Below are 144179 nucleotides of genomic sequence, written 5' to 3'. Positions count from 1 at the left end.
ATCAGTTGAGCAGTTTTTTCTAATTTGAATTCTTCTGTGAGCATGTAGTTTTCTCTAATTCAAATTCTTGTTTTACTTTCGGTCATTATCATTCAAAATGAACATTTTCGCATGTCCCAAAAATCTCTTGAAATTGTTAACATTTTTTTAATTTCAAATTGTGGTTGAAAATTTTCCAAACTTGAACTGATTTTCAAATTTGTTATAAATTTGCAATAATTGATAAAAACTTTGAACACAAATTGCAAACCACTCTTTCAATTTATTAACTTTTTTGTAACACATACATTATTTAATTTTTCTACAAAAAATTGAAAAATGGGAATATTTTCTGAAATTCAAGAACATTTAAAAAAATTGTAGACAATATTTGGAAACAAGAACATTTCTTGGCATACCAAATTTTTAAAAAAAATTTATACCGGATTTAAAATAATAATATAGTTCCAAGAGACAATAATGAATTATATCGAAAAAAGAGAACAAAACGAACAAACTTAGAAAAGAAAGAAAAAACGCTTACACCTTAACCAAACTAGGCGACGCCATCGCCCTGCTTGGGTGCCTGTTGGGCCGGCGCTAGCTTTCTTTTTTTCATGTTTCTTTATTTTGCTTTCCTCTCCTTTTTCTGTTTGTTTCCCGTTCCAGTTCAGTATTTTATTTTCTTTATTTTTTTGTTTTTAAATTTAAATTTCTTTTTCAGTGATTATTCAGATTTTTTAAAAACAATCACACTTTTTTGAATTTTTTCAATCTTTTAAAAGTATTCCTGTTTTGAAATTTTCTTAGAAATTCCAAAAAAGGTTAGATATTTAAAACATATTGGCTTGTTTTTCCAAAAAATATTCCCAAATAAAATCAATTAGACTTTAAAAAAGTTCGCTTCTTTTCATATAATGTTTGAAAATCCAGAAAAGTTTAGAATTTAAAATTCCAAAAAATATTCGGATTTATAAAATTTTATTCAATAATTCATAAAATGTTCAGGAATTTCATAAAAATAACGTTTAAAAAAACTCAAAAACTGTTCACGTTTTGCTGATAATTTCACAAAATGTTATTTTTTTAACTGAAAAATTTTATTGTTTTAACCAAATCCAATTTTTTTTAATCATTTTGAAACATGTTCGGGTTTTCAGTTTTACTTCTGTTTTTCGAAAAAAATGTTTTGAGATCCTCAAAAAATGTTCTTGTTTAAAAAAAAATTTATTTGGAAATTAGAAAACATTTCAAAAATTGTTTTTGAAAATCGGATCTGCCTGTAAGTCTTATAAATTCGCGCAGCTAATTATTCACTTGGTCTTGCTGCCTCCACTGGCTTTGAACTCGTTGTAAAATGTGTGATGTCTTTATTATGAAGGAGTATGGAGAGATCTTCTCCGTTGATGTGTTTAGGGGGTTGTACCGAAGTTGAAGTGATTTTGCTTTTACTGAGAGATTGAGGGTGAGTGATTGGGAATCGATGGACACCTGTGGTGGCGTTATCTATGATGCGCTATGTATATAGTATCTAGGTCGCGATGCCCGCACTGTACGCTGAAGCTGAGGTGCTCCATCCGGACATCCTTTGATCAGATGGGTATTCAGCGAGCTACTTTTTCCATAGACCGCGCAACGTTGAAGCACACAATGCTTTCTCCCAACATGGATTATGCGCCCTTGGGATCAAAGTTCAAGAATATGAAAATTTTCAATTTTTTTCCTGAAATGATTGTAACAAATCTTCTCATGCTCTAGCAAGCCGTGCTATGTTGTTGAAGGACGTACCAGATTTTGTAGCCTGTTTAGTGACCTGTGATTTAATGTGTCTTTTTTTTGAGTAAGATTTAATACATTCCATGTTTAGACTAATTGTTCAGAGCGTCCCGTCTCGTTTCCAATCGTAATGGATTATGGTTGTACTAGTCATCAACCCGTGCTTCCGCACGGGCTAGTAATTTGAAAAATATCATACATAGAAATTTTATATAATACCGAGTACAAAATACTTTAAATATATTTTCACTACTTAAATTTAATGACATATATAATATTTTATTTTTCTCCTTTAAAAAAATTAAAAAAACTGTACTATGATGTTTGATTAATCCCAACTACTATAAATAGGGATCATGTAGAATTATGGGAACTTACACCTTATTTTTTCCAAGTTTAATGTTGGTAAATTGTAAATATTTCATTATAGAGTGGCAACGTATTGGTGGAATTTGTAATATATATTAAAGTGTTTTTATGGTAGAACATCGATTGCATGTGTTTATTCTGTTATAGTAGGTATCATGGTACCCCTCAAAAAAAGGTAGGTATCATGGTTTAGTAAAAATAAATAGATAAAAGGTATCATGGTTTACTCTAAGACAGATCACCAAATTAGTTCCGTGCATTTATACCACAAATAGTTATTGTGGTATATTTCAAATTTTATCCAATTGTATTCTCGTACCTATTATCGGATAGGGTCTGTCTAGGACACATCTAGATGTGACATAGTTATGTCACATCTAAATTGATGTCCACTTTGTTTGTGGTCTATTTTTTTGTCTTAGTTTTTTTTATTTCTTGTTGCTGCATTATATACTTGTGGGAGCTTAGATGTGATATCCTTAAAAAACATCTAGATGTAAATTAGACAAACTATATCTGATAATCAACACCTTCTTAAAACAATAGTTACATAACTTTCTTTATATATATTTATACAATCATAATATACTTTAAATACTATGTTATTAAAATAGAAAGTACGGGTCAAAGATGTATCTCGGAGACCCTAATATTAACTAACGTGACACACGATCTTTTTTTTTTTTGAACAAAGACACATGATCAAGAATTGTCTTTTTCCGTAAAAGACAGTGGGGAACAGGGGAAAGTCCCTACCGCATCATTTTTCATCTATCAAAAAGCTGGTATTTACAACGGATAGCTATGAACAGGAATCAATTGGTCGCTAGTATATATATTTGCAATGTACCATGCTAAAATATTTACAACAAACTATTTTCAAAACATCTAGAAATCTGCAAATATTTGGAATGTCTGGTTGAAGAAGGTGAAAAGTCGCAGGACCTAGTTATGTCTTCTAACCGGCGGATTTTGGTTTCTCCACAATGTAATCCATTAAACCCAGCCACAAATTAGATGTCTCAGATTATTCTTTTTCTGCATATTATAATCTATAACCAAAACCAATCCAATATTTTGTTTCCAGGCCAACCTAAATTTAATTCCAGGTGCACAATAATTAGTAAATGATAATATTATTTGAACCCTTCGTATTATATATAGATAGAAAATTACCCAGCACGTGATGGATTCACTTTACAACCTTGTTTCATTGAGTTGCATCGTGCGGCCTGTAGTTCGATCGGCCGGAAACAGTGTCTTCCCATAGATGCATGTGAGATGTGTGTGCATGTACGTCATTATCTACACAACCTGCAATAATGACACGGACCACAAATGTGTGTGCATGTACACCAACAAAAAAAGTGTGACAAATAGCAGCCTTATCTTCATTTGTGTGTGTACTGCACATTAGTGATTGTTTTTACCTATTGCCGGGTTGCACGTCACCTCGCCAATGGGATATTTGCATGTGCATGCCAAGGCTACCTTCAAAACCTATTCAAGACAACACTCCAATTGCTTTGGCTACATATAGAAAATCAAGAGAGGTGGCCGTACTGACATATATGCAGCATCGACATATGAACGGCGAGGAAGCAATCCAATCCTGCATGAAAGCGAGGAGGCAAGCTTCCTTGATTTGTTCCCGACGCGACCCTGTATGAAGCTAGCCCATAGCTCGGCTGGCTAGATAATTAAGCATAGAAAGTTGGCTCGTTTGATGTGAGCATCCACGTACACAACATCCTTTGTGGCTGGAAGATGAAATCGAGATTCGAGAGATGGCGGCGGCGTGACATGCATGGACGCAGAAAAAAGAGATAGATCGGGACAGAGATTGACAAATTGATATATTTCCGGACTCTCGGGGGGAAAATACGGTGGAGGGAGCCATCTGGGTCGTTCATAGATAGGAGGGTGCTTGTTGGTAATAGATGGGAAGCTTGGCTTCATCTGGTGCGTAGACTGATGGAGGTTCAGCTACAACATCAGCCCGATCAGTTGTGTTGGAAACTTACTAGGTCTGGACAATTTACCGTTAAATCGATGTACATCGATGTTATTAACTCGAGTGTCATTCCTAACTCCAAACATGTTTGGAAAGTCAAAGTTCCTTTGAAAATCAAAGTGTTTATGTGGTTTGTCCATAAACAGGTTATTCTAACAAAGGACAACTTGGTTAAGCGCAATTGGATAGGATCTACTAGGTGTAGTTTCTGTGATCGGGATGAAACCATTAAGCATCTATTCTTTGAGTGCCCGTTGGCAAGGATTTTGTGGCGCTCAGTGCAAATTGCTTTTAACATTACTCCTCCGAGTTCGGTTGGGTCGTTATTGGGAACGTGGCTGGATGGGATAGAGTCCGTTACAGCTAGACACATTCGTGTAGGAGTTTGTGCGTTGTTATGGGCAATTTGGAACTGCAGAAATGATTTGGCTTTTAACAGAATAACTACTATTCATTTTTTGCAGGTTGTATTCCGTGCTACGGCGTTGATCCGTATGTGGTCCCTACTCACTCCGACGGAGGCCAGGGAGCGTTTGGTTACTGGATCTGTCCGGTGGGAGATGGTAGCGCGGGATATATTCAACCGGTTTGGATGGCGGTCATGTAATAGGATAGGCAATTAGTTTTCCTACCTTTATTTCTGCCAGCCGGTTGTGGCTTTATAACTTTTTTGTTTTCATGTCGAGGTCTATGTGAGCTCGACGTTGTTTTCTTTTACGACTCTTAGACTTTGTTGAACCTATTTTATTTATATATGTGGCCGTATGCATCTTCCAGATGCAGAGGCCGGAGAGTCCCCCTTTTTCAAAAAAAATCTGGGTCGTTCATATTTTCATCCAACGTTAAATAACTATTAGATGCGAGGATTACGTGGGGGCTTGTGTGATGCATCCAAGTACTCCCTCCGTTCCCAAATATAAGTCTTTCGAAAGATTCCAGCAAATGACTACATACATAGCAAAATGAGTGAATCTACACTCTAAAATATGTCTACATACATCCGTATGTTGTAGTCCATTTGAAATGTCTAAAAAGACTTATATTTAGGAACGAAGGGAGTAGTAAATATAAAGATTCTACCTATCAGTTATATATGTATGATTCTTTGAGGTGTCTCTATGAACATCTAACAATTGCAATTATCTTACGAACAATATGAGGATCTAACAGTCGTAGTCCACTAACTAAAACATCTTTTGGCAAGGGCCAATTCCCATTTATTATACGCATAATTCCTCGCACCATTTAAAGAGTACATGAACTAACTTAAGATTAGAAAACTATCACTATAACATGGAATCATTTTTCCTGGTTAGTTAAATTGCAAAAAATAATTGTATCCCCTAGATCAGTTCAGGATAACCATATATACATATGACATTCTACTTGTGTCATGTAAATTAAAATCATAATATATGCAGGAACAATAGAAAACTTTATTTAGGATGTAATTTAGGCAATGTGGTTGTATATGAGAGAAATCGAGTGCATGTTTTATTTCTCCCGAACCTCGACGTTATAAAAATTCAAGAAATAAATGTGGGTGAATCAATATTTTGTGTGTACGGGTGGTTGTGTTAGTGAAATCTAATTGCTTTCAGCTCTATTCTAGTATTTGCGTTTCCTTTTTCTGGCAAAAGCATGTTTAAATGTTGTCTGAAAACACCACAAGATATTGATCATAACCTCTCTCTTCCACGTGTAATAAATTTTCCTAGATTTTTATGACTAACTTTTGTTGATTATCTTAACAACTACAAATCAGACATGCATATGTTTTTAGGATGATAAGGGGATTTCTAACAAATCAGTCAAAATTTGATGGTGATAACTCAGAACATATGACGGGTTATTTTTCTTTCGCTATATATTTTTATTTATACAATTATTGATGAAGATTGTTTGAAATATCACATTGTAAGGCTACACACATGCATATGTATATTAGATCTTTTAATACATGCATGATTCTTACATATGGCTTAATTTTTGGCAAGTCCGGGATTTAATAGGCGGTCTACTCTATTTGAGGTCAACATAAATACATATATCAGTTATACATACCAATATCACAATGTGCGTGATGTCTTTGTATATATGCACGTAAAAACATCCGCAATCCTCCGTTAGATTAGCCCCGGCGACAAATCATATTATTCCAAGCTGTCCAAGAGTATATGACCACACCATCTGCGTCATGTGAAAAGGAGTAAAATCATATGATTCCAGGCACTCCAAAATTATATGATGTCACCGTCGGCATCATGTCAAAAGGAGTAAAATTGTGAGAAGAATTCATCCTAAGAATAAAAGTTGTGGTTCAGTACGTACATGTATAAATAATTCATGAAGCCAAAACATGCATTTGGAGGCACAGGTTCAGTCCTCACCGTGGGCTATCTGTTTGATTATCCACTTCATTAATTGGGCTTTCATCGAGTAATGTGTAAATATGATGTCGGTGAGCATCCTTTTTCTACTGATCTGAATATTCATGTTGTTGGCAAAATAGCCCACCGCTTGTCGCTGATGCTTCTCGCTGGACACAACAACCATGCACGTACTTGTGGATATGAGAAAGCTTCTCGCTGGACACAACAGCCATGCACCTACTTGATTCTCGCTGGGCATAACAGGCATGCACGTACTTGATGGATATAGGAAAGCTGACACACATACGCGGCTAGCTAGCACACGCTGTGCTGGTTGATTTAGATCAGGACATGTACTACTTGCAGACGGAAGTTGAGATTGCAATGACCACATATTTCAGCGGCTGGAGAGGAAGAGGACCAGGAGAGGATATTTGCATCTTTTTAATATTGATCACAACATGGAAGCATAGGATGGCATGGAAACTACAGAGGGAACATGCGAGGAGGAGCAACAGGTGGAGTAGCGCTAGGGTTACCTCCTCAATTTTCGGTGCCTCATGATGAAGGATTGGTAGGGTGATGACTCTTGATGGAGTTTTTTTTCTTGAGGGAGTTGTTTTATTGGTAACCCGTGGATGTGTTTTTTTTCTTAAAGAGAAGTTCACGTGGGATGGTGGGCAAGGACTCTTGAGGTAATTCATCCAACGGCTGTAAAAAGCTAATAGGAGATCGAATGGTTAATGTCTGAGGATTAACGTGGAGCTTTCAATGGTGCCTCCAATTAGTAAATATATATAAGATAAGATAAGATGGGTTGTAACCGATGAGAGCCTATGGCACAGCCAATATATGGTTTATATTAGGCATAAACGTGAAGATAGCAAATCAGAGATAGCTAGAGAAGAGTACCCTCGTGCTAAAATAATGTGGTGGGCCAGCAAGGCACATTCATGTAGAATATGTCCAATCGATAAATATCAGTCTCTTTTGAGCCTCTCGATTATTCCAGTTTCCTCAGACAATGATGGCAAAAGATCATAAATTTATCTAGCTAGAGAGTGAAAATCATCAGTCGTATTTGTACGGATTGTGTAGGCTTGAAAGGTACCGGGAACAATTTTAGGGCAATGAAGCAGAGTATGGTAACAATTTGTTCCACTCTCAGCTCACCATCTGGAGAAGATGGCAATTGTCTCGAACGGGGAGAGAGCTCTTCGGGTTTAGGGGCGCCTAGTTGGGCACGACCTGCGACTTACGTACCATTGTGACATGACAAACATATGGCGTCAGAATCAACAACTTGTGAGAGAGGGCTCGTGTCTCACCATGAACATCTCACCGGCCAGGAAGGTGAAGGTCGCCCGATCGGGCGGCATGCCAAGCTATGCCCCGTACCAGGCATGCATCTCAAGGCCCTCCTCCTTGTAGGAGATATGCCCTAGAGGCAATAATAAATGATATTATTTATCTCCGAGTTCATAATTATGTTTATGTTCCATGCTATAACTGCTATGGTTCTCGAGTCTGCAATAACCACGAGGCTCGGAGGAAGACTCATATGCACGTGTGGAATAATAAACGGTAAAATGTATTCCTAGTCTGGCCTCTAAGACTAGCTCAAGTGTTGCATGATGGTTATGTTTTCCTGATCATGGGCATGTCTATGTCAGCAACCTTGAGGGCATAATGTTAAGAGAACATTTGTGTTGAATCGACCCGGCATGATGTTATGCTATGAGATTCATTCGTCACAAGTTTATTGGTACATAACAAAGAGATGGTTAACGTTTGCATGATTCCTTAGACCATGAGAGTATCGAGTTTCTTCATGCTTGCTTCATGAACTTTGGGGTTTGTTAAACGTCATCCGTAAATGGGTGGCTATTACAGCGGCTTACGGGTTCATGGAAAAGTGTGTCAAGTAACTTGATAGCTCAAGATTGGGATTTGCTCCTCCGACGATGGAGAGATATCTCTGGGCCCTCTCGGTGTTACGGTATCCATCATCGTCTGGCCAGACACTTTGTGATTTGATCACGGGGATGCCGGAACACGATAACGAGAAAAGAGAACAATACCGGTAACGAGGTAACTAGCATAGTGGACAAGTTGTTGATCCACGGGAATGCCAACATGTCTCACCTCGGGTATTTGTAACATATCGCGAAGCAACAGGAATAGCACACGGCAACTGGAGGTTCACTCGAATATTTATTCGTGTGGGTATAGGGGTCAATATGGGTGTCCACGGCTCCGATGTTGATCATTGATCGGAAGGGGTTCCGGGTCATGTCTATACTTCACCGAACCTATAGGGTCACACGCTTAAGGGTCATCTATCTGCTGAATACTAGACAGGGAGTCTGAGAGAAAATCACCGAAAAAGTTTCGGACACCGAAAAGTTTCGGACAGCGGAATCGTACCGCAGAGAGAGGTCATCGGATAAGTTTCGATGATACCGAAAAGTTGTTTCGGGATACACCATTAAGTCAAATTGGTTTCGGCACATGCCTGATAATTCTTGGAGGATGCCAGAATCATTCTGGAAGCTTTTTGGAATTTTCTGAGATAAAAACCGGAAATGTTCCGGAGCTGCCGGAGCCACTTCAGATGCGTTTCGCAGATAAAAATCACTAAAACCGGAATTGTTTCGGAACGCGTTGAAAATCATTTTAGTGGGTACTGGAAATGTTCTTAGCCCACATAAATATTTTCAGTTCGATCAGACGCTGAAAAATGTCGTCGTGAATAGTAAAAATCAGCTTTATGGTTACTTTATGGAAAGCCACCTTTTGGGGCTTTGCTCCAAAAGATCTTGGGGATGACATGGATGGATAGGAGCCATTTTTTGGGCCCCTCATGGGGGTGTGGCCGGCCACATGGGGTATCCCCCCTTGGGGACCCTCTTGTTCCTTGGTTTCACTCCTAGGCCCTTGTGGAAGGACTTCATTCATGTGCATTTTGGGTTTTTTGTGAAACTACCCTACCCCCTTGGGATTTCCTATAAATAGAGGTGGAGGGGCAGCCCTCCACACTCATCCCTTGCTCTCATACACATGCCATGCATTATCTGGCTTCTTCTCTCCCTCCCACGAAAAGAGTTTCGTAGAGCCGTAAGGCTGTCTGGGTTCCGGCAGGAACTAGTTCTGGACGGCGAAGCCCTGCCGGATAGATGACACCGTATGTGTGCAACTCTGTAGAGAGATCGTAGTTTCGGTCTTAGTTCGTGAGTGCCTCCCGAAGGGCTGTCCGTGTGACCGTCCGAGTTTCGAAGGTCCTCCCGAAGGGCTGTCCGAGTGACCGTTCGAGTTTCGAAGGTCCTCCCGAAGGGCTGTCCACGACACCGTCCGGGGGGCTGTTCGACCGCCTCCTGGAGGGCTGTCTAAGGAGCAGATGAGGGTATACATCCTCGCGGTTGGGAGGTTGTAAATCCTAGCTGCGGGGATCTGCACCGCCGATCGTCATCGACTCTACTTCCCGCTGCGCTACGAGTCGGTAACGAAAAAGATCAAACCATGTATGCAGTCTCCATAGTGGTCCTAGGCTGGTGCGTAGGTCGGAAATTTTTTGTTTTCTGCTGCGTTCCCCTACACTCCTTGTGCTGCACAAATCGTTGTAATCATGCAATCATTGCAATGCAGCTGCTTGGACATGCCACTCTTCGTGTCCGGCAAGACCCGCGGCTGCGGGATAGCCGCGCACGTGGGCAAGCACGCCAGGTGCACGTCAATGTGCTCCTCCTGGACGCAGTCACCGCATCCTGGCATACCGAGCTCTAGCCCTTTCGGCCTTGGTATACCTTTACTTTGTTGTGAGGGACCTTTGGTCACCCCTATCAGCAGGTGGTGAGCGGTCTGTAAACTACAGCTCATCGTGTTGGCTTCTAAAGGAAGGAGTATGAATATGTGATGTCAGTTGTGATGCCTCTTGGATCTTTGGCTAAAGCAAGATAGCATTGAAGTCAGCTGATGAACCGAAAATTGCTTTTGGAGGCCGAGCTCCATGGAGTCCATTTTTCAAAATTCATAGTTTTACATGTCAAAAAATTCTGAAAGAAAATTCAGACATACATGAAGGCATAATGCACATGTGTGTAAGTTTTCTTAATGAAATATGTTGAAGTGAGGGATGTTAAAAAAAGACAAATCCGTGGTTTTTCAACAAATGATACTGTTCATCCCCAAAGTTCATGCTTTTGTTTTTTCTTACAGGTCACAAATTAAGGTATTTCATCCTAAAGTTTTACACACATACACATGTCATCTTTATATACATGCATATATTTTTGGATTTCTTTGGAACCAGAAAGTTTGAATTTGAATTTAAAAAAAAAAATCCGGCCTCCATGCAGCCCGGTCACCAAAACGCCTTGCTCCTGATGAACCCACTTTGTATGGTAGAGAATGTACACATGTGACGCTGTCGTTATTACAATTATTCTAATCCTGAACTTGGCCAACTTGTTCCTGTTAATTGTTTCGCCTAGTATAGTACAATGCAACAACAATGATCATTGATCTTCTATGCCATGTTGGAATTCGTCCTAAACCCTAAACAGTAAACTGTTCATGAACAGTAAACTGTTTTACAGACCCTGAATTTTATCTTTTTTGCCGAGAGTTGCTCAGTTCTCCAAATGATTTGAAAATTACGGCGGACCTCACGCATCAAATTGTCTATCATGGGAAAAAATGGAATTTTTTAAATTTTTGTAGTATTTGTTTTGATTTTTTTACTCAACACGGGTGCAGATGAGCCCTGGCTCAGAAAAGGATTTCTCTGAAGCAACATGCTACTTCCACTGATCGCTGGAAGCTACCTCCGGCAGATTGGAGCTACAGGGCTGTTGTCCTGATACCATGAGAAATAACCCTCATTCACGTGGTCCCCCATGGTGTGGCTCGGGTGATCCCAAGTCAACGCTGCGCCCTCGACTCCTTAAACTCCAGATCTCACCACTGCCACTGGAGGATGCCGGCGAGCAAAGCTCGCCTGGCAGACAGCAGTGGCAGGTTCGTTTCGGTGTTCTGCGGGGAGGCCTCTGGTAGCCGTATGATTGTGGACCCAACAGTAGTAGAACCTTATGAATCAAGCCTACTACTAAACATTAATTTTCTCTCCCGATCTGGCTGGCTCCGTTTTGTGGTTGCTTGGACACCGACCAACAACCCTGGACGGCGGTGCTGCACATCTAGGATGCTTTGCTGACCGCTCGGGGGTTGTTTGGCAACTATGCGGTGGCATGAAGTACTGATATGGTGGAGTGGGGTTGGTTCGGTGACGGCTAGCTGCATTTCATCACCGTCTGCCTCTACCATTTTGGCTTGGAGCGCGTGCACGCAAGATGTTGATGATTGATGTTCGGCTCTCCATGTGGTGCTACTTTTAGTGTTCATAAACATGGTTTTTGATGTGTGGTGATGTTCATGTCAGGGAAATGCCCGCAAATATCTATCTCCGAAGACGCATTCCGTGGCGTGATAATGATGTGTCGATGCACCCATCCGTCCAACATCGTCTTTTTCGGCAACTGGTGGCAGCAACATACAACATCTTGAGCCCCGTGGTGTAATCCCATGTCTAACCTTAGTTGGTTGCACCCGACATTGGTGGTGTTTATGTTTCACGTGTTTCTCGAATGCATTTCTTCGGAGATGCCTAAAACATGCTCTCTCATGTTAAAACCAAGATCTGATCTTAGCATTGTGATCTAGCGAAGGTGGCCCTTGGTAGTCCACTAGTAGAAAACATGTCACTAGTCCCGGTTTCAGAGGGCTTTTAGTCCTGGTTCTGCAACCGGGACAAAACGGTCGAGACTAATGCCCGTTACTTTTAGTCCCGGCTGGCTTACGAACTGGGACTAAAACAGCTCCACGTGGCCGCTGTGGGGCGCCAGGCAGGAGGACCTTTAGTCCCGGTTGGTAACATCAACCGGGACTAAAAGGCGGCCACGCGTCAACAACTCCCACGCGCTGGGTTTTTTTAAAGGGGGTGGGGGGTTGGGGTTTTGGAGGGTTTAGGGGTTTCATATTGTGTTAGCTAGCTACTACATATAGAGAGAAGTGACCTCTCTTTCTCCGTGCTTGGTCGATGGTAGCTACTACATATAGAGAGAACTCGACGCTAGGTAGTAAGCAAATGAAGGAACCATTAATTACACAACATCGTCATGAACATATATAGAGAGAAGTGACCTCTCTTTCTCCGTGCTTGGTCGAACAACAAGTTTTCATATATCTATCCGACGCTACTACATATATACAATATAACATCCCTGACATCATCAAGCGCCAAACTCCCATTGAATTTTCGTATGGTATTCTCCCTTTTCATGTATGACGTGGTCAAGAAAGAAACCCGCCAATTCCTCTTGAATTGCTCGTAATGCGATCATGTGGTAGGAGTTCATCCCGCATCTGACATATCTAATTTAAAGAAGGGGGTCAATACATATATACGAATGAAACTCAACACAATTGATGGTAATAAAATAAAATTATGAATATTGTTTACATACTTCAAATTGTTTGTCCGACAAGCCCCGCTCAGAGGTCGAGTGGCGACTGAACTAACAAACGTAGTATCGACATAAATTATTCCCGCCTGCCTGCCACAAGCACTTTACGAGAATAGAGTTTAATCAAACTCATAATCAAGCATGGTAATGGTATTAATGAAACTAGAATCAATGAGAGATGCGCGGAACTAGCTAGTACCACTTACTTTGAGGTGTGTAAATCACAGCTCGTTCTTTAGACCCGGAACCATTCCGGTGAACTCTTTCCAAACCCTGTCAGGCCTGGACCAAAGCCCTATTTTCTACTAGTGGTCATTCCCTTCCTGAAGGCATTGTTTCCATAGGAACTCTCTTGTAGTTCGGGTGTTGTCATTAGCAGTGGTGGTATCAGTGTTTGCTTGTTGCGTGTCATTTGTCGCGGTGACTATTTTTTCTTCCTTGTTTTTTTCCTTTTGGCTATGTACATCCCTAATGTCTTGACTATGTATTAATATCGTGTCATTGCAGAAGTCGGCTTATGGTATGTTCAACTTGGACTCTGCTTTTAGTGAGAGATTTGAGGGCTGGTGGTTGAGGAGCTATGACATGTATGGTGATGCTATCTAAGTTACGACACTTATACACAATACAACTTGATGTTGAGGCACTCCGTCGCACCATCGTGCTTATTGATCTGATGGGCACTGGGCAAGTTTTTCCACGGACTGCATTACGTTGAAGCAAGCAATGCTTTCTCCCAGCAGTGAATATGCGCCCTTCTGATTAAAGTTCAAGCATATGAAGTTTTTCCTCTTGACTAGTTTCATTGAATCTCAAATCGTCCTCTTGATTGTAATAAACCCTCTCACGCTCTTGCATCTTTGGGCGCTGGTGTACCATATTTTGTATCCCATTTACTCGGAGGTGATTTTGCGGTGTCTTAGTGGATCATATTCCATTCCAAAAACATGATTTAAAAGGGTAAAAGGAAGCTTTGAATACCATTTATCGAGTTATATTGCTAGGAGTCTATGTGTTCATTCTGTCTCTCCAATTGTATCATGTTATGGTTTAGAATAGTTGGGAGGTGTGCACCTGATAAGGGCCTATTACACGGCGAATATATGGCTTTACTAGGAATAAATGCAAAGATATCAAATTAAACTGGTCATAGACGTGCGAAAATAGTGTGGTGGGCCAATGAGGCAGCTTTATGTCACTATACCCAGTCGATAAATATAAGTCCCTCCACAACTTCTCAGTTCGAATTCCAATTTGCTTTAGCAATGATCGATAGAGATCGCCCATACATCTAGAGAGTGGAAATCGCCTATCATACGAATTGTGTAGGCTTGAAAGGCACCGGGAATGTTTTTGTGGCTATGGGGCAGGGTTTTTTAACCAGCCATATCTCTCTGGCATCACATATGGAAGATCATGGTGATTGGCACAGACGGGGGGCGACTTCTTGTTAGATTATTCCCAGTGAGGTGTGGCCGATGTGGGCCTCCACGCTCTTATACGAAAAAAGAACAGTGGTCCGTTGTACTTGACAGCATCAGTGCACACCTGTCCGTTCCCAACATCGCACGGTATTGCTCGTTTCATTCTAGCATGGGTGGTCCATCGTCGCTGCACCCTTTGTCGGAGTGTTGGAACCTTTATGTAGTCGTCATCCGTACATGGACAGTGTGGCAGAGGGTGGTATCTGTCCATAGCTTGTCCATGATGCTTAGCACAATGCCAACCTCTTTCCGCAAGCAAGGGTGGGTGCACCTCAATTTATAGGTATTCAGTTGAAGACCATTATTTTTGTCAGAAAACAAGTGTATATATGTTGTATATCATGCACATATACGGGAAAACAAAATTGACAAAACTGTCAAACTACCAAGCAATTCAGCACAAAACAAGGAGCATCCCACTTCCTGATTCTCTCCCTACCACCTAATCTGGCCCAAGTGGAACTCCTCAAGGCCCAATTCGGAATTTGTTTTATGAAACACCCTCATTCGGAAATTGCTACAGTTGATCAGCGCACAATAGGCACGAGACACAACTGGGTGAATCGGTGATTCCCCTCGTCTATTCTGATCGGGTAGAGCACGGCTGATTGTCTGACCAGATGGCTGGGGGCGGCACGGCAATGGCGGGCGCGACGGGGAGTATGGCAGAAGCAATGCGGCGACATCCATCCTTCTACCCGTATGCATTGAGGCTCAGTCTCCGAATTCCAAAGCCACAAGTTAATGTTTGATTGCTGTCGTAAACTTCTTGTGGTGCCGTGTTTGACGAGTTTGGGGTGGATGTGGGATCTGGCCGACATGGTGACACCCCCCTCCATCTTGGAAGGGGCACCCTGTCCTTTTGCCCTGGCACGAATAGTGCCGATCAGTTAAGAGATGGAGATGCTCCCCCGAGAGCTAAGGAGTGAACCAAGGCCATTGCCCATGGAAGCCAAAATAGATCACCACCACCATACCATGCCAAGCGCATTGAAAGAAGGCTTCAGCCTTGTCAAGGAACCTGCACACAAGGAAAGCAATGGCACGGCAGTGGTTGAAGACCAAGCAGTCGCGGAAGGAGGACGCGAGACATAGCTCCAAGACGACACCTAGTCCAAAGAGACGAGCACCAAGGTCCGGCCATCCACAAATGGCAATGGAGCAGCCAAAAAGAGCAAATAGGAGTAGCCCCGCCACACAGAGATGCTGGCCGATTATCTCCGACCACGTCAATACCCACCACTAGACAACCAGAACGGCACTTGGAGCAGACGAGAGTGCCTCCGCACCCGCTGGTCGCTTCATGCTGACAAGGTCCTGCTGATGCGTGAATGCGTCTGTGCGGTGGTCTGTTCATATTGGAGGGCTTCATCGTCTCCAAGATGGTTAGTGCCTTACTTTCTAGAACTACGTATGTATCCTGTTAGATGTTGGCACAACACTTTGTACCTTCCGATGTTTCTCTTATTTCCTCTCTGTTTGGTGTCGATTGTAATCTTTAGGCCAGTTGATGACTTTGTTAATTCAAAGCCGGGTTAGGCTCCACCTTTTCTCTAAAAAGGATCAAGGATAAGAAAGTTATCTTCTAACACGAGTAAGTTTTCTTTTCATTTTGTATTTTGTTGGGTTGTCTCCAACCCTAGCTTACCCTTGCCTCTGTCTCTCCCTCGCCTAGCTATCTCTCTCTCTCTCTGCGCTCGAACGAAGGAAGAAGAGGAAGAAGAAGAATGATCACATAGGACACGGTGGGTTTCTAGCGCATGTATGCCCGCCGCACGAACGACAATTCCTTGAGCATGAACTCAACCCCCACAGCCATTACAGCGAGCCCCGCAGAGTCTTTATACCCTGGGCCAACTGTTGGCACGACCCACGCTCCCCACCCGGTCGAGCACCTGATCCTGCCACGACTGGAAAAACGGCTATAGCTAATATGGACATTAATGGCGCACCATGTATGTGGTGCGCCACTGCTATATAGCAGTGGCGCACCAGATACAGGTACGCCATTATTGACATATTACTAATGACCTGGTGTGTGGTGCGTCATTACTAGTTTTGAAAATGCGAAGTTAAGCGTGTTCGGGATGGAGTAGTGTGAGGATGGGTGACCTTCCAGGAAGTTTGACTACTTAGTGCGATTTGAATTGAGATTAAGCATATTGACCCGAAATTAAGCCATATTGATCCGAAATTAAGCCATAGTGACCCGAGATTAAGAAAAAAAGGAAAAAAAATTGAATTTTTTTTTGAAAAAATAATTGAATAAAAATTTCTGAATAAAGATTTAAAAAAAAATTGTTAGTAATGGCACACTTCTATGTGGTGCGCCATTACTAAGTCAGATAGTAATGGCGCACTTCTAGGCATAGTAACGGCGCACTATAGGTGCGCCATTACTATCTGTGATAGTAATGGCGCACCAAATGTGTGCCATTACTATTTGTTACTAGGGGCGCCATTACTATTTGTTACTAATAGTGGTGCACCTATAGTGCGTCATTAATGGCAAAAATAGGTGCGCCACTAACAGGCCTTTTTCTAGTAGTGTGCCCCGCTTCGGCCGCGCCCACGGCGCGCATGTACGCGTGCGGATCGCGCCGAGCCCGCAACAGGTCGGCTCGGTCACCGCGCCCAGCTCACCAATAGCCCTACACACGCACGCACACACGCCATACATGGGCCAGACCATGCATGTACAATGGTCGGACTATGCCCATACACTAGTCGGATAGTGCTTCTACAACGCCCAGACACACGCTCGACCAGCCACGGTCGGGACCTGGCGCGCCCGACGCCGGTCACCATGGTGGGGACATGGCTTATTGCGCCAACAATCACCCCTTAAGCCATGATATCGCATGGCTCGTCATCGTCGTCTCTGCTACACCTCCGGCACGGGCCGCCGCCCACTGTCTCAGCAGCAGCCCGCAGTCCCGTGCGCCACCACGCCGCGTTTACATGCCCCCGCGGTTGTCGCGCCGAGCCGCCGCGACCTCCGTGCCACCATGCAGGTCCTTCGTGACCTCCTCGTCTCCGCGGCCGCCATGCTAGTCGCACGCACGACATCACACCGCATAGCCGCGGACTCGCCGCGTGTCGCGGTCGCCACGCGCTCGCAGCGCGCCGCAGCCCCCATGTCCGACGCGCTTGCTGCGGACACCACCGTGCGCCACGGCCCTGAACCTGTAGCTCTGATGCCAAGTGTTGGGTTTTTTCCAACACTAGCTCACCCTTGCCCCCTTCTCTCTCTCTCTCTCTCTCTTGCTACGCTCGAACGACGGAAGAAGAGGGAGAAGAAGAATGATCACAGAGGACACGATGGGTTTCCGGCACACGTACGCCCGCCACACGAATGGCAATTCCTTGAGTACGAACTCAACCCCCACAGCCATTACAACCAGCCCCGCAGAGGCTTTATACCCCGGGCAAGCTGTGGGCACGACCCACGCTCCCCACCCAGTCGAGCAGCCGATTCGGCCCCGCTCCGGTCGTGCCCACGACGATGCATGTATGCGCGCGGATCACGCCAAGCCCGCAACAGATCGGCCCGGTCGCCACGCCCAGCTCACCAACAGCCTGGTCCTGGTCCGGTGCGAGCACACACACACGCCCGCGTCCTAGCCCTACAAACGCACGAACACTCGCACTACACAGGCCATACACGGGTCAGACCATGCCTGTACAATGGTCGGACTATGCCCGTACACCAGTCGGATAGTGCCTATACAATCCCCAGACACACGCTCGGCCAGCCAAGGACCGGACCTGGCACGCCCGATGCCGGTCACCACGGCGGGGACATGGTTTATTGCGCCAACATATTTCTATCCTCTTTGTATCCCATATGTTCCCACGCATTCTTTCATTTTCCGCAAGGAAGATGCTGCAACTTCTGTATGGTCAAGAATTTTGAGTGATGATCAATTCTCTGAATCTATGATATCATGCATAGTTTTGTGTCATATTTTGCTATATACTTAATTTGTACGATAGAGTGCTATATATAACCAGTTATACACGCCAAAAACAAGACTTTAGACTTGAAATGATAGCCTTTAAAATGTTGAATACACACTTCAAATTCTGGGCCCGCCCCAGCCAGGAGCCTAACATCGCAGACAAGACACTCACTGTTGCTCGCCGTCCTCATAGGGTGGATGCACAGCGGCAACCTTCCGTTGGTCACCAACTGCGGCCTCAGAACTGGAGACAATCAGCCACGCTAAAGGAAGGGCCGACGCATGGGCATGGCTCATTGACTCGTGTTATCTTGCCGTGAACAGCTTGCTGGCCACGAAGGTGAAGGTCGCCAGATCATTATGGCGAAACAGCCCCCATTCCCGGCCTGTACCTCGAGGCCTCGCGGTACGCCTGCATGGACAGGCCGGTCTTTGTGTCCAGCGTCACACCGTAGCACCACAGTTAGACAGCGCAGGCAGGCGAGCGCGCCCAGCTGCGTGTGGATGCGCCCCTCCCCGACGGTGTGGAGAACGGGACCTCGCCGGCAACACTAACATGGTCAACAAGCAACCCCCGCTACTGGAGACACCAGAAGAACCAACAGCACTGGATGCATTCGTCATTCCGCCGAATACTCCCGTGGATCAACATGAGGTGGTATAAGAGCCACAGCGGGATCAGGTACTCGAGCACCTCCGTAAGTACTTTCCAAAGCGGGATCGGGATTATGATTTGAAAGTCAAACCACTAAAGCACCGCCAAATCCAGTTCAGGCCAATACAATAGCTCGGAAAGAAACATCTGATTTGGGCAGAGAGAGATAATTAAGAGATTTTCGACTTATCGGTGTGGAGACATATACAGTAAAGAGCATCTGTGTTAGAAGCATATGCATCTGCTGACCATTCAAGTGGGCTGAGTACGGCGAGGTGTTAAGTGGAGACGTTGTTCGGCATTGGAACTGTTAAAACCTGAACTTGCTGAATGTTGTCAGTTATCTCTGAACGTAGTTTCAGGCGCTAAAGCTAGTGAAACAATTCATGTGCGTGCTTTGGTTGGTTATCAGGTAATGCTTGCTTAAAAGAAGCGAGGCCCCCGCGTTGCCTAACCACAGGCGTCACGGGCGGTGATCTGATGTCCACCAACTCCGGCCCCAGTTGCCTGCTCCTCCTCTTCGCCGCCGCCAGGCAAAGCCTGTGCAGTGGTGGCAGCGGCGGGGCCTGTCTGTTCTGGCGGGGCCTTCTCATGAACGTGATATAAAGAACAATTCTGTGAATTGGTCAATTCTAACCCAAAAAGTTCCAGATTTATCAAATATTTTCATTGCACACTTTTATCAACTATTTGTATCACTTATTCGGAATTGGGCAGTCACAATAGCGCGCATCTTTATGTTCAAGTACACAATACAAGCTCAAGTGGAGGCTCTCAGTCGCACCATCCTGCTTACGATCTGATAGGCATGGGCGGGCTATTATTGCCACGGACCACATGACGCTCAAGCAAGAAATGCTTTCTCCCAGCATGGATTATGCGCCATTGGGATTAAAGTTCAAGTATTTGGAGTTTTCCCTCTTGACTAGTTTCATTGAACCTCAAATCGTGTTTTTTCCTCTTGATTGTAATAAACCCGCTCATGCTCTCATGCCTTTTGGTGTTGGCGCCGTCTGCGTACCAAATTTTGTAGCCCATTTGATGACCGATAATTTAGTTGTGTCTTATAGGAATATATTCCATTCCAAAACAAATGTTTTACAAAGTTAAGATAATCTTTGTATTCCTTGTTTAGGCTAAGAGTCTAAAGTATTCAGTCTCGCTTCCCGATTGTATGGGGTTGTGGTTGAGATAGGCTGTGAAGTGTGCACCCATGAGGGCCTATGGTGTGGCAAATATATGGCTTTCCTACACATATAAATGCAAAGATAACAAAATAAACTGGCATGATAAGTGTACCCTATGTGTTAAATTAATGTGGTGGGCCAACGAGGCATGTTGCTATACCCAGTCGATAGATATTGGGTATATCACCAACTTCTCAGTTCAAAATCCTATTTCCTCTAGCAATGATAGATAGAGTTTTCCCTATATATCTAGAGAGGGTGGAAAGTATCTTCTATACAAATTATGTTGGCTTGAAAGGCACCAGGAATGATTGTACGACTATAGGGCAAAATGTGTTAATCAATTTTATCTCTGCGACCTCACCTATTGAAAAAGATGGTATGCCAGATGGTGGTCGCTGTCCACAACCTCGTCCATGGCGCTCAACACAACTCCATCCTTCCCGTAAGAGTGGAGCAGTAGCGACAAGCGCTCATGGTTTCTCAGTGTTCTCACTCCTCACATGGTAGAGGAACAACGACACCCTTCCGTTGGTCACCATTTTCGGTGTCAGCATTTGAGACAATCAACAAAGCAAGAGAAAGGGCCGACGCGCACGCATGATCCGTGTTTGGCCAGAAAGATGAATTACGAGCTGCGATCCGTCTGCAAGCACCAACCGATGGCGTGAGAGCAGTGGCCTTGGCTCAAATTCAAGAGGCATTGCAACTGCAACATCCCAGATCGTGAATGGTGCCTTTCATCAGGAACAATGCACCACCACCAAACCCTTTTCAGGCAACTAGAACGTAGATAATTTTGCAAGAGAGAGACAACTAAGAGGTTTTCGAAGAGCCAATGACTTATGTTATTGATGTGGAGACAAGTACAGTAAAGAGCCTCACTGTAAGAAGCATATGCCGCTACTGACCATTCAAGTGGTCTAAGTACGGTGAGGTGTTAACAGGATATTCAAACATTGGAACTATAAACTGAACCTAAACTTGTTGAATGTTGTCAGTTATCTCGAACGCAGTTTCAGGCGCTAAAGCTGGTGAAACAATCTGTCTACGTGATTTGGTAAGTAATTGATGTTGAATGTTGTCAGTTATCTCTGAATGCTTGCTTTGATTGATTTCCAGAGTAGCCACAACTTTGTGGATGAAAATTTTGCAAAACACAGTTGCATTACATATGCTTCCTGCACCATCTATTCGATTGACAGTAGCTGAAAGGGGGCAAGAATGCATGACCATATTCATGAGCCAACATGTCAAGCATTCATATTGACTAAAATTACATCATGATGAGGGGGGTGTGGGGGGGGGGGGGGGGAGGGTCGTGGAGGGCCGAGAGAACTTTCAAGTTGTCCATTCCACGGTGGTGTACCGTCGGGGCCTCTTGGGAGCTCTACATGTCGTCCGATCTATCCATAGAGCGAGTGGCCAGGCGACCCGCTTCGGCGGTCCATGACGGATGGGCTGAGGGCACACCCAGGGCCCGAGTCATGGGTCACCTTCGGGAGCGCCCGCGAGCGTGACCCTATGCATGATGAGGAGGGTGGACCCGCTTCTTAGCCGCCTTTGGCTCCATGTAGGCCTGCCTGGTCGCGCCACCTGGGCCCACGTGGCGATGGTGGCCACACCGTCTGGGTGCTCTTCATGTTGTCCGATCTGTCCGGATGACGCGCACCCGGGGGATTAGCTCGGGGGTCAACGACGGGTAGACTGTGGGCAGGTATGGGGCCAATGTCACGTTGTATTTTCGGTCGGCTCGCACAGAAGGCGGTTTCCTTCATGCAGGTTGTTCGCGCTAGCCAGGCTTTCCGGTGTGTCCTCGGCACCGCCTTGCACGTGGGGCCATATTGTTAGGACTGCCGGCCTCGTGTCTGGCCGGTTCACTCGCGTCGCCTGATTCCGGCGCTACGCCCACAGTGTCGGCTTGCCTGTGGGGACACCACGAGAGGCATCGAGTGGGCGACGCGAGGGAGAAGCCCAAGGCATGGCACAATATGGCACAAGCTAATTGGGTAATTTCCACATGCATAATAGTTTGGACCATCGGCAAAGAGGGCTATGATGGCAAGAATCTTCGCCACATCGGGCATTTTGCTCATGTTGACATCAACAGACTTTAGGTGTTTCCTTCCAAAGGACTGAAGCCGTGGACCAGTAAGTTACACTATTGTCGGTCCGTGTAACATTTGCTCCCGCCAACTTAGCATAACATGATACAGTAGGCTGGTTGTGTTCTTACATTCATTATATGCAATATGCAAGGTTATGGTTCGGAGGTGTGCAATCGATGAGAGCCCATAACAGAACAAATAGGTAGTTTTATCACACATAAAGGTGATGTAGTAAATCGGAGCTCACTACAGAAGGCTATTGCTTATGCGGAAATTTAGTGCTGTGGGACAGCAGGGCACCTTCATTTCACCAATTCCCAAACCATAAATATCAATCTCGCATGTGCCTCTCAGTTCCAGTTTCAGTTCTACTAGATATGATCAATCCATACATCTATAGAGAGTATAAAGCGTAGAAAGCATATTTTGTATCAAGACGCGTTGGATACGCTTGAAAGGCACCGGAAATTATTTTACAGGAAGGAGGAAAGCAAAGACCATGCATACTGTCTTGTTACTAGCTACTCGCTTCTATCCACCACTTCATCTGAAACGACAATTGCACCGGACGGGAAGAAAAGTTTGTGATGATGCGGCTCTGCAAAAGAAGTACATGTTCCACAATTTGTTGTCCCCTCGCTTTCTAAGGTGAGACACGCATATATCCTGGCCCGAGGTGTACATCGTAACACCAACACCTGCTAACTAAGCACAATGGCTGCTTGTAGGCTCGAGTAGACTGTCAGGATTGCCATCATGTGTCCTTTATATGCGTACACCTATTTCTTAGACTTTTTTTTGCGCAGACCTATTTCTTAGACTTACAGGGAAACATTCTTTTTTCAAGCCTAACTTAGTCAGAATAGGCTATGTCGTCAAAGAGCAGTCAGCTGACCCTTTGAGAAGGAGGTCTCTGTCGGAAAACATGGCTCAAATTATTATCTTTCTTCTGACATGGGCAACTATGAGGCATAAAACAAACCATGAACGTGAGCGTAGAACCTAAGAAAAAAGGTGAAGCAACCTGCTACTTTTGTTGATCGTTGGAAGTCACCCCTGGAGATTATATTATGTTCAACTTGGTCGGTGTTTTTGGTGAGCTTTTAGTTTTTCGTACCGACTAGTCTTATTGAAGCTCGAATTGTGTTCTGTCTTCGCCATCGCTGAAGCCTGCTCATGCTGTCTCGTTCTTGGGTGTTGGTGCCGTCTACACAAGCCATGCTATATGATTGATGGACGTACCAGATTTGATAGCCTGATTAGTGACTGGTGATTTTAGTTGTCTTAATGTGATATATGGTAATAATTCTCAGTTTATTCAAATGAGGGATGAATTCCAGAGAAAAAGATAGTGTGGGCCAATGGGACACCTAGTCACACTTGCCCAATCGATAAATATCAGTGCCTTTAGAGCCTCTAAGTGCCGATTTCGATTTCCTCTCACAACGATGATTAGAGACCGTCTATATATCAGCTTTAAATGTTGGCCTTTGGTATAAGGTCTGGGTATGTGGCTCAAACAATCTGCACCTCTTCATCAAGTTGATAGAAATAGCGGTAATTGTTGCCGAGATGGTGGCTTTATACTTATTGATGTATTACTTTGTAAGACGTTGGTAAATAATTAATAAAATGGCTGCATGCATCGTCTTGATGCAGAGGCCGGCGCTCATCCTACTTTTTGATTAAAACATACAAATTGTTTCTCTCAGGATGGTGTCTACTCCACCCGCTCGGCTTACCTCTAGTCAACGGGAGCGAATTGAACGAAGTGTCGTTTTTTCCTTTGGACGGCGCCTCTCGGCCGGATCCTCACGGTGGACGCTGTGCTTCACAAACAGTGGCATAATCAATAGTTTTTCCCTGTAAATTATATTTAGTGTCCATGCATTCACAACAGTAGCTACTTGCTTATTGTATTCATCCACAAAGGGTTACAATCCCTCTATGCTTTATGCAGGGCTAGCTACAAGCGGCGCTGAGCCATCAACCACGGGATGCAGAGTTTCTGCTCCCGAGCTCAAATGAGCTTAGGTGAACATGTAAAGAAAAAAATCAAAACAAATTCAGAAAAATCTATTTTTTTTTTTTGACAAACATTGACAAAAGTATCTAGTTCTTGCAAAAATTCGTCATACAATCACATTCCTAGAAGGCATGGCAAATAAAACAAAATCGGTACTCCAAAATTGCTACTTTGAAAAGCATTTTCAAGCACTGACTTTGTTTTTTTTTTCTTGCCATGTCTTACAGGAATGTGATTCCATGAATTTTTTTTGCAAGCACTTATAACTTTTTTCGATGTTTGTAACAAAAAAATTGAGAAATTTTTCTATTTTTTTTTCATTTGAGCTCCGGAGCAGGACACTTTCATCAACCATCCCTGTTTTTCTGACGTGAGGGTTCCAGCTTGTTTAATGTTTCGTTCAATACATAGCTGTTTGGTCGGCCTGGTTCTGTCGTTCTTGTTCACTCGCTTGTGAGGGCCATGGGTGGGAATCGTGCGAGTGGTGTTCCGGTACGTGTCCCTTTGCTACATCTACTTGTTACGTTGCTAACGATTTAGCTATTTTTTAAGGGACGAGAACAATGTCTGTGTGTTGCAATGGGATATAAATATTCTAATACATTAACTTGTGATTTACCTATCAATAATAATGTGATTGTTTAAATAAATATTCGTCAAATTCTACCCGTGAATTACCTTATATTTTGATTAGAAGTTTGGTAAGTAAATTTAAGTGAAATTGGTTCAGAAGATACACTAGTAGAAAATATGGCTTTAGTCCCGGTTCGCAAAGGCTATTAATCCCGGCTGTGCAACCGGGACTAAATATGCGCGACTAAAGGCCCCCCCCTTTAGTCGCGCCTCTTACGAACCGCGACTAAAGGCCCGTCCACGTGGGCGCCAGGAGTCCGTCGGGGCGGAGGACCTTTAGTCCCGGTTCTCGTGGCTAACCGGGACTAAAGGCCTCCTCCACAGGTTTAGGGTTTTAGCCCCCCTAAACCTGGTTTCTTTTTAATTTGTAGTGTTTTATTTCTTTTATATTTTATTTTGTGTTTTATTTTAATTTTGATGAAGTTTCAGTACACATATTCTACGCTACTATATACATGCATATGAAATTTCAAACAAGAAGAATTCAAGAGGAATATATAATATATATTCAATCTCGGGTGACCATATACAACTTCGAACAAGTTTCCATACACAATTAGGATGGATGACCATATACAACTTCGAACAAGTTTCAATCTCGGGTATGCATATAAATTTCTTCGTCCTCGGTATAGTGTTCTCCTTTAGGATTGATGACTTCCCTCATGAAAAATCCTGCTAATTCATCTTGAATTGGTCGGAAGCGAGCTTCTGGACTAAGCCTCCTCCACAAGTTATCCGTCGCCTTCCGCACGCTATCCGATGCCTTCCGCTCAGAGGTGTGTCTCCGGATGTTCTCACAAACATAGTATCCACATAGATTGGTCCCCGGTGGCTGCTTATCCACATTAACTAACCTTCTAAAATCTAGCTCATGTTTGAATTCACCGACAATTTCTTCTGAGAACCGTCTCCAAACCCTACAGGGCAAAGAAAATTAAATGAACAAGGGAGTTATTAGTTACTTGATATTAGGAAATGAACGAAAGAGACCGATCGATATAGAGCTCAAATGATTGAAAATAATTACTTTTGCAGCATTTTTCTCATGTCGGCCCAACGCTTTGAATCCGAATCCATAGAGTCCATGATTAGAACTCTGGAGGTGTGAAGTTCAATATTTAGCAGAATCCAGTGGAACCTGCGGACACGTTACATGCACAGTCATGCATAACTCATCGATTAGACATACCATGCATGGAGTAAACAAAAGAGAATGGGCACAAGAGAGAAACACTCACCCAAAATGATAAGGAAATAGAATATGACTTTTGAGTTGATGCTTTCTAAGAAACTTGTACAAGTCTTTCTCCACGTCTTCGGGGTGATTTTGTAACACATGTCCATTAACGATATGTGGGTCAATGAACCCAACATCATGGATGTTTCTTATTTTGCATTCCCAAATCTTCAATCTGCATAATAGCGTACGCAACAATATAGTTAGGACAATATATATATATATATATAGTGCAGGCAATGAAGAATGAGATGAGGTAGAAATAAATCACTTACAGAACGTAGCAACTCAGGATAGATTTGTCGAGCTCGCGCAGATTGAACAGCTGCAACAATTCACTCATATGAACTTGTACAGAGTACCGTTTGGTGTGATGCTCCTCTCTAACATCCGCATAAACATATTCTTTGCCGGCCCATGTTATGAAATGCTTGTACCAACGTAGCAGATTTCGCATTTGTGGTGGTAGACTCTTTTCCCGCGCAGGCTCGACGAGAGGCCCATTCCGCACATATTGTAATGCTATCTCACATACTGGCGCATCCTCAAGGCCTAACGAGGCACGAAGAGTCAAACCCATCTCGGACGCTTGTTTCATGGCACTCGCTACAGTCAATCCAAGTGCTGCCGCAGCTGCTATGATCTCGGGGTCCTCTTCCGGACCGGCTTTCACTATGAGCGGGGGGATCGATTGTTTATTCTGCATCCCGAGCTGGTCAACTTGTTTCCCGCTTTTTTTACTTTCTTCTTTCTCCTCCTTCAATATTTTTGCTTGCCTACGAACTTCATGTCCATAGTCGTCAGGCATATTCAGCTCGGCTTGGGACGGTGTCGTCAAAAAATCCTTAGCCCACTTCTTTTGCTTCTCAGTGAATACTTGCTTGGGCTCAGGCTCTTTTATCGCTTTCGTATCCGCCTTCCATTTCTCATAATGAGCAGACGCGGCCAATTTGGTTTCAGCTTCACTAAGTTCCCAAGGCCTTCGGAGGAGAGGCTTCAGTGATGGCTCCGGTACCCTTGTGGTCTTAGGTACATAAGGGTCCGGGTTAATAGTCCAGGAGCGGGTTTCCTTGCTGTCCGCCTGCTTCTGCTTCTTCGCCGGAGGTGGATTGGGGTGCGTCGTACCCGCCGGAGGAGGATTGGGGGGCGTCGTACCCGCCGGAGGAGGATTGGGGGGCGGCGGCTGCTTACCCGCCGGAGGTTGTGGATCGGGGGACGGCGTCGAATGGCGTGAAGGAGGTGTAGGTGAACCACCACGACCACCACCACCGCCACCACCACCACCACCATCGGAGGGGGGTGGACTTGTTAGCCTTGGCGCCTCGCCTGGAAACACTATGTACTTCTTTTTCCATAGAATGATCTGGCGCTTGACATCTCCAAGTCTTCTCTCCCCTTCGGGTGTAGCTTTGTCAATCTCCAGGTCCTCAAACTCTTGGACTATGTCTTCCACCGTGACACGAGCATAGCCATATGCAATGGGGTTGTTGTGGTGGAGTGCTCCAGGTGTACAGGGTAAAGCACTGCCGGTAGCTACCTTCGTGGAAACGTTCCCCACGGGATAATGCAGATCACATTCTTTCATCTCCTTTACATCATCCACGGGGTAGTGAGGCTCCGGCGCACGAATCTCGGTCGTCGGTGCATTAGCACCAGGCGGGGCATCCGTGGAAGCCACGCTGTTTCTCCGCTGCTGGCTTCCGTGATCCGCTTCATGATCTTCATGCGGCCCTGCAGCCGATTTTTTCTTTTACTAGTTCATGCACGGTCTGCTTCAACTCATGGAGTTCCGATGCAAACTTCGCCAAAAGATCTGCATCCCGGTCCGTCTTTCTCTTACGGCTTCTGTAACAGTACGGGTCATTGTCCTGGGAAAACCCTACTTTCCACGGAATTCTGCCTTTGCCTCGTACATGTCCTCCGTGTTCATCATTCCCGAGGGCTGTTGTCAGTGCATCTTTCTCTCTGTTGAACTTGATCAAGCCCTCTTGAGCTTGGGTCATTGCGTCAATAAGGGCTTGGGTGGGAGCAAACTTTTTCTTCTGGTGAACACACACCCCTGTCTCCGGGTCTAGCGATCCCCCATGCCCGTACCACCAGCTTTTGGCCCTTGGGTCCCATCCCTCTGTACCTAGAGGGATTCCTCGCACCCTCAGGTCCTCCTCCATCTTCTGCCACTTAGGCTCCGAAAGGCGGTATCCTCCTGGCCCCATAATATGATGGTACTTTTTCTTACTCGCATTATCCTTATTTTTTTCGATATTTCCTTGAAATGCTCCGATTTCTTTTGCCTCACGAATTCTGGCCAATCATCTTTCAGTTTCTCATGTTGTCCATTGAAATCCGGAGTCTTGCCCTTATTGACATAGTCACGGGTTAAATTTTTCTTGAAGTTCCGGAATGCTTCGACCATGTTCTGAAGAGCAAACTCTTTAACTAGCCTCCTCCTCTCACGTCCACCCGGAACCTCGTTACCGAATTCATCGACTTTGTTGTATTCCGGAGGTAGAATGAAATGTTCCATAAGCTTTCTCCAGCAATCCTTTTTCGTTCTCTTGTCGACAAAACTGAAACCAAGACGTGCCTTCTTTGGCTCCTTCCATTCCTGGACGGTGATCGGGAAGTTGTCTCTAACAACGACTCCGCATTGGTTGACAAACTTTGAGGTGTGCTGTAGGGGCTTGCCGGTTTCACTGACAAAATCAATGGTATATGTTTCTCCTGTTTTCATCGCCTTGGATTTGCCACGCTTTGTCGTACTCGATCCGGCCGAGGGCTAAAAAAAGAAAGAGAGTCGCGCGCGTTAATACATATGTATTCACATTTCAGTAAGTTTGTATCACGAGAGGCTCAATGTATATATATACCTCGCCGGAGGTGGTTGCTACTTGCAATTCGAGATCGTCGTTTGTTGACGGTTGACCTCCGTCGACAATGTCCGTTCCTTCACCTTCTTGATCATCGACAATGTCTGTTCCACCGTCAAGGTTCAGAAAAGAAGAGACTACATCCTCTTCTTGCTCATATTCTGAGCCCGGCACATAAGGAATCTCGTTGTTTATGATGCCCATTAAATAACGTTCAGCCTCCGGATCCCTAAGCGGCTCGGCTCTATCGTCCGCCATATGTCACTCCTGCATGTAGTAAAAATTAATTAAGTATAAAGGAATTAAAAAATAAGATTAAGGGGACATAGAGGAGGAGCAGCGACGGTTGAATGATTAAGAGCTATTAAAAAATAAAATTGATGTTTTTTTGGTCAAATTTATACAATTATTCCCAAATAAATTTCCTTTTCTTTTTCTTTTTCCTTTTCTTTTTCCTCTCTGCTCTCTCTTTCCTTTTCTTTTTCCTTTTCAGTTTTTTATTGAGCACTAATTTGCATAGAAGTTTTTGTTTGAGCACTGCCAAGTATTTTGTTTTTCCTTTTCTTTTTTCCTTTTCTTTTTCCTCCGCCGCCGCTCAAATTTAATGATTTATACAATTATTCCCAAATAAATTTCCTTTTCTTTTTCCTTTTCTTTTTCCTCTCTGCTCTCTCTTTCCTTTTCTTTTTCCTTTTCAGTTTTTTATTGAGCACTAATTTGCATAGAAGTTTTTGTTTGAGGAGGACGGCAGGCGGGCGGCGGAGGACGGCAGGCAGGCGGCGGCGGGCGGCGGAGGACGGCAAGGCGCGCATCCAGTACGCGGCGACGAGGAGGACGGCAGGCGGCGGTGGGCGAGAAGGCGGGCGAGAAGACGACGGCGGCGGTCCCCTCTTCTTCTAGGCACGCGAGGAGGACGGCAGGCGGCGGCGGGCACCTACCGGAGACGAGGGCGGCGCGGAGAAGACGAGGGCGGCGGCGCGGAGAAGACGAGGTCCTGGCCGGATGCGTTTGGTGGTTAGCGCGGAGAAGACGAGGGCCGCGGAGAATATATAGGGCAAGCCTTTAGTCCCGGTTGGGGACACCAACCGCGACTAAAGGGTACCACTAAAGGTACCCCTTTAGTCCCGGTTGGGGACCTTTAGTCGCGGTTGGTGTCCCCAACCGGGACTAAAGGGGTACCTTTAGTCGCGGTTGGTGTCACGACCCGCGACTAAAGGTTCTTTCGCGCCGTTTTCGTTCCCGCGCGGAAAGAGCCTTTAGTCGCGGTTCGTGTTTTTCAAATACTTTTCATTTTAAAATCTTAAAAATACAAATAATATATCAAAAAATTCAGAAAAATAAAACTAATTCATTTTAAAATCTTAAAAATACAAATAATATATAAAAAAATTCAGAAAAACAAAAATAATTCATTTTAAAATCTTAAAAATAGAAATAATATATCAAAAAATTCAAAAAAATAAAAGTAATTCATTTGAAAATCTCAAAAAGACAAATAATATATCAAAAAATTCAAAAAAATAAAACTAATTCATTTTAAAATCTTAAAAATACAAATAATATATCAAAAAATTCAAAAAAATAAAACTAATTCATTTTAAAATCTTAAAAATAGAAAAAATATATCAAAAAATTCAAAAAAATAAAACTAATTCATTTGAAAATCTTAAAAATACAAATAATATATCAAAAAATTCAAAAAAATAAAACTAATTCATTTTAAAATCTTAAAAATACAAATAATATATCAAAAAATCTAGAAAAATAAAACTAATTCATTTTAAAAATTCAGACCGATTGTTTTGTTCTACATCCTCGATCCCTTGAAGGTTTGACAAAAGGTTTGATACATCATTCAGTTCATCGACCAAATACAAATCATCCGGATTCACCATCATACGTCCTGCCGTGCATTTGGTATGCATATATGCACTCAGTAGCCACGGCAGGGCTGTATGATGGCGATACCGATTGTTTTGTTCTACATCCTCGATCCCTTGAAGGTTTGACAAAAGGTTTGATACATCGTTCAGTTCATCGACCAAATACAAATCATCCGGATTCGCCATCGTACGTTTTAATTCACATGATCCATTCAACAAAGTTTGGTACAATAAATTATTACACATCAATTCTTCCCTTGTGTCCCTGCTTGCTTACGATTGTGCCGTATCCATGGAGCATCCTCATCATTTAACTTAATGCTTGGGTCAGTGTTCACTTTGAAGGGCGGAATTTCACCAAACATATTATAATCTTCTGACATGTCTGTCTTGTCCTCCACTCCCACGATGTTTCTTTTCCGTGAAAGAACAATGTGGCGCTTTGGATCATCGCATGATGTACTGATCGTTTTCTTATCTTCCCGTTTCCTCGGTTTGCTACTCATGTCCTTCAAATAAAAAACCTGAGCGACATCTTTGGCAAGGACGAATGGTTCGTCAAGGTAACCAAGATTGTTGAAATCCACCATTGTCATTCCGTATTGCTCGTCCACCTTTACCCCACCTCCTGTTAGCTTGAACCATTTGCACCGGAACAAAGGGACCTTAAAGGAGGTCCATAGTCAAGTTCCCATATCTCCTCTATGTAACCATAATATGTGACCTTTTGCCCATTCTCGGTTGCTGCATCAAAGCGGACACCACTGTTTTGGTTGGTGCTCTTTTTATCTTGGGCGATGGTGTAAAATGTATTCCCATTTATCTCGTACCGTTGGAAAGTCGTTATAGTCGAAGATGGTGTCTTGGCCAACATGTACAGCTGATCTCCAACATCATTGTCATTCATTAAATGTTTTCGCAACCAACTGCCGAAAGTCTCCATGTGGGCCTTTCTAATCCAGGATTCAGGCTTCCTCGGGTTGTCCGAGCGTAAAATATTCTTGTGTTGCTCGAAGTACGGAGCCACCAAGCTGGAATTTTGCAGAACTGTGTGGTGTGCTTCAGTCATAGAATGACCGTCCATACATATCGTTGATTTCCTTCCGATCGTGCCTTTTCCACTTAGTCTCCCCTCGTGCCGCGATTGAGGAATACCAATCGGCTTAAGGTCAGGAACATAGTCAATACAGAACTCAATTACCTCCTCATTTCCATAGCCCTTGACGATGCTTCCTTCTGGCCTAGCACGGTTACGAACATATTTCTTTAATACTCCCATGAACCTCTCAAAGGGGAACATATTGTGTAGAAATACAGGACCGAGAATGGAAATCTCTTCGACTAGGTGGAGCAGGAGGTGCGTCATAATATCGAAGAAGGATGGTGGGAACACCAACTCGAAACTGACAAGGCATTGGACCACATCGTTCTGTAATCGTGGTAGATCTTCTGGATTGATTACCTTCTAAGAGATTGCATTGAGGAATGCACATAGCTTCACAATGGCTACTCGAACATTTTCCGGTAGGAGCCCCCTCAAAGCAATCGGAAGCAATTGCGTCATAATCACGTGGCAGTCATGAGACTTCAGGTTTAGGAACTTTTTGTCCGCCATGTTTATTATTCCCTTTATATTCGACGAGAAGCCAGACGGGACCTTCATACTGCTCAGGCATTCAAAAAAATGACCTTCTCTTCTTTGGTAAGAGTGTAGCTGGCACGACCTTGAAACCATTCCGGATGCCGGTCATCTGGGTCTTTCAAAAGTTGCTGGTCCTGCCGTGCTTCCTTTGTATCATTTGTCTTCCCATACACGCCCAAGAAGCTTAGCAGGTTCACGCAAATATTCTTCGTAACATGCATCACGTCGATTGCAGAGCGGACATCTAGGACTTTCCAATATTCTAGCTCCCAAAATATAGATTTCTTCTTCCACATGGGTGCGTGCCCGTCAACTCCCCGCGGAACTGATTGTCCGCCAGGACCCTTTCCAAAGATGACTTTCAAATCCTTGACCATATCAAATATCTCAGCACCAGTACGTTCCGCAGGCTTCGGCCAGTGATCTGCCTTGCCGTTGAAATGCTTGCCTTACGTTATGATTTCGGGGAAGAAATCGACGATGACCCAGGTACACGTTCTTCTTACAATTACCCAAACATACACTTTCAGTCTCATGTAAGCAGTGCGTGCATGCATTGTATCCCTTATTTGTCTGTCCCGAAAGGTTACTGAGAGCAGGCCAATCGTTGATGGTTACAAAAAGCAACGCTCGTAGGTCAAATTCCTCTTCTTTGTGCTCATCCCAGACACGTACACCAGGTCTGCCCCACAACTGTAAAAGTTCATCAACTAATGGCCTTAGGTACACATCGATGTCGTTGCCGGGTTGCTTTGGACCTTGGATGAGCACTGGCATCATAATGAACTTCCGCTTCATGCACAACCAAGGAGGAAGGTTGTAGATGCATAGAGTCACGGGCCAGGTGCTATGGCTGGAGCTCTGCTCGCCAAAAGGATTCATGCCATCAGTACTTAGACCAAATCTTATGTTCCTTGCGTCAGCTGCAAAATCTTTGAACACTCTGTTGATCTTTCTCCATTGCGTTCCATCAGCGGGGTGTCTCAACTCCCCGTCGGACTTACGGTCCTCTTTGTGCCATCGCAATGACTTGGCATGCTTTTTTTTCCTGAACAGACGTTTCAACCGTGGTATTATAGGAGCATACCATATCACCTTGGCGGGAACCCTCTTCCTGGGTTTTATAACGCAATGCAGTGCATACAGGGCATTCATTCAAATTCTCGTATTCACCGCGGTAGAGGATGCAGTCGTTAATGCATGCATGTATCTTCAGAACCTCTAAACCTAGAGGGCAGACAACCTTCTTTGCTTCGTACGTACTGGCGGGCAACTCGTTATTCTTCGGAAACATATTCTTCAACATTTTTAGCAAATTTTCAAATGATGAGTCAGCTACACCTTCCCGTGCCTTCCATTTTAGCAAATCCAGTGTGCAGCCCAGCTTTTTCAGACTATTATCGCATCCTGGGTACAGCGACTTTTTGTGATCCTCTAACATGCGATCCAAATTCTCCCTCTCCTTGTCAGTTTCGCAGCGTCTCCGTGCATCAGCAATGGTCCGACCAAGATCATCAGCGGGCTCATCATGTGCCTCTTCTTCACCTTCACCTAACCCTTCCCCACCTTCAGCATCATCCTCCATGAAAGTATCACCGAAATGATCATGATAGTTGTCATCGATATCATCCCCTTCTTCATCTTCTTCCATTCTAACCCCTCTTTCTCCATGCTTGGTCCAACAATTATAGCTTCGCATGAAACCGTGCCGAAGCAGGTGCATGTGAACGTCTCTTGAGGAGGAGTAACCCTTCTGATTCTTACAGACAGCACATGGACAGATAATAAAACCTCGCTGCTTGTTCGCATTTGCCACTACGAGGAAATCTTTCAAACCCGTAGTGAACTCGCCGGAGAGTCGGGGACCGTACATCCATTGCCGATTCATCTGCATTATTATTATATAAAGTATATAATTAACCATCATGCATTTGTTAAACTAACTAGCTAGAAATAATACAAATTAAACAATGAACTACACATATGCATATTTTATCAATGACACATGAAAGGTTCAAGTTGCTAACCGCGATCGCGGAGGAAAAATAAATGAGAAAGCTCAAGTGTGGCTCGGACACTTCATATCATGTTTGTTTCATGCTCTCGGCCATTTCATCGAACACCTTGTGTGCATAGGAGGAACCAAAAGCAAACCCACCACCCCCCTTCTGAATATTGTGAATAGAAGTGGCACCAATTGTGGCTAAGTGAAGTGAGCTGAGTCCTATATATAGGGATGGGCCTTTAGTCCCGGTTGGCCTGGCCAGCCGCGACTAAAGGCCTTCGGGCCAGCCTGAGGACCTTTAGTCCCGGTTGGCCAGGCCAACCGGGACTAAAGCCCCTCCCGTCCGCCAGCTGTCGACCGAGCGCGCTGGGCCCAGATAGTTGGTCGCGGGTCTCCTCCCGAACCGCGACTAAAGACCCCTTTGGTCGCGGTTCGATTATTTTAGGGACTAATGGGGGCGTATGGAAGCCTCTTTTTCTACTAGTGATAAGTAAATTAAAATGATTATTTATCATATACATGAAAGGTTGGATGCAGGGGTGAAGGAAAGAAAGATGAAATGGGAACCTTACGTTGTTTTTTAGGTAGTAGCGAGTACTACCAGTTCCTTGTATTTTTTCAACCCATGCCTCATCAGCGAGCCGCTGCCAATGACGCTCGTCGCTCGACCGCCGCCCACCGCACCGTTGTTGGCTCACTGCCGCATGTAGCGGTCCGTCCGAGCTTCGCTAGTCGACGAGCTCCTCCACGTCGCCGCTCCACAACCGCCTTAGCGTCGTAGGTCGCCGGAGCCTTGTGTGCACACGCGTGTGTCTGTGTTTGTGTGTCTGAGAGTGAGAGAGATATATATTTTATTTTGCAGGAAAAGTTTCGATCTATTTGTCTTCAATCATGACATTACAATAAATAATAGAAATTATAAAAATTACATCCAGATCTGTAGATCACCTAGCAACGACTACAAGCACTGAATCGAGCCAAAGGTGCGCCACTATCATCGCCCCTCCCTCGCTGGAGCCTGGCAAATCTCGTTTGTTATAGTAGACAGTCAGGAAGTTGCCGTATCAACGCTACACATGACCAGCAAACCAGAACAAGAACTGCTGCCGATGAAGAGAAGTGTAGATAATAGGGATTCAACCGAAAGACACATGAATGTAAATGAACTTAGATCAGATCCGAGCAAATTCACCAAACACAGATCGACCAGAGACACCTCCACACGGCCTCCGACGATACTAGACGCACCACCGGGATGAGGGCTAGGTAGTGAGAACCTTACTCTATCTTCAGAGAGCCGCCGCCGTCTCGACTTCCTGAGAAGGACAGGGGTTTGGTTACCAACTGGGACAAGAGCGCAACAATGCCGATCAGAGACATTGGAAATTCTCCGGCCACTAGGGTTTTTGACAAAGGGCTTCCCGTGAAACTACCTTGGCATGCCCCTATCGCTGCGGATGCTATGAAAAGTGGAGTTCCAGCCCCTCATGCACAAATTTGAGGCGATCATGCGGCATGGAAGGGAGCACTGATGCCAAAAACTAGAGACCTTGTCTTGCTTAAATTAGTGATTTCTTCTCTGTTGATCTATATGGCGATGACGGTTCACAACTTAACAGCCTGGGTTATTCTTATAATCACGCAAAGATGTCGTGCTTGGCTGTAGCGTGGCAAAGGATCGCGCCACGAATGTGCACCTCATATGGTTGTGGATGGCATGAATGGATCCACATAGACAGTGGGTTGGTTCCCAAATGCCACACAATGTCATGGATCGACAATTCTTTTTCATGGCCACGGAGGTCACCTTGCGAGGTAGAGCTATTACAAATTTCTAGCACATCCGGGGCTACATGACCTCTCTCCCAAGTGCATCGCGCCATCGTTGTTTGCAATTGCACGCTGGAAGAACAGTGTGGTGAAAGAAGCAATGATCCCAAAAAGTGGTTGCTCGAGCTTTCTAAGGGGATGACCAAGCGCGGAGAAGATGCCTGAGCTCATCGATCTTGTTGCTCGTTTGCAAGAGGTTACTCTCTAGGAGGGCACAGTAACCTCTAGGAGGGCACATGCGACACCATTCGCTGGTGTTTCTCTTCGAATGGCATCTACTCCGCCATCTTTGCGTACCTCATCTAGTTCACAAAGAGCTAATTCTATGAACATGGTCAAGCTTCTATGGAGTATTAGGTAAATGACGAAGCGTCAATTTTTCCTTTGGACGGTGGCTCTCGAAAGGATCTTCATGGTGAACGTGCTGCTTCCCAGTCACTGCCCAATCAATATTTTCCCCCCTTTGCCGCCGTAACCTCGAGACACAACTGCCTTTTCTTGTCGAACGCCTGTTGTGAAGGGAGCTATGTTGCCAAGTTGTGTAACAGATGATTACTCTGGCCTTACATTTGGATTCTTGGGGACAGCCTAATTTGGTCGCCAAGTAGATTTCAACATGTTGGTCAATTGCAAGAGGGGGAATCAGAAGAGCTCGTATTCGGTCATGCAAACTGCATTGGAGATTTGGAGAGAATGAAACAGACGACATCTTCCTGCACGAAGAGCTTCTTGTAACACAGTTTGTCAAGCTAATTAAATATGAGAGCGTGCATTGGAACATGGCAAGAGCCAAAATCCCATTCGACCGGGGATGATGTATTCCATTTTTTTCCCTTTTTTGTGTTGCCTAGTCAGTCCTTTATTTTTTTCACTTCCTTTGTCCAGTTGGGTGGCCTTTGTACTTTGTTCCGCTTGCTAATCAATGAATTTGGCACCTCTGGCCTATCATCTTTTTTTTAAGTCTACAATGTTCGTAGTATGCTTAACACATAAGGTCTATCTCTTGGACTTCTTTCTCTGTGCATAGTTTCAACTGAGTAGTGACAAACAATGGGGAAGAAAATGAGGCGAGGGATAAATTTCTGATGATTGTGAGCAAATCGAATAGCTTGACTTGTTCAAGCAAATTCAGCTTCAAACTTACAAATATTTGGCAAAAAAGTTTTTTAACCTACTAGATCGTGCACTATTTTCAAACATGCTTACAGTTTTGGTACCACATCTGATATAGGGGATTGGTCATTTGCAATTAGCTTCTCATACTTTCCCTTTGCTCATAATGACATGCAGTCTATTACTGGATTCACATCCTTCACTATTTTGCATGTGTGTGGTGTGGGATGTGCGTTCGTGGGTGGGCGGGTGTGTGTGAGGGCGCACATGTTTTCATGTGTCATGTGTGGGTGTGCATGTGCACTTTGCCTGCGTGCGTGTTGGAATAACTATTAAGAGTTTTTCAATGTGTTTGGTGTTAATAATAAGATTCCAGATGTTTGGTCTAGCTTCCCAGTTGTGTTGGGTTATGGTTGGATGGCGTGCAACCCATGAGAGCACATATATGGCCTAGCGAATATATGATTTTATGACACATAAAGCTAAAGACAGAAAATCAAAGCTGATTAGAGTAGAGTGTCCCATGTGCTAATAACAATAATAGAAGAACACACAAGCCACATAATGTCGTGGTCCAGCAACAAATCTTCATGTCACAAATGCTCAACTAATAAATATTGGTCTTCCCAGAGCCTCTCAATTCCAGTTTCAGTTTTCTCTAGCAATGATGAACATAGATGGTCCATATATCCAGAGAGCGGAAAGCGTCCGCTATATCTACACAAATTGTGTAGGCTTGAAAGGCATCAGGAGTTGTTTTACGACAAGGCGGCAGAATTGATTAATCAGATTTATCTCTCCGGCCTCACCCAGTGGAGTACCTGGCAAAAGGGCCAGAAGAGAAGAGACCTTGGCAGTCCAGTCCAGCAGATGCGGGAGACACACACAATCCATGTTGGCTTCTACAGAGTCACCTTCTAACCCGGGCTAGATACGCACATCCTAACATGATGCTGCCACAAGCATATCAGAAACCAGAGAATTCTGATTGCCGTATCGAATGGCTTTCCAACTATTCAACCAACGCTATCCAGCTGGCCACATGAAGAGCTAAAAGTATACGGCCCCATGCCTTCCACATATACCGAGTGATGAATGACAACTCCGAGGAGCAAAGTAGAGATCAGTGACGAAAGCATGCACTAAAGATACAGAGCAGCACTCTGTTTGGGAAATTGCTACAAGGTGTGGTTACAGTTTGTAAGAACAAATAGAGAATAAGACACTTAACAGATATTAGAAATGACTAAAAGGAACACAACAAGATGATGGAAAACTCTACGCTTATTTAATTGATGATAGTAGGCATTAAAACCTTTTGTATGGGAGAAGGAGAGGAGGACAAAACTAGTAGTACCATGGCATCTTCAGCGCTAACACGCAAAACGGACATCGCATCCATCCACGGACTGAGAGGGACTAGTTCACAGACACGGATGCGAAAGGAGGCCATCCAAAGCTATCCACATATATGGCTGGACACGAGCCGAGCCGAGCCGAGCGGAGTTCAGACCGAGCCATGCTACAGCTCAACATTTTAGGAGCCAGCTCGGATCGGCTCGCTGATACTAACGAGCCCTATTTGGGAAGCTCGGCTCGAATCGACCCTTGCTCGGTCCAACTAGGAAGGCTCAATGGCCCAGCCACCAGAACATTACAGTGCGTTGCAAAAGGGACAAAATTGGCCAGCCAGGAAGAAGTGGCGGGCCATGGCGAAGACCGACCCCTCATTTACCCCCGAGGAAGCTCTCTCTTACCATCTACCTTCACCTGCACCATGTCGTCTTCACCCCAAGAACGGGCGAGGTGGTCCTGTGCACGCACGACCACGTCTTTGCCCTGCGCCCGAATGTGTTTGTCGGTGCCATCCTAGAAAGTGCATCGTCTAACCCCCATACGGGTGAGTTCTAGCGGCAACTCAAGAGGCTTTTCACCATCCACGGCACAACGAGGAGGAGGTTGGCGTCATGGCGGGTAGGCCCGAGGATGACACGGTCGTTGGGCATGGCTAGAAGGAGGGCGTCTGGCGTGGCCATGCATGGCGAGAAGTTGGAGGGTGCCGCACACGGGTGCGAAGAGAAGGAGGACATTAGGCGCCACTAGTAGAAAAAGAGGCTTCCATACGCCCCCATTAGTCCCCAAAATAATCGAACCGCGACCAAAGGGGTCTTTAGTCGCGGTTCCGGAGGAGACCCGCGACCAACTATCTGGGCCCAGCGCGCTCGGTCGACAGCTGGCGGACGGGAGGGGCTTTAGTCCCGGTTGGCCTGGCCAACCGGGACTAAAGGTCCTCAGGCTGGCCCGAAGGCCTTTAGTCGCAGTTGGCCAGGCCAACCGGGACTAAAGGCCCATCCCTATATAGGACTCAGCTCACTTCACTTAGCCACAATTGGTGCCACTTCTATTCACAATATTCAGAAGGGGGGTGGTGGGTTTGCTTTTGGTTCCTCCTATGCACACAAGGTGTTCGATGAAATGCCCGAGAGCATGAAACAAACATGATATGAAGTGTCCGAGCCACACTTGAGCTTTCTCATTTATTTTTCCTCCACGATCGCGATTAGCAACTTGAACCTTTCATCTGTCATTGATAAAATATGCATGTGTGTAGTTCATTGTTTAATTTGTATTATTTCTAGCTAGTTAGTTTAACAAATGCATGATGGTTAATTATATACTTTATATAATAATAATGCAGATGAATCGACAATGGATGTACGGTACCTGACTCTCCGGCGAGTTCACTACGGGTTTGAAAGATTTCCTCGTAGTGGCAAATGCGAACAAGCAGCGAGGTTTTATTATCTGTCCATGTGCTGTCTATAAGAATTAGAAGGGTTACTCCTCCTCAAGAGACGTTCACATGCACCTGCTTCGGCACGGTTTCATGCAAAGCTATAATTGTTGGACCAAGCATGGAGAAAGAGGGGTTAGAATGGAAGAAGATGAAGAAGGGGATGATATCGATGACAACTATCATGATCATTTCGGTGATACTTTCATGGAGGGTGATGCTGAAGGTGGGGAAGGGTTAGGTGAAGGTGAAGAAGAGGCACATGATGAGCCCGCTGATGATCTTGGTCGGACCATTGCTGATGCACGGAGACGCTGCGAAACTGACAAGGAGAGGGAGAATTTGGATCGCATGTTAGAGGATCACAAAAAGTCGCTGTACCCAGGATGCGATAATAGTCTAAAAAAGCTGGGCTGCACACTGGATTTGCTAAAATGGAAGGCACGGGAAGGTGTAGCTGACTCATCATTTGAAAATTTGCTGAAAATGTTGAAGAATATGTTTCCGAAGAATAACGAGTTGCCTGCCAGTAAGTACGAAGCAAAGAAGGTTGTCTGCCCTCTAGGTTTAGAGGTTCTGAAGATACATGCATGCATTAACGACTGCATCCTCTACAGCGGTGAATACGAGAATTTGAATGAATGCCCTGTATGCACTGCATTGCGTTATAAGATCAGAGGCGATGACCCTGGTGACGATGTTGAGGGCGAGAATCCCAGGAAGAGGGTTCCCGCCAAGGTGATGTGGTATGCTCCTATAATACCACGGTTGAAACGTCTGTTCAGGAACAAAGAGCATGCCAAGTTGTTGCGATGGCACAAAGAGGACCGTAAGTCCGACGGGGAGTTGAGACACCCCGCTGATGGAACGCAATGGAGAAAGATCGACAGAGAGTTCAAAGATTTTGCAGCTGACGCAAGGAACATAAGATTTGGTCTAAGTACTGATGGCATGAATCCTTTTGGCGAGCAGAGCTCCAGCCATAGCACCTGGCCCGTGACTCTATGCATCTACAACCTTCCTCCTTGGTTGTGCATGAAGCGGAAGTTCATTATGATGCCAGTGCTCGTCCAAGGTCCAAAGCAACCCGGCAACGACATCGATGTGTACCTAAGGCCATTAGTTGATGAACTTTTACAGTTGTGGGACAGACCTGGTGTACGTGTCTGGGATGAGCACAAAGAAGAGTAATTTGACCTACAAGCGTTGCTTTTTGTAACCATCAACGATTGGCCTGCTCTCAGTAACCTTTCGGGACAGACAAATAAGGGATACAATGCATGCACGCACTGCTTACATGAGACTGAAAGTGTATGTTTGGGTAATTGTAAGAAGAACGTGTACCTGGGTCATCGTCGATTTCTTCCCCGAAATCATAACGTAAGAAAGAAAGGCAAGCATTTCAACGGCAAGGCAGATCACCGGCCGAAGCCTGCGGAACGTACTAGTGCTGAGATATTTGATATGGTCAAGGATTTGAAAGTCATCTTTGGAAAGGGTCCTGGCGGACAATCAGTTCCGTGGGGAGTTGACGGGCACGCACCCATGTGGAAGAAGAAATCTATATTTTGGGAGCTACAATATTGGAAAGTCCTAGATGTCCGCTCTGCAATCGACGTGATGCATGTTACGAAGAATATTTGCGTGAACCTGCTAAGCTTCTTGGGCGTGTATGGGAAGACAAATGATACAAAGGAAGCACGGCAGGACCAACAACTTTTGAAAGACCCAGATGACCGGCATCCGGAATGGTTTCAAGGTCGTGCCAGCTACGCTCTTACCAAAGAAAAGAAGGTCATTTTTTTTGAATGCCTGAGCAGTATGAAGGTCCCGTCTGGCTTCTCGTCGAATATAAAGGGAATAATAAACATGGCGGACAAAAAGTTCCAAAACCTGAAGTCTCACGACTGCCACGTGATTATGACGCAATTCCGATTGCTTTGAGGGGGCTCCTACCGGAAAATGTTCGAGTAGCCATTGTGAAGCTATGTGCATTCCTCAATGCAATCTCTCAGAAGGTAATCAATCCAGAAGATCTACCACGGTTACAGAACGATGTGGTCCAATGCCTTGTCAGTTTCGAGTTGGTGTTCCCACCATCCTTCTTCGATATTATGACGCACCTCCTGCTCCACCTAGTCGAAGAGATTTCCATTCTCGGTCCTGTATTTCTACACAATATGTTCCCCTTTGAGAGGTTCATGGGAGTATTAAAGAAATATGTTCGTAACCGTGCTAGGCCAGAAGGAAGCATCGTCAAGGGCTATGGAAATGAGGAGGTAATTGAGTTCTGTATTGACTATGTTCCTGACCTTAAGCCGATTGGTATTCCTCAATCGCGGCACGAGGGGAGACTAAGTGGAAAAGGCACGATCGGAAGGAAATCAACGATATGTATGGACGGTCATTCTATGACTGAAGCACACCACACAATTCTGCAAAATTCCAGCTTGGTGGCTGTTGGGAATCGTAGCATAATTTTAAAATTTTCCTACGCTCACCAAGATGCATCTATGGAGTATACTAGCAACGAGGGGAAAGGAGTGCATCTACATACCCTTGTAGATCGCGAGCGGAAGCGTTCCAATGAACGTGGATGACGGAGTCGTACTCGCCGTGATCCAAATCACCGATGACCGAGTGCCGAACGGACAGCACCTCCGCGTTCAACACACGTACGGTGCAGCGATGTCTCCTCCTTCTTGATCTAGCAAGGGGGAAGGAGAGGTTGATGGAGATCCAGCAGCACGACGGCGTGGTGGTGGATGTAGTGGGATGCCGGCAGGGCTTCGCCGAGCTTCTACGAGAGAGAGAGGTGTAGCAGGGGAGGAGGGAGGCGCCCAAGGCTGAGATGTGCTGCCCTCCCCCCCCCTTTATATAGGCCCCCTGGGAGGGGGGGGGGGCGCCGGCCAAACCCCATCTAGGGTGGGGGGCGGCGGCCAAGGGGTGCCTTGCCCCCCAAGGCAAGTGGGAAGCCCCCCACCCTAGGGTTTCCAACCCTAGGCGCATGGGGGGGCGCCCAGCCCACTAGGGGCTGGTTCCCTTCCCACATCAGCCCACGGGGCCCTCCGGGATAGGTGGCCCCACCCGGTGGACCCCCGGGACCCTTCCGGTGGTCCCGGTACAATACCGGTAACCCCCGAAACTTTCCCGGTGGCCGAAACTTGACTTCCTATATATAATTCTTCACCTCCGGACCATTCCGGAACTCCTCGTGACGTTCGGGATCTCATCCGGGACTCCGAACAACTTTCGGGTTTCCGCATACACATATCTCTACAACCCTAGCGTCACCGAACCTTAAGTGTGTAGACCCTACGGGTTCGGGAGACATGCAGACATGACCGAGACGCCTCTCCGGTCAATAACCAACAGCGGGATCTGGATACCCATGTTGGCTCCCACATGTTCCACGATGATCTCATCGGATGAACCACGGTGTCGAGGATTCAATCAATCCCGTATGCAATTCCCTTTGTCAATCGGTATGTTACTTGCCCGAGATTCGATCGTCGGTATCCCAATACCTTGTTCAATCTCGTTACCGGCAAGTCTCTTTACTCGTACCGCAATGCATAATCCCGTGACTAACGCCTTAGTCACATAGAGCTCATTATGATGATGCATTACCGAGTGGGCCCAGAGATACCTCTCCGTCACACGGAGTGACAAATCCCAGTCTCGATCCGTGCCAACCCAACAGACACTTTCAGAGATACCCGTAGTGTACCTTTATAGTCACCCAGTTACGTTGTGACGTTTGGCACACCCAAAGCACTCCTACGGTATCCGGGAGTTGCACGATCTCATGGTCTAAGGAAAAGATACTTGACATTGGAAAAGCTCTAGCAAACGAAACTACACGATCTTTTATGCTATGCTTAGGATTGGGTCTTGTCCATCACATCATTCTCCTAATGATGTGATCCCGTTATCAACGACATCCAATGTCCATAGTCAGGAAACCATGACTATCTGTTGATCAACGAGCTAGTCAACTAGAGGCTTACTAGGGACACGTTGTGGTCTATGCATTCACACATGTATTACGATTTCCGGACAATACAATTATAGCATGAACAATAGACGATTATCATGAACAAAGAAATATAATAATAACCATTTATTATTGCCTCTAGGGCATATTTCCAACAGTCTCCCACTTGCACTAGAGTCAATAATCTAGTTACATTGTGATGAATCGAACACCCATTGCGTCCTGGTGTTGATCATGTTTTGCTCTAGGGAGAGGTTTAGTCAACGGATCTGCTACATTCAAGCCCGTATGTACTTTACAAATATCTATGTCTCCATTTTGAACACTTTCACGAATGGAGTTGAAGCGACGCTTGATATGCCTGGTCTTCCTGTGAAACCTGGGCTCCTTCGCAAGGGCAATAGCTCCAGTGTTGTCACAGAAGAGAGTCATTGGGCCCGACGCATTGGGAATCACCCCTAGGTTGGTAATGAACTCCTTCATCCAGACTGCTTCCTGTGCTGCCTCCGAGGCTGCCATGTACTCCGCTTCACATGTAGATCCCGCCACGACGCTTTGCTTGCAACTGCACCAGCTTACTGCTCCTCCATTCAAAATATACACGTATCCGGTTTGTGACTTCGAGTCATCCAGATCTGTGTCAAAGCTAGCGTCGACGTAACCCTTTACGACGAGCTCTTCGTCACCTCCATAAACGAGAAACATATCCTTAGTCCTCTTCAGGTACTTCAGGATATTCTTGACCGCTGTCCATTGTTCCATGCCGGGATTACTTTGGTACCTTCCTACTAAACTTACGGCAAGGTTTACATCAGGTCTGGTACACAACATGGCATACATAATAGACCCTATGGCCGAGGCATAGGGGATGACACTCATCTTGTCTCTATCTTCTGCCGTGGTCGGGCATTGAGCCGTGCTCAACTGCACACCTTGCAATACAGGCAAGAACCCCTTCTTGGACTGATCCATATTGAACTTCTTCAATATCTTGTCAAGGTATGTACTCTGTGAAAGACCAATGAGGCGTCTTGATCTATCTCTATAGATCTTGATGCCTAATATATAAGCAGCTTCTCCAAGGTCCTTCATTGAAAAACACTTATTCAAATAGGCCTTTATACTTTCCAAGAATTCTATATCATTTCCCATCAATAATATGTCATCCACATATAATATGAGAAATGCTACAGAGCTCCCACTCACTTTCTTGTAAACACAGGCTTCTCCATAAGTCTGTGTAAACCCAAACGCTTTGATCATCTCATCAAAGCGAATGTTCCAACTCCGAGATGCTTGCACCAGCCCATAGATTGAGCGCTGGAGCTTGCATACTTTGTTAGCATTCTTAGGATCGACAAAACCTTCCGGCTGCATCATATACAACTCTTCCTTAAGGAAGCCGTTAAGGAATGCCGTTTTGACGTCCATCTGCCATATCTCATAATCATAGTATGCGGCAATTGCTAACATGATTCGGACGGACTTCAGCTTCGCTACGGGTGAGAAAGTCTCATCGTAGTCAACCCCTTGAACTTGTCGATAACCCTTAGCGACAAGTCGAGCTTTGTAGATGGTCACATTACCATCTGCGTCCGTCTTGTTCTTAAAGATCCATTTGTTTTCTATGGCTCGCCGATCATCGGGCAAGTCAGTCAAAGTCCATACTTCGTTTTCATACATGGATCCTGCCTCGGATTTCATGGCTTCTAGCCATTTGTCGGAATCCGGGCCCGCCATCGCTTCTTCATAGTTCGAATGTTCACCGTTGTCTAACAACATGATTTCCAGGACAGGGTTGCCGTACCACTCTGGTGCGGAACGTGTCCTTGTGGACCTACGAGGTTCAGTAGTAACTTGATCCGAAGCTTCATGATCATCATCATTAACTTCCTCCCCAGTCGGTGTAGGCACCACAGGAACATCTTCCCGAGCTGCGCTACTTTCCGGTTCAGAAGGGGTGACTATCACCTCATCAAGTTCCACTTTCCTCCCACTCAATTCTTTCGAGAGAAACTCCTTCTCCAGAAAGGACCCATTCTTGGCAACGAAGATCTTGCCTTCGGATCTGAGGTAGAAGGTATACCCAACCCAATAGTTTCCTTAGGGTATCCTATGAAGACGCATTTCTCCGACTTGGGTTCGAGCTTTTCAGGTTGAAGTTTCTTGACATAAGCATCGCATCCCCAAACTTTTAGAAACGACAGCTTAGGTTTCTTCCCAAACCATAATTCATATGGTGTCATCTCAACGGATTTCGACGGAGCCCTATTTAAAGTGAATGCGGCAGTCTCTAAAGCATAGCCCCAAAATGAGAGCGGTAAATCGGTAAGAGACATCATAGATCGCACCATATCCAATAGAGTGCGATTACGACGTTCGGACACACCATTTCTCTGAGGTGTTCCAGGCGGCGTGAGTTGTGAAACTATTCCACATTTCCTTAAGTGTGCACCAAATTCGTGACTTAAATATTCTCCACCACGATCTGATCGTAAGAATTTTATTTTCCTGTCACGTTGATTCTCAACCTCACTCTGAAATTCCTTGAACTTTTCAAAGGTTTCAGACTTGTGTTTCATTAGGTAGACATACCCATATCTACTTAAGTCATCAGTGAGAGTGAGAACATAACGATATCCTCCGCGAGCCTCAACACTCATTGGACTGCACACATCGGTATGTGTGATTTCCAATAAGTTGGTTGCTCGCTCCATTGTTCCGGAGAACGGAGTCTTGGTCATCTTACCCATGAGGCATGGTTTGCACGTGTCAAATGATTCGTAATCAAGAGACTCCAAAAGTCCATCTGCATGGAGCTTCTTCATGCGCTTGACACGAATGTGACCAAGGCGGCAGTGCCACAGATATGTGGGACTATCGTTATCAACTTTACATCTTTTGGTATTCACACTATGAACATGTGTAACATCACGTTCGAGATTCATCAAGAATAAACCATTGACCAGCGGGGCATGACCATAAAACATATCTCTCAAATAAATAGAACAACCATTATTCTCGGATTTAAATGAGTAGCCATCTCGAATTAAACGAGATCCAGATACAATGTTCATGCTCAAAGCTGGCACTAAATAACAATTATTGAGGTTTAAAACTAATCCCGTAGGGAGATGCAGAGGTAGCGTGCCGACGGCGATCACATCGACCTTGGAACCATTCCCGAAGCGCATCGTCACCTCGTCCTTCGCCAGTCTCCGTTTATTCCGTAGTTCCTGTTTGAGTTACAAATATGAGCAACCGCACCGGTATCAAATACCCAGGAGCTACTACGAGTACTGGTAAGGTACACATAAATTACATGTATACCACATATACCTTTGGTGTTGCCGGCCTTCTTCTTGTCCGCTAAGTATTTGGGGCAGTTCCGCTTCCAGTGACCACTTCCCTTGCAATAAAAGCACTCAGTTTCAGGCTTGGGTCCATTCTTCGACTTCTTCCCGGTAACTGGTTTACCGGGCGCGGCAACTCCCTTGCCGTCCTTCTTGAAGTTCTTCTTACCCTTGCCCTTCTTGAACTTAGTGGTTTTATTCACCATCAACACTTGATGTTCTTTTCTGATTTCCACCTCCGCTGATTTCAGCATCGAATATACCTCAGGAATGGTCTTTTCCATCCCCTGCATATTGTAGTTCATCACAAAGCTCTTGAAGCTTGGTGGAAGCGACTGAAGGATTCTGTCAATGACCTCGTCATCCGGGAGATTAACTCCCAGCTGAGTCAAGCGGTTGTGCAACCCAGACATTCTGAGTATGTGCTCACTTACAGAACTATTTTCCTCCATTTTACAGCTGAAGAACTTGTCGGAGACTTCACATCTCTCGACCCGGGCATGAGCTTGGAAAACTAATTTCAGCTCCTCGAACATCTCATATGCTCCATGTTTCTCAAAACGCTTTTGGAGACCCGGTTCTAGGCTGTAAAGCATGCCGCACTGAACGAGGGAGTAATCATCAGCACGCTGCTGCCAAGCGTTCATAACGTCTTGGTTCTGTGGGATTGGTGCATCACCTAGAGGTGCTTCTAAGGCATAATCTTTCTTGGCTACTATGAGGATGATCCTCAGGTTCCGGACCCAGTCCGTATAGTTGCTGCCATCATCTTTCAGCTTGGTTTTCTCTAGGAACGCGTTGAAATTGAGGACAACGTTGGCCATTTGATCTACAAGACATAGTGTAAAGATTTTAGACTAAGTTCATGATAATTAAGTTCATCTAATCAAATTATTTAATGAACTCCCACTCAGATAGACATCCCTCTAGTCATCTAAATAAAACATGATCCGAGTTAACTAGGCCGTGTCCGATCATCATGTGAGACGGACTAGTCAAGATCGGTGAACATCTCCATGTTGATCGTATCTTCTATACGACTCATGCTTGACCTTTCGGTCCTCCGTGTTCCGAGGCCATGCCTGTACATGCTAGGCTCGTCAAGTCAACCTAAGTGTATTGCGTGTGTTCCGAGGCCATGTCTGTACATGCTAGGCTCGTCAACACCCGTTGTATTCGAACGTTAGAATCTATCACACCCGATCATCACGTGGTGCTTCGAAACAACGAACCTTCGCAACGGTGCACAGTTAGGGGGAACACTTTTCTTGAAATTATCATAAGGGATCATCTTACTTACTACCGTCGTTCTAAGCAAATAAGATGCAAAAACATGATAAACATCACATGCAATCAAATAGTGACATGATATGGCCAATATCATTATGCTCCTTTGATCTCCATCTTCGGGGCACCATGATCATCTTCGTCACCGGCATGACACCATGATCTCCATCATCATGATCTCCATCATTGTGTCTTCATGAAGTCGTCACGCCAACGATTACTTCTACTTCTATGGCTAACGCGTTTAGCAACAAAGTAAAGTAATTTACATGACGTTATTCAATGACACGCAGGTCATACAAAATAATAAAGACAACTCCTATGGCTCCTGTCGGTTGTCATACTCATCGACATGCAAGTCATGATTCCTATTACAAGAATATGATCAATCTCATACATCACATATATCATTCATCACATCTTCTGGCCATATCACATCACATAGCACTTGCTGCAAAAACAAGTTAGACGTCCTCTAATTGTTGTTGCAAGTTTTTACGTGGTTTGTAGGTTTCTAGCAAGAACGTTTCTTACCTACGTATGACCACAATGTGATTTGCCAATTTCTATTTACCCTTCATAAGGACCCTTTTCATCGAATCCGTTCCGACTAAAGTAGGAGAGACAGACACCCGCTAGCCACCTTATGCAACTAGTGCATGTCAATCGGTGGAACCTGTCTCACATAAGCGTATGTGTAAGGTCAGTCCGGGCCGCTTCATCCTACAATACCGCCGAAACAAGAAAAGACTAGTAGCGGCAAGAAGAATTGGCAAACTCAACGCCCACAACTGCTTTGTGTTCTACTCGTGCATAGTAACTACGCATAGGCCTGGCTCATGATGCCACTGTTGGGAATCGTAGCATAATTTTAAAATTTTCCTACGCTCACCAAGATGCGTCTATGGAGTATACTAGCAACGAGGGGAAAGGAGTGCATCTACATACCCTTGTAGATCGCGAGCGGAAGCGTTCCAATGAACGTGGATGACGGAGTCGTACTCGCCGTGATCCAAATCACCGATGACCGAGTGCCGAACGGACGGCACCTCCGTGTTCAACACACGTACGGTGCAGCGACGTCTCCTCCTTCTTGATCCAGCAAGGGGGAAGGAGAGGTTGATGGAGATCCAGCAGCACGACGGCGTGGTGGTGGATGTAGCGGGATGCCGGCAGGGCTTCGCCGAGCTTCTACGAGAGAGAGAGGTGTAGCAGGGGAGGAGAGAGGCGCCCAAGGCTGAGATGTGCTGCCCTCCCTCCCCCCTTTATATAGGCCCCCTGGGAGGGGGGGCGCCGGCCAAACCCCATCTAGGGTGGGGGCGGCGGCCAAGGGGTGCCTTGCCCCCCAAGGCAAGTGGGAAACCCCCCACCCTAGGGTTTCCAACCCTAGGCGCATGGGGGGAGGCCCATGGGGGGGCGCCCAGCCCACTAGGGGCTGGTTCCCTTCCCACTTCAGCCCACGGGGCCCTCCGGGATAGGTGGCCCCACCCGGTGGACCCCCGGGACCCTTCCGGTGGTCCCGGTACAATACCGGTAACCCCCGAAACTTTCCCGGTGGCCGAAACTTGACTTCCTATATATAATTCCTCACCTCCGGACCATTCCGGAACTCCTCGTGACTTTCGGGATCTCATCCGGGACTCCGAACAACTTTCGGGTTTCCGCATACACATATCTCTACAACCCTAGCGTCACCGAACCTTAAGTGTGTAGACCCTACGGGTTCGGGAGACATGCAGACATGACCGAGACGCCTCTCCGGTCAATAACCAACAGCGGGATCTGGATACCCATGTTGGCTCCCACATGTTCCACGATGATCTCATCGGATGAACCACGGTGTCGAGGATTCAATCAATCCCGTATGCAATTCCCTTTGTCAATCGGTATGTTACTTGCCCGAGATTCGATCGTCGGTATCCCAATACCTTGTACAATCTCGTTACCGGCAAGTCTCTTTACTCGTACCGCAATGCATAATCCCGTGACTAACGCCTTAGTCACATAGAGCTCATTATGATGATGCATTACCGAGTGGGCCCAGAGATACCTCTCCGTCACACGGAGTGACAAATCCCAGTCTCGATCCGTGCCAACCCAACAGACACTTTCAGAGATACCCGTAGTGTACCTTTATAGTCACCCAGTTACGTTGTGACGTTTGGCACACCCAAAGCACTCCTACGGTATCCGGGAGTTGCACGATCTCATGGTCTAAGGAAAAGATACTTGACATTGGAAAAGCTCTAGCAAACGAAACTACACGATCTTTTATGCTATGCTTAGGATTGGGTCTTGTCCATCACATCATTCTCCTAATGATGTGATCCCGTTATCAACGACATCCAATGTCCATAGTCAGGAAACCATGACTATCTGTTGATCAACGAGCTAGTCAACTAGAGGCTTACTAGGGACACGTTGTGGTCTATGCATTCACACATGTATTACGATTTCCGGACAATACAATTATAGCATGAACAATAGACGATTATCATGAACAAAGAAATATAATAATAACCATTTATTATTGCCTCTAGGGCATATTTCCAACAGTGGCTCCGTACTTCGAGCAACACAAGAATATTTTACGCTCGGACAACCCGGGGAAGCCTGAATCCTGGATTAGAAAGGCCCACATGGAGACTTTCGGCAGTTGGTTACGAAAACATTTAATGAATGACAATGATGTTGGAGATCAGCTGTACATGTTGGCCAAGACACCATCTTCGACTATAACGACTTTCCAAGGGTACGAGATAAATGGGAATACATTTTACACCATCGCCCAAGATAAAAAGAGCACCAATCAAAACAGTGGTGTCCGCTTTGATGCAGCAACCGCGAATGGGCAAAAGGTCACATATTATGGTTACATAGAGGAGATATGGGAACTTGACTATGGACCCTCCTTTAAGGTCCCTTTGTTCCGGTGCAAATGGTTCAAGCTAACAGGAGGTGGGGTAAAGGTGGACGAGCAATACGGAATGACAATGGTGGATTTCAACAATCTTGGTTACCTTGACGAACCATTCGTCCTTGCCAAAGATGTCGCTCAGGTTTTTTATTTGAAGGACATGAGTAGCAAACCGAGGAAACGGAAAGATAAGAAAACGATCAGTACATCATGCGATGATCCAAAGCGCCACATTGTTCTTTCAGGGAAAAGAAACATCGTGGGAGTGGAGGACAAGACAGACATGTCAGAAGATTATAATATGTTTGGTGAAATTCCGCCCTTCAAAGTGAACACTCACCCAAGCATTAAGTTAAATGATGAGGATGCTCCATGGATACGGCACAATCGTAAGCAAGCAGGGACACAAGAGAAGAATTGATGTGTAATAATTTATTGTACCAAACTTTGTTGAATGGATCATGTGAATTAAAACGTACGATGGCGAATCCGGATGATTTGTATTTGGTCGATGAACTGAATGATGTATCAAACCTTTTGTCAAACCTTCAAGGGATCGAGGATGTAGAACAAAACAATCGGTATCGCCATCATACAGCCCTGCCGTGGCTACTGAGTGCATATATGCATACCAAATGCACGGCAGGACGTATGATGGCGAATCCGGATGATTTGTATTTGGTCGATGAACTGAATGATGTATCAAACCTTTTGTCAAACCTTCAAGGGATTGAGGATGTAGAACAAAACAATAGGTCTGAATTTTTAAAATGAATTAGTTTTATTTTTCTGGATTTTTTGATATATTATTTGTATTTTTAAGATTTTAAAATGAATTAGTTTTATTTTTCTGAATTTTTTGATATATTATTTGTATTTTTAAGATTTTCAAATGAATTAGTTTTATTTTTTGATCTATTATTTGTATTTTTAAGATTTTCAAATGAATTAGTTTTATTGTTTTGAATTTTTTGATATATTATTTCTATTTTTAAGATTTTAAAATGAATTAGTTTTATTTTTCTGAATTTTTTGATATATTATTTGTATTTTTAAGATTTTAAAATGAAAAGTATTTGAAAAAGGACCATTAGTCGCGGTTCGTGACACGAACCGCGACTAAAGGCTCTTTCCGCGCGGGAACGAAAACGGCGCGAAAAAACCTTTAGTCGCGGTTCGTGACACCAACCGCGACTAAAGGTACCCCTTTAGTCGCGGTTGGGGACACCAACCGCGACTAAAGGGTACCTTTAGTCGCGGTTGGTGCCTTTAGTCGCGGTTGGTGTCCCCAACCGCGACTAAAGGCTTGCCCTATATATTCTCCAAGGCCCTCGTCTTCTCCGCGCTAAGGACCAAACGCATCCAGGACCTCGTCTTCTCCGCGGCGCCGCCCTCGTCTTCTCCGCGCCGCCGCCCTCGTCTTCTCTGCGCCGCCCTCGTCTCCGGTAGGTGCCCGCCGCCGCCTGCCGTCCTCCTCGCGTGCCTAGAAGAAGAGGGGACCGCCGCCGTCGTCTTCTCGCCCGCCTTCTCGCCCGCCGCCGCCTGCCGTCCTCCTCATTGCCGCGTACTGGATGCGCGCCTTGCCAGCCTCGCGCGCGTGCGGAAACGGCGCCGCTGTGCGTGCCCGTGCTGGTGGTCACCGCCGCGTGGGCAAACTAAAAATTGAGCAAGAGAGCAGAGAGAGAGAGAAGGAGAGCGCTCGGGATCGTGGGGCCCACCCGTCAGTGAGCGAGAGAGAGAGAGCAGAGAGAGAAAGGGACTTGAGCAGTTTCTGTTTATAGATTCATAAATCCATAACTAATTCATAAATTCTCCAATTTGAGTGATTCAAATTTCTATACATTCAGGAACTTGAGCAGTTTCTGTTTATAGAAAAAGTTCAACATGCTTCTGCAATAATGTTTGCACTAAATAATTAAATACAGAAAAGGGAACTAAAAATGGTAACTTGCAAAATTCATAACATGAATTCTGTTAACTCAAATTGAGCAAACTTGAGCTCTAAAATTTTGTCTTAACAAAATATACACAATGGTATTTTATTTGGGAATAATTGTATAAATTTGACCCAAAAAACATCAATTTTCTGTTCTGGTCATAAAAGAAAAGGAAAAAGAAAATGGCATAACTAATTAAATAATTATCCAAAAATTATGTTTAATACCTCAAAATGTTCAGTGAAACATTTGGCACATGTTTTCAACCTTATACATGCAGTTTGACATCTAAAGTATTTCTGTTTTTGTTGTTTTCCAAAAATGGCTGAAATGAAAGCAAAAATTGATAGCTCTTAATCATTCAACCGTCGCTGCTCCTCTATGTCCCCTTAATCTTATTTTTTAATTCCTTTATACTTAATTAATTTTTACTACATGCAGGAGTGACATATGGCGGACGATAGAGCCGAGCCGCTTAGGGATCCGGAGGCTGAACGTTATTTAATGGGCATCATAAACACCGAGATTCCTTATGTGCCGGGCTCAGAAGATGAGCAAGAAGAGGATGTAGTCTCTTCTTTTCTGAACCTTGACGGTGGAACAGACATTGTCGATGATCAAGAAGGTGAAGGAACGGACATTGTCGACGGAGGTCAACCGTCAACAAACGACGATCTCGAATTGCAAGTAGCAACCACCTCCGGCGAGGTATATATATACATTGAGCCTCTTGTGATACAAACTTACTGAAATGTGAATAAATATGTTTTAACGCGTGCGACTCTCTTTCTTTTTTTAGCCCTCGGTCGGATCAAGTACGACAAAGCGTGGCAAATCCAAGGCGATGAAAACAGGAGAAACATATACCATTGATTTTGTCAGTGAAACCGGCAAGCCCCTACAGCACACCTCAAAGTTTATCAACCAATGCGGAGTCGTTGTTAGAGACAACGTCCCGATCACCGTCCAGGAATGGAAGGAGCCAAAGAAGGCACGTCTTGGTTTCAGTTTTGTCGACAAGAGAACGAAAAAGGATTGCTGGAGAAAGCTTATGGAACATTTCATTCTACCTCCGGAATACAACAAAGTCGATGAATTCGGTAACGAGGTTCCGGGTGGACGTGAGAGGAGGAGGCTAGTTAAAGAGTTCGCTCTTCAGAACATGGCCGAAGCATTTCGGAACTTCAAGAAAAATTTAACCCGTGACTATGTCAACAAGGGCAAGACTCCGGATTTCAATGGACAACATGAGAAACTGAAAGATGATTGGCGAGAATTTGTGAGGCAAAAGAAATCGGAGCATTTCAAGGAAATATCGAAAAAAAATAAGGATAATGCGAGTAAGAAAAAGTACCATCATATTATGGGGCCAGGAGGATACCGCCTTTCGGAGCCTAAGTGGCAGAAGATGGAGGAGGACCTGAGGGTGCGAGGAATCCCTCTAGGTACAGAGGGATGGGACCCAAGGGCCAAAAGCTGGTGGTACGGGCATGGGGGATCGCTAGACCCGGAGACAGGGGTGTGTGTTCACCGGAAGAAAATTTTTGCTCCCACCCAAGCCCTTATTGACGCAATGACCCAAGCTCAAGAGGGCTTGATCAAGTTCAACAGAGAGAAAGACGCACTGACAACAGCCCTCGTGAATGATGAACACGGAGGACATGTACGAGGCAAAGGCAGAATTCCGTGGAAAGTAGGGTTTTCCCAGGACAATGACCCGTACCGTTACAGAAGCCGTAAGAGAAAGACGGACCAAGATGCAGATCTTTTGGCGAAGTTTGCATCGGAACTCCATGAGTTGAAGCAGACCATGCATGAACTAGTAAAAGAAAAATCAGCTGCAGGGCCGCATGAAGATCATGAAGCGGATCGCGGAAGCCAGCAGCGTGGCTTCCACGGATGCCCCGCCTGGTGCTAATGCACCGACGATCGAGATTCGTGCACCGGAGCCTCACTACCCCGTGGATGATGTAAAGGAGATGAAAGAATGTGATCTGCATTATCCCGTGGGGAACGTTTCCACGAAGGTAGCTACCAGCAGTGCTTTACCCTGTACACCTGGAGCACTCCACCACATCAACCCCATTGCATATGGCTATGCTCGTGTCACGGTGGAAGACATAGTCCAAGAGTTTGAGGACCTGGAGATTGACAAAGCTACACCCGAAGGGGAGAGAAGACTTGGAGATGTCAAGCGCCAGATCATTCTATGGAAAAAGAAGTACATAGTGTTTTCAGGCGAGGCGCCAAGGCTAACAATTCCACCCCCCTCCGATGGTGGTGGTGGTGGTGGTGGTGGTGGCGGTGGTGGTGGTCGTGGTGGTTCACCTACACCTCCTTCACGCCATTCGACGCCGTCCCCCGATCCACAACCTCCGGCGGGTAAGCAGCCGCCGCCCCCCAATCCTCCTCCGGCGGGTACGACGCCCCCCAATCCACCTCCGGCGAAGAAGCAGAAGCAGGCGGACAGCAAGGAAACCCGCTCCTGGACTATTAACCCGGACCCTTATGTACCTAAGACCACAACGGTACCGAAGCCATCACTGAAGCCTCTCCTCCCAAGGCCTTGGGAACTTAGTGAAGCTGAAACCAAATTGGCCGCGTCTGCTCATTATGAGAAATGGAAGGCGGATACGAAGGCGATAAAAGAGCCTGAGCCCAAGCAAGTATTCACTGAGAAGCAAAAGAAGTGGGCTAAGGATTTTTTGACGACACCGTCCCAAGCCGAGCTGAATATGCCTGACGACTATGGACATGAACTTCGTAGGCAAGCAGAAATATTGTAGGAGGAGAAAGAAGAAAGTAAAAAAAGCGGGAAACAAGTTGACCAGCTCAGGATGCAGAATAAACAATCGATCCCCCCGCTCATAGTGAAAGTCGGTCCGGAAGAGGACCCCGGGATCATAGCAGCTGCGGCAGCACTTGGATTGACTGTAGCGAGTGCCATGAAACAAGCGTCCGAGATGGGTTTGACTCTTCTTGCCTCGTTAGACCTTGAGGATGCGCCAGTATGTGAGATAGCATTACAATATGTGCGGAATGGGCCTCTCGTCGAGCCTGCGCGGGAAAAGAGTCTACCACCACAAATGCGAAATCTGCTACGTTGGTACAAGCATTTCATAACATGGGCCGGCAAAGAATATGTTTATGCGGATGTTAGAGAGGAGCATCACACCAAACGGTACTCTGTACAAGTTCATATGAGTGAATTGTTCCAGCTGTTCAATCTGCGCGAGCTCGACAAATCTATCCTGAGTTGCTACGTTCTGTAAGTGATTTATTTCTACCTCATCTCGTTCTTCATATATATATATATATATATATATATATATATATATATATATATATATATATATATATATATATATATATATATATATATATATATATATATATATATATAGTCCTAACTATATTGTTGCGTACGCTATTATGCAGATTGAAGATTTGGGAATGCAAAATAAGAAACATCCATGATGTTGGGTTCATTGACCCACATATCGTTAATGGACATGTGTTAGAAAATCACCCCGAAGACGTGGAGAAAGACTTGTACAAGTTTCTTAGAAAGCATCAACTCAAAAGTCATATTCTATTTCCTTACCATTTTGGGTGAGTGTTTCTCTCTTGTGCCCATTCTCTTTTGTTTACTCCATGCATGGTATGTCTAATCGATGAGTTATGCATGACTGTGCATGTAACGTGTCCGCAGGTTCCACTGGATTCTGCTAAATATTGAACTTCACACCTCCAGAGTTCTAATCATGGACTCTATGGATTCGGATTCAAAGCGTTGGGCCGACATGAGAAAAATGCTGCAAAAGTAATTATTTTCAATCATTTGAGCTCTATATCGATCGGTCTCTTTTGTTCATTTCCTAATATCAAGTAACTAATAACTCCCTTGTTCATTTAATTTTCTTTGCCCTGTAGGGTTTGGAGACGGTTCTCAGAAGAAATTGTCGGTGAATTCAAACATGAGCTAGATTTTAGAAGGTTAGTTAATGTGGATAAGCAGCCACCGGGGACCAATCTATGTGGATACTATGTTTGTGAGAACATCCGGAGACACACCTCTGAGCGGAAGGCATCGGATAGCGTGCGGAAGGCGACGGATAACTTGCGGAGGAGGCTTAGTCCAGAAGCTCGCTTCCGACCAATTCAAGATGAATTAGTAGGATTTTTCATGAGGGAAGTCATCAATCCTAAAGGAGAACACTATACCGAGGACGAAGAAATTTATATGCATACCCGAGATTGAAACTTGTTCGAAGTTGTATATGGTCATCCATCCTAATTGTGTATGGAAACTTGTTCGAAGTTGTATATGGTCACCCGAGATTGAATATATATTATATATTCCTCTTGAATTCTTCTTGTTTGAAATTTCATATGCATGTATATAGTAGCGTAGAATATGTGTACTGAAACTTCATCAAAATTAAAATAAAACACAAAATAAAATATAAAAGAAATAAAACACTACAAATTAAAAAGAAACCAGGTTTAGGGGGGCTAAAACCCTAAACCTGCGGAGGAGGCCTTTAGTCCCGGTTAGCCACGAGAACCGGGACTAAAGGTCCTCCGCCCCGAGGGACTCCTGGCGCCCACGTGGACGGGCCTTTAGTCGCGGTTCGTAAGAGGCGCGACTAAAGGGGGGGCCTTTAGTCGCGCATATTTAGTCCCGGTTGCACAGCCGGGATTAATGGCCTTTGCGAACCGGGACTAAAGGCCTATTTTCTACCAGTGCGCTGCCGCATCGAGGAGGCCGTCGCCGGAATGTTGTAAATTCGGCGGGGTTGGGCAAGGATTGCGCGGCGGCTCTCTGAAGATAGAGTAAGGTTTTCACTACCTAGCCCTCATCCCGGTGGTGCGTCTAGTATCGTCGGAGGCCGTGTGGAGGTGTCTCTGGTCGATCTGTGTTTGGTGAATTTGCTCGGATCTGATCTAAGTTCATTTACATTCATGTGTCTTTCGGTTGAATCCCTATTATCTACACTTCTCTTCATCGGCAGCAGTTCTTGTTCTGGTTTGCTGGTCATGTGTAGCGTTGATACGGCAACTTCCTGACTGTCTACTATAACAAACGAGATTTGCCAGGCTCCAGCGAGGGAGGGGCGATGATAGTGGCGCACCTTTGGCTCGATTCAGTGCTTGTAGTCGTTGCTAGGTGATCTACAGATCTGGATGTAATTTTTATAATTTCTATTATTTATTGTAATGTCATGATTGAAGACAAATAGATCGAAACTTTTCCTGCAAAATAAAATATATATCTCTCTCACTCTCAGACACACAAACACAGACACACGCGTGTGCACACAAGGCTCCGGCGACCTACGACGCTAAGGCGGTTGTGGAGCGGCGACGTGGAGGAGCTCGTCGACTAGCGAAGCTCGGACGGACCGCTACATGCGGCAGTGAGCCAACAACGGTGCGGTGGGCGGCGGTCGAGCGACGAGCGTCATTGGCAGCGGCTCGCTGATGAGGCATGGGTTGAAAAAATACAAGGAACTGGTAGTACTCGCTACTACCTAAAAAACAACGTAAGGTTCCCATTTCATCTTTCTTTCCTTCACCCCTGCATCCAACCTTTCATGTATATGATAAATAATCATTTTAATTCACTTATCACTAGTAGAAAAAGAGGCTTCCATACGCCCCCATTAGTCCCTAAAATAATCGAACCGCGACCAAAGGGGTCTTTAGTCGCGGTTCGGGAGGAGACCCGCGACCAACTATCTGGGCCCAGCGCGCTCGGTCGACAGCTGGCGGACGGGAGGGGCTTTAGTCCCGGTTGGCCTGGCCAACCGGGACTAAAGGTCCTCAGGCTGGCCCGAAGGCCTTTAGTCGCGGCTGGCCAGGCCAACCGGGACTAAAGGCCCATCCCTATATATAGGACTCAGCTCACTTCACTTAGCCACAATTGGTGCCACTTCTATTCACAATATTCAGAAGGGGGGTGGTGGGTTTGCTTTTGGTTCCTCCTATGCACACAAGGTGTTCGATGAAATGGCCGAGAGCATGAAACAAACATGATATGAAGTGTCCGAGCCACACTTGAGCTTTCTCATTTATTTTTCCTCCGCGATCGCGGTTAGCAACTTGAACCTTTCATGTGTCATTGATAAAATATGCATATGTCTAGTTCATTGTTTAATTTGTATTATTTCTAGCTAGTTAGTTTAACAAATGCATGATGGTTAATTATATACTTTATATAATAATAATGCAGATGAATCGGCAATGGATGTACGGTCCCCGACTCTCCGGCGAGTTCACTACGGGTTTGAAAGATTTCCTCGTAGTGGCAAATGCGAACAAGCAGCGAGGTTTTATTATCTGTCCATGTGCTGTCTGTAAGAATCAGAAGGGTTACTCCTCCTCAAGAGACGTTCACATGCACCTGCTTCGGCACGGTTTCATGCGAAGCTATAATTGTTGGACCAAGCATGGAGAAAGAGGGGTTAGAATGGAAGAAGATGAAGAAGGGGATGATATCGATGACAACTATCATGATCATTTCGGTGATACTTTCATGGAGGATGATGCTGAAGGTGGGGAAGGGTTAGGTGAAGGTGAAGAAGAGGCACATGATGAGCCCGCTGATGATCTTGGTCGGACCATTGCTGATGCACGGAGACGCTGCGAAACTGACAAGGAGAGGGAGAATTTGGATCGCATGTTAGAGGATCACAAAAAGTCGCTGTACCCAGGATGCGATAATAGTCTGAAAAAGCTGGGCTGCACACTGGATTTGCTAAAATGGAAGGCACGGGAAGGTGTAGCTGACTCATCATTTGAAAATTTGCTAAAAATGTTGAAGAATATGTTTCCGAAGAATAATGAGTTGCCCGCCAGTACGTACGAAGCAAAGAAGGTTGTCTGCCCTCTAGGTTTAGAGGTTCTGAAGATACATGCATGCATTAACGACTGCATCCTCTACCGCGGTGAATACGAGAATTTGAATGAATGCCCTGTATGCACTGCATTGCGTTATAAAACCCAGGAAGAGGGTTCCCGCCAAGGTGATATGGTATGCTCCTATAATACCATGGTTGAAACGTCTGTTCAGGAAAAAAAAGCATGCCAAGTCATTGCGATGGCACAAAGAGGACCGTAAGTCCGACGGGGAGTTGAGACACCCCGCTGATGGAACACAATGGAGAAAGATCAACAGAGTGTTCAAAGATTTTGCAGCTGACGCAAGGAACATAAGATTTGGTCTAAGTACTGATGGCATGAATCCTTTTGGCGAGCAGAGCTCCAGCCATAGCACCTGGCCCGTGACTCTATGCATCTACAACCTTCCTCCTTGGTTGTGCATGAAGCGGAAGTTCATTATGATGCCAGTGCTCATCCAAGGTCCAAAGCAACCCGGCAACGACATCGATGTGTACCTAAGGCCATTAGTTGATGAACTTTTACAGTTGTGGGGCAGACCTGGTGTACGTGTCTGGGATGAGCACAAAGAAGAGGAATTTGACCTACGAGCGTTGCTTTTTGTAACCATCAACGATTGGCCTGCTCTCAGTAACCTTTCGGGACAGACAAATAAGGGATACAATGCATGCACGCACTGCTTACATGAGACTGAAAGTGTATGTTTGGGTAATTGTAAGAAGAACGTGTACCTGGGTCATCGTCGATTTCTTCCCCGAAATCATAACGTAAGGCAAGCATTTCAACGGCAAGGCAGATCACTGGCCGAAGCCTGCGGAACGTACTGGTGCTGAGATATTTGATATGGTCAAGGATTTGAAAGTCATCTTTGGAAAGGGTCCTGGCGGACAATCAGTTCCGCGGGGAGTTGACGGGCACGCACCCATGTGGAAGAAGAAATCTATATTTTGGGAGCTAGAATATTGGAAAGTCCTAGATGTCCGCTCTGCAATCGACGTGATGCATGTTACGAAGAATATTTGCGTGAACCTGCTAAGCTTCTTGGGCGTGTATGGGAAGACAAATGATACAAAGGAAGCACGGCAGGACCAGCAACTTTTGAAAGACCCAGATGACCGGCATCCGGAATGGTTTCAAGGTCGTGCCAGCTACACTCTTACCAAAGAAGAGAAGGTCATTTTTTTGAATGCCTGAGCAGTATGAAGGTCCCGTCTGGCTTCTCGTCGAATATAAAGGGAATAATAAACATGGCGGACAAAAAGTTCCTAAACCTGAAGTCTCATGACTGCCACGTGATTATGACGCAATTGCTTCCGATTGCTTTGAGGGGGCTCCTACCGGAAAATGTTCGAGTAGCCATTGTGAAGCTATGTGCATTCCTCAATGCAATCTCTTAGAAGGTAATCAATCCAGAAGATCTACCACGGTTACAGAACGATGTGGTCCAATGCCTTGTCAGTTTCGAGTTCGTGTTCCCACCATCCTTCTTCGATATTATGACGCACCTCCTGCTCCACCTAGTCGAAGAGATTTCCATTCTCGGTCCTGTATTTCTACACAATATGTTCCCCTTTGAGAGGTTCATGGGAGTATTAAAGAAATATGTTCGTAACCGTGCTAGGCCAGAAGGAAGCATCGTCAAGGGCTATGGAAATGAGGAGGTAATTGAGTTCTGTATTGACTATGTTCCTGACCTTAAGCCGATTGGTATTCCTCAATCGCGGCACGAGGGGAGACTAAGTGGAAAAGGCACGATCGGAAGGAAATCAACGATATGTATGGACGGTCATTCTATGACTGAAGCACACCACACAGTTCTGCAAAATTCCAGCTTGGTGGCTCCGTACTTCGAGCAACACAAGAATATTTTACGCTCGGACAACCCGAGGAAGCCTGAATCCTGGATTAGAAAGGCCCACATGGAGACTTTCGGCAGTTGGTTGCGAAAACATTTAATGAATGACAATGATGTTGGAGATCAGCTGTACATGTTGGCCAAGACACCATCTTCGACTATAACGACTTTCCAACGGTACGAGATAAATGGGAATACATTTTACACCATCGCCCAAGATAAAAAGAGCACCAACCAAAACAGTGGTGTCCGCTTTGATGCAGCAACCGAGAATGGGCAAAAGGTCACATATTATGGTTACATAGAGGAGATATGGGAACTTGACTATGGACCTCCTTTAAGGTCCCTTTGTTCCGGTGCAAATGGTTCAAGCTAACAGGAGGTGGGGTAAAGGTGGACGAGCAATACGGAATGACAATGGTGGATTTCAACAATCTTGGTTACCTTGACGAACCATTCGTCCTTGCCAAAGATGTCGCTCAGGTTTTTTATTTGAAGGACATGAGTAGCAAACCGAGGAAACGGGAAGATAAGAAAACGATCAGTACATCATGCGATGATCCAAAGCGCCACATTGTTCTTTCACGGAAAAGAAACATCGTGGGAGTGGAGGACAAGACAGACATGTCAGAAGATTATAATATGTTTGGTGAAATTCCGCCCTTCAAAGTGAACACTGACCCAAGCATTAAGTTAAATGATGAGGATGCTCCATGGATACGGCACAATCGTAAGCAAGCAGGGACACAAGGGAAGAATTGATGTGTAATAATTTATTGTACCAAACTTTGTTGAATGGATCATGTGAATTAAAACGTACGATGGCGAATCCGGATGATTTGTATTTGGTCGATGAACTGAACGATGTATCAAACCTTTTGTCAAACCTTCAAGGGATCGAGGATGTAGAACAAAACAATCGGTATCGCCATCATACAGCCCTGCCGTGGCTACTGAGTGCATATATGCATACCAAATGCACGGCAGGACGTATGATGGTGAATCCGGATGATTTGTATTTGGTCGATGAACTGAATGATGTATCAAACCTTTTGTCAAACCTTCAAGGGATCGAGGATGTAGAACAAAACAATCGGTCTGAATTTTTAAAATGAATTAGTTTTATTTTTCTAGATTTTTTGATATATTATTTGTATTTTTAAGATTTTAAAATGAATTAGTTTTATTTTTTTGAATTTTTTGATATATTATTTGTATTTTTAAGATTTTCAAATGAATTAGTTTTATTTTTTTGAATTTTTTGATATATTTTTTCTATTTTTAAGATTTTAAAATGAATTAGTTTTATTTTTTTGAATTTTTTGATATATTATTTGTATTTTTAAGATTTTAAAATGAATTAGTTTTATTTTTTTGAATTTTTTGATATATTATTTGTCTTTTTGAGATTTTCAAATGAATTACTTTTATTTTTTTGAATTTTTTGATATATTATTTCTATTTTTAAGATTTTAAAATGAATTATTTTTGTTTTTCTGAATTTTTTTATATATTATTTGTATTTTTAAGATTTTAAAATGAATTAGTTTTATTTTTCTGAATTTTTTGATATATTATTTGTATTTTTAAGATTTTAAAATGAAAAGTATTTGAAAAACACGAACCGCGACTAAAGGCTCTTTCCGCGCGGGAACGAAAACGGCGCGAAAGAACCTTTAGTCGCGGGTCGTGACACCAACCGCGACTAAAGGTACCCCTTTAGTCCCGGTTGGGGACACCAACCGCGACTAAAGGTCCCCAACCGGGACTAAAGGGGTACCTTTAGTGGTACCCTTTAGTCGCGGTTGGTGTCCCCAACCGGGACTAAAGGCTTGCCCTATATCTTCTCCGCGGCCCTCGTCTTCTCCGCGCTAACCACCAAACGCATCCGGCCAGGACCTCGTCTTCTCCGCGCCGCCGCCCTCGTCTTCTCCGCGCCGCCCTCGTCTCCGGTAGGTGCCCGCCGCCGCCTGCCGTCCTCCTCGCGTGCCTAGAAGAAGAGGGGACCGCCGCCGTCGTCTTCTCGCCCGCCTTCTCGCCCACCGCCGCCTGCCGTCCTCCTCGTCGCCGCGTACTGGATGCGCGCCTTGCCGTCCTCCGCCGCCCGCCGCCGCCTGCCTGCCGTCCTCCGCCGCCCGCCTGCCGTCCTCCTCAAACAAAAACTTCTATGCAAATTAGTGCTCAATAAAAAACTGGAAAGGAAAAAGAAAAGGAAAGAGAGAGCAGAGAGGAAAAAGAAAAGGAAAAAGAAAAGGAAATTTATTTGGGAATAATTGTATAAATCATTAAATTTGAGCGGCGGCGGAGGAAAAAGAAAAGGAAAAAAGAAAAGGAAAAACAAAATACTTGGCAGTGCTCAAACAAAAACTTCTATGCAAATTAGTGCTCAATAAAAAACTGAAAAGGAAAAAGAAAAGGAAAGAGAGAGCAGAGAGGAAAAAGAAAAGGAAAAAGAAAAAGAAAAGGAAATTTATTTGGGAATAATTGTATAAATTTGACCAAAAAAACATCAATTTTATTTTTTAATAGCTCTTAATCATTCAACCGTCGCTGCTCCTCCTCTATGTCCCCTTAATCTTATTTTTTAATTCCTTTATACTTCATTAATTTTTACTACATGCAGGAGTGACATATGGCGGACGATAGAGCCGAGCCGCTTAGGGATCCGGAGGCTGAACGTTATTTAATGGGCATCATAAACAACGAGATTCCTTATGTGTCGGGCTCAGAATATGAGCAAGAAGAGGATGTAGTCTCTTCTTTTCTGAACCTTGACGGTGGAACAGACATTGTCGATGATCAAGAAGGTGAAGGAACGGACATTGTCGACGGAGGTCAACCGTCAACAAACGACGATCTCGAATTGCAAGTAGCAACCACCTCCGGCGAGGTATATATATACATTGAGCCTCTCGTGATACAAACTTACTGAAATGTGAATACATATGTATTAACGCGCGCGACTCTCTTTCTTTTTTTAGCCCTCGGCCGGATCGAGTACGACAAAGCGTGGCAAATCCAAGGCGATGAAAACAGGAGAAACATATACCATTGATTTTGTCAGTGAAACCGGCAAGCCCCTACAGCACACCTCAAAGTTTGTCAACCAATGCGGAGTCGTTGTTAGAGACAACTTCCCGATCACCGTCCAGGAATGGAAGGAGCCAAAGAAGGCACGTCTTGGTTTCAGTTTTGTCGACAAGAGAACGAAAAAGGATTGCTGGAGAAAGCTTATGGAACATTTCATTCTACCTCCGGAATACAACAAAGTCGATGAATTCGGTAACGAGGTTCCGGGTGGACGTGAGAGGAGGAGGCTAGTTAAAGAGTTTGCTCTTCAGAACATGGTCGAAGCATTCCGGAACTTCAAGAAAAATTTAACCCGTGACTATGTCAATAAGGGCAAGACTCCGGATTTCAATGGACAACATGAGAAACTGAAAGATGATTGGCCAGAATTTGTGAGGCAAAAGAAATCGGAGCATTTCAAGGAAATATCGAAAAAAAATAAGGATAATGCGAGTAAGAAAAAGTACCATCATATTATGGGGCCAGGAGGATACCGCCTTTCGGAGCCTAAGTGGCAGAAGATGGAGGAGGACCTGAGGGTGCGAGGAATCCCTCTAGGTACAGAGGGATGGGACCCAAGGGCCAAAAGCTGGTGGTACGGGCATGGGGGATCGCTAGACCCGGAGACAGGGGTGTGTGTTCACCAGAAGAAAAAGTTTGCTCCCACCCAAGCCCTTATTGACGCAATGACCCAAGCTCAAGAGGGCTTGATCAAGTTCAACAGAGAGAAAGATGCACTGACAACAGCCCTCGGGAATGATGAACACGGAGGACATGTACGAGGCAAAGGCAGAATTCCGTGGAAAGTAGGGTTTTCCCAGGACAATGACCCGTACTGTTACAGAAGCCGTAAGAGAAAGACGGACCGGGATGCAGATCTTTTGGCGAAGTTTGCATCGGAACTCCATGAGTTGAAGCAGACCGTGCATGAACTAGTAAAAGAAAAAATCGGCTGCAGGGCCGCATGAAGATCATGAAGCGGATCACGGAAGCCAGCAGCGGAGAAACAGCGTGGCTTCCACGGATGCCCCGCCTGGTGCTAATGCACCGACGATCGAGATTCGTGCACCGGAGCCTCACTACCCCGTGGATGATGTAAAGGAGATGAAAGAATGTGATCTGCATTATCCCGTGGGGAACGTTTCCACGAAGGTAGCTACCGGCAGTGCTTTACCCTGTACACCTGGAGCACTCCACCACAACAACCCCATTGCATATGGCTATGCTCGTGTCACGGTGGAAGACATAGTCCAAGAGTTTGAGGACCTGGAGATTGACAAAGCTACACCCGAAGGGGAGAGAAGACTTGGAGATGTCAAGCGCCAGATCATTCTATGGAAAAAGAAGTACATAGTGTTTCCAGGCGAGGCGCCAAGGCTAACAAGTCCACCCCCCTCCGATGGTGGTGGTGGTGGTGGCGGTGGTGGTGGTCGTGGTGGTTCACCTACACCTCCTTCACGCCATTCGACGCCGTCCCCCGATCCACAACCTCCGGCGGGTAAGCAGCCGCCGCCCCCCAATCCTCCTCCGGCGGGTACGACGCCCCCCAATCCTCCTCCGGCGGGTACGACGCCCCCCAATCCACCTCCGGCGAAGAAGCAGAAGCAGGCGGACAGCAAGGAAACCCGCTCCTGGACTATTAACCCGGACCCTTATGTACCTAAGACCACAAGGGTACCGGAGCCATCACTGAAGCCTCTCCTCCGAAGGCCTTGGGAACTTAGTGAAGCTGAAACCAAATTGGCCGCGTCTGCTCATTATGAGAAATGGAAGGCGGATACGAAAGCGATAAAAGAGCCTGAGCCCAAGCAAGTATTCACTGAGAAGCAAAAGAAGTGGGCTAAGGATTTTTTGACGACACCGTCCCAAGCCGAGCTGAATATGCCTGACGACTATGGACATGAAGTTCGTAGGCAAGCAAAAATATTGAAGGAGGAGAAAGAAGAAAGTAAAAAAAGCGGGAAACAAGTTGACCAGCTCGGGATGCAGAATAAACAATCGATCCCCCCGCTCATAGTGAAAGCCGGTCCGGAAGAGGACCCCGAGATCATAGCAGCTGCGGCAGCACTTGGATTGACTGTAGCGAGTGCCATGAAACAAGCGTCCGAGATGGGTTTGACTCTTCGTGCCTCGTTAGGCCTTGAGGATGCGCCAGTATGTGAGATAGCATTACAATATGTGCGGAATGGGCCTCTCGTCGAGCCTGCGCGGGAAAAGAGTCTACCACCACAAATGCGAAATCTGCTACGTTGGTACAAGCATTTCATAACATGGGCCGGCAAAGAATATGTTTATGCGGATGTTACAGAGGAGCATCACACCAAACGGTACTCTGTACAAGTTCATATGAGTGAATTGTTGCAGCTGTTCAATCTGCGCGAGCTCGACAAATCTATCCTGAGTTGCTACGTTCTGTAAGTGATTTATTTCTACCTCATCTCATTCTTCATTGCCTGCACTATATATATATATATAGTCCTAACTATATTGTTGCGTACGCTATTATGCAGATTGAAGATTTGGGAATGCAAAATAAGAAACATCCATGATGTTGGGTTCATTGACCCACATATCGTTAATGGACATGTGTTAGAAAATCACCCCGAAGACGTGGAGAAAGACTTGTACAAGTTTCTTAGAAAGCATCAACTCAAAAGTCATATTCTATTTCCTTACCATTTTGGGTGAGTGTTTCTCTCTTGTGCCCATTCTCTTTTGTTTACTCCATGCATGGTATGTCTAATCGATGAGTTATGCATGACTGTGCATGTAACGTGTCCGCAGGTTCCACTGGATTCTGCTAAATATTGAACTTCACACCTCCAGAGTTCTAATCATGGACTCTATGGATTCGGATTCAAAGCGTTGGGCCGACATGAGAAAAATGCTGCAAAAGTAATTATTTTCAATCATTTGAGCTCTATATCGATCGGTCTCTTTTGTTCATTTCCTAATATCAAGTAACTAATAACTCCCTTGTTCATTTAATTTTCTTTGCCCTGTAGGGTTTGGAGACGGTTCTCAGAAGAAATTGTCGGTGAATTCAAACATGAGCTAGATTTTAGAAGGTTAGTTAATGTGGATAAGCAGCCACCGGGGACCAATCTATGTGGATACTATGTTTGTGAGAACATCCGGAGACACACCTCTGAGCGGAAGGCATCGGATAGCGTGCGGAAGGCGACGGATAACTTGCGGAGGAGGCTTAGTCCAGAAGCTCGCTTCCGACCAATTCAAGATGAATTAGTAGGATTTTTCATGAGGGAAGTCATCAATCCTAAAGGAGAACACTATACCGAGGACGAAGAAATTTATATGCATACCCGAGATTGAAACTTGTTCGAAGTTGTATATGGTCATCCATCCTAATTGTGTATGGAAACTTGTTCGAAGTTGTATATGGTCACCCGAGATTGAATATATATTATATATTCCTCTTGAATTCTTCTTGTTTGAAATTTCATATGCATGTATATAGTAGCGTAGAATATGTGTACTGAAACTTCATCAAAATTAAAATAAAACACAAAATAAAATATAAAAGAAATAAAACACTACAAATTAAAAAGAAACCAGGTTTAGGGGGGCTAAAACCCTAAACCTGCGGAGGAGGCCTTTAGTCCCGGTTAGCCACGAGAACCGGGACTAAAGGTCCTCCGCCCCGAGGGACTCCTGGCGCCCACGTGGACGGGCCTTTAGTCGCGGTTCGTAAGAGGCGCGACTAAAGGGGGGGCCTTTAGTCGCGCATATTTAGTCCCGGTTGCACAGCCGGGATTAATGGCCTTTGCGAACCGGGACTAAAGGCCTATTTTCTACCAGTGCGCTGCCGCATCGAGGAGGCCGTCGCCGGAATGTTGTAAATTCGGCGGGGTTGGGCAAGGATTGCGCGGCGGTGGTGCTAACCCTAGTCTGAATGGGATAGGATGGTGCGTTCGTCGGTCAGGGAGAGACGAAGCAGATTTTCTCTCGTTTGGCTGGGCCTCAGAGTTGGCTAAAAATAAAACTAGGATGGGCCAAGTGGGTGCACCGAGCTGAACCGGGACAAATGAGGCTCGGCCGGGTCAAATTTCAAGCCTAGTTTTAAAACTCGGTTAGTTAAAAACAATGCACAGGCTGGGCCAATTCGGGCCGAGCTAAAACGAGCTTCGAGCTGAGTCAAAAAGCTCGGTCATACGTCTAGCCCTATCCACATACATCCGCCCGTTCACTATTACATTATAGCCATCATTTTTATTTCTAGGAACTTTGGAAGCCTTCAAGGTCCAACATGGTAACAAGCTGTTCACCCTCACCCATTCTATGGACGGTCATTTGCAATTGTCCCAAGTTCAAGGAGCAACATGCCACTCAAAATAAGAATGGAGGGCCAGCGGCCGTGGTTGAGCATGAAGAAGGGGAAAGCGACCAAGGGGCAAGACCAACTCCAAGATGGACGAGAAGCATGACGTGGCAACATTTTCCTTGCAAGAAACTTTGCAAGGTATGATGACCCAAATGAAAGCAACGGAGGAGAGGAAGCGCCAAGAGAAAGAGGAGCAAGTGAAGGCCCTACATCTAGATACAATAGAAGAAGCTCAAGATTGAGGAGAATGTCCAAATCAAGAAGCTGGAGTTTTGAGTCGACCAATCCAAAGACAAAGCAAAATAGGTGGTGCTCGCTTTCATGGCGAAGGAGGTGGAGATCATGACTGTGGACTTGGCAAAGGTGTCCCCGAGGAGAAGGCCATGGTTCAAGAAGAAGTAAAAGGAGATGCTTGAGCTAGATGATTGAGCTATGGCCAAGAGCGCCATCATTTTTTGTATGTCGGCTTGTGTGCCAACATGAACTAGGGCCGCGATGCAAGAACTATGGCCTTTTTTGCATGTTGGTAGGTGTGTCGGCCGCTGGCAATCTGATCGGCAAGAACTATGCCCGCTGGCATGTCTATGGCCTTGGCTTAATTTTAGATTTCAATTTTCTTGCAAAAAATACTATGCCCGGACGAAATGGGTCGGCCAGTTGGGCGCACCGGCTAGATTTGGTTAGACGCGGCCGGACGCCGCCCCTTTGGCCGATCCAAACGGACATAATCTGGACAAAATGGACCCCCGTTTTGGGTCGTGCGTTAGAGTTGGACTTATGGTTGTCTGAGCGGAATAATTTCCCTACTTTAGAAAATGTGGCAGATTGTATTTCACTAGAGATGGCTTTGCAGAAAAATTCATGAGCGAGTTGTTCATGTATTTTTTTCATCAAGTCGTACAATTTTTTGATTAGGATAGAAGGATAAATGCATTTGTTGGTTGCTTAAAACAGACACGATTACGTATCAGTTGCATGTCCAACAACAGACATTATATATTTGTTTTGTGGTAATGCACGACATTCAATTCTATGATACACCATGGCAATGGCTTAGGAGACATCGGATCTGGCTTCTTGGCTCAGGTGTGTCACGGGCGGCGCATGCCTCGCCCCCCTTGATGGAGGTGGCAGATCGTCATGAGTAGGGGGGCTTAGGGCGGAGAGCGGGTCGGTTGACATGGGACTCCTCCTTTGCGGACCGTGGGGAAGTATGACGTGAAGGAAACAAGGCGCCGTGGTGAAGATGAGGTGGGTGTCATATGGTTTTAAAGGAGAGAGCTCCAGTGAGAAATGCCCGGCTACGGCGAGAAACCGAGGGGTAAGGGAAGGCTTCAGCAAGAAATGGGAAAGATTGCATCCTGGAGCGAAGTTTTTGCGTTGAGACCGCATGTTGGAGCTAACATGGTGGATAGTCCGAACGAAGTAGGATTTTGAAGAGCCTGATGGGTGCCTGTTTGATGTTCGATCTTAAAGATGACCTTAATTGTTTGTTTGGCACATTTATATGTATTGAAGTCCATAACAACGCACGGGCGTTTTACTAATCTGGTTTTAAAGTTGAGATGGGTTTGTCCCTTTGTCTCTTATTTTGTGCAATTTTGAAAGACCAGGCCGTGGCCCAGTTGCAGCGGGTATATAGTATCGAGGTCACGATGTCTGCACTGTAAGCTGAAGCTGACGTGCTCCATCACGCTATGCTCTGGTCGGATGTACACTGGGTGAGCTATTTTGTACACAAGGTTTTTTCCTTTTGACTAGTTCATTCAAGCTCAAATTGTACATTTTTTCCACGTGTTTGTATAAACCTGGTCAATCTCTCACGAGTTGTGCTACATGATTGGCCGATGTACCCAACTATACCTTGTTTTATGACCAGTGATTTATGGTGTCTTGATTTTCTTTTTTGGAAAGGAGGATGTATCCTGGCATCTGCATCTGGGCGATGCATGCTCCCATTTTATTAATTATTCAAAAAACCATTACAAGGTAATACATCAGCAAGTTTGAAGCCACCATCTTAGCAACACCTGTCGCTACTCCTATCCCCGTGATGAAGGGGTGCTGAATGTCCGAGCCTAATACCAAACAGACATCTCACCAACACCTAACATCTAATGTCGGATGCCCGATCCAAGTCACAATACTTAGACTGGGTTACACAGCGGTCCGGCGCACTTTCAGTGGGCACCTCCTCCATCCATCGATCCATCCTCAGATCAAATACTGACGCATCGACCTTGCCAGGTTTCTCTGCCATCGACGCCACCATGACGCAGACAACGTCGTCCTCCTGCACGAGTCCATCGCCACCCATCGGATGCCGAGTCTCCACTGCGCCACGCCGTCGAGATCCATGTGTAGGATGAAGCACCGCTCCACCACCTACCGATGCCCAACCACCAAGCCATCCACATGACCGTCTAGCCGATGAATGTCTCCAAAGATGATGCCCCCACGGGGGTGACGATGAAGATGTCGCCATCATCCGATCTAGGAAGCCCCTCAACGCCTCCAACGAAGGCTATGACGCCCACAGGCGCCGTCATCAATGGTAGCCTCCTCCAGATCTGAGATTTCGCCCGGAAACAATGGAGCAAGGGACACCCCCGCCATTGCCTCCAACAAGGAAAACGACACCCACGGGCGCCGCCGACAATGGTGGCTTCCTCACCCACTTGAGCAGCTAGGCCAACATCTCCTCCTCCACTTGATCCGCCGTAGGGAAGCCACCGAGAGGCAACACCCACCGATGAGATCCATTTGAACCGACGACGAAGAAAGCCAAAGGAATAGGTGGTCACACCGCTGCGTGCAGTGCCGGCCCCAGGAATTGAAGTTAGCCGGGGTGAACATTTAACGTCTAAATTTTTTGTTTGACAAGAAGAGGGACACACAGCAGTGCGTGAAGATTCTGGATCGATTGGATTTGGGGTTTTTTTTGCTTGACGAGGAGAGGGACAGGTCGTCTGTTTTGGGCCTGTATACAATGTAGCCCAGTGAGTCTCAGTCCACCGGCCGAACCCTCACGTACCCCTTTGTCCTTCTTCGATCCTTGCCGCACGCACAGAAACAGAGCAGCGCCACCGCCGCTGGCTTTCTCAATATCGACCCTCCGCCGCCGGCGACCCGGGGCGGCCGCCCCAACTTGCCCCAATGGTGGGTCCGCCACTGGCTGCGTGACCGGCGCCATGGCCACACACACATCTTCCCGAGACACCCGCTCGAGATCCACCGTCAAAGCCACGCCTCCAAGCCGCGACGGAGGGATGCCCCCCACCGCCAGCATCCCCCGCACGGGCTTTGCCCAGCTGGGATCTGGCGGCGACGGGACGGAAGGCGGAGGGGAGGGGAGGTGGATGGGAGGTGGAGGGGATCGGGAGGGATCTGGAGGGGAGGGGAGGCAAACGAGAGGCGAAGGGGATCGGGACTGGAGACGGATGATACGATATCCTTATGGTCAGGATTTTTTTTTATGTATTTGATGCTTAGACTAATACTCCATCTGTTTCTAAATATTTGTCTTTCTAGAGATTTCAACAAGTGACTACATATGAAGCAAAATGAATAAATCTACACTCTAAAATATGTTTATATACATCGGTATGTGGTAGTCCATTTGAAATCTTTAAAAGGACAAATATTTAGGAATGAAGGGAGTAGTTCATAGTATTTGGTCTCGTTTCCTAATTCTATGGGGTTATGGTTTGGAAGCATGCGACCGATGAGAGCCTATGACATGGCCAATATATGGTTTACTAGGCACAAAGGTGGAGATCAGAAAAATAGCTAGAGAAGCGTACCATAGTGCCAAAACAATGCGGCGGGGCCAGTAAGGCACCATTCATGCCACACATATCCGGTCCATAAATATCAGTCTCTCCGGATCCTCTCAATACCAATTCCATTTTCCTCTAGCAACGATAGGCAGAGATCACCTGCATATCCAGAGAGTGAATAGCGTTGGTCATATTTATATGTGTAGGCTTGAAAGGCACCAGGAACGATTCTACAGCAAGGGGCCATGGTATGTTAACCATTTTTTCCTATCACACCTCACCATCTATAGAAGAGGGCAATTTTCCTGGATGAGGAGAGAGCTAAGCGTGCCAGTAGCCATTGGTCATGACCCGTACCGTGGTAGCATGACATCCCTGCAGAGTCGGAATCAACAGCGCACGAGAGAGGGCTCGTGTCTCAAGATGAACAACTCGCTGTCCATGAAGGTGAAGGTCGCGGGATGGGGCGGCATGGTGAGCCATTTCCTGTCCTTGGCCTACAACTGGAGGCCTTCCAGCTCATGATGCAAGATCGTCATGATCATACTGTCATCGTGGTGCACCTGCATGGACATGCTGCTCTCCGTGTCCAGCAGGACATGTTAACGGTACAGACCGATGAAATAGCCGAGCGCACACAGTTCCGCGTTCTCGATGTGTCGCCGCATCCTGGACTTCCCCAGACTAGCATGCCTGGCTGTACCCGTCTGTGGACTCCAACCGATCTCGAGGAAGGAGTATGAATATGTGATATGAATATGTGTCCTCTCCTCCATCCCGAGTTGAGCTTCCTAACCTTACACTTGGGCCACCTCCCGCTGTGCTCTCATGTTCCTCGTTCCATGGGCTGCCATACGAGGCCTCTAGTGAGTCTTGTGGCTTGCTTCTCTGATTTGGTGGTTGTCCAAGTCCACCACGTGAACCAGCCAACCCTCCCTACAGCTAGGCTCGTGCTGCTGCACCCAGAGCTGGGCACATCCCCCACGCGTGGGTCGAGCCCTCCCGCTGCATTGCTGCTTGCTGGGCAGACCGCTCCTCCAGCCGCCTCACAACATGGCGTGTTGCTGCTGCTCTCTAGTACAAGACAAGTCGCTTTGTTTGTCCGACAGTACGTCATCTGTACGCCTTCCTTCTTGATGGACTTCAAGCTCCCCGTACGCTTGAGTAGCATCCGTGTTCGCCTTTGCATCAGCATCCACAACAGTTGCACTTTTATATGTTGTTTCTTCATGGACTTCCGATGCCACGCACGCCTTTATTTTCTCTAGGCGCATCGCACAAAGACAGCTTCTCCATGGCCGACCGCACACAATGAGCATTGCCTCCGCTCCAGCAAAGATAGCACTTACGTCCGTACCATCCACGTAAACTCCGGAATCAGCCCCCCCCCCCCCCCTCCCCCGTGTCTGTAGCGCCGTCACGACTTTCCGAACCATGGTTATGAAGCCGAACTTTTTCTTTCATCAGTGCAACAATTTCTTTAACCACCACTTGAAGAACTGGATTTTTCTCGTCCAAGAGTTCACACAACAACATCATGTCACTATCACCTTCCTGAGCCATGAGTGCCTTCTCCTTCGTGGACCTCTTACACTTCGACTTGAAGTGCTCGAGCAGATTACAGTTGTGGCAGTGAATTTTCCTCTTGTCAAACTTTTTTTCTTTGGCTTCTTTGACTGTTCATCGGTGTCCTTTGCGGGATGGTACTTTCCGCCACTACTGGATTCCTTGTCTAAAAAGATCATCGTACCCTTTATTATAAAGAGGTATGAAAAGATCTCATCCGTTGATGTGTTTAGGAGGGTTGTACTGAAGCAAAAGTGTTATTTCTTATTCGGAAAACGAATACAATGTGCACTACAACTCATTTTACCTCAAGGCGCACATCATGCTATAAAACTATTATTATAGGCTCATACATCATCTTGCAAGAAGACGAACTGTAAAATTTCTTTAGACAGACTACAAAGCACAAGCTTATATAGCATTCTGATCTAGTTCTTGATGAAGGTGTTTAGCAAGTCGAAGTTCTTTGGAAAGATCCTGCGGGTGCATCTGGGGTCCCTGATGGGGGCTGGCACCTCGCCGCAGGCGGCCAGGGAGAAGGCCACCATCCGATGGTCTTTGTAGTTGTCGACCGGTGTCACGTTCAGCTTCTCCGGTGGTGACGTGATGATGATTTAGTCCGGGCCTTAATCCACAGTGGCTCCCATCTATAGGGCACATGCCACATGACATGTGACATTAAGCACCAATGGGGAAATAGGAGGCCTAAAATACAAGAATAGTTGACATGTGTATTCTTACCTTCATTATCTCTTGACCCAATCGCCTCCGACATAGTCAATATATGGTGTTAGTATGCATAAAGGTGAACATAGCATATGAAAACCGGCTAGAGAAGAGTATCCCATGTGCTAAAATATAGTAGTGGGCCAGCTAGACACCTTCACGTCACCCCGCAAAAAAAAGGACACCTTCATGTCTCCCCAATCGATAAATATCGATCTCTCTAGAGCCTCTCAGTTCTAGTTCCAATTCCCTCTAGCAAGGGTCGACCGACAGAGATCCGTCCATATATCAAGAGAGTGAAAAGTGTTTGCCAAATTTATACAAATTGAATCGCGTAGGTTTTAAAGGCACTGGGAACAAAATATTGGCAACTGGACCATGTCAGCTAACCTGATTTATCTGTACAACCTCACCTAGTGGAGAGGATGGCGGTCGGTCTAGACGGGAAGAGACCTTTGTAGGTACAGTACGAGCAAGCTGAACCCTCTCACCTGATATAGGGTCAGTTTGGTTCCCGTCCTAGGTGTCCGTCGCCTGGCCTGGGGCCTCCCTGAGAGCTGCCTGGCTATTGTTTGGTTGACGTCCTGGTCATGAGGGAGTATGCCTGGCAGGAGAACAAGAGAAAGTAATTAGCCTGGCCTGCAAAACAAGAGAACCTGGTTAGCCTCGGCCAGGCAACCCATTTTGGACGCCTGGGCTTGCCTGGAGCATCAGCCTGGATCGGTAATTATAATGCCTTGTACAATGGTAGGTGCCTATGGAGGTGATTAGAAAGATAAACCGGCTTTTTTGAAGCACCGGTGCCTATTTCTATAGGAGAGACGCCTAATTAAGCGTCTACCCAGTACAAATAAGCACCGGTCCTTAAGAAAAGTCTGGTTTATTTCTCTAAGCACCTTGCATTGTACAAGGCGCAAGGCTTAAAACACCAGGCGTCTGGAAAGAACTGAAACAGCTAGACATTAGGAGAACAAGTGAACAACAGCTAATTAGCACTCCCCAGGCTAGGTCGTGAACCAAACACATCGATCCTATACTAGCCTAACCAGGAAACTTTTCATAAATTCTTAGGCACATTCCAGGCATAAAAAATCTCCCAGGCGTGTTGTTCAGGGCACAAACCAAACTAGCCCATAGTCACATCCCGACATGGCGACATCAAAATCAAAATAATTTTGGTTGAAGCTGCGCTTGCTAGAGTATCTGTTTTGGTTGAGCTTCTTGGGCATGAAAATCATTTTGCTCTGTTTTTTTTTGCTCTGATTTATTGCAGAAGGTAACTGCTGCTGCAGATTCCAACCAACTCTTAACATAGAAATAAGAGAATCTTCGCTAGCCTGTTCCAACTGAGATATGTAGCCGACTTGGGCTTCCTCCTCTGATACCGAACTGTGATCATTCTAGCATGGGAAACGCATCATCCTTGTCCACCCCGCGCCCGCAGAAAGCCTTCAGTGGATCACCGAGTCTGCACCCGTCGGAGTGCCAGAATCTTCTGCATTTGTTGCTCGTACATGCACGGTAGGCCACAGGGTGGTCTTCGTCCACCAGCTCTTCCATGGCGCCCAGCAGGACACCGTCCTTCCCCCACCACCTGAACAGCACCGACAGGCAATCGCGGTTCCTTGGCGTCCTGACATGGTGGATGCACGGCGTGACCCTCCCATTGGTCACCACCTGTCATGGCGTCAGAATTCGATGAAAACCGTCATAACCACAAAAGAAAGGGCTTGTTGTTCAACCAGTGAGTGGTTCAGCTGGGCTCCCTTGGTGCTGCTAACTGCAATGGGTAAACTAAAGAGAACTCAAGAGTTGATGAGTGAAAGCCATTCTTGCTTTTTCGTCAATTTTTTTCCGTTACAGCTATTTTCGCTGCTGCCAAAGGTAGATCCGGACATACAAGCGGCAAAATCTTATTTAATTTTAGTTGAAAATCATATTTCCAAGCAGTGTCGGCAAACATTTTGATGGGAGTTGTCAAGCAATTCTTTGTGCAAGGTGCTCTGTTTTACACCATTGATTGGGTTCCTGGTTGCTTCGGTGGGTGGCAATGGTGCCCTACCTTGCAATAATCAATAACACTGCAAGAACAAGATGCGTTGTAGCACTGAGTTGCTTAACCTTCAAACCAAATTAACTTCTAAAATATTCAAATGATTTGAACTACTGCCTAGCGAGCACACGGGCTTGACTTTGCATTAATTCTCGGGGTTCGAGGATGTTTTACCTCTTGTTTTGCTTTCCCTGCGGATCAACCTGTTTATGCCAATGCATTGCAAAAAATACTTAGCTCTCTCTCTCTCTCTCTCTCTCTCTCTCTCTCTCTCTATCTATCTATCTATCTATCTATCTCTATCTCTATCTATCTATCTATCTGTGTGTGTGTGTGTGTGTTTTGACTACAGGGGCGCTTTGCCTTTCAATAAGATATGCATCCAAATTGAAACAATAGCTTGGAACGATGGGGTGGTGTGCAACATAACACCGAAACCTTCCATGCATAGTAGACTGGTTGTAGGCTTAATCCATTAAAGGCAAAATGTGCATGGTTATAGTAGGGAGTCCGTGGCTGATGAGAGCCTATGATGCAGTAAATAAGTGGTTTTACCCCGCATAATGGTGGTGGTACCAAATCTGAGCTCACTAAAGAAGAATATTGCATATGCTGAAATATAGGTCCACGCAGGGCATGCAATGTGGTGGGACACCGGGCCACCTTGATGTCACCAGTTCCCAACCGATAAATACCAATCTCTTACGCGCCTCTTAGTTCCAGTTTCATTTCCTCAAGCAACGATGTATGAACAGAGACAATCCACACATCTGTAGTAGAAAGCATATTTTGTATGATCACAAGTTGCATAGGATTGAAAGGCACCAAAAAATATTTTACCGCCAAGCAGAAGCTTCCTCTCCCGTCCGTGTACAACAACATGGCCCGGATTATATTATTTCCTTTCACATGGGCATCTTTTGGAATAAAAAGACATCAACCATAGAGTTAACATGTTAACAATAGGTGAAGCAACCTGCTACTTACGTCGGGAAGCCACCTCTACAGGTTATAATATGTTCAACTTGAACGGCGCTTTTAATGAGAGTTGAGGGTTGGTGGTTTGGGGAACTGTTGGCCATGACACATACGGTGTGGTTATTTCTGTTGCGATATGATAGTATCGGGTCGCGATGTCCGCACTGCAAGCTGAAGATGAGGACCTATATCATGCCATCCTGTGTGATGATCATACATGCATTGGTTGAGTTACTTTTTTCCATGGACTGCATGATGTTGAAGCATGCAATGGTTTTTCCCAGTATGGACCATACGCCCATGGGATTAAAGTTCAGGCATTTAAAGTTTTTCCACTTGACTAATTCATTGTAGCCTATTTCTTGTTTTGTCCTCGTGATTGTAATAAACATTTTCATGTTCTCGCGTCTTTGTGTGTTGGTATTGTTTAATAAATTCGGTCTATGTGGTTGACTGACGTACCATGTTTTTTCGCCTGTTTGATGAGTGGCGGTTTAGTCGTGTCTCGGTGGAAGATCACGTTATTTTATTTCAATGTGTTCTATGTCTAGAATAAGATTCTAGATGTTTGGCCTGGCTTCCCAATTGTGCCAGCTTATAGTTGGAAGGCATGCAACCAACTTGAGCATATGGTGCAATAAAGATATGGTTTTATCACACATAAAGGTGAATATAAAAAATTAAAACTGGTAAGAGAAGAGCATCCCATGTGCTAACATGGTACTAGAAGCGCACACAAGCAATGTATGGTGGTGGCCAGCATGCACCTTCATGTCACATATACCCCATCGATAAATAGCGGCCTTTCCAGAGTCTCGGCTCCAAGTCCAGTTTCTCTAGCAATGATAAACATAGACCGTCCATATATCCAGAGATTGGAAAGCGCCCGTAATATTTATATAAATTGTGTAGGCTTGAAAGACAACGAGAATTGTTTTACGGCAAAAGGGAAGGTTGTCTTAATTAGTTTTATTTGTCCGACCTCAGGCAATGGAACACACGGCAATTAGCCTCGGTGGAAAGAATATTTACTGTCTAGTAGCTGCGCGAGACAAGTCTAGCCTCGTCTCTAATTTACTCTATCTCTCTCTTAGGCAAGGCACACACATCCCGGCCTGAGGCTATGAACATATGAAATAGGATGACAATATGCCATTTGGAGGTGGTTGTGACTTGTTAGAAGGGTCATGGGCTTCAATACGAAAAAATGTTCTTGTTTTCATATTGTTTACAATTTTCAAAAAGTTCTGGTATTTCAGAAATATTCACCTTTTCAACTTTTTTTCACAAATTTAAGAAATATTTGCGCTTCAGATTTTTTTAATAAATTCTCAACATAAATGCCTATTTTGCAATTTGTGTCCAAACTTTTCATCAATTATTGAGAATTTGTTAAATTTTGTGGAATTTTTTTCAAGTCCCAAAAAACTTGGTATGGTGCATTACATTGGTCTTACAAGGTGAAAAAATTGGGGACATTTAAGGGATGTCAAGAAACGAGGTGCTCCCAAATGGACCCTTCTAGCCTACCCGAGCACTCTCCGTTGAACATGATATTTTGTTTAGAAATGTCATGACTGGCCACAACTTCTGCAAGCAGGTGGGAATGCACATGTTAGGCATTCATGCCTGGCTTGAATGACTTTTGACATCATATGCATGTTGCTACATGTTAACCAGAAAATACAAAACTTGTAAAAAGACAATAAAACTTAGCAAGGTGCCTTGAATTGGTCATACAAGGCCATGTAAAAAAAAAGGTCATTTCAAGGATGTTGAGAAACAACGTGCTCCCAGACGGAGCATTTTGGCCTACACGAACATCATGCGTTCAATACGTTCCTTTTTCGAACGTCCTTGAAATGACTTCATTTTTTTCAAGCAAGTGGGCATGCCCTCGGTAGGCATCTATGTCAGGTTTGGATGAATTCTGACACCGTTTGCACGTTGCCACACGTTCGGACATTTATCAACCTTTGCTCACAAGGAAAACTCCAGAAAATGCAAAATTGTCGAAAACTCGAACAATTTGGCATGGTTCCTTGAATCGGTCATATGAGGCCATGGAAAAAATTGGGGCATGTCGAAAAACAATGTGCTCTCATGTTATAAAACAACTAAGCTGCTTGCGCCTTGCTGGGCCGGCCCAGTAGCACAAACTCCTGTGACTGGCGTATACTTTCCAGCAACGACCCGGAAGTGGGTACAATTTGTCAAAATATTACTCTTTATATGTTTAGTGGAGAGGGTTGTACCGAAGAGGGGCTTGTTTGAGTATTATATTTCAAGCATTACGTTGAGAGCTATGCTCTTTGTGCTGAGGGAACGCTTCCTCCTTTCCTATAGCTTGCATGCTTAAGATCCTCCTCAAGCAGCAGCATGACATCTAAATCATTGAAGGGTAAATTGTTTCATATTCGTAAAACAAATACTCTGTGCAATAGATTTGATTTTACCAAAAGGCCCATGCACTACAAAACTAATATTATAAACTCATACATCATCTCATGAGAAGACGAAAAAGAGTAAATATTCCCTTAGACCATGGACAGGCTACAAAGTGCAAGCACAATTCGTTGTAGATTTTCCGAGGCTAGTTCTTCACAAAGGTGCTTAGCACGTCTATGTAGTTGGGGAAGGTCTTGTGGGAGGTCCCTGATGGTGACAAGCACCTCGGTGCAGGCCACCAGGGAGAAGGCCATGGCCATCCGGTGGTTGTCATAGGTGTCGATCGCCGTCCCGTTCAGCTTCTTCGATGGCGTGATGATGCACTAGGCCTGGTCTTCCTCGATTGGTGCTCCCAGTCATAGGGCATAGGAACGACAGGTCAAATGAAATGCCGAGGGGTGCAACAGGAAACTTATTGATAAGAACAGAAGGTGCATGTTACTACCTTCGTTAGCTCAGTCCAGATCGCACCCATTCACACGTTTTCCTTCACTCTCCGAGAGGTAACTACAAAACAGAATGAACAAGTCTCAAGACCAAAATTTGCAAAAGAAACCAACAAACATGTAAGAAGGTTATTACTACACAAAATAGCCTATCCCGACACATAATACTTTCCAGTCCTCTATCCCCAACTGGATACGTACTACGGAGTAATCCCTTCATCACGACATCCTCGAAGGAGGAAGCATTCACAGTCATAAGGCACAGGAAAGGAGGATAACACTCGGCCTCTACAGCAAGCAGGGCTTACAACCATGCTTCTTATAATAATCAACAGAGTCTGACAAAATAAATACATGGATCACCCCAAAGCCACCTTTCTGGCAGTCTATGTCTCTACAACAACTAGCTTGAGATGTGCGCTGACCACGCACCAACGCACACCATCTAATCCAGTGGCCTTACCAAGCCACCCGTCGCCGAGCCGAGAGCGCCATCCAGTCTAGCAAACCATCACGACGCACCGCATGCGCATGCTCCAGAATCAACCGCCGCCATCTTCCGATGCACCAACTTCAGGAGAGATCAACGCATTGACCTCGCAAGGCCCTACTGTCGTCGATGCCACCTCGACGCCACCTCGACGACACCGCCCTGCACTCGTTAAGGTTTTGGTTACCGAATGGTGCATTTTTACCGAGGGGGACCGGTAAACGTGGTTACCACGGTTACCAGCAAATTTCGAACGAATTTCAAACGAAATTTATAATTGAATTTTGAATTCAAATTCTTTCAAAATGGATATAGATAGCACTTGAACATATATTTATCAGAAAAGAGCAACTAGCTTAGTGGAACGTTGTCTACACATGTGCTGTCAAGCTGCCATACTTTACTATACATTGAGCGTTTGAATTCAAAAAAATTGAAAATTCGATTCTTTTTGCTCGAAATGCCCATTTACCCATGGGGACCGAAATATGCGGTAACCATGGTAAATCTCGAAATTTCGAGCGGTAACCAAAACCCTGGCGCTCGTACATCAAGACACATCCGCACCGTGACTCTGTTGCACCGTGCCGCCGAGAACCACCGTCGTCAATGCAGTAGATCCCACGCTGCTGCGCCTCCTCACGACTCCAGCAAGCAACTGCTTCCAAACGATACCTTCAAGAGGGAGAACGACGCGGAACACGTCGCCATCATCCGATCTAGGAGCCCTAGGTCAAGGGTTTCCCCTTGTAACATCCCAAGCAAGGAGATGATGATTGCAGTGATGATGCCTTCAACAAGGTAACGACGCATAGATACCATCATCCTCCACTACGACCGAAGTAGGAGCTCGGTTTTCGCCGGCAGCCACTTCTCCCCAACTCGCAGTCAGCTGGATCGCCCTCAAGTCGTGCGGATCAGCTCCACGCACCCATCATCCCGCCACCAATGCTTGGCGTCCGATCCCAAGATCCACCACCATCGAGCACCAACTGGCCGACAACGACCGGAAAGAGGAGCTCGCAACCACCAAGTCCGGGGCTGCTGCCCCGGTGCCGATGCACAACAAGCACGCCGCACAACCAAACATGCTAGTGTGCCGCCGTCGGAGAGTTGCTAAATGTGCCGACAAGGCGCAGCCCATGCAGCCATTGGTACCAGATTAAGCCCACCCGCCAGCAGCCTTGCAACCATCGTGATGGGCCGCCGCTGACCCGCGGCACCCCCGCCGGAGAAGAGTGAGTACCGCCTCCCCAACTCCAGATCGAAGCTGAAAAGATCCTGCCGCCGCCGCACTGCCAGGACTTTGCCCGGCGAATTCACCATTGGCAACGAGAAGAGGGGAGGGAGGAGGCCGGACTCTAGGAAGGAGACCGCCGGGGGGGGGGGGGGGGGCATAGTTTTCTCATCTAGCTGAGTTTCAGTTAGACCATATTCTTATTGTGTAACGTCCTTTGCACTATTTGTATCCTTACCAGGCTTGCATGACACCGAAGCAAAAGCAATGATTTCTCCAAACATGAATTCTGCGCTATTGGAATGAAAGTTCAAGCAACTGAAATTTTCTTCTTGACTAGTTTAATTGATGTTCAAATTGAACATCCGTTGACTAAACACCTCTCCTGGTATAAAAACACAAAACGGATTGGAGGATAATCCCCATTGTAAAGAGAAGACGACACACCTTTACGTAGGGCTTGAAATGTGTGCAAAGTGCTTGTAAAACTCCATTCCTTTTTATTTATACGATCTATTATACTTTGCTTTTCCATAGCCTACATAGAGTTGTTGGCATCTCAGCCCAAGAAGATAGAGAAGAATCTCATGCGCAGATGTGCATGCCGAGAGCAAGAAGGTCAGTCTTCCTCTTTGCAATTTTATGAATGATAGAAATCAATCCTCACTTGTATTAACTTCATGAGTGAAGAGATACACTTTCCCTCAGTATTGTCACTACTCCTATCAAAATTATATAATTGGACTTTTTTCCCCACTTCCTCCGGGGGATTCAAACATCATATGATGATTCATGCAATGGTACAGTGGATCAATCAATTCAAATCAACAGAACCACTAGGTTGAGTTTTTTTTTTTTTGCGGGTGCACTAGGTTGAGTTTTGTCCTAACGATTGTACTCCCTCCGTCCCAAAATAAGTGACTCAACTTTGTACTAACTTTAGTACAAAGTTAGTACAAACTCGAGCCACTTATTTTGGGACTGAGGGAGTATTAAACCTGTTCATGCTCTAGCCTCTTTGTGTGTTGATGTCGTCCACAGAAGCCATGATATGACCGGTGATTTAGCTATGGAGGCGCACCCGATGGGACCTATGTTGTGGCAAATATATGCTTTTACTACCCACAAAGGTGAACATAGAAAATCAAAACTGATTAGACAAGCGAACCCATGTGCTAAGTAGTGCCGGATTAATACAAAAGACATGCAATAGAGTGGGCAAGTGGTGGCACCGACATGTCACCAGAGAGAGAGAGAGAGAGAGAGAGAGAGAGAGAGAGAGAGAGAGAGAGAGAGAGAGAGAGAGAGAGAGAGAGAGAGGGGGGGGAAAGCATATGTTCTGAATTGTGTAGGTTTGAAAGGCACCAGGAACGATTTCATGATGATGAGGCAAAGTCTGTTAAGCAATTTAGTTCACTAATTTCAGCTGGTAGAGGAGATGGCGATCAGTCTGAACAGGAAGAGACCTTTGCGGGTCAGCAGCCGCGGGAGACAACTACAATCCCCGCAGGATGGGGAAGTGACACTCTCTCACCCAAGATATGCACATCCTGATTTGAGATCGAGATTCGGTCACTTCGACCTGGCAAGTGTCTTCATTGAATCCTATAGCAGGCAGCACTGTATGTGTTGTACATTAGAGAATCAGGTAGCTTGTGTACTGTACATGTGTCTTGTAGCATGGGCACTGTTCATTTTGATCTGGACCATATATTTGTGACCTGACAGTGAACAGCTATCGCCGAGTCACGTTCAGATTTAACTCTTCAAAGTTACTGAATCTCAGTCCCTGGACATGAATTTGCACCTCCGCTTGCTAGAGTACTTATTTTGTCTATGACAGGGACTGTTCATCACTTGTTTTTCTCTCGCGGCGACCGACAGGCCGTCATCCCGCGACGCGCCGCTACTCCCTCCTCCGAGGGACCCTACACCCGCTCCTTTGCGGCGCCGCCGTGCCGCACCAGGGCGTCCCCACCGCCCTCCTCCGGTCACCCCGCCACCACACTCCTCTCCGCCGCCGCCGCCGGCGATTATGTCACGGCAAAGCCCAAGCGACTTGGCGGCGGCGGCCTTCTTCTCGCGTGTCAGCTGCTCAAGATCGTTTCGGAAGTTCCGATCTTGATCTCCTCGATGGTGATGGCAGACAACAACGGCTGCAGCCGCTCAACCTCCTGTTCGGCTACGGATCATGGTGGCGCTCCTGGTCTTGATCTGCATCATGCGGAAGCCCGGGGCGGTGACCCTGGGCTTGGCGGTGGTGGTCATCTTCTCTGTCGGAGGTGGTCGGCCTGAGGCTGGGTTGTCAGATCTCGAGATCCGTTATCTAGTCCCAGCAGCGAGTCGGGGAGACATAGTTGCCGGTGAAAACCGAGCCGATGGCGGGCGATGGTGGCTTTCTGTTCTGTTACCTTGATGAAGGCATTGTCGTGTAACTATTGTTGACCCACTCGTGTTGCTCTGGGGGAAACCCTAGGATATGGTCTTCCTGATCGGACAATGGCGGCACTGTAGTGTTATAAATCTTTTGAGAGCATCATTTGTGGAGCAGCACTGGAAAACAAAGGCAGGAGGTGGAGCGGCTCCGTCTTACGCGGAGCTTCGATGGAGATGTCAAGTCATGCCTGACCGACAGGTGCTACGCTGTGTCATGCCTGTTCGGAAAGTGCTACGCACGACAGATCTTCCAGAGACTTCAAGCTGTGTCCGCTGGTGGTACTTGGCGGCATGGTGCTGCAGTGTATCGGCGGTGACCGGGACGTGCTCAGAAGTTCACACGCCGGGAGGTGGTGCCATTGGGTACCATGGTGGCGTCGACGGATGGCTGGACTAACAAGGATGACGTGGATCTCCTTTCTGAAGATGTGCCTGCGGTTCAATGATGATGGTGGCGTCTAAAACGTCTGCATGTGGTGTACGCTTTAGGTTTATTGTATCGGTTATAGGTCCTGATACGTTATGTGGATGGATCAGCGACAACGCCGGTTTTAGATATGGGAAGTGAGAACACTCCACAATATGGGGACTGAGAGCATTCAGGTGAGAGTTGTACATATTGTTCTTCGTGCAAGGGAATGCTTCCTCCTTCTAGCGTGACATCTAGATCACTAAACAGTAATTTATTTCTTATTCAAAAAAATGAATACAGTGTGCAATACATTCATTTTACCGTAAGGCGCACATGCTATAAAACTAGTATTACAGACTCATACACCATGCGAGAAGGCGAAGACAAAATTTCCTCAAACTATGGATATGCTACAAAGTACAAGTGCAATTCGCCATAGATTCTCCGATGTAGTTCTTGACGAAGGTGCTTAGCACGTCGAAGTAGTTGGGGAAGGTCTTGCAAGTGCACCCGAGGTCCCTGATGGTGACTGGCACCTTGGCGCAAACCAAGGATATCGCTCGGTTCCTTCCACTCTCCAGGAGGCACCTACAGATGAGAAGGAACAAGTGTGAGAACCAAAACATGAAAAAGAAATCAACAGCAACACATAAGAGTTTACGGTACATCAGATAAATATTGACCATTCAATCTAAAGGTTAATATTAATCGATACTACTGGCTTAGATGTGTTCTATTCTCTGCAAAAAGGGCACAATCTGAAGAGTCGCGATGATGCAGGAAAGATGGACAGGATTGGTACCGCCGTTCCGGCGGCGAGTAGAGATTCGAGTTCCAGAGGGGCGGAGCTGGTCGGCAAGAGGGCAGCCATCAAAAAGACAAACCAGCCTCTGATGCCCGTCAGCCTCCGGTGCTGGCCCGCGGTGCCTCAGGACGGGACAACCAAATGCCGACGACGTCGAGCCTGCACAAATATGGCACGCTAGTACACGTGTCGCCAATCCACCCAGCTAGCTGCTGCTGAAACTTGTGTCGCCTGCTCCGGCATAGAAGAAACGATGGCATGATTGGGTCGGCCTCCGTGTCTCAAAAATTGAAGCAGAGCCGGCCATGGAAGCATGAGCTAGCTCATGTGGGTGGCTACGCTAGCTGCAAGTAGGCGCTAAATACCTAGACTGCTTCATGGTCATGGTGAGGAGGAGCACAGCTGGCGGCGAGGGGCATGGTGCCACTGCGTCTGCGTATGTATTGGGGACGAGCGGCGGGGACGAGCTAGCGACCGGCCAGGGATTATGAAGCAGCCGAGTAGCCCATGATGCAGTGAGAGGGAGATGGACATAATTGGTGCCCGTGTGGGGAGGAAGATAACGATTGATAAGAAATTCCATATTAATAAGAACTAGCAGGGTGACCCGCGCATTTGTATGCTATTGTGTTAGTAGTCCATTTGGCAAACATTTAAAATGTCAGAGAAACATTGTATCCTAAATACACCATGCGAATACTAAAGTTATATGTTAGTTAGATACATGTTCCATATAGGTTATTTTTTATTTAATCCATCACTACATTACCGTTGATTCACCCTCAATATATAAGAATGATTGAGACACTATTTGTATCTTGTATTAAATATTAGACTTAGTGGCAATCTTTTTTTCCGAAAAGGAGTTTGAACCCCGGGCCTCTGCATCAAGCGATGCACACAACCATAGTGCCAATCTTTCTTAGTTGTATGAGTTGCTTCCTAAGGATCATCATATGCCTATTTAAAATATTGCATCCTATATCTTAGCTCATTGTATGGTAAATTATAATGTTTCGAACTGCTTTTACTTTCATGCAGTTTAACAATCATTTGTGCAATGTGTTGCCTTAAGATATTTTCATATGCTCCCTTTTTAATTTCCAGTATAGTTTGGTCAGATATAGAAGTAATCATTGGCGTATACTAATTAAAGATCTGTAAAACATTCTCTATCACTCACTCTCGACATAGTTTGTTCATTATTTTTGTCATAGCAATATTATCCTGCCGATCGGAATCAACTTATTACCCTTGACATGGAACTACCGGGAAATCATCGATCCAAATTTATATGGATATTGGTAAAACACACAAATTTATAATTAGATGCATTCTGATGAAAGATGAATTTCTAAGATGACGCGCCACAAACAAAAATGAAGAAATTTTCTAATTAGGGTTGTTTAGTTGAAGAGATTATAGATAGAGAACGAAAGGAGATACTTAGATTTTCTGAAGGTTTTCCCAATAGATTAGAGTTCATGGTTTGTTTTGTTTCTTTGAAAAGTTGTAGAAACAAATGTTATCCTGTACAATCGAACTTTTTGTTTGACGGGATCCTGTGAAGCAAACTTAGATCCTCATTTTTTGGTCCATTCAACATTTGCTGCTCCAAATTAACTCTGGAATGATTAACTTTGACACGTCCTAGTCAACCAGTTTTTGTCGCTTCAATCGACGTAATAATACATATTGAGAAAAAGATATATTTTTACTGTAGTAGTTTTTTAAATTTAATTATTCAACAACATTATAATGTAAATGGACAAAATAGTTGTTTAGAACCTATAGCACAAAAAGCAATATAGTATTGTGCATCGCTATATTCAGTTATGATTCATATTGCTTTCATAAGTAATTCATGTGAATATGATTAAGTTATGGTGAGAAAAAATTTAGGCATTTGTAATGTATTCTTGGTATATAGGATTTAATTTTCTCTCTGAGCAGCCACTTCTATAACACTCCGAGCCATGATAGTGAGAGATGTCGAGTTATAGTTGGTGGCGCAGTTTTTTAAATTTTATCAGTCAACACCGATATAGTTCAACTAAAAAATAGACATCTATTCCCTATAGCTTAGCCACTCATGCAATTGTGCTCTGGTATTCAGCCCATGACTCCCATCCCCCTTTCAAAATTTATTCAAGTGTGTATGATTTTCCAGTCGATTATGGTGAAGAGTAGATATTGATGAGCCTTCCTATGGAATGTTTTTTAGATAGTTATCTTGATGTCATACAATTTTTTTGTCTGCTCTTATTGTGTGGCGTAGACAATATACTTCACTATCGTAGGGAATGTTTGTTTTATAAAGTTTATTATTTAAATTTTAAATCTTCAAATTGTAAAGAATTTAAAACACAAATTTTCTTCCAACTCAAATCTCTAGTATTTTTTTCCTCACTGCACCCAAAAAAGATTCAACACAATCCGGCTTCCTTACCACGGACGTGAAAATAATATTAGCATATGTGGATGAACGTGATGCCTCGTTTTACTTCTGTTTTATGTATATAATAGATAGATAGATAGATTGACTAAACTGCCCTATACATCAACCGTTGGATTAAATTAATACTGCCCACCCAAAGCCGTGGTATGATGTACCATAAAATTTCCCACAAAACACCGTATCCCCACCAATTATGTTTTTGAGTCCTCTATGCCCAAACTGATACTACAGAGTAATCGCTTCATCACGACATCTTGCGTGATGATTAGCTGAGCATTGGGCAAGTTATTTTTGCCAGAAATTGCATGACGCTGAAGCAAGCAATGCTGTCTCACAGCATGGATTATGGGCCCTTGGGATTAAAGTTTAAGGTGCTAAAGTTTTTCCTTTGAACTAGTCTTATTGAAGCTCAAACTGTGCTTTGTCCTTGTGATTGAAATAAACCTGCTCATGCTCTCACGCCTTTGAGTATTGGTCTCGTCTACGGATGTCATGCTATGTAATTTAGCTGTGTCTTAGTGGAATACCTAGTAATAATTTTACAACATATTCGATGTCTAGAATAAAATTCTAGATGTTTGGTCTCGCTTTTCAATTGTGCCAGGATCTGGTTGGAAATGGTTGGAAGGAATGCAACCGATGTGAGCATATGGCATAGTCAATATATGGTTTTATCAGGCATACAGATGAAAGGAAAATCAAAGTTGGTAAGAGAAGAGCACCCCATGTGCTAACATAGTACCAGAAGTGCACACAAACCATGTAATGCGGTGGGCCAGCGAGGCACCTTCACGTCACATATACTCAATCGATAAATATCGAGCTCTCGAGAGACTTGGTTCCAAGTCCAATTTCTGTCAATATGAACATATCCAGATGCTTCCAACCATCCAAGAGTGGAAAGCGCCAGTCGTCATATATTTACACGAACTGTGTAGGCTTGAAAGACACCAGGAATTGTCTTACGACAAAGCAGTCCTGTTGGTTAACATGATATATCTCTCTGGCCTGACTTAGCTACCAACATGGCCATTGGCTCAGGCGGAAGAGACCTTCGCGCTCCAGTACCTGAGCGGCAAAAGTGTCACTCTCAGGCCCGATTTACGCACATCTGGACATGAGGGCTGCAATCGTGAGCGAGATGGCGATCAGCTTTTGTCTTACCGTCAACATCTTGCTGCCCACGAAGGTGAAGGTCGTCGGATCTGGCAGCACGGCGAGCCACCTCCCGTCCCCTGCCCGCACCTCCAGTCCCTACACCTTGTGTTGCACGATGTTGGTCATCAACATTGTCTCTTTGCTGTGCCAGCAAGGACACGCCGGTATCCGCGTCCTGCGGCACGCCCGTAGCGGCACAGCCGGGCCGCACCACGTGGGCGAGCGATCCCGGACACCATCGCCTTGACGATTATCCTCTCCACTGTTTGTTCACTGCAGCTCATGTTATTAGAAACTTAAATTAACGGGCTTGATCCATGTGCATTTTCAAAAAAAACTCAAATAAATTTATAAAGCCCAGGAATAAATGGCAATTGGAGGTGCAATTTTTAGTCCCGCCTCGAGAGTGCAGGTGATGTGAAATCAACTTAGATAATGGATCCTCCCCACTCCACTAAGTGATATGCATGAGGAGAGAAAAAGAACACCACACGCATCTGCTCACTTTGCCTCGCCGGGCTAGGCATGGGTTTCTTGACCATTATTAAGTTTTGGAAACCTAGTCAGTTTAGATCTTGATCGTGACATGACACCGTGTGGGTTATCCTATATATATGACTTACCGACCATCACCAAATACACAACGGCGAGCTGGAGATCAGGTCTCCGCAACACTCATCCCTTCGCTGCTCTCGACTAAAGATTTCGGGAAGTGCTACACACGACGGCCCACGTTCGTCACACACGAGTCGACTTCCTTTCAAGTCGGACAGCATTGCATACTATCATCTCTGCCGTCGTCTGCTTGACCGGTCTCCACCAAGGTTGTCATCAACGACATCGCCTCTGCAGCAGTCACCGCTACTTTGTCTGCAAACGATCAGTATGTGCATCGTGATCTTATCCAAGCTCTAGTTATGGTTGTTGTGATGTTGTTGTTTATGTTGTCATGCTCATGTAATACGATAGAGCTATGCATGCCAATAATTATTTTACTCTTAAATTATTTACTGAAATTGACTAACTTTTCAACAGCTCCAACACGCTCTTGGCCGCCGACATGATCGTCTTGCCGCACATATATGGATGAAATATTCTAGTGCAGTGTATTTCAGTGCAAACAAACTGCATTTCAGAAACAATATAGTCATATTTGAGTGCATTTTTAAGCCTTGTTACACATGCATTCCAAGACATCGTTTCCCATAAATTCCTATGTTCACTCAAAATACAGATGCAATTAACAAACAGATCGGACCCGTCCATCACACTGGCCCGGGATGCGGAGAGCATAGTGCTGGCGCACTTCTACTTTGGTACAACCCTTCTAAACACATCAACGGAGAAGATCTTTGTATACCCCTTCATAATACAACGGAGAAGATCTTTTCATTCTATACTGATAGGCAGTATGTATATTGGGTTGCTAGCCCGATATACCGCCCTCCAGGTGCTGGGGCAACGCAGCTCCCAATTGAGCTAACAACTGTTGGTGAAAAGGATGGAACGCTCAATATTAAGAACTAAGTGGTAGTTTGGTTAAAGGCCTTGACACCATGGGTGAAAAAAAGAGCGTGCTTCGATCAGGAGAACAGTGGACGAGGCTTAAGCTTTTTCTCTTTTTTTTCTTCTTTTTTGTTTATTCATTTTTTCTTTTTGAGCTTTATTATTATTTTTTCACCTGTTCAAAAAATATTTGAAATACCAAAAAAAAATCTTGTTTTCAAATACTGTACACAATTTTAAAAATGTTAATAAATTTCAATACATGTTCTTGTTTTTGAATTTTTGTTCACAAATTTAATAAAGTTTGTGTTTAAAAAAAGTTGATGAACTTCTAAAGAAGTACGTGGTTTGCAATTTGTGTTCAAAATTTTAATGGGTTGTTCAAAAATTTTAACAATTTCCAAAAAAGTGTTCAACTTTGTAAAATAAATTTCCATACACAGTTTGAAATGCCAAAATTGGCAATATTAAAAAATGTCAGGACATAATAAAATATTCATGTCGATTGATAATGACATAAATTGAAAATAACAAAATCAGTGAAATTAGAAAAACTATATGCTCGTTAAACGACTTGTCATTAAGCTTCATCTTCCTCGCCTTGACTTATCCTCCCGCTTCTCTAGATGCAGTCGTCGGCGCCACCAGCCTTTACCTCTACATATGGTGTAGGCGCGCAGCACTTCAGCATCCAACGCCCTTGTCCAGTGGAGCCCAACTCCATATTCCCTCGACCCCCCGTCTCGGATTCTCGCACGGGTACGGCGGCGAGCCCGCGCAAGTCTCTGAACTGGGATGCAGAGCAGCGCGACGCACGAGTACCGCTCCGCGCCGGACTAGGAGCATGGCAGCACGTGAGTGTAGGGAGACGGGCGCATACCAAGAAGTGAATCATGACCTTGCTGAGAAGGTGATGGACACACCGAATAGTCGGCATTCAGCGTAAGTTTTGCTGTTTCCTGAATCCTCTCATGTATGTGTGTGTTCCTGTACGTGGCTGTCCAACATGAGCATGTAGCAACTGGAGCAGTAGTAATTTTTCTATGTGTGGTGTTCCTACTCGTTCCCAAAATCCCCGAATCCTCTGAGAGTCTCAGGGTAAGTTTTTCTGTGTGGTGTTCCTGCTTGTTCCCTGAATCCGCATGTATGTCTGCAAATTATTTGTTTCAATTTACAGTAGTAAATGGAGAAGTAGTCAAAAAATTCCCCTGAATACCTCTCATGTATGTCTGCAAATTAAGTTTTTTTTTCAGGTTATACAGTAATAATTGGAGCATAGTAATATTTTTGTTCCATGAATCCCGCTCGTGTATGTCTGCAAATTAAGTATTTCTTGAAGTTTACAGTACTAACTGGAGCGGTAGTAATTTTCGATGAATCATTCTCATGCATGTCTACAAATTAAGTATTTCTTGTAGTTTACTGTACCAATTAGAAGAGATTTATAGAGTTAGGTAGTTTTCGTTGGTTACCAAATGAGCATTTTTCAGATATGGAACATGGCGTGATCTGTAGCTGTGCATGTTAATTAGCAATTAGGTTTTACCACGTTAGTGTATTTCAATCTAGAGAGCTACGAATCATTAAGATTCATTAGAATCTGACTTGTAATCTGGGCAGATCTACATTATTCCCTAAAAGAAGAGATATAAAAAAATAGTTTCGGTTTGTAGTTACCATTCACTACAATTTAAAGATCACAATCTTTCCAAATCTGTATAGTTCAGACATTATGTTCCATCGCTCTCTTTAACTGAACTGGAGATTTTCTTTTACATGTATAGGTCAATAGCTTCTCATGATGGAACCAGTGGCACTTTAGATTTGAAGAGTCACATGAGCTCTTGTGGTGCTAGGCATGCACCAATAGGCCCAAAGCAACAAAAGTTAAGGTTGAGAAAGGTTGATGATGGAAACGCCAATTTGGAGAATATTATTTTTGATCAAGATGTTGCCAGGAAAGAGCTTCCACTAATGATTTGTGTTCATGAGTACCCTCTATCTATGGTTGGTCACTTGGGTTTCAGAAATTTTGTTCAACATGACATCCAATGTTTAGAATGGTAGTTATGCTTATTTGATGTTATGTTATTTTGTGAGAATTTGAGAGGTTATGTGGCGATCTGCACTTGTACTATGTCATTTTGTGAAAATCTAAGAGCTTATTTGATGTCATGCACTTGTGCTATGTCACTTTGTGAGAATTTGAGAGCTTATGTGAATGTTGTGCTATGTCTTATGTACTAGAAGATGCCCCGCACGTTGCTGCGGGACCATTTGCTACAACTATATTGTCTTATAAAGAAACAACAAAAAAGATATAATTTAAAGTCAACGACCTATGTAATCTAGCGTGATGTTCACAAAGATTAAATGATGCCTTAGAACATGTCGTAAATAGAATATTGGTGATAAGAACACAATACGTATGTGAAATGAACTCCATAACCAATGACTGAATCGGAAAGCACCTGCAAATGAGCCACTAAATGTCCTTCTCTCTAAATTCCTGAAGCCAAGCTTTTGAATAAGTGAAGCACTGAAATTAGTACTGGTCTCAATATCTGAAGGAGGGAAAAAGTGATAACAATGGGCATGGTTTTCTGATCGTTCCAACTCGCGATGTTTAGGTCCACCAAAACTAAAGGATCACAAAAATTAGGGTGCATCTACTAAGTAATAATGATCTAAGTGACATTATCAAGATATGCTAAAAGAAAGTGATGTGGAAACCTGGACGTGTAACAGAGGACAGAAGATGTCCTTGGCAACTCGCATGCGCTCCAGTAAATTGCTGCTCCAAATCGGCGAAGCTTAGTGGCGCGTGTCTTGTAGAATGATCGAGATGCCGCAGCAATGAATGTGCAGCAAGCGGATGGGTCTGTCACCATTTCTCTGCTGATCTGTACGCGATACCAGTATGTCCACCCTGTGTAGAAGACAGGAAAATGAAATTGTGAAAACAAAATAGTTGCCTCACATATATGCCTACCTAAATTCATCCAAGCCTATCTTCTTGATTGAGTGGCAATTATGACTTACTTGAATAGAAGGGATAATGAGATTTCGTCCTGGGTTGTAGTAGATGATTTGTTCCAACCAATGCATTGCATGGAGTGAAGGGGATCATATGAATGTGATTTGTAATGTAGTGAAACAAATATAAGATGCATGGCATGCGTTCATCAAGTTCAGATAATAAATTTTACAGATGGGATGATTATCTACTAACTCAAGTGGTAAGAAACCTATGCAGGAAGAAAGCACAAATAACCATCGCAATCTGCAACAAATCATCGAGCAACCTGTGGCCAAATCTTACAAAATAAGAAATCAGATAAAATATTGGATTAGACAAAGAAAAGAGGGCTAGAGAGGGACCCAATCAATCAGCATGTACATGTTGGGAAGTGTAATCAAAGATCTGAGTCCAGTTGTGGTGGAAGACGATTCTCTTCTTTCAGAAAGTAAGATTCATACACACTTGTGCACTCCAGGCTGATATTTAAAGGATAAGCGAGCGGTTCAGTTACCTCCTCCGCATTTGTGTTATTGTGTGGTGCGGCCGTTCGTTTCTGGCAATTTGCAGGAAAGGAGATTGTGGGGAAGAGGAGCCGATTAGGCAGAGTCAACAGCCGAACAGGGACATGCAAGATAGAAGGTAGGAATCCAACGTCGTGCCATAGTGGGCATTTATTTTGGCATGTATTAGCAGATGGGCCAATAAGCTGGCCTACTACGAGTTTGTACATGCAGCAGACCATGAGGCGTACGGTGGCCTGGGGTCGCGGCGAGGTGGCGGCAGTGGCGGAGGAGCATTGATTCCTATGTGCGCTATTGGCGGTTGTGCGGCCGGCTTAGCCGGCACGGGCGGCCAGGGGAGATAGGTGACCCTGTGTGCAATAGGTTGTGACCGGCATGGCGGCGCGGACAGCCCAGTGCAGGCGCGATCCAGCTTTTTGATGGGTCGTGGTGAGTGGAGGGCTCTCCTCTTATTTATCTCGTCAGTTACGGAATAGGAAGAGGAACAAATGCGTCTTACATGGAAATTAAACCGCACCATTAGTTGAAATAAAAACTAAAAGAATTATTGATGTGGCTGAGCTGTGAGATAGTTGCGAACTTGTGATTGGCTGATATTTGATGACATGGCGTGCTGAGTTGGACCACTTGCATGTCAAGAGAATACCTTTGTACTGGGAAGCAACTTCTTAAGAATGTAAGATACGTGTTGAGAGAAGCCGATGGATATCCAAACCCGATGGATATTCATCGGGTTTGGACATGGGCATAATTTTACGCCCATGGATTTTTTTTCATGGATGGGCACATACTGTCTTCATGGATTTGGATATGGATTTGATATTGTTCAACCCGAGCCGAACCCGATCCATTGCCATCCTTAGGCACAGACATATGAGGCACCCATAACAAATTTGAATGACTTTAAAAATCGTTTGCATGTTGCGACACGTCCAGCCATTTTATCGACCCTTTTTAATAGAGAAAACTCCTGAAATGGAAAATTTGTCAAAAACAACCTGTATTCAAACAGCCCGAACACCCCAAAAACAATTTGTATTCAAACAGCCCGAACACCCTCCGTTGAGTCTACTTTTGAACATCCCTGAAATGACCACAACTTTAGCAATTAGGTGGGCATGCCCATGGTATGCATGAATACCTAGTTGGAATGAATTTCAACACCGTATGCAAGTTGCGACTCGTCCTGCCATTTATTGACCTCTTTCAACCGAGAAAACTCCAGAAAATGCAAAATTTCCAAAAAACCAAACAACTTGGCATGGTGCCTTCGAATGGTCATACAAGGCCATGAAAAAAGTTGAGGCCATTTAACGGATGTCGAGAAACAAGGTGCTTCCAAACGGACCCTTCTGAGTTCTGACCTACCCGAACACTCATTGTTGAACATGGTCTATTTTTGGACATCCTTAAGATGAACCTAGCTTTTGCAAGAAAGGTGGGCATTCCCATGGTAGGATTCATATCATATTTGAGCGATTTCGACAGCGTATGCAAGTTGCAACACGTCCGGCCATATTTATCGACCTTTTTACACTGAGAAAACTCCAGAAAATGAAAACTTGTCGAAAACCCAGACAACTTGGCAAGGTGACTTGAGTTGGTCATACAAGGCCATGAAAAAAAATTAGGGACATTTAAGGGATTTCGAGAAACAAGGTGCTCCCAAACAAACCCTTCTGACCTACCCGAACACTCTCCTTTGAACATGGTCAAATTTTGGACATTCTTAAAATGAACCCAACTTTTGCAAGAAGGTGGGCATGCCCATGGTAGAATTTTTTCCATATTTGAGCGATTTCCAACACCGTATGCAAGTTGTGACATGTTGGGCCGTTTATTGGAATTCTTTTATCGAGAAAATTTCAGAAAATGTAAACTTTCTTGAAGACCAAAATAACTTAGAATGGAGCCATAAATTGGTCATGCAAGGCCACTGAAAAAATTGGGGTCATTTAAAGGGTTTTGAAAACCTACTGTTCTCAAACTAACCCTTCTGGCCGACCTGTCCACCCTCCCTTGAGTGATTGTTGGGGATCGTTGCAGAAATTAAAAAAATTCTGAGCATCACCAAGATCAATCTATGGAGAGACTAGCAACGAGAGATAGGGGAGTGGATCTTCATACCCTTGAAGATCGCGATGCGGAAGCGTTACAAGAACGTGGATGAAGGAGTCGTACTCGCAGCGATTCACATCGCGGTTGATTCCGATGTAAGCGCCGAACAACCGCGCCTCCGCGTTCAACACACGTACAGCCCGGAGACGTCTCCTCCTTCTTGATCCAGCAAGGGGAGAGGAGAAGTTGAGGGAGAGCTCCGGCAGCACGATGGCGTGGTGGTGGAGCTTGCAGTTCTCCGGCAGGGCTTCGCCAAGCACTACGGAGGAGGAGGAGGTGTTGGGGAGGCAGAGGGCTGCGCCAGGGGAAGGGGTGCGGCTCCCATGCGCCTCCCCACTATATATAGGGGTGGAGGGGGCTGGTTTCTTGCCCTCCAAGTCCATTGGGGCGTTGGCAAAGGTGGGGGAAAGAAATCCCATCATTTCCCTTCCCCACCGATTGTTATCCCCCCTTTTTAGGGATCTTGATCTTATCCCTTCGGGATATGATCTTATTCCTCCTAAGGGGGGATCTTGGTGCGCCTTGACCAGGGGTGTGGGGCCTTGCCCCCACTACCCACGTTCATGTGGGTCCCCCCATGCAGGTGGGCCCCACTCCGGAACCTTCTAGAACCTTCCCGGTACAATACCGAAAAATCCCGAACATTTTTCCAGTGGCCAAAATAGGGCTTCCCATATATAAATCTTTACCTCCAGACCATTCCGAAACTCCTCATGACGTCCGGGATCTCATCCGAGACTCCAAACAACATTCGGTAACTGCACACTAATTCCCATAACAACTCTAGCATCACCGAACCTTAAGTGTGTAGACCCTACGGGTTCAGGAATCATGCAGACATGACCGAGACAGCTCTCTGGCCAATAACCAACAGCGGGATCTAGATACCCATGTTGGCTCCCACATGTTCCACGATGATCTCATCGGATGAACCACGATGTCGGGGATTCAATCAATCCTGTATACAATTCCCTTTGTCAATCAGTACGTTACTTGCCCGAGATTCGATCGTCGGTATCCCAATACCTCGTTCAATCTCGTTACCGGACAGTCACTTTACTCGTTTCATAATGCATGATCCCGCGACTAACTACTTAGTCACATTGAGCTCATTATGATGATGCATTACCGAGTGGGCCCAGAGATACCTATCCGTCATACGGAGTGACAAATCCCAGTCTCGATTCGTGCCAACCCAACACACACTTTCGGGGATACCTGTAGTGTACCTTTATAGCCACCCAGTTACGTTGTGACGTTTGGCACACCCAAGGCATTCCTACGGTATCCGGGAGTTGCACAATCTCATGGTCTAAGGAAATGATACTTGACATTAGAAAAGCTTTAGCAGACGAACTACACGATCTTGTGCTATGCTCAGGATTGGGTCTTGTCCATCACATCATTCTCCTAATGATGTGATCCCTTTATCAACGACATCCAATGTCCATGGTTAGGAAACCATAACCATCTATTGATCAACGAGCTAGTCAAATAGAGGCTCACTAGGGACATGTTGTGGTCTATGGATTCACACATGTATTACGATTTCCGAATAACACAATTATAGCATGAACAATAGACAATTATCATGAACAAGGAAATATAATAATAACCACTTTATTATTGCCTCTAGGGCATATTTCCAACAGTCTCCCACTTGCACTAGAGTCAATAATGTAGTTACATTGTGATGAATCGAACACCCATAGAGTTCTGGTGTTGATCATGTTTTGCTCGTGGAAGAGGTTTAGTCAACGGATCTGTGACATTCAGATCCGTATGCACTTTACAAATATCTATGTATCCATCTTGAACATGTTCACGAATGGAGTTGAAGCGACGCTTGATATGCCTGGTCTTCTTATGAAACCTGGGCTCCTTGGCAAGGGCAATAGCTCCAGTGTTCTCATAGAAGAGAGTCATTGGGCCCGACGCATTGGGAATAACTCCTAGGTCGGTGATGAACTCCTTCATCCAGACTGCTTCCTGTGCTGCCTCCGAGGCTGCTATGTACTCCGCTTCACATGTAGATCCCGCCACGACGCTTTGCTTGCAACTGCACCAGCTGACTGCCCCACCATTCAAAATATACACGTATCCGATTTGTGACTTGGAGTCATCCAGATCTGTGTCGAAGCTAGCATCGACGTAACCCTTTACGACGAGCTCTTCGTCACCTCCATAAACGAGAAACATATCCTTAGTCCTTTTCAGGTACTTCAGGATGTTCTTGACCGCTGTCCAGTGTTCCTTGCCGGGATTACTTTGGTACCTCCCTACCAAACTTACGACGAGGTTCACATCAGGTCTGGTACACAGCATGGCATACAGAATAGACCCTATGTCTGAGGCATAGGGGATGACACTCATCGTTTCTCTATCTTCTGCCGAGGTCGGGCATTGAGCCGTGCTCAATCTCACACCTTGTAATACAGGCAAGAACCCCTTCTTGGACTGATCCATATTGAACTTCTTCAATATCTTGTGAAGGTATGTGCTTTGCGAAAGACCAATGAGGCGTCTCGATCTATCTCTATAGATCTTGATGCCTAATATGTAAGTAGCTTCTCCAAGGTCCTTCATTGAAAAACACTTATTCAAGTAGGCATTTATGCTTTCCAAAAATTCTATATTATTTCCCATCAATAGTATGTCATCCACATATAATATGAGAAATGCTACAGAGCTCCCACTCACTTTCTTGTAAACACAAGCTTCTCCATAAGTCTGTGTAAACCCAAACGCTTTGATCATCTCATCAAAGCGAATGTTCCAACTCTGAGATGCTTGCACCAGCCCATAGATTGAGCGCTGGAGCTTGCATACCTTGTCAGCATTCTTAGGATCGACAAAACCTTCCGGCTGCATCATATACAATTCTTCCTTAAGGAAACCATTAAGGAATGCCGTTTTGACGTCCATTTGCCAGATCTCATAATCATAGAATGCGGCAATCGCTAACATGATTCGGATGGACTTCAGCTTCGCTACGGGTGAGAAGGTCTCATCGTAGTCAACCCCTTGAACTTGTCGATAACCCTTAGCGACAAGCCGATCCTTATAGATGGTCACATTACCATCCGCGTCAGTCTTCTTCTTAAAGATCCATTTATTCTCTATGGCTTGCCGATCAACGGGCAAGTCTGTCAAAGTCCATATTTCATTTTCATACATGGATCCTATCTCGGATTTCATGGCTTCAAGCCATTTGTTGTATCCGGGCCTGCCGTTGCTTCTTCATAGTTCGAAGGTTCACTGTTGTCTAACAACATGATTTTCAGGACAGGGTTGTCGTACCACTCTGGTGCGGAACGTGTCCTTGTGGACCTACGAAGTTTAGTGGTAACTTGATCATGATCGTCATCATTAACTTCCTCTCTAGTCGGTGCAGGCACCATAGAAACATTTTCTTGCGCTGCGCTACTCTCTGGTTCGAGAGGGGTCATCTCATCAAGTTCCACTTTCCTCCCACTTACTTCTTTCGAGAGAAACTCTTTCTCTAGAAAGGATCCATTCTTGGCAACAAAGATCTTGCCTTCGGATCTAAGGTAGAAGGTATACCCAATAGTTTCCTTAGGGTATCCTATGAAGACGCATTTTTTCGATTTGGGTTCGAGCTTTTCAGGTTGAAGTTTCTTGACATAAGCATCGCCACCCCAAACTTTCAGAAACGACAGCTTAGGTTTCTTTCCAAACCATATCATACGGTGTCGTCTCAACGGATTTTGATGGAGCCCTATTTAAAGTGAATACGGCAGTCTCTAAAGCATAACCCCAAAATGATAGCGGTAGATCGGTAAGAGACATCATAGATCGCACCATATTCAATAGAGTGCGATTACGACGTTCGGACACACCATTACGTTGAGGTGTTCCAGGCGGCGTGAGTTGTGAAACAATTCCACATTTCCTTAAGTGCGTGCCAAATTCGTGACTCAAATATTCCCCTGCACGATCTGATCGTAAGAACTTTATTTTCCTGTCACGTTGATTCTCAACCTCACTCTGAAATTCCTTGAACTTTTCAAAGGTCTCAGACTTGTGTTTCATTAAGTAGACATACCCATATCTACTTAAGTCATCAGTGAGGGTGAGAACATAACGATAACACTGCGAGCCTCAACGCTCATTGGACCGCACACATCAGTGTGTATGATTTCCAATAAGTTGGTTGCTCGCTCCATTGTTCCGGAGAACGGAGTCTTGGTCATTTTGCCCACGAGGCATGGTTCGCACATGTCAAATGATTCATAATCAAGAGACTCTAAAAGTCCATCTGCATGGAGTTTCTTAATGCGTTTGACACCAATGTGACCAAGGCGGCAGTGCCACAAGTATGTGGGACTATCATTATCAACCTTACATCTTTTGGCATTCACACTATGAATATGTGTAACATCACGTTCGAGATTCAATAATAATAAACCATTGACCAGCGGGGCATGACCATAAAACATATCTCTCATATAAATAGAACAACCATTATTCTCGGATTTAAATGAGTAGCCATCTCGCATTAAACGAGATCCAGATACAATGTTCATGCTCAAAGTTGGTACTAAATAACAATTATTGAGGTTTAAAACTAATCCCGAAGGTAGATGTAGAGGTAGCGTGCCGACGGCGATCACATCGACCTTGGAACCATTCCCGACGCGCATCGTCACCTCGTCCTTCGCCAGTCTCCGCTTATTCTGCAGCTCATGTTTTGAGTTACAAATATGAGTAACCGCACCGGTATCAAATATCCAGGAGCTACTACGAGTGCTGGCAAGGTACACATCAATAACATGTATATCATATATACCTTTGGTATTTCCAGCCTTCTTATCCGCTAAGTACTTGGGGTAGTTCCGCTTCTAGTGACCGTTTCCCTTGCAATAAAAGCACCGAGTCTCGGGCTTGGGTCCATTCTTTGGCTTCTTCCCGGCAACTGGCTTACTGGGCGCGGCAACTCCCTTGCCGTCCTTCTTGAAGTTCTTCTTACCATTGCCTTTCTTGAAACTAGTGGTTTTATTGACCATCAACACTTGATGTTCCTTTTTTATCTCCACCTCCGCTGACTTCAGCATTGAATATACCTCAGGAATGGTTTTCTCCATCCCCTGCATATTGAAGTTCATCACAAAGCTCTTGTAGCTAGGTGGAAGCGACTGAAGGATTCTGTCAACGACCGCGTCATCCGGGAGATTAAATACTAGTTGAGACAAGCGGTTGTGCAACCCAGACATTTTGAGTATGTGCTCGCTGACAGAACTATTCTCCTCCATCTTACAACTGTAGAACTTATCGGAGACTTCATATCTCTTGACTCGGGCATGAGCTTGGAAAACCATTTTCAGCTCTTGGAACATCTCATATGCTCCGTGTTGCTCAAAACGCTTTTGGAGCCCCGGTTCTAAGCTGTAAAGCATGCCGCACTGAACCAGGGAGTAATCATCACTACGCGACTGCCAGGCGTTCATAACGTCTTGTGTTGCTGGGAAAACAGGTGCGTCACCTAGCGGTGCTTCAAGGACATATGCTTTCTTGGCAGCTATGAGGATAATCCTCAGGTTACGGACCCAGTCCGTGTAGTTGCTACCATCTTCTTTCAGCTTGGTTTTCTCTAGGAATGCGTTGAAGTTGAGGGAAACATTAGCGTGGGCCATTGGATCTACAAGATAGATTTGTAAAGACAATTTTAGACTAAGTTCATGATAATCAAGTTCATCTAATCAAATTATTTAATGAACTCCCACTCAGATACATCCCTCTAGTCATCTAAGTTATACATGATCCGAATCGACCAGGCCGTGTCCGATCATCACGTGAGACGGACTAGTCATCAACGGTGAACATCTCCATGTTGATCGTATCTACTACACGACTCATGTTCGACCTTTCGGTCTCTCGTGTTCCGAGGCCATGTCTGTACATGCTAGGCTCGTCAAGTCAACCTAAGTGTTTTGCATGTGTAAATCTGGCTTACACCCGTTGTATTCGAACGTTAGAATCTATCACACCCGATCATCACGTGGTGCTTCGAAACAACGAACCTTCGCAACGGTGCACAGTTAGGGTGAACACTTTCTTGAAATTTTAGCGAGGGATCGTCTTATTTATGCTACCGTCGTTCTAAGCAAATAAGATGTAAAAACATGATAAACATCACATGGAATCAAATAGTGACATGATATGGCCAATATCATTTTGCTCCTTTTGATCTCCATCTTCGGGGCGCCATGATCATCATCGTCACCGGCATGACACCATGATCTCCATCATCGTGTCTCCATGAAGTTGTCTCGCCAACTGTTACTTCTACTACTATGGCTAACGGTTAGCAATAAAGTAAAGTAATTACATGGCGTTTTCATTGACACGCAGGTCATACAATAAATTAAGACAACTCCTATGGCTCCTGTCGGTTGTCATACTCATCGACATGCAAGTCGTGATTCCTATTACAAGAACATGATCAATCTCATACATCACATATATCATTCATCACATCCTTTTGGCCATATCATATCACATGGCATATGCTGCAAGAACAAGTTAGACGTCCTCTAATTGTTGTTGCAAGTTTTTACGTGGCTGCTATAGGTTTCTAGCAAGAACGTTTCTTACCTACGCCAAAACCACAACGTGATATGCCAATTTCTATTTACCCTTCATAAGGACCCTTTTCATCGAATCCGATCCGACTAAAGTGGGAGAGACAGACACCCGCTAGCCACCTTATGCAACTAGTGCATGTCAGTCGGGGGAACCTGTCTCACGTAAGCGTACGTGTAAGGTCGGTCTGGGCCGCTTCATCCCACGATGCCGCCGAATCAAGATAAGAGTAGTAACGGCAAGTAAATTGACAAAATCGATGCCCACAACAACTTGTGTTCTACTCGTGCATAGAAACTACGCATAGACCTGGCTCATGATGCCACTGTTGGGGATCGTTGCAGAAATTAAAAAAATTCTACGCATCACCAAGATCAATCTATGGAGAGACTAGCAACGAGAGATAGGGGAGTGCATCTTCATACCCTTGAATATCGCGATGCGGAAGCATTACAAGAACGCGGATGAAGGAGTCGTACTCGCAGCGATTCAGATCGCGGTTGATTCCGATGTAAGCGCCGAACAACGGCGCCTCCGCGTTCAACACACGTATAGCCCGGGGACGTCTCCTCCTTCTTGATCCAGCAAGGGGAGAGGAGAAGTTGAGGGAGAGCTCCGGCAGCTCGACGGCGTGGTGGTGGAGCTTGCAGTTCTCCGGCAGGGCTTCGCCAAGCACTACGGAGGAGGAGGAGGTGTTGGGGAGGGAGAGGGCTGCACCAGGGGAAGGGGTGCGGCTCCCATGCGCCTCCCCACTATATATAGGGGTGGAGGGGGCTGGTTTCTTGCCCTCCAAGTCCATTGGGGCGTTGGCAAAGGTGGGGGAAAGAAATCCCATCATTTCCCTTCCCCACCGATTGTTATTCCCCCTTTTTAGGGATCTTGATCTTATCCCTTCGGGATATGATCTTATTCCTTCTAAGGGGGGATCTTGGTGCACCTTGACCAGGGGTGTGGGGCCTTGCCCCCACTACCCACGTTCATGTGGGTCCCCCCATGCAGGTGGGCCCCACTCCGGAACCTTCTAGAACCTTTCCGGTACAATACCGAAAAATCCCGAACATTTTTCCGGTGGCCAAAATAGGACTTCCCATATATAAATCTTTACCTCCGGACCATTCCGGAACTCCTCATGATGTCCGGGATCTCATCCGAGACTCCAAACAACATTCGGTAACTGCACACTAATTCCCATAACAACTCTAGCGTCACCGAACCTTAAGTGTGTAGACCCTACGGGTTCGGGAATCATGCAGACATGACCGAGACAGCTCTCTGGCCAATAACCAACAGCGGGATCTGGATACCCATGTTGGCTCCCACATGTTCCACGATGATCTCATCGGATGAACCACGATGTCGGGGATTCAATCAATCATGTATACAATTCCCTTTGTCAATCGGTACGTTACTTGCCGAGATTCGATCGTCGGTATCCCAATACCTCGTTCAATCTCGTTACCGGCAAGTCACTTTACTCGTTTCGTAATGCATGATCCCGCGACTAACTACTTAGTCACATTGAGCTCATTATGATGATGCATTACCGAGTGGGCCCAGAGATACCTCTCCGTCATACGGAGTGACAAATCCCAGTCTCGATTCGTGCCAACCCAACAGACACTTTCGGAGATACCTGTAGTGTACCTTTATAGCCACCCAGTTACATTGTGATGTTTGGCACACCCAAAGCATTCCTACGGTATCCGGGAGTTGCACAATCTCATGGTCTAAGGAAATGATACTTGACATTAGAAAAGCTTTAGCAGACGAACTACACGATCTTATGCTATGCTTAGGATTGGGTCTTGTCCATCACATCATTCTCCTAATGATGTGATCTTGTTATCAACGACATCCAATGTCCATGGTCAGGAAACCGTAACCATCTATTGATCAACAAGCTAGTCAACTAGAGGCTCACTAGGGACATGTTGTGGTCTATGTATTCACACATGTATTACGATTTCCGGATAACACAATTATAGCATGAACAATAGACAATTATCATGAACAAGGAAATATAATAATAACCACTTTATTATTGCCTCTAGGGCATATTTCCAACAGTGATAACCCACAAGTATAGGGGATCGCAACAGTTTTCGAGGGTAGAGTATTCAACCCAAATTTATTGATTCGACACAAGGGGAGCCAAAGGATATTCTCAAGTATTAGCAGTTGAGTTGTCAATTCAACTACACCTGGATAACTTAATATCTGCAGCAAAGTATTTAGTAGCAAAGTAGTATGGAAGTAATGATAACGGTGGCAAAAGTAACAGTAGCAGTTTTGTAGTAATTGTAACAGTGGCAACGGTAAAGTAACTAAGAAAAGAGAAATATGTGAAAAGCTCGTAGGCATTGGATCGGTGATGGAGAATTATGCCGGATGCGATTCCTCATGCGATAGTTATAACATAGGGTGACACAGAACTAGCTCCAGTTCATCAATGTAATGTAGGCATGTATTCCGAATATAGTCATACGTGCTTATGGAAAAGAACTTGCATGACATCTTTTGTCCTACCTCCCGTGGCTGCGGGGTCCTATTGGAAACTAAGGGATATTAAGGCCTCCTTTTAATAGAGTACCAGACCAAAGCATTAACACTTAGTGAATACATGAACTCCTCAAACTACGGTCATCACCGGGAGTGGGCCCGATTATTGTCACTTCGGGGTTGCCGGATCATAACACATAGTAGGTGACTATAGACTTGCAAGATAGGATCAAGAACTCACATGTATTCATGGAAACATAATAGGTCCAGATCTGAAATCATGGCACTCGAGCCCTAGTGACAAGCATTAAGCATAGCAAAGTCATAGCAACATCAATCTCAGAACATAGTGGATACTAGGGATCAAACCCTAACAAAACTAAGTTGATTACATGGTATATCTCATCCAACCCATCACCGTCCAGCAAGCCTATGATGAAATTACTCACGCACGGCGGTGAGCATCATGAAATTGGTGATGGAGGAAGGTTCATGATGACAACGGCGACGGATTCCCCTCTCCGGAGCCCCAAACGGACTCCAGATCAGCCCTCCCGAGAAAAATTAGGGCTTGGCGGCGGTTTCGTATCGTAAAACGCGATGAATCCTTCTCTCTGATTTTTTTCTCCCCGAACGTGAATATATAGAGTTGGAGTTGAGGTCGGTGGAGCACCAGGGGGCCCACGAGGCAGGGGCGCGCCCAGGGGGGTAGGCGCGCCCCCCACCCTCATGGACAGGGTGTGGCCCCCTGGCCTTGATTCTTTCGCCAGTATTTTTTATTAATTCCAAAAATATTCTCCGTGAAGTTTCAGGTCATTCCGAGAATTTTTATTTCTGCACAAAAATAACACCATGGCAATTCTGCTGAAAACAACGTCAGTCCGGGTTAGTTCCATTCAAACCATGCAAGTTAGAGTCCAAAACAAGGGCAAAAGTGTTTGGAAAAGTATATACGATGGATACGTATCATTGAGCGTGGTGTTTTTGTGGACAACCTTAAAGTTACCCCAACTTATCCACCAAGTGGGTGTTGGGAAACGTTGCGTGGAAAACACAAAAATTTCTATGCACACGCAATGATATATCCATGGAGATGCATAGCAACGAGGGGGAGAGTGTGTCTATATACCCTCGTAGACAGTAAGCGGAAGCGTTTCACAACGTGGTTGATGTAGTCGAACTTCTTCGCGCGTCAACCGATCAAGTACCAAACGCACGGCACCTCCGCGTTCTGCACACGTTCAACTCGATGACGTCCCTCGCCTTCTTGATCCAGCAAGACGTCGAGGTAGTAGATGAGTTCTGTCATCACGACGACGTGGCGACGGTGATGATGAAGTGATCTTCGCAGGGCTTCGCCTAAGCACTACAAAAATATGATCGGGGTGTAAACGATGGAGGGGGGCGCCGCACACGGCTAGGCAATTGTCTGGTGTGTGCTAGGGCGCGCCCCCACATATATATAGGTGGGAGGGAGGGAGTAGCAGCCATAGGAGGCGCCCAAGTAGGAGCAATCCTACTTGGAGTCCCTCCCAAGCCGCGTGCCCCCTTGCCATATGTAACCGAGAGGGAAGGAAAGAGGGGGGAGAGGGAAGGAAGTGGGAATCCTAATCCACACTTTACTTTCCCTTCTCCCCTTTCCTTCTCCTCCTTAGGCCAGCCCATATGGGGGCGCACCAGCCCCTATGGCTGGTGTGTTTCCCCTCTTGGCCCATAAGGCCCATATCTTTTGCGGGGGGTGCCCGGAACCCCTTCCAGTGACCCGATAAGTACCCGGTACCCCCCGAAACACTTCCGGTGTCCGAATACCATCGTCTTGTATATAAATCTTTACCTCTCAAACATTTCGAGACTCCTCGTTATGTCCGTGATCTCATCCGGGACTCCGAACAACATTAGCACACCAAATCACATAACTCATTTAATACTAAATCGTCATCGAACGTTAAGCGTGCGGACCCTACGGGTTCGAGAACTATGTAGACATGACCGAGACACCTCTTCTGTCAATAAATAATAGCGGAACCTAGATGCCCATATTGGTTCCTACATATTCTATGAAGATCTTTATCTGTCGAACCATTATGACAACATACATAATTCCCTATGTCCATCGGTATGTTACTTGCCCGAGATTCGATCGTCCGTATCTTTATACCTTGTTCAATCTCGTTACCGGCAAGTCTCTTTACTCGTTCCGTAATACATCACGTCGTGACTAACTCCTTAGTCATTTGCTTGCAAGCTTATGATGTGTATTACCGAGAGGGCCCAGAGATACCTCTTCGATGGTAGGAGTGACAAATCCCAATCTCAATTCACGCCAACTCAACAGACACCTTCGGAGATACCTGTGGAGCATATTTATGATCACCCAGTTACGTTGTGACGTTTGATAGCACACAGGGTATTCCTCCGGTATCTGGGAGTTACATGATCTCATGGTCGAAGGAACATGTATTTGACATTAAGAAAGCAGTAGCAATAAACTGAACAATCATATGCTATGCTAACGGTTGGGTCTTGTCCATCACATCATTTTCCTAATGATGTGATCCCATTGTCAAATGACAATTCATGTCTATGGTTAGGAAACCTTAATCATCTTTGATCAACGATCTACTCTAGTAGAGGCTCACTAGGGACACGGTATTTGTTTATGTATCCACACATGTATTTAAGTTTCCGGTCAATACAATTCTAGCATGAATAATAAACCTTTATCATGATTAAGGAAATATAATAATAACCATTTTATTATTGCCTCTAGGGCATAATTCCATCAGTGGGCATGCCCATGATGGGCATCCATACCAGGTTTAAAGGACTAAAGTATTTAAAATCATAATTTAAACGGGTAATTATAACTATTCTTATAAGTTTTAACCTAACTAATAAATATAAAGGGATAAACTTAAAAACAATAAATGCTTCTTTCGGAAAGCATTCAATTAGTATTTGAATAAAAAGGAATTTAGAATCATATTTTAAAACAGTTACTTAAAATTGTGACTTAAATTTTATAACAAATTTCAAAAAATTATGATAAAGTTCATAAAGAAGAAAACTAAATTAAGGAAGAAAGTGAAGAAAAATGAAAAATAGAAAAGTAAAAAAATGCTTAGGACCTGGCACAACTAGGCAACGATATCGCTCCCGTTGAGCATCTATTGGACCGGCCCAACCGCTCGCGGGTTTCGAGAAAGTTTATCGATTCATAAAATGTCCCCATTTTCAAAATGTGTTCCCTTTTCACAAAACTTATTCACAAATTCAAAAAAATGACCAGGTTCAAATAATGTTCGCGCTCTCAGAAAAAAATTGTAATATTAAAAATGACCAGGTTTTTGTAGTCCGCGTTTCTTAGTTAGATGTTGGAGCTTACTACCTCGTGTGGCTAGTGATGAGCGGTCAATAGCAGGAGTTACGGGTTCGATTCGTCGCACTGCCATTCCTTTTTTGGTGATATTTTTCATAAATTCAATAGTTGTTCGATTATTTAAAAAATGTTACGGTTTTCAAATTTTTCCAGATATTTAAAAAATGTTCGTGTGTTTCAAAAATGTTTGGTAATTTAAAAAAAAATTCGTTGTTTTGCAAAAGAATTTTCGACTTTTGTAGAAAATATCCAGGATTGAAAAAAAATCTTTCTATCAAAAAAAGTTCACACTTTTTTGAAAGAAGGTGAAATTTCAAAATTTGTTCGTGTTACTAAATAATTGTATCATTTTCAAACGGGCTTGTTTTTTAAAAAATATATTCAAAAACTTCCGGATCCTGTGTTGTATATAATCCCTCCATCCCAAAATAAGTGTCTCGACCTTATTACAACTTTAAAGAAGGTGAAATTTCAAAAAAAAATCATGTTACTAAATAATTGTATGATTTTCAAATGGGCTTGTTTTGAAAAAATATATTCAAAAACTTCTGGATCCTGTGTTGTATATACTCCCTCCGTTCTAAAATAAGTGTCTCAACTTTGTACTAACTTTAGTACAAAGTTGTACTAAGGTCGAGACACTTGTTCTGGGACGGAGGGAGTAATTCTTAAACATTTTAAGGTTCATTTTTGTTGAGCAACAGCTGCTAGCCGAGTGGTTAGTTGCGTTGCTCCATAAGGAGGCTGGGAGTTGGAATCCCAGCAACGGTGGCTCGCGTATCCTCATTTCTTTGAAGACGTGACGCTGCTGCTACATTACGTTGACGGGTGCTCCCTCTAAAGAGGCCTACGTTCTACGTCTGGTGCTCTCGCCTTCATACGGTGTATACGTTTACGCCGTGCGCTGCCGTACGCTGTGCCGAGTGGGTAGCCGTGCCGTACGCCGTGCGCTGCCACACCGTCCTCTGGGGCGGCGGCGGCGAGCCCGCGTGCCTCCTCGAGCTCAAGGATGCCGGGTCGCCCCACGACGTCGTCCACCATCGGGGTGGCCTGCCGGAGCCTGCACTAGCCGAAGTGGCCGCGCGGCGTGCCCTCGGACTGGCGCACCTCCACGCGCGCAGCGTCGCACACCTGAAGCCCGACAACCGGCTATCACGGGCAAGCTCAAATGCCTGAGGCTAGTCATAGCAGAGAGTAACTTAGACTAGTAGTATAGACTACCTTTATTTATTTATTTATTTGCGGGGTAAAGGGATTGTATTGATTAAATAATAGTCACAATACAATCTCGTAGGATGAGGTCTAATATTTCATCAGGCCTGATCCTAACCAAACTGTTGTTCGTTACTCTAGACGACCAAAACGAGCAAGCAGATGGCTCGCTTGGTTCAATTTCCGGGAGATTTTGTTGACAACGAAACGCCTCCCTTGCTTCATGAGATGCTTCACGTGCTCAACTAGATGACCCAGCTGTGAGCTATCTCGAGATGGATTATTAATCATCTTAGCGACCTCCATGGAATCTGTTTCAACAAGGACATCCTGCTGACTCTACTCCAGTGCAAGGGACATGCCTTCCATACAAGCACTTAGTTCCGCCTCAAGTGCTGATCCGCAACGACTAAGAAAACGGCAGGAAGAGAAAACAATTCGTCCATGCTCATCACGGAGAATCATACCTGCCCCTGCCGCCCCTGTACTCTCACTGTATGACCCATCAATATTCAGCTTCAGCATGCCAGCAGTTGGTCTCTCCCAACTATTGGCTGTAGCATGTGTTATATGCAAAACTACAGCTGGGGCCAGTCCATTCAGTACACCTTTTCCTTTGATAATTTGCTCAGTAGTCTGGTTCTTGACCTGCAATAAACTTGCCAGGTAACTGCATAAGAACCGTCGGGATCCTTCCACAGATGGAAAAGGCTTGTCATGAGTAAGCTCATTATGTCCATGCCATACTCTCCAGAGGAAATCAGGATACGAGCACAGACTTGGTCAGTGCGTGGGAATAAGAGCTCCGGGATCCACTCAGTTTGTAGACGCTCCATAATCGCATGTGAGGGAAGGTCCTAAACGTCACGCATGGCGTTCCATAAAGCCCGAGCTGGCGGGCAGCGATAAAGAGCGTGCTTTACATCCTCTTGTTCCTGCCCACAGATCGTGCACACTCCGGTGACTGGGATATGATGATTTTTCTTGTTCTCCTCTGTTGCTAATGAATTAGTAATTGCATGCCATGCAAATGTACGAACTTTGGGAGGAACTGGCAAACTCCACAGCTTCTTCCAAATCTCACGATCACCATTCGGCCTAGTACTTGTGGCTGACACATTACGAGCATGCTCTGTCAAGCTGAGACCAAGCTTATAAGCACTCTTAACAGAGAAGATACCGGTTTTTTTTCGGCTGGCAGGCAAGAAAGTCCGGTTCACGTCGTGGTGAGGTACGGATGGATAAAATGGCCCTAGCATCGATCGGTAGAAAGTTAGCCCACACAACAGCTACATCCCATGTACCTCGTTCGTCAAGCAAGCTCGAAACTCTGATTAGTCTGGACCCGCCTCGAGCCCTAAACGGCTTGAGCGAGAACGAGCATGGTATCCAATTGTCACGCCAGATGCAGACCGATTCACCATTACCAATGCGCCATATCATGCCTTCCTTGAGAAGTTCCAGCCCATAAGATATAGCAGACCAAGTTGACGAGGGTTGCCCTGTAAACACAGTGTCTAGTAGGTTTCCTTGTGGGTAGTATCGGGCCTTCAGTACGTGTGCACACAGACATATAGACTACCTTTATAGTGGGTAGTATCATAGGAGTGGTAACATAGATGTCTTCATTTATTACTCTCTAGAGTCATTTTTCATTGGACAACGCTATGTAATGGTAACATATTATGTTACTCTATTTGCCTCTCTCCTCATTAACTACTTGCCGCATCATCAATTTTGCTTATGTGACATCTATGTTAATAGCTATGTTACTCCCACTATGACCAGCCTGAGAGAGAGGGGCAGAGCGATGAAGACAAAGTAAACATGCCCTTGTGGCATTTTTTATTTTTTTATTTGCCAACTCAGTCTGATGGACCGGTCCCACCAATTAGTGGCGTCATCAAAATTCAGATACAATTAACAAAGACTGGAATTTCAAATATCCCACAAAAATTTCCCAAATTCAGTCAAATTTTGGACAGATGTTATCCGCACTTTGAAATCATTAATCTCCATTCTGGGAGGCTGTATGGAGTGCTAGATTATAAATAAATAGCCAACAATAAACATGCTGAAGAAATGGAAAATGGCACAGCCCAGTTTCTTCGTACATTAATTTATTTCTTATTCAAACGAATTATGTGTTCAAAACAAAGTCATTTTGCCTCAAGGCCCACACCATGCTACAAAACTATCAGGCTCATCCATCCTCTGAGGAGAAGACGAAAAAACGGAAAAAAAATCAGACCATGGACAGGCTACAAAGTACAAGCACAAGTCCCAATCTAGTTCTTGACGAAGGTGCTTAGCACGTCAAAGTAGTTGAGAAAGGTCTTGCGGGTGCACTCGGGTCCCTGATGGTCACTGGCACCTCGGCGCAAGCCGCCAGGGAGAAGGCCATCGCCATCCGGTGCTCCTCTCATAGGTGTCGATCACCGTCATGTTCAACTTCTCTGGCGGCGTGATGGTCCAGTAGTCCGGGCCTTCCTCCACCGTTGCTCCCAACTATAGGGCACATGACAGGTCAGATTAAGCACCAGGTGCGCATCGATGTGCTCGTCCTGGACGCCGAGGCCCTCGACGACCATGCTCTCCACCGCCCCCTCCAGCTCGAGCACGCCCTTTGCTGCCCACACGATCATGTCGCTGCAAGCAGACGGAAACAATCACAGTGAGAAACTAGAAATTATGGTGGATGAGAAAGTGGCGTATGTGTTGATTACAAGAGGGCAGGGCTTCCCTGCTGCGGCCCACAAACTCGCGGACGCGGGCGACGTACATGGCGTACGCGGTGCACAGGCCATCCAAGTTCAGTGATGTGATTTGATGCTTCTTGGATCTTTGTTGTACAATCCAGACATGTAGTCGTAAGAGGATGACCAACATTTTTTCTGGTCGTTTTGATAGCTTTTGCAACATGAACTGGGCCACTTTGGGTATTGTGTAAAAAATTGAGGAAATGATCCGTATCTACTACTAGCAAAAGGGCTCGCGCGTTGCAACGGGAAAAAATGCATAATCTCCAATGGTCATGACTACATTTTGCTGCATCGCCGAGATAAACTATCACTCTCGATTTCGGGAAATCATGAACAATTTTTTAAATCATAAAATAACTAAACTCGTGAACATATTTGAAATGCTGAACAATTTCGAAATTCGTGAATACTTTTAATAATTTTCAAACATTTTCTAAAATCAAGAACATTTTTTGAATTCATGAACATTTTATACTATTTGCAAACATCGAAAAAAAATTATGAACATTGTTCAAAACAATTTTCTTAAATCGCTGAACATTTCTAAATCTATGAACATTTTTTTGGAAACTGGTGGAACAAGTTTTGAAATGATCCGTATCTATATTACTAGCAAAAGGGCCCATGTGTTGCAACAGGAAAAAAAAATCGTAATCTTCAATGGCCATGACTACATTTTGCTGCATCACCGAGATACACTATCACTCTCAATTTCGAGAAATCATGAACAATTTTTCAAATCATGAAGATAAATAAAACTCATGAACATATTTGAAATCCTGAACATTTTTCAAATTCATGAATACTTTTACAAATTTCCAAAAAAAATCTAAAATCAAGAACATTTTTTGAATTCTTGAACAATTTATACTATTTGCAAACATTTTTAAAAAAAATTGTGAGCATTGTTTTAAACAATTTTCTTGAATCACTGAACATTTCCTGAATCGGCGAACATTTTTTTGGAAATTGGTGGAACAATTTTTGAAATTCACAAACATTTTTTTATTTAACGAAATGTATTTGAATCAGTGAACATTTTATGGATGAATAAACTATTTTCTAGTCCTGAACAGTTTTTGAATTTTTAGGATATCTTTCAATTCATGAACATTTTTTGAATTGCTGAAAAATTGTTCAATTTCATTAATATTTTTAATACACAAACTTTTTAAAAAATCATGAATATTTTTTTATTTCCCGAACATTTATTCTCAAAATGTCGAACATTTTTTGAATAAGCAAACATTTTTTTTACAAAATAGAAAGCATTGCTTCTATCCAAATAAAATACTTAGATTTGTTTCCCCATTTCCTCGAGGGAATTCATACATCGATGAGGATTCCTACAAAAGTCCATTCAAATAAATGAAACCATTAGGGTGTGTTCTCCTCATGACTGTAATTAACATGCTCATGATCCGTCCATGGAAGTCATGCTATGTGGTTGCGCTACATACCAGATTTTGCAGCCTGTTTGATGGCCTGTGATTTAGCCATGGAGGAGTGGAACCGATGAGAGCCTATGATGTGGTGAATATACTCCCTCCGTCCGGAAATACTTGTCATCAAAATGAATAAAATGGGATGTATCTAGACGTATATTAATTCTAGATACATCTCTTTTTATCCATTTTGATGACAAGTATTTTCGGACGGAGGGAGTATGATTTTACTAGTACTACGCATAAAGGCGAAGGTGAAGATAGCAAATCAAAGCTGACTAGAGATGTGTAGCCCATGTGCTAAAATAGTACCGAAAGCACACAAAAGATATGCAATGCGGTGGGCCAGCGAGGTACCTTCATGTCACCATACCCAACAAATAAATACCAGTCTGTCTCGTGCCTCCTGACTCCAATTTCAATTTCCTTTAGCAACGATGGACTCCAATTTCAATTTCCTTTAGCAACGATGGACGGAGATCAATCTCTCGTGTGCCTCTTAGTTCTGGTTCCTATTTCCTCTGAGAACAAAAGATAGGCAAAAGTGACCGTTATAAAGTGTGTGGGCTTGGAAGGCATCGGGAATGATTTTACGGTAATGAAGTGGAGTTTGTTAACTAGTTCATTGCTTACACCTCGCTTCAATCATGAAGACGGTGATCGGTCCGGACTAGCATAGACCTTTGTGGGCAAGTCGTGATGGGAGACAAATATAGTCCCCGCTGAACGGTGGCGTGACACTCACTGACCCGAAATACACACATCCCGACATGTGCGCTACAGTGTTTGCTTTATGTAGGATAGGAAATTTTTCATCACATGATGCAATTGTTCTTTTCGCAACACAAACTGGCCCATTTGTTTACGCCAACTATTTCGCTCAGCACATTAGTAGTATATGTTGAAATGCCACACTAATTAATCTTCCATAGCATGCCTAACACACAATTAACAACAATGAGCGCTGATCTTCTATGCTATGCAGGTAGCGTGCTCTCCCTCCATAGGATCTCATGTTGAGATATGTACCTGAACTATTTCATTTAGGTTTGAGTATTATATTTCAAGCATTAGGGAATGATGCCCCCTTTCCTATAGCTTGCATGCAAGATCCCTCCTCGGCCAGTAGCACGGCATCTAGATCGCAGAACAGTCATTTATTTCTTATTCAAAAAATGAAAACAGTGTGCAATACATTTCATTTTACCTCAAGGCGCACACGCTACAAAACTAATATTACAGACTCATACACCATCTCGCGACAAGACTAAGACAAAATTTCCTCAAACCATGGACAGGCTACATAGTACAAGCGCAATTCGTTGTTGATTTTCCCAGCCTAGTTCTTCACGAAGGTGCTTAGCACATCGAAGTAGTTGGGGAAGGTCTTGCGGGTGCACCCGGGGTCCCTGATGGTGACTGGTACCTCGGCACAGGCCGCCAGGAAGAAGGCCATCGCCATCCGGTGGTCGTCGTAGGTGTCGATCGCCGTGACGTTCAGCTTCTCCGGTGGTGTGATGATGCAGTAGTCCGGGCCTTCCTCCACCGTTGCTCCCAGCTATATGGCACAGGACACAGGACAGGGTAAGATAAAGCACCTGGGATGCAACAGGAGGCTGAGATATAAGAACAGGCGATCATACCGAATGAGTCATTCGGTCCAGCTGCATCGGTGCCACACGTGTGGTGGTTATCGGCGTCCTAAAAATTGAGTCAATTACCCCGGCGGTTGTAGAACTTGGCGCAAATGGTCACTTCGGTGCTAGAGCTTGAGGCATACATTAAACTGATGCAATAACTTTGCTCGAGGATGCAAATATGATGCAAATCTGGATTGTGTACGCTCGAGCCGCTGACTAGACGTGACAGCGTTGTGTGGGGCCCCTTGTCAGCAATTAGAAGGTGGACAGAAGGCATGTGGCCCGGGTTTTTTTCGAAAACCTCTCGATTTTTTATTTCTCAAAAAAAAACCTGCTGATGTTGGAGAGGTGGCATTTCCATTTTTCTGAAAAATGAAACCAAAACGGAGTACTACGCTTATCGAACCAGCGACCTGTAGCTAGCACAGTCACTCCTAGCAACTTCATCGATCACGCCTTCAACGGACAACTATGCACATTGTAATTGAACAAAAGCGGTCTTGGAGCTGAAATGGGCTGCGATCAGTGTGGCGCATTCGCACCCGCTCGCTTCTTTTAGAAATTTGTAAATGGGTGTAAATTCTAATTGCAGTAATAAAACTAACATAAAAATATTCATGACGTATAAATATTATATCAGTACCTCTATATCTATATCTATACCCCCCACTAATAAATCAAGTTGCGTTTCGCCAATTTTTTCATCCGTTAACCATCGAAAAAGCATTTTTTTCCCTATCCGAGGTGGTACTAAATTCTGATGCGTTCGTCTGCTAGAAAAAAAAAGTCTTCTTCTAGAATTTCATACGTGGGCCGCGTGCTGTGACCCAGCGAAGCCAACCCAATTATTCTTCTGCCCACGTGGCTGGGAAAATTCTATTTTCTGCACGGGCCGACAAATAGTCGGAGCTTCGCACAGGACAACCAATAATAGGCTAGCCCATTTTTCTTTGTTTCTGTGTTTTAATTTTTTTATTCTCCTTCCACTGTTTCTTGTTTTCCTTTCAAGTTTATTTTTCTTATAGAATTTATTTCACAAGTTCAAAATACATTCAGAATTAAAAAATCAAAATTTAGAAATATTCAGAAATCTAAAGTTTTGTTGCTATTTTGAAAAATACGCGGAACTTGAAAAAAAGTTTCCCATTTTTTCCAAAAAGTTATTGTTTTTCAAAGTTCTTTGAGATTTCTAAAAAGATAATGGAATTTCAAAAACTGCTCCAAATTTGAAAAATATTGTTGCTTTTGTGAAATTTTCACAATTCAAAATAACGTTCGCATATAAAAGATAAATATTTTCAAAACATGTTATGCATTTTCAACACTTGTTCCCATATAATAAAATGTTCACAAATTCAAATAATGTTCATATTTTTATAAAAAAAGTTGTTTTTTTGAAATGTTTGTGAATTTTGGAAAAAAAATCCTTTTTAAAATTTTCTTAAAGTGCACATAATATTTAAAAAACTGTTCAGGATTTAAATAAGGGTTCATGTTTCCTACAATATTGAGAAACTTCATACCTTAAAGTCTCCTCGATTAAAAGGAAAAGTAGATTGAATAATTCATGGGCCTTCTCTAGCGTACGATGATGTAACAAAACTTTTAAATGCCCTCGATCAATGAATGGAAAAATAGCGGATTGATTACTTCACACCCGGCGAAACTTAGAAGCTAAATGTTCCTTTTTTTTCACGTGCATACATGGCTTTGCTTACACATATAATTCTCACTAACTTTAATGTATACTTATTTTTTCTCCCGTTGCAACGTACGGGCATATGTGCTAGGACTACTAAAGCAAGGTGTGTTTTGCAAAAATATTCATCCGTTCACCTCAAAAAAGAAAAAAAAAATATTCTATCCGAGGTGGTACTAAATCCTTAAGCAGTAGTCTGCTAGACAAAAAAGGCTTTTTATGAATTTCGTACATGGGCCGGGCATTGTGGCCCAGCGAAGCCAGCCCACTTACTTTTCTGTCCACGCACGTGTGAAAATCCATTTTCCACACAAGGCAGTAAATAGTTGGAACTTCGCACGGTACAACCAATGATGGGCTGGCCCATTTTTTTCTTAGTTTTATTTCTATTTTTATTCTCCTTCCCCTATCTCTTTTTTCACTTTACAAGTTTATTTTTCTTATAGAAATTATTTCATGAATTCAAAATTCTCAAAAGACATTCAAAATTTAAAAAAATACAAATGACATAAATGTTCAGAATCCCGAAATTTGTTGCTATTTTGAAAAATATACGGCACTTGAAAAAAGTTTCCTATTTTTATGAAAATTTAATTGCTTTTCAAAATTGTTCAAGATTTCTAAAAATAAAATGACAATTTCAAAATGATCCAAATTTTGAAATATTCTTGATTTAGTCAATCTTTCACAATTCAAAATAACGTTAAAAGATAAACATTTTCACAAAATGTTATGAATTTTCAACACAGGTTCCGTTTCAAAAAAAATTCACAAATTCACATAATGTTCTTTTTCTAAAAAAAAGTTGGTGCTTTCAAAAAATGTTTGTGAATTTTAAAATATTCCTGATTCAAATTTTGTGCACGTTTTTGTGGAAGTGTACATAATTTTCAAAATACTGTTCAGGATTTTAAAAATGGTTCATGTTTCCTACAATATTGAGAAACTTCATACCTTAAAATCTCCTCGATTGAAAGGAAAACTAGATGAATAATTCGTGGGCCCTCTCTGGCGTAAGGTGATGTAACAAAACTCTTAAATGCCCTCGATCACTAAATGGATAAATAGCCGAATTATTATTTCACACCTAGCAAAACCGAGAAGCTAAATGTTCCTTTTTCATGTCCGCACAGGGTTTTGCTTGCACATATAATTCTCACTAACTTTAAATGCATACTATTTTTTCTCAGGTTGCAACGCACGGACATATGTGCTAATATACATGCAATCAAAATAACTTATTTTAAAAAAATCACGTATTATTTTGAAAATATTCATATATATTTTAAACAATATTTATGTATAAAAATATATGTATAATTTAAAACAATACAATATGAGTATTACTATTTTAAATTTGAATTAAAAATGTTTTTATAATAAAATTAAATACATACAAATATATGTTTTGTATAATTACAAACAGTTAAATAATTGTACGCACATAATAAAAAATATTCATAATTTAAATTTCCAAAATTGCATATGAATATTCATTCGTGGCTAATATATAAATATTTCGAATATAAGCCATGAGTGAAAATTATACACAAGTGAATATTTAGTAAATGTTTGTATTCATCATTTTGTATAATTAAATATAAGTAAAAGTGTGTATTTTTTTATTCATTAAACCTTTCTATTTAATAAAAAAATTAAATGTCTGTATTTACTAAACTTTTTATATAATACATGGGGGTATATTTAAATCCTTTAATTTACTAATGTTTGTTTTATGTATAATATTTATATCCCCCTAAAAATTATAATATTTATAACACATGAGTATTTAAACATGATGTTTATTATTTATGTTTTAAAAATATCTTTAAAAAAACTACTGCGTGCAAAATGGGTCGCACTATTTGCAACCCATTTAAGCCCCACATGCGTTTGAGCTTGTACTACATTAAGGTTTGTTATCGATGTCGTGCAATAGAATGTGAGTGGACCCACGTGTTTAATTTTCATGTTTAATTTTCCTTTACTTACAAGTGGGACCCATGTGTGAGGCGGAATAAATAAAATGCCATCTAACGCGTAAGCAAGGGCTTTTTTATGTGAAATAAAAATTTTGAGGAGGTTTTCGCAAAGAAAAAAGGCCACACATGCTCCTCTCTGCCTTACAGTGGCTGACAGCGGGCCCCACACCACGCTGGCACACCTAGTCAATGGCTCAAGCATACACAATCGAGATTTGCACCGTATTTGCACGCTCAAGCCAAATTATTGCACCAGTTCAATCTATGCCGCAATTTCTAGCACCAACGTGACTGTTTGCGCCAAGTTCTAGCACCACCGGTGTAATTGACTTATAAAAATTCATACAACGCATCTCAATTTTAACTAAAATTATATCGAAGTTCATAGACCACCAAATGACCAATAACACCAGCAGAATGAGCCGCTGACGCATCGTTGTCGTCGCTCCCCTGCACAACCCGACTTGAACTTACCGATGACAGCTAGGAAGTCTCCCTGCATGTTCCCTAAGGACCATCGTCTTGGAGCCGTAATCGTCGTTGTTGAACCCATGAATAGATCTGAAGCACGTGACACCAAATCGCGGGAGACCCTAACATCATAGTCATAAGATGACAAAAAGTCAGAAATCTACACTGGAGCTCCGTCGACTACGTCTGCACAGACAAACCCAAGGAGGATCAAAACCCCAAATACAAAGTCGAAGAAGAAGCACCTCCATCTACCCGAGTGTCGCGAGGACTAAAAGTCTCTAACCTAAACTACTAGCCGATGTGGCGGCATCGAAATTCCTCTTCCCGCCATCATCCTCCAGAGCGACATGCAAAGGGAGGTGAATCTATGGGCTCACCGGCGAAGACTGGAGGGGGGAATTTACCCTAGTCATCGAGGGTAAGGGAAGAAAATGTTTTGCACATAGTACTGTGCAATTTTCTTTGTGCAAACTGCAATGTTCCCTTACCTAGCTTGCATGGCATTGGAGTAGGCAATGCTTGCCTCCCAGCATGAATTATGTGCCATTGGAACTGTTCAAGCAGCCAAAGGTTCTCGACTAGTCTTATTGAAGCTCATGTTGAACGGCTTCTATTGTTCATAACTAACAAGCAACAGATTGAGCAAGAAAAGGTTTCCTACAACCAACCTTTTCTTATGCAAACATGGATGGGGGATCACCCCCATTGTAAAAAGAACACGACACCCCTTTACGCAGGGGATCGGAAGGGAATTACACTGGATGTAGGAAACAAAGAGCTAGCAAAACTCCATTCTTCCTTAGATCTGATATAGCTCGCTTTCACTAGCCAACATATTTACCCGATTCCCTGGGAAAGAGTTGTGGCATCTCAATGCAAGAATGTAAAGAAGAATCTCAGACGCACATGTGTCGATAGCGAGAAGGTCAGTTTTCCTCGAGAAATGATATTCCTCTTTTGAATTATATGAATAACATAAATCAATTCTCACTTGTGTTAACTTCATGAGTGAAGTGATACACTCTCCCTAGATATTGTCACTGCTTCTATGCAAATAAAATAATTGGATTTGTTTCCTCACTTTCGATTTGTTTCCTCATTTCCTCCAAGGGACTCATATATTGAATGAGGATTCCTACAACGGTCCATTCAAATCAATGAAACCATTAGGGTGAGTTATCCACATGATTGTAGTAAACTTGCTCATGATTTCGCCTCTTTGTGTGTTGGTGCCGTCCATGGAACCCATGCTATGTGGTTGCCCTACATACCAGATTTTGTAGCCTGTTTGATGACCGATGATTTAGCCGTGGGCCTATGATGTGGCGAATATATGATTTTTACTACGCATAAAGGTGAAGATAGCAAATCAAAGCTGAATAGAGATGTGTAGCCATGCATGTGCTAAAATAGTACCGGAAGCACACAAAAGATATGCAATGTGGTGGGCCAGCAGGGCACTTCATGTCACCATACACCCAACCAATAAATATCAATCTCTCCCGTGGCTCCTGACTCCAATTTCAATTTCCTTTAGCAACGAAGACGTGTCCATTTCCACTATCAACAAAAGAACAGTGTCCATTGTAAAGTGTGTGGGCTTGGAAGGCATGGGGAATGATTTTACAATAATGAAGTGGAGTCTGTTAACCAGTCCATTTCTTACACCTCACCGCAGTGACGAGGACGGTGATCGGTCTGGACTGGAATAGACCTTTGCAGGCAAGCCGCCATGGGAGACAAATATAGTCCCCGCCGATCGGTGTTCTGAAACTCACTGAAGCGAAATACGCACATTCCGACATGAGGTTACACCTCCGCGCTCTAGAATATTTGTTTTATGTAGGGTAGGAAATGTTCATCACATGATTCCATTCGCAACACAAACTGGGCCCGCTTGTTTACGCTAACTATTTCGCCCAGCACATTAGTAGTATCTGTTGAAATGCCACACTAATTATGCTTCCATAGCATGCCTAACGCACAATTAACAACAATGAGCACTCATGTTCTATGCCGGTACCGCGCTCTCCCTCCATAGGATCTCTCGTTGAGATCCATACCTGGACTACTTCATTTAGGTTTGAGTATTAGGGAATGCTGCCCCCTTTCCTATAGGCATGCCGAAGATCAGCAGCATGGCATCTAGATCACAGAACAGTAATTTATTTCTTATTCAAAAAAGAATACAGTGTGCAATACATTTCATTTTACCTCTGGACTCGCGCACTACAAAACTAATATTACAGACTCATACACCATCTCGCGAGAAGATGAAAAAGACAAAAATTCCTCAGACCATGGATTCCCCCATCTTGTTCTTGACGAAGGTGCTTAGCACGTCGAAGTAGTTGGGGAAGGTCTTGCGGGTGCACCCGGGGTCCCTAATGGTGACTGGCACCTCGGCGCAGGCCGCCAGGGAGAAGGCCATCGCCATCCGGTGGTCGTCGTATGTGTCGATCGCCGTGATGTTCAGCTTCTCCGGTGGCATGATGATGCAGTAGTCTGGGCCTTCCTCCACCGTTGCTCCCAGTTATATGACACAGGACACAGGACATGTTAGATTAAGCACCTCGGAAAGGTTTTAAATTTCGGAAACAAAATAATTTCGGAGCTCACTGAAATATGCGAAATTTCGAAATTTCACATATTTCTGAAACTATCTTGGATTTTGAGATTTCAAATTCCACTTAATTTTAATAAATTTTAAATTTATTTTGAAATCAGTTTGAATCTGCACCGAAATTTCGGGGTTAAAAATATTTCGGTCCCCACGAAATATGCGAAATTTCGGAAATTTCACTGAAATTTCGTTGAAATTTTAAGAACAGGAGACATTGTGTATTATTACCTTCGTCAGCTCGGTCCGGATCACAACCATTCTTTCGGTTTCCTTCACTCTCCAGGAGGCAACTGCAGAAGAGAATGAACAAGTGTCAGGACATAACATAGTGATTTCGAGTCCTTTATCCCCTCCCTGATGCCACAGAGTAATCGCGACGCTCATGGTTGATTGCTAGGTATGGAAGGCCATAGAAAGTTTACCATCTCTGATAGCAGTTGGACCATCGGCAAAGAGGGCAACAACGGCAAGAGTCATGGCCACGTCAGGCATTTTGTTCATGTTGACATCGACAGCCTTTAAGTGTTTCCTTCCAAAGGGCTGACGCGGTGGGCCAGTAATAGTTACACTAGTGTCAGTCCATGTAACCTTAGCTCCCATCGTTTTAAGTACCTCAGCTAATTTCACATCACCCTACAATATTACACATCGTCAGGGAGAATGACAGCACATGGAAGCCACTTATTGTAAGTGCATCTAGTGCCCCTTAGTGATTTTGGTGTATTGAAGACTTATAGGTTAAGGGACTAATGCGTTTATGAGTGTACACAGGTCTATAAGTCTATGAGGAGTTTGATATTTACAGAGAAAGTCGACCCCTAAAATGAAGTTCTTCGACTGAAGACTTTGGATTTCTGAAGACTTTCTGAAGACTTTGAAAGTGAAGAAATTGGTGTGACCTTGAAGACTTGGTATTCATTCGAGGAACATGAAGCGTGAAGACTTTTGTTTTTGTAGTTTCATTTTCTCTTTCTTGAGTCATAGGAAACACCGTACTGCTAAAGGGGGTCGAGGAAATACTAAGGAAAAATTTCCATGTGATGCTCAACTCAAAATCCTACACCTATCAATCCCTTCGAGTGAAGCCATTGGAAATCTCATACAGTTCAGTCATATTCTTCAGTGACAGAGACGAAGTTCTTCTGGTCTCTGAGGAATTTGTTCTGACTGAGGAGTTAGGAATTCGCCAGTGCGGATTGCCTACACTATGAGGAACATGATAGCCCTAAGGAATTTGATACTCAAATTTCCGACCGTTGTTGTGCTACGCGCCAGCTGTACCAAAATATCTACCCACCTAACGGTCATATCATTGAAGGGCATTTATGTCTTATCATGCCAGGCTGCTCCCTAGGCTATAAATAGCCGCCCCCCTACAACCCACTAGCTGGTTGGCTGCTCCGAGAGAAACTGACACTTGTCATTTGAGAGCATCCCATCCTCCGAGGACTTTGAGCGAAAATCATCGAGTGAGGAAAACCCAAACCCAAACACCTACAAACCCAAAGTGATTGAGCATCACTGAAGAGATTGATCCTGCGTGGATCCGACGCTTGTTACCTTTGAAGACTGTGCTTCTTCCAGACGGTTAGGCGTCATGGTCTAGAGCATCCAAGAGGAATTGTGGATCGCCGAGTGACCGAGTTTGTGAAGGTTCGGAAGTCACCTGAAGACTTACCACGAGTGATTGGGCGAGGTCTGTGTGACCTTAGCTCAAGGAGAATACGGTGCGGACTGTGTGTCCGGGACTGTGTGTCCTCAGGTTTAAATACCTAGCCGCTCCAACCAGATGTACAACTGAGACAGCAGTTGGAACTGGTCTACCAAATCATTGTCTTCACCAAGCCTACTGGTTCTATTTCCTCAACTCTTTCATTTCCTCATTACTGTGTTGTGTGCTTGTTCATATCTGTGTTTGAAGACTTTGACTGAAGACTTTCTCAATTTCCTCAGTTCAATTTCTTCAGTCTGTTTGTCTTCATCCTGTGTTATCCTGTGATTACGCTTTATGTACTCTGTGCTTGTCTTCATTTCATCATGATGACCATGCTTGTGTTCTTTTATGTTTACTTTTGAGTACTTATTCCGCTGCTAGTAGTTCTTCGCTAAGGAATTTCCTCACCGGCAAATTCCTCAGTGAAGAATTCATAAAAATCGCCTATTCACCCCCCCTCTAGTCGATATAACGCACTTTCAATTGGTATCAGAGCAAGGTACTCCGTTGTTCTGTGTGATTTTGGTTTAACCGCCTGGAGTTTTAGTTATGTCAACCGCAGGTATGATCAAGGTCTCTGCTGGGTGTCCTACCTTCGGTGGGACGGACTACCCCTACTGGAAGAATAAGATGCGAATGCATCTTGAGGCAATTGATAACGATCTCTGGTGTGTTGTGGAAAATGGTGTTCCCTCAGTCACACCTTCTCTGAATGCTGCTGATGTGAAGAGATTCAAGCAACTCGATTCTCAAGCGAAGAATATCATTTGTGGCCATCTGAGCAAAGGACAGTATGGAAGAGTGGGTGCTTTGGAAACTGCTAAGCTTATCTAGGATAGGCTGTCCAAAGTCAATGAAGGAGTCTCAACACAGCGTGACTCTTGAGTTGATGTTCTTCGCAATCTCTTCAACCGCTTCAAAAGACTCGACAATGAAAATGTTCAACAAACCTTCGATCGCCTCACTGACATCTCAAATGAGCTTCAAGCGCTTGGTGCCACTGACATCACCGACCATGAGGTGGTGAAGAAATTGCAGAGATCGCTTGACTCCTCATTTGATACTCTGGCATTGATGATACAAGAACGTGCTGATTACAAGTCACTTGATCCCGCTGATATCCTCGAGAGGCTAAATACTCATGAGTTCCAGCTTGCTGAAAAGAGAGATCTCTATGGTTTGAGCTATGGCAGATCACGTGCACTGAAGGCCAAGGCAGTTTCTGAGTCTGAAGATGAAGATTCTGGTAGTAGCCTTGGTGATCCTGAAGAACTGAGTCATGAGCTAGCACTGCTCGTGAAGAAATTCCAGAAGTTCTCAAGACGTGGTCGCTTTGGAAGACCCTCAAGGAGCAGTGATTCCTCATCCAGTGACTACAAGAAGAGGCTTTGGCACAAATGCAAGAAACATGGACACTACATTCAAGATTGTCCTCAGTGGGAAAAGGAATCAAAGAAGAAGAAATCCAAGGATTACAGTTCTGATGATGCGAAGAAAAAGAAGAAATCCTCAAAATCTTCATCATCAAAATCCTCGAAGTCTTCATCTCACAAGAAGAGCAGCTCCAAGAAGGCTCGGGCATTCATTAGCAAGGAAATGGACTCTGAGGCTGAATCTGAAGAAAATGAGGAAGAGGAGGCATCTGAGGAGTCCGAATCCTGTGTGGCGAGCCTAGCCCTCGCTACTGCATTCATCAGCAAGTCTATCTTCAACACTGAAGAAAATGACCTCACCAACAAGGGTGATGAAGGCAATGATGACTACGCTCCCACCTATTGCTTCATGGCAAAGGGTGCCAAGGTACTCAAATATACCTCCTCTGAATCAAGTGAGAATGAATCTGATGAAAATCTCAAGCCCAGCTATTCTAAACTTGCTAAGATTGTTGTGAAACAACAAAGGGCTTTTGAAAAGGTTCAAAACATGCTAGACAAAAGTGATGATATGTTGGGTGAAGAAATGGATCGCACTAAAACCTTGACTCAGAATCTTCAGAGACTTCAGACTAGGTTTGACAACCTTCAAGGTCATCATAACACTCTCTTATCTGATCATGAGAAGCTTTCTTATGAATTTCTTCAAAGAAAGCAAGATCTTGAAAAGCTAAGAGTGAGTTATGAAGATCTTCAGAAGGAGCGCGATTCATTACTTGCTCAATAAATCAGCGCTTCTCAGGAAGAATTTGTTCCTCCATGTTTGAAATGCATTGAACGTGAATCTGCTAAATCTTCACCTGAATGTTCAAATGCTTCTAATGTTACAAATTCTTCACCTGCCTCTGCTATCACTAATTCCTCATCTGAGGACATTGCTAGTATCACTGACGATGCAGGGCTGAAGTAATTGTACATGACAGGCATGTACAAAAGCCTCAAAGGGCATCAGACTCTTTGTGATGTGCTTAAAAAGCAGATCCTCAACAGGAACCCTAGGAAAGAGGGTATTGCCTTTGAGAGGAAACTCAAGGCTGATGGTACATATTGGAAGCCTGAGCAGTACCCCAAAACCTCATGGGTTGCTGCAAAGGGTCCTCCAGTTGATCCATCTAATTTATTTGGCTTTACATGTGAATCTTCTCATTCTTCTGATGAGTCATTTGACTCCAATTATAAACTATTCAAAAATCAGAATGGTGAAGTATTTGCTAGATATGTTGGCACTAACTGCAGGAATGGTTCCCCTATGAAGAAAATCTGGGTTCCCAAAAGATGCCTTGAAAGTCTTCAGGTGAATGTCCTCATGACACCACCCATGAAGAATAGGAACCCTAGATCAAATTCTTCATATGGACCAAATTCTTCATATGGATCCAAGTCCTCATACGGACCAAATTCCTCACGTGGATCAAATTCCTCAAAAGGATCAAAGTCCTCATATGAATATCATCGTGCTAACAACTCTGTTTCGCAGGGAAGAGCTAAGGATTATGAATATGAGCATTATTCTTCTAACCATTATGTTCATAAGTCCTCGAAGAATTTCTCTGCTTATTCATATGCTTACCCTAACTCCTCTTATGTGAAACGAAATGGATTGGCTTCTATGCCACCTTTCTTGTATGGAGCTCGCAGAGTGATGAACTCTTTGCCACCCCTTCAGATGTGGGTGGTGAAGAAAAAGAACTAATCTCTTCTGCAGGGTCAGGTCTCCAGACGTGCATGAATGTCTGAAGAATTTGCTGGAGACCTGAAAAGTGCCTGAAAGGACGCAGGCTAATCATGAAGAAATGAACTTTCATTTCTCACGTCCTCATACTGCTTTATCTGTTCTGTTGCTTGATGAAATTGATCTGATGAATTGATGTCATATTCTTCACTGATGAAGTATATGAGTTCGTAAGCTGCACTAATTCATCTGCAGGATGATCAACCCAAAGCCACTGAGTGGGTCCTCGATAGTGGATGTACAAATCACATGACTGGTGACAAGAATCTATTGATGGATGCTCCCTTATCACCATCGCATCTGAAGCATATCATCTTCGCTGACAAAGGCAAAAGTCAGGTAGTGGGTCTAGGTAAGGTTGCGATCACAGAGGATCGACACATGGACAAAGTCATGCTTGTCGAGTCCTTAGGATACAACCTCATGTCCGTCTCAATGCTTTGTGATCTTGATATGGTTGTTGTCTTTGGCAAGTATCGTTGTGTTGTGGTTATGGAAGCTGACAATTCCAAAGTCTTCGAAGGCTTTAGGAGAGGAGACTTGTATATTGTTGATTTCTCTAAAGGACCTCAACCAGCCGTGTGCCTACTTGCAAAAGCTTCAGAAGGCTGGCTATGGCATCGACGACTTGGTCATGCAGGCATGAGGAATTTGCACACGCTTGCAAAGAAGAAGCATGTCATTGGCATTGAGAATGTCAGATTCCTCAAGGATCACTTATGCGGAGCCTGTGAAGCTGGGAAGATGACAAAGGCTAAGCATCCAGCGAAGACTATCATGACTACTACTCGACCATTTGAATTGCTTCACATGGATCTCTTCGGTCCTAACCATTATTCTGCAGTTTCAAATGATGCATCTCAATATGGCTTTGTTATTGTTGATGATTACTCTCGCTACACATGGGTACACATTGTTACTTACAAACATGAAGTGCAGGAAGTCTTCAAACGATTTTCCTTGAGGGCTTCAACCAACTTTGGTGTGAAGATCAAGCACATCAGAAGTGACAATGGAACTGAGTTCAAGAACTCTGGTCTCGATGACTATCTTGATGAACTTGGTATTACTCATGAGTTATCTGCTCCTTATACTCCTCAGCAGAATGGCATCGTGGAGCGCAAGAATAGGACTCTTGCTGAGATGGCTCGCACTATGCTTGATGAACACAAAACGCCTCGTCATTTCTAGTTGATGCAATTGATACTGTGTGTCATATCATCAACAGAGTATATCTTCACAAATTCTTCAAGAAGACTGCCTATGAACTCCTCACTGACAAAAAACCCAATAGAGCACCTACCTTCTGTGATAGATGAACCAGCACCTGAGGAAACTATCAAGTTCAAGGCTACTAAGGATGTCATTCCTACCGAAGAATCTGCTGAAGAATTCATTCCAGAACGTGAAGAACGTCGAGCTAATGCACCTGAAGAAAATGGTGCTGAAGAAAATGCTGATCAAATTCCTCGACGACAACCAGCTCATCCTCGCGTTGCAAAAGAAGTGCAAGTTGAAAAGATCATCGATGACATTGAAGCACCAGGTCCTCTCACACGCTCAAAAACTTCACATTTATCTAACTTTTGTGGGCACTATGCTTTTTCCTCTATCACAGAGCCCACTAAGGTAGATGAAGCATTTCTGGAGCCTGAGTGGATTCAGGCCATGCAAGAAGAATTACATCAGTTCGAGCTCAACAACGTCTGGGAACTGGTCAAACGTCCAGATCCTCGCAAGCACAATATCATTGGCACAAAGTGGATCTACCACAACAAGCAAGATGAAAATGGCCTTGTGGTGAGGAATAAGGCACGGCTAGTAGCTCAAGGCTACACACAGGTTGAAGGAATTGATTTTGATGAAACTTTTGCACTTGTTGCTAGACTTGAGGCTATTCGCATATTACTTGCTTATGCTAACCATCATGATATCACTCTATATCAAATGGATGTGAAAAGTGCATTCCTCAATGGTAAGCTTGAGGAAAAAGTATATGTTGCTCAACCCCCAGGTTTTGAAGATCCAAAGCATCCTGACAAAGTCTTCAGACTCAATAAGGCCCTCTATGGCCTCAATCAAGCCCCTCGGGCGTGGTATGATACCTTGAAGGAATTCCTCATGAAGAAAGGCTTCAAACCCGGTTCACTCGACCCTACTCTTTTCACTAAATCTTATGATGGTGAATTGTTTGTCTGTGATACGTCTCCGTCGTATCTACTTTTCCAAACACTTTTTCCCTTGTTTTGGACTCTAACTTGCATGATTTGAATGGAACTAACCCGTACTGACGCTGTTTTCAGCAGACTTTCCATGGTGTTATTTATGTGCAGAAACAAAAGTTCTCAGAATGACCTGAAACTCCACGGAACATCTATTTGGAAAATAAGAAAAATACCGGAAGAAAAATCCACGTCAGGGGGCCCACACCCTGCCCACGAGGGTGGGGGGCGCGCCCCCTACCTCGGTGGGCCCCTGACGCTCCACCGACCTCAACTCCAACTCCATATATTCACTTTCGGGGAGAAAAAAAATCAGAGAGAAGGATTCATCGCGTTTTACGATACTGAGCCGCCGCCAAGCCCTAAAACCTCTCGGGAGGGCTGATCTGGAGTCCGTTCGGGGCTCCGGAGAGGGGGATTCGTTGCCATCGTCATCATCAACCATCCTCCATCACCAATTTCATGATGCTCACCGCCGTGCGTGAGTAATTCCATTGTAGGCTTGCTAGACGGTGATGGATTGGATGAGATCTATCATGTAATCGAGTTAGTTTTGTTAGGGTTTGATCCCTAGTATCCACTATGTTCTGAGATTGATGTTGCTATGACTTTGCTATGCTTAATGCTTGTCACTAGGGCCCGAGTGCCATGATTTCAGATCTGAACCTATTATGTTTTCATGAATATATGTGAGTTCTTGATCCTATCTTGCAAGTCTATAGTCGCCTACTATGTGTTATGATCCGGCAACCCCGAAGTGACAATAATCGGGACCACTCCCGGTGATGACCGTAGTTTGAGGAGTTCATGTATTCACTATGTGCTAATGCTTTGTTCCAGTACTCTATTAAAAGGAGGCCTTAATATCCCTTAGTTTCCATTAGGACCCCACTGCCACGGGAGGGTAGGACAAAAGATGTCATGCAAGTTCTTTTCCATAAGCACGTATGACTATATTCGGAATACATGCCTACATTACATTGATGAATTGGAGCTAGTTCTGTGTCACCCTATGTTATGATTGTTACATGATGAACCACATCCGACATAATTCTCCATCACCGATCCAATGCCTACGAGCTTTTCACATATTGTTCTCCGCTTATTTACTTTTCCGTTGCTACTTTTACAATCACTACAAAACACCAAAAATATTACTTTTTCTTCCGTTACTTTTGTTACCGTTACCACTACTATCATATTACTTTGCTACTAAATACTTTGCTGCAGATACTAAGTTATCCAGGTGTGGTTGAATTGACAACTCAGCTGCTAATACTTGAGAATATTCTTTGGCTCCCCTTGTGTCGAATCAATAAATTTGGGTTGAATACTCTACCCTCGAAAACTGTTGCGATCCCCTATACTTGTGGGTTATTAGTCTGCCAAATATATGTTGATGATATTATCTTTGGCTGTACTGACCAACGTTATAGTGATGAATTTGCCTATATGATGAGTGAAGAATATCAAATGTCTATGATGGGAGAATTGAAATTCTTCTTAGGTCTTCAAATTCGTCAACAGCGCAATGGCATATTCATATCTCAGGAGAAATACCTCAAGGATGTACTGAGGAAATTCGGCATGCAAGATTGCAAAGGCGTCAAAATTCCTATGCCCACAAATGGCCATCTGTGCACTGATGAAAATGGTATTGACTTCGATCATAAGGTATACCGCTCCATGATTGGTTCTATATTGTACTTATGTGCATCTAGGCCAGATATAATGCATAGTGTTTGCATGTGTGCCCGATTTCAAGCTACACCAAAGGAATCACACCACAAGGCTGTGAAGCATATTCTTCGATATCTAGCTCACACACCAACACTTGGATTATGGTACCCCAAGGGCTCGGCTTTTGATCTCATTGGATATCCTGACTTTGACTATGCTGGTGATCGTGTGGACCGCAAGTCAACATCTGGTACATGTCATTTCCTCGGACGATCTTTGGTCTGTTGGTCCTCGAAGAAACAGAGCTGTGTATCACTGTCTACTACTGAAGCTGAGTACATTGCTGCTGGTTCTTGCTGTGCTCAATTGCTGTGGATGAAGCAAACTCTCAAGGACTACGGCGTCAACATGAAGAATGTGCCACTCTTCTGTGACAATGAGAGTGCCATCAAGATTGCTCACAACCCAGTTCAGCACTCGAAGACAAAGCACATTCAGATTCGTCATCATTTTCTTCGTGATCATGTGTTGAAGGGCGACATTTCTATTGAGCATGTGAAGACTGAAGAACAGCTAGCCGATATCTTCACAAAGCCCTTGGATGAGAAGAGATTTAGCAAGTTGCGGTGTGAGCTAAGTATCTTAGAATCTTCAAATGTTCTTTGAAAAAGGACACTCATCCTAACACTTATGCAAAATTGATGACTTAGATGTGCAACACATGAAGAAACGTTTTTCTTCAGTCAATGAAGAATAACACTCTAAGTGTGAAGAAATTAACGAAGAATTTGATTCTCAGAACCCTACGACAATTGTACGCGGTGTCTGAAATCATCATTCTTATACGGTGGGTCACGCCACCACCAAAGTTGAAAATCTTCAATTTGAGTTTTTCCTCAGTTTTGAAATTCCTCAGTTGTTCATTTTCTTCAACTTTGCATTGTCTTCACTGTTTCTGTCGTTTCTCTTCATTGGCTATATATATATATATATATATATATATATATATATATATATATATATATATATATATCCTCTACAGCATTCACTTATGGCTAATTCTTCAAGTTGCTTTTTTTGCTAAGTGAATGTGATCGGACCCTTCCCCCTCTATGCTAAACTCAACCCAATCTATTCACAAATTCTTCATGTGCGTTCTATTTGAAACTCGTTCAAAATCTTCACTGTGTCCTTGTCAGCTGAAGAATTTGCGAACGGAATGTTAAAGCTTATGTTATCCAAGTTTTCGGTTTTGCCGCTCAAACCGTTCCGCATCCCACGAAATACTTATCTATTCACCCACGATCGCACACGATCTCCACTTCTCAGTACGTGGGTGACACATGTCAAACAAATGAGAAGGGTCAGGGCACGTTCGTCCAAAATCTTCGGGCGAATAGTTTTTCACCGTGGCTATAAATACCCCCCTCCCCTTCCTCACTTCCTTTACTCCGCTCGACCTCTCTCCAGCTCGAGCTTCTCAAACCCTAGCGCCGCCGCTACTTCATCGTCGCCGGTGAGGAAGAGCTTCACTGCCTCGACCTCGTCGCCGCCGTACTCGCGCCGGCCGCGGAAATCTTCCCTCCGCCGCCGCCGTAGATGTCTTCCTCCGCCAAGTTAGGGCGTGGAAGATCTGCACAGACGAACTTCTCATCTCTTCATCCCAGTTCGTCGTGTTCTTCGTCCAGGGTAATTAAAAGTTACTTTTACTGCCCTCTTTGATTCAAATGATTACTACAAAATCTTCAAAGGTGTTTTTCTTCAAATCCTCACACACTAAAACACCTCACATGTCATCTGTTCTTGATTCATTTCTCTAAGCAATAACTTTTCTTCAAGATTCCTCAATTGTGTGGATCTTCGATCTATACAACTCTGGAACCTAAGACAAAGAACACTTAGTGAAATTCTTCAAGACTCGTCTGGTCAAATTCCTCAAACTTGTTCTTTTTACAAAACCTTCTGAGAACGCATATGACCTCTCCAAATTCCTCACAACTATACTCTGTTCACAGGTACTCATGTCCGCTGCTGAATCACTAGGTTCTCATCAACTTAACTCATTTGCAGCGTTCCTCGAAGAGAAGTTGCATACTTCTTCAGAGAACTCAATTGTTCAAATTCCTCATCTGAAGAAAATGGCTGATGGAAAGAAGCCACAGAAAGGAGGAAAGAGGCCTGAAATCAATACTGCCTTTGAAATCCCTGATGACATATACAAAGATTACTGCACTCCTGATGAGGCCAAGTTTGGAAAAGAGGACAAGAATCAGCGCAAGGTGCGCATCCAAAGGATTGAGAGGAGATGGGCAAGAGAGTGGAGGGAGTACAGATATGTTACTCCCAAATACATGAAGAAATTCGCACTCAATCCTCCATGCCCAAGACCTCCATTGGCACCTGGCCAAATAGCAGATCCCACCAGCCTCAAGCGCGGTGAGGATTATCCTGATGAATGGACCAAGCGCCAGGCCAAGTTGGCTAGACAAGCCAGAGAAGCAGTGAGGAAATTCAATGAAGACTCTGCTGGTGCTGCTGCCGCTGAGGCCTCTGTCAAGCCTAAGAAGGCCATGTCAAAGAAGCCTGCGCACAAGCCAAGTGCTTCGCCGTCAATGTCCTCCAGGCCAAGTTCCTCAGCTATGCCATCACGGCCAGAATCCTCAAAGCCCTCACGGCCAATTCCTCACGCTGCTCCTGCTCCTCCAAAGTCCTCAGCTCCTCCACCAAAGTCCTCAGCTGCTCCGACCAAGTCCTCAGCACCTGTGCATCTTGGCACGTGCCAAAGGATGGCAGGCATCTCTATTGCCTCAGGAGCTTCTGCTAGTTCCTCAGCTGCACCAAATTCTTCAACGGGACCCTCTCTGCTGAAGACAAAGGCCACTGCTGGACGAGGTTCTCGCCCAAGTCCTCACAAGAAGCAGGTCGCCTTCCAAGTGCCGTCTGATGAAGACGAAGCTGATGATGAGGAACTTGCCGAAATCATCAGAGATAGGCAAGTCAGGGCCGCTAGAGCCAAGGGCACAAATGTTCCTCTGCTTTTGGATCCAAAGTTGATCCTCGACTACATTGATCTCTGGCACAAGGACCCAAATACTCCTATGCCTGATTTCAAGCTGACTCCTGGCTAAAGTCATATGCTGACTGCCTTCATCCAAGAAGAAAAATGGAAGTATGAGAAGGCCAGACAGATCAAGAAAGCTCAGTACAGGAAGGAGCACTTTCTGAAGAAAAATGTTGTCTCTATGACAACTGAAGAACTTCTCACTATTCAATCTGAGATCAAGAAACTCAGTGATGAACTTGACGCATACCGTGCTGACTGGCTTGGAGCCAAAGTCAGGTTTGTGAAATTGTCTAAAAAGTTCACCTCCAATGTTGCAGCCTCAACGCAACAAGAAAATCCTCAGGCTGAAGCATCTGCTCAGCCGACTGAAGAACATGCCAGCACCGCTGATGACATTCAGGCTGCTGAAGAAAATGTGAGTTCCAGGGCTGATGACTGCATTCCAGCCGCTGATGAAATTGCCAGGGCATCCACTAGTGGTGCGCCTGAAGAAAATGAAGAGGTCAGGGCAACTGCATCAGTTGTGCCTGAAGAAAATCAACCACATTCCGTTGCTCCTCCTGCGCCTACTCCAACTCCAATCCTTCCATCTGCATCAGATGTGAAGAAGACAAAGGCTGCAGAGCGTGCAGCAGTGAAGAAAAGGAAGGCATCAGCTTCTTCAGATTCTTCAGATCCGAAGAAGATGAAGTCTATGACCAGCTCATTTGCAAACCCCATTGATGTTGTTCCTATCTCAACCATGCCATCAAAGGAAATCGTCCCTTTTGATGAAGAAAATATGATCCCTAGCGGATCTGATGAAGAAAATCCTTCTGCTGCTACGTCAGAGCAGATGGATGAAGAAATTGAAGTGGATGAAATCCCTTCAACTCCAGCAGTTTCCTCGCCTATGCCTCAGTTTACTGCTGAAGAGGCCGGTGTTGAAGAAATGGAAGATGAAGATGTGGACATTGGCTGTACCACACCTGTGCTGAATGATGACTTTTGGGAAAGTCAGCACCCCAACTCTCCACTCTTCACACCATTGCAACAAATTCCTCAGTCCCCGGCAACTACAGTTCAAATGGGATCTGATGAACCACATGCCACATCATTTGTCCATGAAGAAATTCCATCCACTAGCGCTGAAGAAAATTTAAATGAAGAATTGAAGACCCAGGCTGTCACTGGAGTAGAAGCTGAAATTCCTCAGCCTGAAGAACCTGAGATTGCGATTCCTGAGGTAATAATGCAATTGACTGATACTCCTCAGCCCAAGCCAAAGGATCCATTCTCAAAGAAGCAGAAATTCAAGGCTGATGATTTCTTCGGCGAGCATGTGTTCTTCACTGACTACAATCCCTATGATTCTGCTCGTCTTAGAAGGAAGAGCTTCTGGACCGCCAGCCAGGCAAACTTCTATTCCTCAGTGCTCTTCAACAAGGACAAAGTCTTCGACCACGAGCATATTCCTCATGTGGACATGGAATCTCTGTCATGCTTCACACCTGTCCTCAGTGTGCTTCATGACACAGGCCTCCTCAACTTTTGCACGGACATAGTTGATTGGAATGAAGAGCTCATTCTTCAATTCTATGCAACACTGCACATCACAGGAGATGCTGACGATGTGAACTCCTGGGTTTTGGACTGGATGACCGAGAACACTCACTATAAGGCACCGGCCTCTGAATTACTTCATGCCCTTCCCATCAGTCCTCCACCTGAAGGAGCTCGTTGATGACCCACAAGTATAGGGGATCTATCGTAGTCCTTTCGATAAGTAAGAGTGTCGAACCCAACGAGGAGCAGAAGGAAATGATAAGCAGTTTTCAGCAAGGTATTCTCTGCAAGTACTGAAATAAGTGGTAACAGATAGTTTTGTGATAAGATAATTTGTAACGAGCAACAAGTAACAAAAGTAAATAAAGTGCAGCAAGGTGGCCCAATCCTTTTTGTAGCAAAGTACAAGCCTGGACAAACTCTTATATGGAGAAAAGCACTCCCGAGGACACATGGGAATTATCGTCAAGCTAGTTTTCATCACATTCATATGATTCGCGTTCGGTACTTTGATAATTTGATATGTGGGTGGACCGGTGCTTGGGTGTTGTTCTTACTTGAACAAGCATCCCACTTATGATTAACCTCTATTGCAAGCATCCGCAACTACAACAAAAGTATTAAGGTAAACCTAACCATAGCATGAAACATATGGATCCAAATCAGCCCCTTACGAAGCAACGCATAAACTAGGGTTTAAGCTTCTGTCACTCTAGCAACCCATCATCTACTTATTACTTCCCAATGCCTTCCTCTAGGCCCAAATAATGGTGAAGTGTCATGTAGTCGACGTTCACATAACACCACTAGAGGATAGACAACATACATCTCATCAAAATATCGAACGAATACCAAATTCACATGACTACTAATAGCAAGACTTCTCCCATGTCCTCGGGAACAAACGTAACTACTCACAAAGCATATTCATGTTCATAATCAGAGGGGTATTAATATGCATATAGGATCTGAACATATGATCTTCCACCAAATAAACCAATTAGCATCAACTACAAGGAGTAATCAACACTACTAGCAACCTACTAGTACCAATCCCGGACTTGGAGACAAGAATTGGATACAAGAGATGAACTAGGGTTTTGAGAGGAGATGGTGCTGGTGAAGATGTTGATGGAGATTGCCCTCTCCCGATGAGAGGAGCGTTGGTGATGATGATGGCGATGATTTCCCCCTCCCGGAGGGAAGTGTCCCCGGCAGAACAGCTCTGCCGGAGCCCTAGATTGGTTCCGCCAAGGTTCCGCCTCGTGGTGGCGGAGTCTCGTCCCGAAAGGTTGCTTATGATTTTTTTCCTCGACGAAAGACTTCATATAGCAGAAGATGGCCACCGGAGAGCCAACAGGGGGCCCACGAGGCAGGGGGCGCGCCCCCCACCCTCGTGGATAGGTGGTGGCCCCCCGACGTATTTCTTGCACTCAATATTTTTTATTATTTCCAAAAATAACTTTCGTGGAGTTTCAGACTTTTGGAGTTGTGCAGAATAGGTCTCTAATATTTGCTCCTTTTCTAGCCCAGAATTCCAGCTGCCGGCATTCTCCCTCCTTATGTAAACCTTGTAAAATAAGAGAGAATAGGCATAAGTATTGTGACATAACGTGTAATAACAGCCCATAATGCGATATATATCGATATAAAAGCATGATGCAAAATGGACGTATCAACTCCCCCAAGCTTAGACCTCGCTTGTCCTCAAGCGGAAGCCGATAACGATAAATATGTCCACATGTTTAGAGGTAGAGGTGTCGATAAAATAAAATACGGACATGAGGGCATCATGATTATTCTCATAACAGCATCATAGATAGATATTGTCATATGATTTCTTATGCTCAAGTAATAATCTATTCAGAATGCAAAAGTACGAATCAGAAACTTTATTGAGAACTAACAAACTATAATCTCAGTCATTGAAGCAATTGCAATTTATGATAACATCAGAAAGAGTCTATGTCAGAGCTTTCTAGCAAGTCCACATACTCAACTATCATTTAGTCTTTCATAATTGCTAACACTCACGCAATACTTGTGGTTATGGAGTTTTAATCGGACACAGAGAAAGATAGGGGCTTATAGTTTCGCCTCCCAACCTTTTACCTCAAGGGTAATGTCAACAATAATAACTCATGCTGACTTACATCCAATTAGATATATCTATCAGGATCTTTCCAACACCCTGTGCTTGCCAAAGGATAAAATGTAAAAAGGAGAGGTGAAGAACACCATGACTCTTGCATAAGGAAGAAGATAATAATAAAAGATAAGCCCTTCGCAGAGGGAAGCAGAGGTTGCCATGCGCTTTCAGGGTTGGATGCACAAAATCTTAATGCGAAAGAACGTCACTTTATATTGCCCCTTGTGATATGAACCTTTATTATGCAGTCCGTCGCTTTTATTTCTTCCACATCACAAGATCGTATAAAGCTTATTTCCTCCACACCAATCAATTATACATATTTAGAGAGCAATTTTTATTGCTTGCACCGATGACAACTTACTTGAAGGATCTTACTCAATCCATAGGTAGATATGGTGGACTCTCATGGCAAAACTGGTTTAAGGGTTTTCGGAAGCACAAGTAGCATCTCTACTTGGTGCAAAGAATTTGGCTAGCATGAGGGGGAAAGGCAAGCTCAACATGTTGGATGATCCATGACAATATACTTTATCTCAGATATAAGAAAACATAACCCATTACGTTGTCTTCCTTGTCCAACATCAACTCTTTAGCATGTCATATTTTAATGAGTGCTCCCAATCATAAAAGATGTCCAAGATAGTATATTTATATGTGAGACCTCTCTTTCTTTATTACTTCCTATTAATTGCAATGATGACCAAAGCTATGTTTGCCAACTCTCAACAATTTTTAATCATCATACTCTTTCTATGTGAAGTCATTACTCTCAATAAGATCAATATGATCTCTTTATTTCTTTTTATTCTTCTTTTCTTTATACACTCAAGATCATGGCAAAATAATCAAGCCCTTGACTCAACACTAATCTTTATTATATAGCTCACGGACTCGATTACATAGAGAGATCATAAAGCAAAACTCAAAACTAAATCATGCCATAAACTTTATTCTACTAGATCAAGATACTACTAATAGGATCTAACTAAGAAAAACGGTAAAGATAGGAGTGTGATGGTGATACGATACCGGGGCATCTCCCCCAAGCTTGGCAGTCGCCAAGGGGAGTGCCCATACCCATGTGATTATGTATCCTTTGCTGGTGAAGAAGGTGGAGGTGATGATGGATAGTCGCACATTGAACGTAAGAGGTCCTCCAGCTTGCGGTTAATGCCCTTGAGTGCAACGATATGCTCCTTCAACAAAATATTTTCACGTGTGAGATACTTATTCTATATACGAGCTAACTCAATCATCTTGAAAGCTTCGATCTCAGTTGGGGTAAGAAGATTGTGATCAAGTTGAAGGGTGTCTTCTGCTGCCAGAGCTTGATCCTCCGTGGCCTTCTTGATCCCTTCATCCTTGTTGATCTCCATGGGTTCTTCCCTCTTCAGCTCTATCTTCATTAGCCAAGCATCGTTGTCACCATTGTTGGAGGAGGGGGACAACATGATGCCTGGCCTTGACAACCCTAACAGGAAATAGCTCGAAACAAGAACAGAGGACAATTGCGTGATACGGTGGTCAAAACCTTCGGGAGATTATATAATGAATTTTTACCGACCAAAATACGTATCGTGCAAGAAAGCGGAGTCCGGAGAGCACACGAGGTGCCCACGAGGTAGGGGGGCGCGCCCAGTAGGGTAGGGCGCGCCCTCCACCCTCGTGGAGCCCTCGTGGAGCCCTCGTGTCCTTCCCGGACTACTTCTTATTTTTCTATTTTTCTAAATATTCCAAAACGGAGAAATATTGCCATAAAAACTGCTTTGGAGTTGGTTTACTTACCGTACCACATACCTATTCCTTTTCGGAGTCTGAAACGTTCCGGAAAGTATCCCTTATGTATTCCTCCGGGGTTACGGTTTCAATAACATTGGTTTCAACATTTATGGGATTACCTGAGATATAATGTTTGATTCTTTGGCCGTTCACCACCTTCGGATTTGTGCCTTCGAAGTTGTTGATTTTTTTTGGCACCGGAACGATAGACCTCCTCGATAACGTAAGGGCCTTCCCATTTAGAGAGAAGTTTTCCTGCAAAAAATCTTAAACGAGAGTTGTATAGCAATACATAATCACCTACATTAAACTCACGCTTTTGTATCCTTTTGTCATGCCATCTTTTAACTTTTTATTTAAACAACTTGGCATTTTCATAAGCTTGGGTTCTCCATTCATCAAGTGAGCTAATATCAAATAACCTCTTCTCACCGGCAAGTTTGAAATCATAGTTGAGCTCTTTAATAGCCCAATATGCCTTATGTTCTAGTTCGAGAGGTAAGTGACATGCTTTTCCATAAACCATTTTATACGGAGACATACCCATAGGATTTTATTATGCAATTCTATAGGCCCATAATGCATCATCAAGTTTCTTGGACCAATTCTTTCTAGATCTATTAACAGTCTTTTGCAAAATTAATTTGAGCTCTCTATTGCTCAATTCTACTTGACCACTAGACTGTGGGTGATAAGGAGATGCAATTCTATGATTAACATCATACTTAGCAAGCATTTTACGGAAAGCACCATGAATAAAATGTGAACCACCATCAGTCATTAAATATCTAGGGACTCCAAACCTCGGAAAAATAACTTCTTTAAGCATCTTAATAGAGGTGTTATGATCAGCACTACTAGTTGGAATAGCTTCTACCCACAGTCTAGTGGTCAAGTAGAATTGAGCAATAGAGAGCTCAAATTAATTTTGCAAAAGACTGTTAATAGATCTAGAAAGAATTGGTCCAAGAAACTTGATGATGCATTATGGGCCTATAGAACTGCATAATAAAATCCTATGGGTATGTCTCCGTATAAAATGGTTTATGGAAAAGCATGTCACTTACCTCTCGAACTAGAACATAAGGCATATTGGGCTATTAAAGAGCTCAACTATGATTTCAAACTTGCCGGTGAGAAGAGGTTATTTGATATTAGCTCACTTGATGAATGGAGAACCCAAGCTTATGAAAATGCCAAGTTGTTTAAAGAAAAAGTTAAAAGATGGCATGACAAAAGGATACAAAAGCGTGAGTTTAATGTAGGTGAACGTAATCAACAGCAACTAAAATATGTGTGTAACCATTAGAGGCAGGAAAAGGTCCCATATAATCAAAGCCCCAAAGATCAAATGGTCCAATAACGAGTGAATAGTTCATAGGCATTTCTTGACGTCTACTAATATTACCAATTCTTTGACATTCATCACAAGATAAGACAAACTTACGGGCATCCTTGAAGAGAGTAGGCCAATAAAAACCGGATTGCAATACCTTATGTGCAGTTCTATCTCTAGCGTGGTGTCCTCCATAAACTTCGGAGTGACACTTGCGTAGGATCTGTTCCTGTTCGTGCTCAGGTACACAACGTCTAATAACACCATCTACTCCTTCTTTATAAAGATGTGGGTCATCCCAAAAGTAATGTCTCAAATCATAGAAAAACTTTTTCTTTTGCTGGTATGTGAAACTAGGTGGTATAAATTTAGCCATGGTATAATTAGCATAATCAGCATACCACGGAGTACTATGAGAGGCATTTATGACATTTAATTGCTCATCGGGAAAGCTATCATCAATAGGTAGTGGGTCATCAAGAACATTTTCTAACCTAGACAAGTTGTCTGCCACGGGGTTCTCAGCTCCCTTTCTATCAACAATATGCAAATCAAATTCTTGTAGCAAGAGAACCCATCTAATAAGTCTAGGTTTAGCATCTTTCTTTTCCATAAGATATTTAATAGCAGCATGATCCGTGTGAATAGTCACTTTAGAATCACCAATATAAGGTCTGAACTTATCACAAGCAAATACAACTGCTAAGAATTCTTTTTCAGTAGTAGCATAATTTCTCTGGGTCTAGAGTTTTACTAGCATATTGAATAACATTTAATTTCTTATCAACTCTTTGCCCTAGAACAGCACCTACAGCATAATCACTAGCATCACACATAATTTCAAAGGGTAAATTCCAATCAGGTGGCTGAACAATAGGTGTAGAGATCAATGCTTTCTTAAGTATTTCAAATGCTTCTACACAAT

At 44.3% G+C, this 144179-nt stretch overlaps 1 protein-coding gene and 1 pseudogene across 1 annotated transcript; both read right to left on the bottom strand.

The window, feature by feature from the left end:
• Window positions 1-77350: 77350 nt before the first annotated feature.
• LOC123494825 (2-oxoglutarate-dependent dioxygenase AOP3-like) lies at window positions 77351-111801 on the bottom strand (annotated as a pseudogene).
• Window positions 111802-117343: 5542 nt separating this feature from the next.
• Window positions 117344-125245, bottom strand: LOC109744877 (3-phosphoshikimate 1-carboxyvinyltransferase 2-like). The gene is made up of 3 exons (XM_040395535.2): window positions 125020-125245; window positions 124826-124887; window positions 117344-117737 (listed from the first exon to the last, which is right to left on the bottom strand). The coding sequence occupies exons 1-3, from the start codon at window positions 125195-125197 to the stop codon at window positions 117519-117521; spliced, it is 459 nt and encodes a 152-aa protein (XP_040251469.2). The 5' UTR covers window positions 125198-125245; the 3' UTR covers window positions 117344-117518.
• Window positions 125246-144179: the final 18934 nt, after the last annotated feature.

This window comes from Aegilops tauschii, chromosome 7 (assembly GCF_002575655.3).
Source record: "Aegilops tauschii subsp. strangulata cultivar AL8/78 chromosome 7, Aet v6.0, whole genome shotgun sequence".
NCBI lineage: Eukaryota > Viridiplantae > Streptophyta > Magnoliopsida > Poales > Poaceae > Aegilops > Aegilops tauschii.
This window is presented reverse-complemented; position numbering and strand designations above follow the sequence as displayed.

Bases quoted from the DNA above. Each gene is read 5' to 3' on its own strand.
- LOC109744877 (XM_040395535.2), bottom strand. From the start codon at position 125,197: ATGGGAGCTAAGGTTACATGGACTGACACTAGTGTAACTATTACTGGC. The intron at 124,888-125,019 runs GTAAACTTTCTA...TCTCTTCTGCAG, and splicing joins TCCAACTGCTATCAGAGATG to TTGCCTCCTGGAGAGTGAAG. The intron at 117,738-124,825 runs GTAATAATACAC...TGTGCCATATAG, and splicing joins TCCGGACCGAGCTGACGAAG to CTGGGAGCAACGGTGGAGGA.